We start from the raw sequence: 117118 nt of genomic DNA, 5'->3' as shown, positions 1-117118 counted from the left end.
CAGGAAACAGGCCCTTCGGCCCTCCAAGCCTGTGCCGCTCCTTGGTCCAACTAGACCAATCGTTTGTATCCCTCCATTCCCAGGCTGCTTATGTGACTATCCAGGTAAGTCTTAAACGATGTCAGCGCGCCTGCCTCCACCACCCTACTTGGCAGCGCATTCCAGGCCCCCACCACCCTCTGTGTAAAAAACGTCCCTCTGATGTCTGAGTTATACTTCGCCCCTCTCAGCTTGAGCCCGTGACCCCTCGTGATCGTCACCTCCGACCTGGGAAAAAGCTTCCCACTGTTCACCCTATCTATACCCTTCATAATCTTGTATACCTCTATTAGATCTCCCCTCATTCTCCGTCTTTCCAAGGAGAACAACCCCAGTCTACCCAATCTCTCCTCATAGCTAAGACCCTCCATACCAGGCAACATCCTGGTAAACCTTCTCTGCACTCTCTCCAATGCCTCCACGTCCTTCTGGTAGTGCGGCGACCAGAACTGGACGCAGTACTCCAAATGTGGCCTAACCAGCGTTCTATACAGCTGCACCATCAGACTCCAGCTTTTATACTCTATACCCCGTCCTATAAAGGCAAGCATACCATATGCCTTCTTCACCACCTTCTCCACCTGTGTTGCCACCTTCAAGGATTTGTGGACTTGCACACCTAGGTCCCTCTGTGTTTCTATACTCCTGATGACTCTGCCATTTATTGTATAACTCCTCCCGACATTATTTCTTCCAAAATGCATCACTTCGCATTTATCCGGATTAAATTCCATCTGCCACCTCTCTGCCCAATTTTCCAGCCTATCTATATCCTGCTGTATTGCCCGACAATGCTCTTCGCTATCCGCAATTCCAGCCATCTTCGTGTCATCCGCAAACTTGCTGATTACACCAGTTACACCTTCTTCCAAATCATTTATATATATCACAAATAGCAGAGGTCCTAGTACAGAGCCCTGCGGAACACCACTGGTCACAGACCTCCAGCCGGAAAAAGACCCTTCGACCACTACCCTCTGTCTCCTATGGCCAAGCCAGTTCTCCACCCATCGAGCCGAATTCCCACTGTCTCCAAACTCCCAATTAAACCACACTGTTTAAGTGTCACTCCGTTTCAGAACCATTCTGTTCAGAACAGTTTCAGACTTTCCTGCTGTGTTATGGAATTAATGATTAATCTCCTGGATATATGCTCCTGTGATAATACTGATAGGGGTATATTTTTTTTCTTGTTCTGCCTAGATGTCCAACAAACAGCTAGGCTGTACTGTGCACACAGCCAACATGTGTGTTCTAGTAAAATCACAGAATGGATACTGTGGTTTTGGGGTGTTGAGAATTGCAACCACCAAAACTGGCAAATTTCTGGAAGGATTAACATGTTGGGCAACCCGTGATAGGGCTGTGGGCGGTAAGTGGCTGGAACTGGTGGTCTTGTGATGAAATCTCCTGGAATATCATCCAACCAGTTTTGGCAAACCCCATAATGAGTGAATGTAAATAATAATGTGGACTTACTTATACAGTGTCTTTAACGTAGCATAGTAGATTGTTGGAGCACTGAAGTCTTTCATGAACCTCTAGAATATCTTTTTTCAGAACTAAGAGTGCAATAATTTTCTCAGGGAATGTAGTGAATTTGTTGACCAACCCTAATTAATTCACATGGCAGAATGCTGCAGAAAAGATGAAGCAGGTTCTCTTTCAAGAATTGATAAAAGTTAAATAATTATTGTTAATTTGTTGAATTCTACTACCTTGTTCAGTGATTTCTATTCCTTCACAATTGTATTTATTATGGCTGCCGTGCAGATAACATTCTGTTCTTCACTAAAACCCCTATATGTGTAAGTAGAACATGTTGCAAGATGGCTTCTGTTAAAGGACACAAAGTAATATGGCAATAGCAAGTTTTCTGCACTATTGCAATGTGCAGGCTTCCACTAGTTTCACTCTGTTCACCAAGGAGTCAGTTTATCCTCCATGCTGAAAACATACAAACCATCACTGATACAGCGAGATCAATATGTTCATTTCTTTACTTACACCATGTTATTTTCAAACTGGTAGAAGGGCTTATTGAATATTGACCTCAGATCCTTACCCAACTTTGTTGCACCTTGGTTGTATTTTGTTTGGGGCGAGAACAAGATGCCTGAGCTCCTTGGTGCCTCAAGGTTAATTTCAGCACCTTTGAACAGCCCAAAATGGAAATGTGGAGGTGAATTAATTAGGAGAGATGCAAAATTTCAATTTTCCAATGGCGGGTTGAGATGTAGAGATAGAAGTTTTCATTTTGAACTTTGACAAAGGGTCGCCTGGACTCGAAACATTAGCTCTTTTCTCTCCTTACAGATGCTGCCAGACCTGCTGAGATTTTCCAGCATTTTCTCTTTTGGTAAAAGTTTTCAAGTTTATTTATTAGTGTGACAAGTAGGCTTACCTTAACACTGCAATGAAGTTACTGTGAAAATCCTCTAGTCGCCACACTCCGGCGCCTGTTCGAGTACACTGAGGGAGAATTTAGCATGGCCAATGCATCCAACTGGCACGTCTTTCGAACTATGGGAGGAAACCGGAGCACCCCGAGGAAACCCTCGCAGACACGGGGAGAACATGCAGACTCCGCACAGACAGTGACCCAAGCTGGGAATCGAACCCAAGTCCCTGGCGCTGTGAGGCAACAGTGCTAACCACTGTGCCACCGTGCTGCACTAAAGTCAATCTTGTGGTTGCTGTACGTCAAGTATTACACAGGCCTCTGCTGCATTATTACTTGTAATACATTTGTATATCATGAATACTCATTAATGTGAACCCATTTTCAATAAAGTCCAATCTTCAAGATAAAGTTAATGACACACAAAAAATTCTCATGGCACCTGGTTCATCATTTAAAAATAGAATGCACCTGTCGGCTTTGTGCAGTTCTGTGTAAGGTCAGCAATTTTCCTCATTTAACTCTACAGCAAAATGGAGGAGAGCAGGAGAATGAACTCTTGCATGGAGGTTCGGGACCGGACAGGGCGAGCCAGTGGTAAGGGAGGTTGTGGAGTGGAATCAGGAGCATGGAGGAGCGGAAGAGAAATCTGGGGAGGACATAGATGATCTGGACATGGAGGGATAAAGTGGGAAGGACCTGGTGCCCTGGGTGTAGTTGGGGGGAGGGGTGGGAGGAAGAGTGTGGTGTTGGATAATCACGGTTAAAAAAATCTACTAAGGTCTTAAGGGTGGGGTCAGTACCGTGCAAATGTGTGTCCATCTCAGGGTGTTGGCAGTCAGGGTACTTACAAGGCTTTGAGTTCACCTACAACATTTCAATTATCCCCACTTAGAGTGATCTTGGACAATGTCTTCGACAATGTATAAAGGGCCTCCAAGTTCAATCACGTCTCACAGAGTGGTGAGAACACTGGACACTAACATGAGCATTTCATAAAGAATGAACAAAAACACACAATGTTTCTTCCACAATAAAGGAAATGTCCCTAACACTGATGATCATACATGCCTGTCCACTGCAACAAGCAGATCACACTGCAGACCACAACATCAGCAATGAAATGTAAAATTTACTTACAGAAATTTTAGTTACAAAGAAACAAGTAAAGCATTGTAAAAATTAGGTAAACTATTTTGAAAATATCTAACATCCTAGGCTTCTTAGCAGAATCTTTTAAGTGTTTGAGGAATGTGACATGGATACATTTCCACTCACATTGTCTTCTATTCTACACCATGGCAGTAAGAGATGATTGACACAGGGGAACTGCAAAATAGATATCAACACATAACACCTGCATGTAACCATTTGCCATCCCAGAACAATGCAAGCCTTTAATATTAGGCATATTTTAGAAGAAGCCTTGATCCTTATTCAACAAGCAAATATAACTTTAATTCTTTCTGTCTCAAATGGTTGGAACATGGACAGCAACCTCATCAATATCCTGAGATCCTTCAGGCCAGCTGTGAGTTTTGTTTGCTATGACATCTGATAAGTATCAAATAGCTTGACACCAATATAAAATCGCAAGCTCAGTTGCATTCAATATTTCAGAGCTAAGAGAGAATTTCTCAAGTAATAAACAGGTAATGACTTGTCCTAGGGAGAGATAGAGTTTCACACGGGATGTGGAGTGCAATGGAATTTCAACTGCACGGCATCTTTTGGCCTGACAGGTTCCCTGCCTGGAAATTAGTCTGACAGGTTTCGCTTCCAGTCAGATAGAGTACACTCCAGAGATGGCAGCAGAACTAAATAGGTTCAACGCATGACCCTAGGTTGGGAAGAGTAGTGGGTGGAGTGACAATAAGACATAAGAATAGAATGTGGCTATTCAGATCCATCAAAACTGCTCCACCATTCAGTGAGATTACAGCTGATCTGATGTGAAAATCCTCGACTCCACTTTCACACTTTATCCCCATAATCCTTGATTCCTTTCCTGAATAAAAATCTGTCTACCTCAGCCTTGAACAGCTCTCTGCGGTAAAGAATTCCATAGATGCATTACCCTCTAAGAGGAAATTCTTCCCTGTTCTCTGTCTTAAATGGGCTACCCCTTACTTTGAGATTATGCCCTCTGGTCCTAGACTTTCACACAAGGGGAAACAACCTCTCAGAATCTACTCTGCCAAGCCCCTGAGAAACATATGTGTCTCAATAAGATCACCTCTAATTCTTCTAAACTCCAATGAGTACAAGTCCAACCTACTCAATCTCTCCTCAAGAAAATCCTTTCATACCCAGGATCAATCTAGTGAATATCTGAACGCCGTGCTGGTTAGGTGCATTGCAGGCTAAATCCTCCCTCAGTGTATCCAAACAAGCGCCAGAGTGTGACGACTGGGGGATTTTCACTGTAGTTTTATTGGAGTGTTAATGTAAGCCTACTTGTGACACTAATAAATAAACTTTTCTGCATTACCTCCAATGCCAATATATCTTCCTTTAGTTCAGGGGACCAAAACTGTTTACAACATTTCAGGTTTGGTCTAACTAGTGCCTTGTATAGTTTTAGCAAGACTTCTCTATTTTTATACTCAATTTCTTTTGAAATAAAGGCCAACATTCCATTTGTTTTCCTATTACCTGTTGAACTTGTATACCAACTTTTTGTGATTTACGCGTGACAACACCCAAATCCCTCTGTGCTGCAGCTTTCTGCAGTCTTCCTCCATTTAAATATTCAGCTTCTTTAGTCTTCCTACCAGAGTGCACAACTTCACATTTTCCTACAACCTGTCTATGTACCTCTGTAGACTCTTACCACCCTCACCACTTATCTTGCCATTTATTTTTGGATCATCCACAAGGTTGGCAATAGTACATTCACTTCCCTCGTCCAAGTGATTTATATTGTAAGTAAGTGTGGCCGCAGCACAGATCCCTGTGGGATTCCACTAGTTACACGTTGCCATCCTGAAAATGCCCCTCTTATCCCAACTCTCTATCTTCTATCAGTTAGCCAATCCTTTATCTTTGCCAAAAAACTACCCCCAACAACATAGGCTCTTACCTTATTGAATAGCCATTTGTGTGGTATCTTATCAAATGCTTTTTGGAAATTCAAGTATGTTACATTTACTGGTTCCCCTTTATCTAGTCTGCTCATTACCACCTCAAAGAATGCTAATAAATTTGTCAGGCATGATTTCCTTTTCATGAAGCCATACTGACTCTCCTATTCCTTCAAACAAGAGCTGCAAAGACATTTATTTTCTCCTCAAGGCTATCTTCTCACATCAACTTGTCAGGAATTCTGGCCACCGGCTTTTAAAATCTGCAAAAGAAATTAAATGCAGCCACATTAAAATATTTAAATTGCCAGCCTGCCTCTTGGGTGCAGATTTGCTGGCCACACTTTGCTTCCCCTCCATAAAACCCAGAGGCAAGCAGATTGTTCTCAGATTTTAAAAATTATAACATCCGACCGGATCCAATCTGGCTATTGTGTTAAAATTCAGCCCTGCATAAAAGCTGACTGTGTTTAGAAGAGAAATAGTCAGACATGGCTCAGTGATAGCAATCTCACCTGCAAATCAAAAGATTGTGGGTGTAAGCCTCGATCTAGAGACTTGAGCTCAAAATCTAGGCAGACAATCCAGTGTACTACTGAGAGAGTACTGCCTTGTCCAAGGTGTAATCCTTCAGGTGACAAGTTAAGTCAAGACTTAAACTGTCCACTCAGATCAGTGCGAAAGCCCATAGCACTATTTTAAAGAACAGAGAAGTTCTTGTATTCTGGCCAATATTTATCTCTAACTTAATATCACTACAGGTCACAAGGCCGTTATCACATCGCAGTGTATGGGAAGTTGCTGATTACCAGATAGATCCTTTTATTTAAGCGTATCTTCGCACACATACACACTTTTTACCCATTTTTAAGCTGATTGTCAGCCCATTGAACTGAGTTATGAATGCACCTTCTGTGGCTATCAAGTCCTAGAGTGGGACTTCTGAGAGCTTCTGGTTCAGAGGCAGGGACACTATCGACCGTGCCACAAGACCTTCTGATATTTCACAATATACTGGCCACAAAGTTTGAAATGAAACAAAAAAAATACAAATGTTACGGTTTTAGAGCATACAGGTCCAAAAAGCTTTGTTTGTGGATGTAGAAAACTTTGCAAAAGTGATTCAAAATGGGTTTACCTGCTTCCAGGACATCACCAGTTTCTTGAGCAGAAACAATGAATGAGTCCAGTCCACAACACAGGGGTTTGTAATTGCGGAGATTGGTTTGTAGTAGTCAAAATGATACTACAAAATAGTCAGTGCAGTCTCCAATCAGTGCCAAAGGCAACTTAACGCAAGAAATGGAGCAAAACTATAAGTGAAAAGAGATTGATCCCACAGAATCATCTTAGGTGGAAGTAATACAGGACTAACTGACACTGAAGTAGCCTGCTAAGGGATCGAGCACATTTTTAAAAGTCAGACCTTCTCCAGGACAATCATGAATGGGCAACGAATGCAAACACTGCAAATAAAACTACATAACAGTTCTTGTTTTGTACAGGACAAGATGTCAATGTAAGCTGACTTTAACAGTGCAGTCAACAATGCTGCTCTGGAATAACATTATCAGCATTCACTCTCCTGATATGGATGTGCGAATTGCTGCACGATACAAGACAACGAATTCCCTTTAATACATACAACACAGCTACTCATGGAACAAATTACAAATGTGCATGTAATCTTGAATTAACAGGGTCTCATTATGTCAATATATGGATTGGTTACATTCACCAATCTGCTGTTTTGTGCAAGGCAAAATTTAACTTTTGTTTCTTTTTGTTGAGAGATTAAACTCCCTCCCCAGCAACACTATGGGTGTACCTACACCAGATGGACCACTGGTTGAGCCACCACCTCCTTGAGGGCAATTAAAGATGAACAACAAATGCTGACTTTGCCAGTAAGACTCACATCCCATTCGAAAAAATAAGAGCAATGTACAAGTGATGGATTAAACATGCAACTTAGGTCAGAATGTGTCAGAAAAAGGTCTTCTTTGGCTATTAACTGTAGCATTGAGAAAATTGGACATGCAGGCATCTTTAAGGCATATACTATCACAAATTTTTCTTTAAATTAAAACATGCAATCATTCCTCAGTGATCAAAGGGAGATACTTAATGCATGTATTTTCCAATGATAATGAATTAATACACATGCATTTTATATAGCACCTTTTACATGGTGAAACATCCCACGGTGCTCCACTGAAGTGTAATCAAGCCAAACGTGACACTAAATTACATAAGGTAACATTAGGGTGGATGAGCTGAGCAGTAGCTTTTAAGAAACATATTAAAAAGGGAAAGTTAGCTGGAGGCAGAGAGGTTTAATGAAGGGAAATTCAAATGTTAGAGCTGGGCAGCTGAAGGCACACTGTCAATGGAGCGATTAAAATCAGGGATGCTCAAGAGGCCAAAATGAGTTTACACTTTAACTACATTGGCAAGGCAGGTGATTCAACTAATTTGCATTACGCTGTTATCAAGGACTGCAATGCAGTGTTGGATATAATGCAGTCCATTGTGGCAGGACACATGGCGATCAAGTTCATTTAATCATGGAGGAGTCCTCTCATTAGTAGCAAAACCTCCCCTAAGTGGCAGGGTGGTGGCTGATATGGGATTCCAGGTTGCTAGTGGCAGAATGTCACTTAGGCTCATTAATGAGGCAATTTGCAAATTGTCCCCGATCACCATAATTTAGTGGTGGCTCAGGGATTACCGCAGGTTTCCCACATCTTCCTGGTGGGCTTGCCAGCAGTCTCCTGGAGAGGGGGATTCCTCCTAGTTGGGCACTCTCTGCTCGATTGAGGGACTAGGTAAAGGCAGGAGCATGTGTGAAGGACACCGAATTCTGTTTGCCCTTCACCTCTGAGGGGGTTACCACTGGTTCTCTGACCGTGGGCAAAATCCCAGTTGGCCTGACAAAATTCTAGCTAGTCTGCTTTGTGTAAATCCAGCATTTTTCTGACTTATTTCAGATATATTTTTCTTTGTAGAAAGCATGTCAGACTAGAGTCATTTTACATGCATAATTTCACACTAAACTACATTTTTACTAGCACAAAGATAATTATTTAAAACATTGACTTTTATAAAGACAAATCCAATTAGATATCAAAATGAGTACAGAGAAGTTAAAATAATGATCATCAATATCATCTCTGAAAGTAACAGCAAGTAGAATGGAATTCAGTTATTAATGTGTAAATTGTCCAGCTTCATACACCAAAGAAAAAATGCCCTATGAATTGCAAATTGCCACAAGTTGCTGAATGGTTTGCACAGTCTTGCTAAATTGACAACTCACATTCAAATCAAGTTAAGAAATTGCACAATTTATACATTAAATAGCAAATAGTGCAAGGAGCTTTCGAATGATTAGATTTGAGTGTGCAACGTCACGCACCTTCTCCCACCCTGAAATGGGATATATTCCTATACTTAATTCAAAAACCCAATTAAAAAACATCTTAATTTGTCTATTTCCACCTTATTGCCTTCTGAGTTGCTCCTGTTTCTTTCTCAGATCATAAAAGTATATTGGATTAAGGAGAGAGACCATAGTTCCTGTGTTCATCAAGGTCTCAGTTGCCTCATTGCCCTCACTGTATTCTCTCACACTTGCAGGGCAATTTCTATTGAGCCAATTGGTGAGGTTAAAAAAAGTCAAATGGGCATTCTGCAAGATGCCCATCCAACTAAATCTGGGCCGATATTTTCATCTGCTTTTAAACATTCAACAATAGATGCCACAATTTTCAGCACCTGATAGCCTGACAGTAGTAATGAAAAATTCACTTGTGCCCGAATGCAGTCCTAACTTTTCCTGTTGTGTTAGGGGATTAATGGTTAACAACAGTAACTTCAGACCCTAACATGGATTCCAATGCAGAATCTATTGGCAACGTACTGATATAGCACAGCCTGTTGCCAGGAACAATCGGATTTCTACATTTAACGACACATACATTCTGGAACTTGCTCTCCAATTTACTATATAACTATAACATTGTTAATCTGAAGGGTGTCATTGCATAAAGATTAATGTTGTCCAAAGAAAAAAATAATCTAACATACAAAAAGCACTAGAGCTTTTGAGATTCTTCTGTAACCTGTTATTCAACTTATCTTTCTCAGCATGTCAGAAGTGCCCACGGCTTTAACCTACACTATAGATTTGAACACATAATCTAGGCTGACACATCAGTGTAATTATGAGGGAGTGCAGTTTAAGTGATTGTTGAATGCATCATCTTTTAGAAGAGATGTTAAACCAAGTCTACCTGTTAAGGTAGATGTAAAGGATCACATTAAACTCCAGGAATAGGAAATTCTCCCAACATCCAACCCAGGTGTAGTCCTTAACCAACTCAAAAATGGAAGAGTTTGCATTTATATGGCAAAGAAATATAATAGACTTGCATTTTAGTAGCAACTTTCATGGCCAGACATCCAAAAGCGTTTATGACCAATGAAGTACTTTGGAAGCGTAGTCACTGTTGTAATGTAGGAAACAAGGCAGTTAAGTTGCATGCAGCAAGCTCCCAAAACTAGCAATGTGATCAAGAACAGATTCTGTTTTTTTGTGATTTTCCAAGGCATTTCACATGAGCTATTATCAAAATTTCATTCCAAGCCAGAGATATTAGCACAAGTGAAAGAAAAAGGTGCTGATAGGTGAGTGGAACCTGGTATGAGTTAGGGCATAGGCAAAGTTTTGGATCAGCTCAAGTTTAAGGAGGGTGGCAAGATGGGAAGGTAACCAGCAGAACACTGGAATAGTTGAGTCGAGCAGTCACTAGACTAGGCATGAGGTACATTTTACATAAAAAGCATTACAGAAATACAAGTTGTTGTATCTATTTAGAAATAAAATCTCAATTATTAAACATTTTCAGAGGTGTTTAGCATATTTAGAAAATATTTGTATAATTTGAAAGCTGAAGAATCTCTAAGGTCAGTATCAAGGGACAGAAAGCAGTTTCCATAATACATACTCATTCCAATCAAACATTAGACTGAGACGCACGTACACGCAGCAGTGTGTACCATCTACAAGGTGTGTTGCAGAAACTTGCCATGCCTCCTTTGACAACAGATTGCAAAATTGCAACTTCTACCACCAAGAAAGACAGGACAACAGATGCATAGACCACCACCGCCTGCAAGTTAGTCTCCAAGTCATAAAACATTCTGACTTGGAACTGTAATCACTATTCCTTCATTGTGGTTGGATCAAAACCCTGGAATTTCCTTCCTAACAGCACTGTGGTTGTACCTACACCACAAGGACTGCATTTCAACTGGTGAATCACCATAGTCATAGAGGTTTACAGCATGGAAACTGGCCCTTTGGCCCAACTTCTCCATGCCGCACTTTTTTTTAAAAACCCTAAACTAATCCCAATTGCACGCATTTGGCCCATATCCCTCTATACCCATCGTACCCATGTAACTATCTAAATGCTTTTTAAAAGATAAAAATTGTACCTGCCTCTACTCCTACCTCTGGCAGCTTGTTCCAGACACCCACTACCCTCTGGACACTTTTGTATCTCTCCCCTCTCACCTTAAGCCTATGCCCTCTAGTTTTAGACTCCCCTACCTTTGGGAAAAGATATTGACTATCTACCTTGTCTATGCTCATTATTTTATAGACCTCTATAAGGTCACCCCTCAGCTTCCTATGCTCCAGAGAAAAAAGTCCCAGTCTATTCAGCCTCTCCTTATAACTCAATCCATCAAGTCCCGGTCGCATCCTAGTAAATCTTTTCTGCAATCTTTCTAGTGTAATAATATCCTTTCTATAATAGGGGGACCAGAATTGCACATACTATTCCAAGTGTGGCCTTACCAATGTCTTGTACAACTTCAACAAGGCGTCCCAACTCCTGTATTCAATGTTCTGACCGATGAAACCAAGCATGCCGAATGCCTTCTTCACTACTCTGACTCCACTTTCAAGGAGCTATGAACATGTACCCCTAGATCTCTTTGTTCTGTAACTCTCCCCAACGCCTTACCATTAACTGAGTAAGTCCTGCCCTGGTTCAATCTACCAAAATGCATTACCTCGCATTTGTCTAAATTAAACTCCATCTGCCATTCGTCAGCCCACTGGCCCAATTGATCATGATCCCGTTGCAATTGGAGATAACTTTCTTCACTGTCCACTATGCCACCAATCTTAGTGTCATCTGCAAACTTATTAAACATGCCCCCTATATTCTCATCCAAATCATTAATATAAATGACAAATAACAGTGGGCCTAACACTGATCCCTGAGGCACATCGCTGGTCACAAACCTCCAGTTTGAAAAACAACCCTCTACAACCACCCTCTGGCTTCTGTCAAGAACAGGTTAAAGTCCAACAGGTTTATTTGGTAGCAAAAGCCACACAAGCTTTCGGAGCTGCAAGCCCCTTCTTCAGGTGAGTGGGAATTCTGTTCACAAACAGAGCATATAAAGACACAAACTCAATTGACATGAATAATGGTTGGAATGCGAATACTTACAACTAATCAAGTCTTTAAGAAACAAAACAATGTGAGTGGAGAGAGCATCAAGACAGGCTAAAAAGATGTGTATTGTCTCCAGATAAGACAGCCAGTGAAACTCTGTGGGGGTTACAAATAGTGTGCCCTGAACCCAATATCCCGGTTGAGGCCGTCCTCGTGTGTGCGGAACTTGGTTTTCAGTTTCTGCTCAGCAACTCTGCGCCGTCGTGTGTCGCGAAGGCCGCCTTGGAGAACGCTTACCCGAATATCAGAGGCCGAATGCCCGTGACCACTGAAGTGCTCCCCAACAGGAAGAGAACAGTCTTGCCTGGTGATTGTCGAGCGGTGTTCATTCATCCGTTGTCGCAGCGTCTGCATAGTTTCCCCAATGTACCATGCCTCGGGACATCCTTTCCTGCAGCGTATCAGGTAGACAACGTTGGCCGAGTTGCAAGAGTATGTACCGTGTACCTGGTGGATGGTGTTCTCACGTGAGATGATGGCATCTGTGTCGATGATCCGGCACGTCTTGCAGAGGTTGCTGTGGCAGGGTTGTGTGGTGTCGTGGTCACTGTTCTCCTGAAGGCTGGGTAGTTTGCTGTGGACAATGGTCTGTTTGAGGTTGTGCGGTTGTTTGAAGGCAAGAAGTGGGGGTGTGAGGACAAGCCCTCCGTATACACAGGATCTGCTTGGATGAGGGGGATCGTAACAGACACTTCCAGACGCTGAAAGATGCCCTCATAAGAACAGGATATGGCAGGGAAAAAAAATGCATGAATATGTTAAAAAAGCCTGAAAATGCACAAGAATGTGGGATCAATACTTACCCAATATATAGTTTGTCATTCTCACAGCAAAAGCATGAGAATTTTGCAAAACACAATACTGCTGGCTTTGTTGAAATATATGTATATTCATTATGATACCCAAAAAATGAATTGATATTAGGAACATTGATACCTAAATGGCCATCATCTCGTAATGCATAGCTGAAATGATCCTTACATTTTTAAGCAGGGGCATGGGAACCTTTGCAAGGATTCAGAGCCGGGGGCAGGCGGTTGGGAAATTAAGAACAAAAGGAAAAGACAGTAAGGAAAGTAAGGAAAATGATGGGCAGAGAAATCAAGGGCCAGAGTCAGATAAGAACTGAGTAAAAAATAGCGTGAAAAGGAAATGTTAAAAGTGCCCACCTTAAGGTTTTGTACCTGAATGCTTGGAGCATTCAAAACAAAATGGATGAATAAGTTGCACAGAAAGATGTAAAAGAGTATGATTATAGTTGGCATTGTGAGACGTGGCTCCAAGGTGAGCAAGGATGGGAACTAAACATTGAGGGATATTCAGTGTTTTGGAAGGATAGACGGAAAGGAAAAGGTGATGGAGTTGCACTGTTGATTAAAGATATTGATACGATATTGAGGAAAGATATTAGCATAGATGATGTGGATTCTGTATGGGTTGAGTTAAGAAACAACAGGAGCCAAAAAAAACATTGGTGGGGGTGGTATATAGACCACCAAATTGTAGTGATAATGTTGGGAAAAGCATTAGACAGGAAACCAATCCCTTGGTGCATGTGTTAAAGGAACATCTGTGATTATGGGTGACTTTAATCTGCATAGGGGACCTGATGAAGTCTATCCCAGGACATTGTGGGAGGCTAGGGAGGAAATTGCAGGTCCCCTAGCCGAGGCATTTGAATCATCGACAGTCACGGGTGAGGTGCCTGAAGATTGGAGAGTGACAAATGTTGTGCCTTTGTTTAAAAAGGGCTGCAGGGAAAAGCCTGGAAACTACAGGCCAGTGAGCCTCACATCTGTGGTGGGTAAATTGTTGGAAGGTATTTTGAGAGACAGGGTCTACAGGCATTTAGAGACGCAAGTACTGATTAGGGACAGTCAGCATGGCTTTGTGAGTGGAAAATCATGTCTCACAAATTTGATTGAGTTTTTTGAAGGGGTAACCAAGAAGGTAGATGAGGGCAGTGCAGTTGATGTTGTCTACATGGACTTTAGCAAGGCCTTTGACAAGGTACCGCATGGTAGGTTGTTGCATAAGGTTAAATCTCACAGGATCCAGGGTGAGATATCTAAATGGATACAAAATTGGCTTTTTGACAGAATGGATACAAAATTGGCTTTTTCACATTGTCTGTACCTTTAAGACCTGGCTGGCTGTAGAGATTCGCTTTCTAATTAGTATTCTGTAACTTGATTTCTGTGTCTGTGCACTGTTTGAGAGCACATTTCCACTCCATCTGACGAAGGAGCAGTGCTCCGAAAGCTTACGGTATTTGCTACCAAATAAACCTGTTGGACTTTAACCTGGTGTTGAGACTTCTTACTGTTTTTGACAGAAGCCAGAGGGGGTTGTAGAAAATTGTTTTTCACACTGGAGGCCTGTGACCAGCGGTGTGCCTCAGGGATCAGTGCTGGGTCCACTGTTATTGTCATTTTTATTAATGATTTGGATGAGAATATAGGAGGCATGTTTAGTAAGTTTGCAGATGACACCAAGATTGGTGGCATAATGCAGAGTGAAGAAAGTTATCTTCAATTGCAACGGGATCTTGATCAATTGGGCCAGTGGGCTGACGAATGGCAGATGGAGTTTAATTTAGACAAATGCGAGGTGATGCACTTTGGTAGATTGAACCAGGACAGGACTTACTCAGTTAACGCTAGGGCGTTGGGGAGAGTTACAGAACAAAGAGATCTTGGGGTACATGTTCATAGCTCCTTGAAAGTGGAGTCACAGGTGGACAGAGTGGTGAAGAAGGCATTCGGCATGCTTGGTTTCATCGGTCAGAACATTGAATATAGGAGTAGGAATGTCTTGCTGAAGTTGTACAAGCATTGGTAAGGCCACACTTGGAATAGTATGTGCCATTCTGGTCACCCTATTATAGAAAGGATATTATTAAACTAGAAAGAGTGCAGAAAAGATTTACTAGCATGCTACCAGGAATTGATGGATTGTGTTATAAGGAGGCGCTGGATAGACTGGGACTTTTTTCTCTGGGGTGTAGGAGGCCGAGGGGTGATCTTATAGAGGTCTATAAAATAATGAGGGGCACAGATCAGCTAGATAGTCAATATCTTTTCCCAAAGGTAGGGGAGTCTAAAACTAGAGGCCATAGGTTTAAGGTGAGAGGGGAGAGATACAAAAGTGTCCAGAGGGGCAATTTTTTCACACACAGGGTGGTGAGTATCTGGAACAAGCTACCAGAGGTAGTAGTAGAGGCAGGTACAATTTTGTCTTTTAAAAAGCATTTAGATAGTTACATGGGTACAATGAGTATAGAGGGATATGGGCCAAATGCAGGCAATTGGGATTAGCTTAGGGGTTTTTAAAAAAAAAGGGCAGCATGGACAAGTTGGGCCAAAGGGCCTGTTTCCATGCTGTAAACCTCTATGACTCTATATAGATTGGAAGAGTCAAATAAGTCACAGGACAATAGAGGAGGAATATCTGGAGTGCATACGGGGTGGTTTTCTGGAGCAATACATTGAGGAACCAACAAGGGAACAGGCCATCTTGGACAGGATGTTGTGTAATGAGAAATGATTAGCTGGCAATCAAGTTGTGAGAGAACCCTTGGGAACGAATGACCATAATATGGTCTAATTCTTTGTCAAAGTGGAGAGTGATGTTGTTGATTCCGAGACCACGGTCCTGAATCTCAGTAAAGGGAACTATGATGGTATGAGGCATGAATTCACCATGATGGACTGGGAAACATTACTGAAAGGAAAGACAGTGGAAGGCAATGGCAGGCATTTAAAGAACAAATGGGTGAACTCCAGAAGTTGTTTGGTTTGGCGCAAGAGTGATAAGGGAATTGTGGCCAAACCATGGCTTACAAGGGAAATTAGACATAGCATCAGATTCAAGGAGGAAGCATACAAATTGGCAAGAAAAAGCAATAGGCCTGAGGATTGGGAGCAGTTTAAGATTCAGCAAAGGAGGACCAAGGAATTGATTAAGAAGGGAAAAGTCGAGTATGAAAGTAAGCTAGCCAGGAACTTAAAAACTGACTGTAAAAATTTCTATAGATATGTAAAGAGAAAAATTTTGACAAAAGCAAATGTAGGCCCCTTACAGTCAGAAATGGGAGAAATCATAATGGGAAATAAAGAAATGGCTGAGGAATTAAATTTGTACTTTGCTTCAATCTTTACAAAGGAAGACATGAATAATGTACCAGAAGTGCTGAGAGAAACATGTTTCAATGAGGAGCTGAAGGAAATTGCACGTAATGTCTTGGGATGAATAGAAAGCTGGTTAGCAGATAGGAAGCAAAGAGTTGGCATAAATGGGTCTTTTTCTGATTGGCAGGCAGTGACTATTAGGGTTCTGCAGGGATCTGTGCTAGGACCCCAACTGTTCACATTATATATTAATGATTTGGAAGAGGGAACTGAATGTATTATCTCCAAATTTGTAGATGATACAAAGTTGGGTGGGAGGGTGAGGATGCATAGATGCTTCAGCGTGATTTGGTTAGGCTGAGTGTGTGGGCAGCAGCAGTATATATAATGTGGATAAATGTGAGGTTATCCACTTTGGTAGCAATAATAGGAACAGATTATTACTTGAATGGGTGTAAATTGAGAGGGGTGGATACTCAACGAGAAATTGGAATACTTGTGCGTCAGTTGCTGAAAGCGCGCAGGTACAGCAGGCAGTAAAGAAGGCAAATGGTATGTGGGCCTTCATAGTGAGAGGATTGGAGTATATGGATAGGGATGTTTTGCTGCAATTGTACAGGGCGTTGATGAGGCCACACTTGGAATATCCTGTGCAGTTTTGGTGTCCTTATCTGAGGAAGGATGTCCTTGTAATAGAGGGAGTACTGCGAAGGTTTACCAGGCTGATTCCTGAGTTGGCAGGTCTGTCATATGAGGAGAGACTAAGTCGGTTATATTCATTGGAGTTTAGGGGGGGGGGGGAATCTCATAGAATTTTGTAAGTTTCTAACAGGGTAGATTCAGAAATAATGTTCCCAATGGTGGGGGAGTCCAGAATTAGGGGTCACAGTTTAAGGATAAGGGGTAACTGAGATTAGGTGAAATTTCGTCACCCAGAGAGTAGTGAATGTGTGGAATTCACTACCACAGAAAGTAGTTGAGGCCAAAACGTTGTCTGATTTCAAGAAGAAATAAGATAAAGCTCTTGGGGCTTGAAGATGGTTCCAGTAAAAACCATGTTTGTAGCAAGACTTCCTTCTTCCTCTGTTCCAGTTATTCATTTACTATGAAACTTCAGCCACCATATTCAGAGCTGATAGTTTCCTATAAATATAAATGCAAGCACTCTTGTTCACCTTAATTTATATACACAAAGCCCAGCAAATTAAATCTAATAAATAAATAGATTAAAAAACCAAAGTAGGAATGTTCTTTTTTATTGAAGATTTTTCTTTTGAAGAGGTGAGATCATGTAAACAATATCATAATTGAAGAATGGGCTTTATTCACAGACAGCATCTTGTAAACCCCCATTTATTAAAACAAGTTCACACATTTGAACAACTATCAGTAAATGTGACCATTTACTATGAACACAACAGTTCCATTCATCTAGTTGTTTAGACATCAATGGCCTAAAAACCTCTTCATTCAAGGTGACAACATAAAGCAAAGAAAACTAAACTTCTCATTTCATCCTTTATTCCTCTGATCAATACTACATGTGTTGATTATTGCGATTATAAATGGCACTTGTCATATGGAGCAAAGCGCACACTTAGCTTGTGAAGTGCTAAGTAGATGAAAAATACAACTCGCTTATGCAAAGAACAGTAGCTTTTCAAAATATCCAAGTATACAAAATATAAAATATTTTAAATATTTAAACACTGCATGAAAAATAGAAACCGTATCAAAATAATTTCTTTAAATCCTTTCCCCACTCCCTCTTTTTGTGTTAGACTAGTGAGATTTTAGTCCAATGGTACCCAGAGGATAAGCATATGCTTTGCCCAGCACAATCCGGTCCCTTAGAAGTTTAAATAAGACATAGTAATTACAAAACAGTATCAAAGCCAAGGAAAGTATATGGTTCCATTTTTCTGACCGAAGCAGAGAATATAGTTGATACAGCACTACGCTGCCTTCTATCAGGATGAGGAGATTCAGGATCCGTAATGGCTTGTGGAACAAAAACTGAAAAAAACAAAATAAGGAAAATAATCAATCTGCATTACATCGATCTAATGTAGAGATGTCAGAAAAACAATGTGATCTAATGTAGGCTGGGAGAAAAAAGCTCCAGGCAATACGAGTGTTCAAATCAATTTGTAAGCATGCAATAAAAGCAAGTCACTCAACCAGAATTCAATATTTAAAGAATTGATTCAGGCAATGAGGGTGTTGCTAACAAGATAGGCATTTATTACAAATTGCTTTTAACTAAGCCTTTTGCTAGACTATTTTAGAAGGCAGTTAGGATTCAACCACATTGTTGATGATCGACAGGCCAGACCAGGTACGAGGAACTGATTTCCTTCCCTAAATGACATGAGTGAACTAAAGGAATAACAATCCAGTAGTTCATGGTCACCACTACTGTTGCCACATTTTATTCAAGACTTCTTTAACTACTGAATTTAAATTCCCCTATCAGCATCGCACCTCCATTATGCATTATGCCTTGCGATTAAACCTTCTATGAATCTTGCTAAGCTTCATCGTAGTGTGTTCAGTATATGATACTTGCTGTATAGACCTATGGTGGGATTTGAATTTATGCCTGTGGATCATTAGTTCAGATCTCTGGATTGCTGGAGGCTGGACTTGTGGATAGCAATGAGCATTGTCGGGCAATACAGCAAGATATAGATAGGCTGGAAAATTGAGCGGAGAGGTGGCAGATGGAATTTAATCCAGATAAATGCGAAATGATGCACTTTAAAAGAAATAATGTAGGGAGGAGTTATACAATAAATGACAGAGCCATCAAGAGTATAAAAACACAGAGGGACCTAGGTGTGCAAGTCCACAAATCCTTGAAGGTGGCAACACAGGTGGAGAAGGTGGTGAAGAAGGCATATGGTATGCTTGCCTTTATAGGACGGGGTATAGAGTATAAAAGCTGGAGTCTGATGATGCAGCTGTATAGAACGCTGGTTAGGCCACATTTGGAGTACTGCGTCCAGTTCTGGTCGCCGCACTACCAAAAGGACGAGGAGGCGTTCGAGAGTGCAGAGAAGGTTTACCAGGATGTTGCCTGGTATGGAGGGTCTTAGCTATGAGGAGAGATTGGGTAAACTGGGGTTGTTCTCCCTGGAAAGACGGAGAATGAGGGGAGATCTAATAGAGGTGTACAAGATTATGAAGGGGATAGATAGGGTGAACTGTAGCAAGCTTTTTCCCAGATCAGAAGTGACGATCACAAGGGGTCACGGGCTCAAGGTGAGAGGGGCGAAGTATAACTCAGATATTAGAGGGATGTTTTTTACACAGAGGGTAGTGGGGGCCTGGAATGCGCTGCCAAGTAGGGTGGTGGAGGCAGACACGCTGACATCGTTTAAGACTTACCTGGATAGTCACATAAGCAGCCTGGGAATGGAGGGATACAAACGATTGGTCTAGTTGGACCAAGGAGTGACACAGGCTTGGAGGGCCGAAGGGCCTGTTTCCTGTGCTGTACTGTTCTTTGCTACTTTATTAACATACATAATGGTATTAATTTGATGAAGCACGAGACCCGATTTTGGGTCAAGTGGGCAAGGCAACCATTTATTATCTATTTCTAGTTGCCATCAGATGGTGGTGGTGATGTGCCTTCTTCTTGAATCAGTACTTTCTTTGTGGTTATGGTACTTCCACAATGGCAGTAAGTTGGAAATTCCAGTGAAAATAAAGCAATGGCAATATATACATTTGTCCCATGTCCAGGAGGTCTTGTGGTGCAGTGGATAGTGTCTCTATCTCTGAGCCAGAAGCTCCAGGTTCAAGTGCCACCCCAGGATTTGATGACCAAGGAAGATGTGTTCATAATATGGGCTAACAAGTTGAGTTTCAACCTGCAAAATCCTTCCAACACACCAATGGCAGGTGGTAAGAGTGGGAGAGACACTTGGTCAGCCATATTTGATGTGGCAGTGCCCCCTCAAGCTACAAGCCTCTGGTAGCAAATATCTGAACACAGAAAAAGGGGGGAAATTAAGATCCACGTTAATCAGTTAGACCGTGGGACTGGATGATAATGCATTTCAGCAGCGCGTAATTGCAAACTTAATGCATCTTTTGCCTTCCACTAATGTTGATCTCACTGCAGTGTAAAGTTCATTAAACATTCTAATCCTGAAAATACATATTGGTAAACATTAAAGAATGACTTCAAAGCAGCAAGAACTACTTACATAAAATCTGGCATGTGAAACATCGGAAGGCACTGCTACATTATAAGGTCCTACAGCTTTATAAAGGCATCGATTGTGTCGTACCAGCACACCCTGTGGCCAAATTGTTGTTTCAGACCATCTGAGGGGAAAATTAAATGGTTTATATATGTGACATAATGCCCTGGAGTTGCCACTTGGGTGCATTTGGTGACACAAACTGTTAGTTTTGCCAAGTTTCTTCTCTCTCAAGTTTCTGCACACTCGTTGCATATTGGTGAATGTACAATCTGCTACGAGCCAGCACAATTGGGCAACATTTTAGAACCTAAGTAAACGTTTTCAAAAAAGGTAATTCTTGATGTACTGAAGGGGGGAAATTTAATGTAGTCTGATTAACACCGCTAAAAGCGGTTTCATCACCAAAATCATATTAATCAGTGTGTAGTAGCCCAATTTTAAATAAAAATAACTTTAAACAAAAACTACACTTAATCATTCACCTGGTATATTGGTGTCAATTAGTCAGCTTAAGTAAATTTAAGTCAAAAGCATTGTAAATTAGTGTTCTTTCATCTAAAAATGACAGCTTAACTTTCAGAGCCTCCTCAAAGTCCCATATATGGGCACAATGAGTGGAAACGCACCATGGTGATTAATATATGGGGTAGTCATTTGTGTCTTCAAGGCCACCGTCCAATGCAAAAGCTTGATTTGTACTCAGCATAATTTACACTTGAAATTCCAGTATATTTAGCATTGGTTGACCCATTTCAGGCAAATTGCATTGAAAGAACAGTGTCTCAGATCTCTTCTTTTCCTTCCCTGAAATTGCATCCACTTTTTATCTGGCATGGAACCCAATAAAAAGTCACCCATTTCTATCACCTTTCAGTTCAGAAACGTTAGCCGTTTCTTTCCCCACGAATATTATTTTCAGGTTGTTTGTTAGATTTCCAGCTAATTATTCCTAAAGTCCTTCAGACAAATAGAATGAGATCTTATTTGGCTAATTAACTTCAGACAGACTAAAAAAGAACTTGCCATCTTACTTTCTGCTGCCCTCCCTCCAAATAGAAAATGTAATCAATTTGACCCAGTGAACTGCCTACAATAATGTAAAGAACCAGTGTTTAAAACATGTCTTTATATGTAATGTATTGTACACAATAAGAGTTTAGTTTTCTGTTCAAACTGCAGTACATGGGCTGTTGCCATGCTTTTTACATATCAATATGAAGACCAACATAAACGAACAAGTTACAATATCCACTGTGTCTCAGTGATCCTTAAAAAATTAAATATGTCTATAAACTTACCAAATTTTACTCGTCAAATCCATGCAAATAGAAGTTAATTTTAAAGTAGCATGATACCACTGACATTGGTTTTGCGCCAGTAGTCCATACATCTGCCAACCTTAAATCAAGGCGGCATTTTCTGGCAAGTTTAATATTTTCAATTAGTGCACGATATTTTAGCCAAGTGGAACTGAATGAAGATAACTTACATGTGTTGTGGCGTGTTACTGTAAGAACCATGTTCCATCTTCTGCCATTTCCCCAGGTGAGCAGCTGACTTATGGAGTAAGTCACAATATCTAGGTGGCAGTAGCTGGCTCATCAACATCACAAAGGCATTAACCCAAACCATTATGAGATGCTCACAGGACCACCGCATGTCATAGTACTGTGTACTCTGCAAGAGTCAGAGAGAAAGAAAAGAGCAGTTTGAACAAACAGTGCTTCAAGAACAACTCTGAACAGCTAGATGTTTAGGCAGCAAGTTTCATAACTAGCAGCTACTTAGTAGAACACAGTTGCAAAATTTGAGAAAAACCATGATTTGGAAAGCTGAATAATTAGAATATGTGATCATATATTAATTTTAACAATGCGTATAACAAATCTTTTTGCACTAAAAGTTAAACATAGGGCAAATTTGGAGGTTTAGCCAGTTCAGAAAACTGCTGCTGACTGCAAATGATTTGACAATCAGACCCATTTATGTACAGTTCCTTTTCCACAGTACACTAACACAACAAAATTGCAAAGGAAAATATGAGTGAATTTATCTACTCAATGAGTGTGCTGTTCTACCATGTAGAGCAGGCGGTTCCTGGTTTGATTATTGAGCTCCACTGAGTTAGCAAACTTCCTCTGAGCAGTTTTAAACATTTACAGCAGCTTGCTATTTACGATGTGGAGGAGGACAACGTCGTGGCAAAAACAAAAATCAGCCAAGATTCTTACTCAGGATTACTGCTGGCAAAAAGTCATTACAACAGTGAACTCAGTTGTGTTGGCCTCTCTGGCTACAGATGAGGCAGTGGGGCTGCTACCAGTTTTGCTGCTGCACCTATTGCTTTCGGGAGAGGAAAGAAGAAGAAACCGATTTTAAAAAATTATGGAAGCCCATTTTCAATTTTGATCTAAACTTCTGGTACAGCAGAAGTCTTCCTGTCATTTTAAAACCTCTCCAAATCATTTGACTGCAGAAGCTTGAAAAAGTAAGGTGATTAACATTGTAAGCTACTTGTTTAAACAAAGGTTTTTCAAAAAAAATGTGCAACTTGCAATTTCCAAAAAAAAAAAATCATCATTACAATTTAATGCAGATGTTCATAGCAAGGCAGATATCACAACTTCTCCCTACTTAGACCGTATGGCTAATGCCTCACCAGGACCTGGTTCAAGTTTAGAAATCAAGAACATAAGAAATAGGAGCAAGAATAGGCCATTTGGCCTTTCCAACCTGCTTGGTCGTTCAATAAGATCATGGCTGGTTTTCTACGACTCTAGACTCTACCTTCTTGTACTCTCTCTATACCACTTAATTCCCTTAGTTTCTAACAAGCAATCAACCTCAGTCTTGAATATTCTCAATGTTTATGATCCTCAGCCTTGAGGTAGAGGATGCCAAAGGTTCACAACCCTTTTATGGAGAAATTTATCTCAGTCCCAACGACTGTCCTTTTATTCTGAAACACTGACTCTAACTTTAAACTCCCCTGAGGCGAGACATTCTCCTGGCACAGACTTGTCTAACCTTTTCACTCAGGGCCAAATTTGCATATTTTTCCCTTCTAGGGGCCAATGAGAAAATTTCGGCATTATAAGGCTTCGCACAACAACTCAATTTCAAAAAAAAAGTTGAATTTTAAGGAATGAACAATTGTTCAGCAAGGGTACACAATCAGAGCAAAAGATTAAAACAGAATTTGTGGGAAAAGTCAAAGGGTGAGGTGATGAGAGCGAGTGAGAAAACTCCAATGTGGTGCAAGGTAGACACACTATGTTGTGTACTCACTCCCACACACTCCGTTTTAAAGTTAAACTATTATCTATACTTGGAAGGACATGGCAAGCCAGGCCTGATGGTTCAATTAGGTCACCTCTCATTCTTCAAAACTTAAAAGTCCAATTTCTCAGAGGCCAATTCCCTCATTCCAGGAAGTAGTATAATGAACATCTGTTGCACTCTTCTAGGGACAGTCTATCCTTCCTTGAGGGAAGGAGACGAAAATCGTACACACTAGTCAACTAACTTATCATTTGTTGGCAAACCTTACGTAAGAATGTGCAAGTACCAAAAGGCTATCATAGTTTGTGGAATTATACTGCAAACTAGGTTCCTAGCTTCAGAAGATGGAGAGAAAATAAGAAATTTAAAGAAAAGACTAAAGCTACCTTTAGTATTCTGGTGAATCAATGTGATAATATATTATCCGCACCTTCATAAATTGAGGAAGGCAGCTGGATATCAAAAACAGTGGACATATTTGTTGCTCCAGTATCATATAGACATTCATTTTCACAACCTATTTTACTGGTATCTATATATAAAAAAAGAAGAAACTGCAACTAATTAGGGAGATTCTGTTTGCTTGCTTTCTGGAGCCCAAGTTGGCTTGGCTACCTTTGGGCTTCTCTGTCCTTTAAGCAAGGTGCTGTTTCGTTTTGATATTTCTAAATCTTTTGTCACTGTTAAAGTGGAATCGATAGTACATTCTACAAGGATTATTTCTAAGCTTCCTTGCTGGTTACTTCTGTTTTAAGCATAAAAACAGCTTTGCAGAGTTTCAAATATAGAATTATGTAAAAGGCTTCAGAAATTTAGTCCAAACTAGAAATAACCAGGGAAAATACTTTGAACACAAAACACCCGACTAGCAAAAATCTAACATTTCTGTTTAGCTAGTTACATTCTGAATGACTTGTGTGACATGGTCACAAAGCAAATCTTTTGTTCAAACCACATTTTTAGCGGTTGATTGCTATCTGTGGAGACCAATTTCCATACTCTAACTATAGTAACAATATTGATGCTACCAGACACTTGGCTCAAACAGTGAAAGACATTTTTGTACACCATTGGTTTTGACTTGTTGGTAACATTCTTGCTGAATCAGAAAGATGTAGTTCAAGTCTACCACATCAAAATAAGTACATAATCTAGGCTGACACCAGTGCAGTCCAGAGTGTTATACCAGTGGAGATATACATCCGAATTTCTCTGTCCCGCCCGCCATGGGAATTGTAGCAGGCAGTGGGGCAGATTATGCGACGGTCCGTTGACCTCGGGTGGGATTTTCTGGTTTTGGGGGCAAGTGCGGCCAGAAAATCCCGCCCATAGTCTTTTGGATGAGACAGAAAACTGAGTCCCCAGCTGCACACTCAGGTGGATATAAAAGATCCTATAGTATGATTTTGATAAACAGCAGGGGAGTTCTTCCTGGTGTCTTTGCAAATACTTAGTTTGGTGTCCTTGCTAATATTTATCCCTCAACCAACAAAAGTGTGGTCATTCTCACATTGCTGTATGTGGAACCTTGTTGTGCACAAATTGGCTGCCACATTTCCATACAAATGGCCATACAGCAAAAGTACTCCACTGGTTGTAAAGAACTTTTGGGGCATCCTAAGGTTTGAATGAGATGACAGTAATGCAATTCATAGAATCATAGAATGAAATTATTTTTCATTTTGCTTTACTGGAAATTAACAAAGATAATTGTTAGGGATTACAAGCACATATCTTGAAATTTAGCACTTTGTAATTCCAGCTTTGATTTGGATTGGTTGGCATAAAAATTAAATTTTGAAGTGCAAACTTTTTAGTAGCTCATTTAAAAATATTACATTTGCATAACCATTACAATGACCTATATGCAGGTGGAAAGGTAGAATTTTGTTTGATAAAGGAACCTGGAATCCCATTAGAATGATGAGATCCACATTTATCAATTTTCACGTGCAAGCAGAATCCATTAAAATTTGCAAGATATTAAATAAACAAAGCTAACTTTCTGGGTGGACTGACTGTTTAAAAATGGGCCAGAATTTTCTATCTATCCATTCGTCACGCTGAAACGCTGCACAGACAGGACAAGGCTATGAACACAGTGCCATTCAGCTTCTCTCACAAATTTGATTTACAGTAGATAATATGGAACATCTGTTCTGCCTACTTCAGCAGGTGTAGCAATGTAGGAAGATCACATGTGTTGGAGAAAACCTGGGTAAACTCACCTTAACAAAACAAAGAGGCAAAAAAGCTACATAGTAGGCACTAAATAGGGAATTGAAGAGAACCTCTTTTATCCTTTTATTAAAATCTGCTTTCAGACATTCAACCTCATTTCGAATAAGGTCTGGGGAAAGAGGGCAAGTGTGAGCAGGAATGGACGTTGGGTTATTAAACTGTTCTCTGAATGATTCTCGGAGGAGTGTGAAGAAGTCCTTTGGCCTGACCATGGCTGTTTCCAGCTGGTCATTTAACAGGAAGCCACATTCAGCTGGTAATGGTTGAGTCCGATTTTCCTGGTGGAAACAACACAGTGGCACATAAACACCAAATCTGAAAAAGGGAAGTGAACAAACCAGTATCAGTGACTGAAATTAAAATTGTAACAGCAATCCTGTTAAAATGTAGACATTTGTAAATTGAAAATAAATTAACACATTTAATTTAATCAGCCCATAGTGCATTTGTTGCTATGCATTATTCAAAGCCTGTTCTAAGGACAACTTGCAGGATTGCAACAGCAACATATACATTTTTGGGTGTTAACTACTGGCTTGCCTCATTACATTTTAATTTCAGAGTTTATTGCTGTTCACTCAGCCAATAATATTTAACAGCTGCTGTTTTGGATTGGTATCCAAAAATGGTTTGAAGCAACCAAACATCGTTGAACACAAAATGTTAAGTTATTATACTTAAAGAAATGGCCAAGCAACTGAATACATACTTTGGTTCTGTCTTCACAAAAGAGGACACAAATCAGATGCCAGAAATGTTGGAGAATGCAAGATTTAGAGAGAGAAGAAGAACTGAGGGAGATCAATATTAGTACAGAAATGGTGCTGGAAAAATTGATGGCATTGAAGGCAGATAAATCCACAGGGCCTGATAATCTACATCCCAGAGTACTTAAGTGGCTCTAGAAATAGTGGATGTATTGGTGGTACGAGTAAAGGAGTTGTGGGAGGGGACCCGGGTAGGCCTGGAACAAGGAATGTTCCACATACCCCATAAAAGACAAGCGTAGCTAGGACCCATGTGGGTACCCGTTGCTATTCCTCTGATTTGGAGAAAGTGGGAAGAGTTAAACGAGAAGTTGCTGAGAGACAGAACGAGTTCAGCCAGGTGGAGGAGAGTGGTGGTGGATGCGAATTGTTCAGGCCTCTTTTCAAGAAAGAAGTGAAGAGCTCTTAGGCTGTCCTTGCGTGGGATGGAGGTGGAGAGAGATTGCACATCCATGGTGAATAGGAGGCGGTTAGGGCCTGCGAACTGGAAGCTGTCAATATAATGCAGGGCATCAGTGGAATCCCGGATGGAGGTGGGGAGGAATAAACCAGGGGAGTGAGGATGGAGTCAAGGTAAGAGGAAATAAGTTCAGTGGGGCAGGAGCATGCTGACACAATGGGCCTAACAGCACAGTCCGTTTTGTGGATTTTGGGAAGTAGGTAGAAGCAGGCTGCCCGGGGTTGGGAGACTTTGGGGTTGAAAGCTGTGGGGGGAGGCATCCGGTGGAAATGAGGTCGGTGATGGTGTTGGAGATAATGGCTTGATGTTCAGTTGTGTGGTCATGGTCCAGGGGGAGGTAGGAGGAAGTAGCTGAGAGTTAGCACTCAGCCTCTGCAAGGTAAAGGTCAGTACGCCAGATGACAACAGCACCCCCTTTGTCGGCAGGTTTGATGAGAATGTCAGGGTTGGACCTGAGGGAGCGAAGAGCGGAAAGTTCGGAAGGAGAGAGGTTGGAATGGGTGAAGAGGGCAGAAAAATTGAGATGACCAATGTCCCAGCGACAGTTCCCAATGAAAAGATCGAGGGCAACTAATTGTCCCAGCGGGGGTGTCCAATTGGAGGCAGAATGTTGGAGGCACGTGACAGGATCTGCGGGGTTTGCAGGGGTCAAAGTTTGCAGATGATACCAAGTTGGGTGGGAGGGTGAACTGTGACGAGGATACAGAGATCCTTCAGAATGATCTGGACAGGTTGGACGAGTGGGCAAATCAATGGTAGATGCAGTATAATTTGGGTAAATGTGAGGCTATTCACTTTGGAAGCAAAAACAAGGCAGCAGATTACTGACTGAATGACTGTAAATTGGGAGAGGGGAGTGTGCAGCGGGACCTGGATGTCCTTGTGCACTAGTCATTGAAAGTAAGCATGCAGGTGCAGCAGGCAGTAAAGGCAGCAAATGGTATGTTGGGTTTCATTGCGAGAGGTTGAGTACAGGAACAGGGATGTGTTGTTACAATTATACAGGGCCTTGGTGAGGCCACACCTAGAGAGTATGGTGCGCAGTTTTGGTCTCCTTTTCGGAGGAAGGACGGTCTTGCTCTCGAGGGAGCACAGTGAAGGTTTATCAGGCTGATTCCAGGGATGGCGGGACTGATATATGAGGAGAGAGCGACTAGGTTATGATTGTTTTCGCTGGAGTTCAGACGAATGAGGGGAGGATCTCATAGGAAAATTCTAACAGGACTAGACAGGGTAGATGCAGGAAGGATATTCCCGATGGTGGGGGAATCCAGAACCAGGAATCACAGTCTGAAGATTCAGGGTAGACCATTTAGGACGGAGGTGAGGAGACATTTCTTCACCCAAAGAGTGGTGAGCCTGTGGAATTCATTAGCACAGGAAGTAGTTGACGCCAAAACATTGAATATATTCAAGAGGTGGCTGGATACAACACTTGGGGCTAATGGGATCAATGGTTATGGGGAAAAAGTAGGATTAGGCTATTGAGTTGGATGATCAGCCATGATCGTAATGAATGGCGGAGCAGGCTCGAAGGGCCAAATGGCCTCCTCCTGCTCCTATCTTCTATGTTTACTTGTGAAGTACAGTCCATGTAACAAGAAATTTGTGAAAGCTAGTAATATTTTGCATTAGGAAGGAAGTACTTTGCGATACAAATCCCCATAGATTATTCTTCCCTTTGGTCCTTCTAAGCCACTGTTCCATGTGCTAGATTTAGTACAAAAGCAACAAACTCCATGGCCATTATTTAAAACAGATCTTGTCTAAATCAGGTTTGTTACTGAAGCTCAGCATGTAGTTGAGCAATAGGAGGGGGTCAAGGTGGGAGGAAGGGGGCGGTGCAGGAGGAACACACCAGAGGTAAAGAAATGGAAAGAGAAATCATTGCAAGTGATATTAAATTAGTCTAAATTTCTTCCATCCCTCCACTGAGGAAATAAACCAAGCCACAGCAAGAACAGGTTCAAATTTTTGTTTGCAGAAACAAGGACAAATATCTAGCTAATGGGGATAACTGTAGTTTTGTTCCCCTTACTTGAGGAGGGATGTAGTTGCATTGGAGGCGGTTCACGAGATTGATTCCAAAGATGAGGGGTTTGACTTACAAAGAATGATCAGGCAGTTTAGGCTAATATTCCCTGGAGTTTAAAAAAATAAGAGGAGATTTAATTGAGGTGTACAAAATGATAAGCGGGATTGATAAAGAAGTGGAGAGGATGTTCCCCCTTGCAGGACAATCTAGAACAAGAGGTCATAGTTTTAGGATGAGTAGCAGATTTAAAACAGAGATGAGGAGAAATTACTTCTCTCAAAGGATGGTGAGTCTGTGGAATTCACTACCTTGCGGCATGGTGGTAACAGCGGCATGGTGGTAACAGCGGCATGGTGGTAACAGCGGCATGGTGGTAACAGCGGCATGGTGGTAACAGCGGCATGGTGGTAACAGCGGCATGGTGGTAACAGCGGCATGGTGGTAACAGCGGCATGGTGGCACAGTGGTTAGCACTGCTGCCTCACAGCTCCAGGGATTTGGGTTAGATTCCAACCTTGGGTGACTGTGTGGAGTTTCCACGTTTTTCCCTTGTCTGTGCGGGTTTATTCCGGGTGCCCCGGTTTTCTCCCACAGTCCAAAGATGTGCAAGTTAGGTGGACTGGCCGCACTAAATTGCCCCTTGGTGGAGGTTAGGTGGATTAGCCACGGGAAATGTGGAGGGTTACATGGATAGGGTGGGGAAATAGGGCCTGGGTAAGATACTCTGTTGGAGAGCCAGTACAGACACGATGGGCTGAATGGCCTTTTCTGCACTGTAGGAATTCTATGACAGATTATTAATTAGTAAGAGTTTGAAGGGCTATTGTGAATGGGCAGGTAAATGGAGTTGAGGCCAAGATAAGATCAGCCATGATCGTATTAAATGGAGGAGTAGGCTCAAGGGACTAAATCACCTACTCCTGGTCCTAGGTATGATTATGAAAGGTTTATTTGATTTATCATATCTCACACACACAGTTTCATTAACGTTCATTCTCACAACTTTGACGGTAGGTTGCACCTGGAGTAATTCACCCCAGCATCTCAAGTGTAAAAAATTCATTTTGGAATTTAGCAAGAGTCATCAGTGAATAGCTGAGACATGCAGCTGTATAAGGTTCCATGTTGAACTCAACTCTGTTGAGTTAGCTATCAAAAGTGGGACAGCGCAACAGGCATTACAATAATCTTTAGAACACTAGATAAACGGATGGAACAAAAATTCAGGAACGTCTAATGGAATTGTAGCCAAAGAATTATCTGCAATTACTTCTCTTCCCATTTAGTTACCTCTGGTGACCTCCCCCCCCACCACCATCTATTCTCGACCCCATCCTATTTCTCAACTACATGCTGAGCCCCAATATTATCTGAAAACAGCATTAGTTTCCGCATGTAATCGGATGGCCCCCAGCTCTGCCACAGAGTGGTTTCAGCATTCTCTGCTTTTTATTTCCAGATTTTGAGCATCAGCTGTCTCTTCCAGTCCACGGTGCATCTTTCTTTCTACCTTTTAGCACTAGACCTTGGTATACAACCTGATGAATTAGTTGAAACTCTCTTCCACAGCATTACTTAACCTGCCCCCATTCCTCAAGAATCTGAAGAAGTCCTTCAAGCATCTTTCCTCTAGATTCTTCAGGGATGAAATGGCTGTAAACAAAAGGGACTGAAAATATTCTGGGATGAGACATTATGTAATTATTGCGCTTTTCAATGTTCTGTAGTGAAACGCAAATTATTTTAAGCCATTTCAAACAGATGGAATTATTAAATGGGTTAATTTTCCTTTTTTTACCCTCTATTACCATCAAGGCTGTGCACCAATGCATTTGTATCATATCACCAAGGTGAACTCAGCATTCATTCAGTCAGTGCTTCTAATACAGGATGAAGTCCATACAACAACACAATATGATCTTACTGGATTATGTACATGTGAAGAAAAGCAAAGGATTATGGCAGGGCTTCACAAACTATTTTCAAATGGGATTCCATTTTGACTAACCATTGCCTTCTCAAGGGCAATTCAGGATAGATATCTGGCCTTGCCAGCAGAGCCCATATCCATACATGAACATAAAAAAACCTCTGAAAAATAAGGTGACCCCAGGTGCCAGCAAAAACAGAACAGCAATAAAGTAGCATAGTAACATTCAGTATATAATTATTACAGATTGCATATCACATAATACATCATGTAAATATAAAGCGTTTTTAAAGTACTTTGTAAAAATGTTATTTTACACGCTTGTAAGTTTTATGCAAGCTCTCCATATTCCCTGTGACAGAAAACTGTGGTTATAACCAGCCCCTCTCCCGTACTACAACATACCAGCCCTTCTCCCCTCTTCCCCACTCTCTCCAAATACCTTTCACTCACGCAGCAGATCATCTACCCAACCTACTATTCACTTACTTAGTAGATTTTATTCCCAACTATGACCGACTCCTCGCACCTGTACCAGACCGAGACTCCGGTTCAGCATCTCCCCTCTCCCTCCACCACCGAGGCCTGCCAAATCACACAGACTCTGGCTCCAATGTTCCCCACCACACGCCTGAATCTATTTAATTTGTCCCATTCCCTTGTATTTTACCCATATCCTTGCACAATATTCCTTTTCAAGTCCAAGTAACTATTGAATTGGCTCCAAATACCCTTTCAGGGAAGTGCATCCCTGATCATAATTCACTACATAACAAAATCATCACCGCAACTCCCCACATCGCCACCCACCCACCCATAGTTCATTTGCCAATGCAGCACAGCCTCAGTGGTCAATGTGCTATTTATCCTCTTGTTGTTGATCCTGCCAGTGAAAACAGTTTCTCCCTACTTTACCAAATTTAGTAAATCTCCTTTGAACACTTGGTACGGCCCTTATATCCTTGCTAAAGCATGTGCCCAATTCTGGACACAATATTCCAGCTAAGGCCTTACCAAGAGTTCATAAATATTTAGTATAACATTCCTACTTTTGTACTTTTATGCCTCTATTATTAAAGGTAAGGATCATGTTTTTTTTTAAAAAACAGCTTCATCAACTGTCAATGTCATTATAAACAGTTAGAAAGTGTCTTCAGGATTTGTGCCCAATGTACGATTAAATTTCAAGAGGATCACAATTAAGTGAACCACTCATTGTAACCGTTGATACTTGTTTTTAGAAAAACAGCTCGAAGTTTTATAAATGGAATCTACATAAGCCATTTAGAAATCAAACATAAAATTCACTCTTCTCACTAGCCAACAGTAAAATATTTTAGTACTTACGGATATCCGAGGAAAAGGAGATTTAGCACAGAATGATTCCTAAAAAGATTGACAAGTGTCCAGCAAAGTACCCAGCCACAGAGCGTGAGAAGTACCAAACGAGCCACTATCAACAAAGTGTACCACACTATAGAGGTTGTACTGGTTTGAGATGCCTGCAAGAAAGAACTACAGTAACTGACAAGATTCCAGATTTGAATTGTGTGTAAATTAAGTAATTGAAGAAAATTATATTCAAATTAGCAGAAAAGCAGTCTAATCAGTCTTTACATAAAATTTGCTGCAAAATCTACACAACTGCCACGTTTCTTGGAAGTCAGCCCACAGACAGGAGAAAAATCACAATCAAAATTGCGGCACATTATGTATATTTAACAGTTTCAATGTAGAAATATTTAAGGCTGTGTATATTTAAGGCCGAGATAAATAGATTCTGGAATTCTTGAGCAGAGGGGGATACTGGGTTACAGGGAAAGGGCAGTAAAGTAGACGTGAGGAATGTTGGATCAGCCATGATCTTATTGAAAGGCAGAGCAGACTCGAGGGGCCGAATGGCCTACGCCTGTTCCTATTTCTTCTGGTTTTATGATGTAAATTATGAACAATGAAAATGACAAAGAATCAACATGGAACAAAAAAAATGGTAGAATAGAAATAGGTAGTGGGATTCAAGAATCATTTGCAACGCAAGACCATGCTGACATTGAAATATTGGTTAATAGGATGCTCAATTTTAGAATTATGCTAGGTTCACTGAAGCATAGAAAATTAAATCAGTGATACTCCAGGCCACTGATGACACTTGACGTATCACAAACAATCTAGTTGTAAGCCCATACATGCCCTCCAAAGGTCAGGTCATAAATACTGAAGAACCTCTGAGCCATATGGGGAAAAAAAGCTTCTGATTTATGCCACCAATTAACTACAATTTATACAGATTTTTTTTTAAAACATGCTCTGGGTTGGTACTAGCTTCTACTAAGACAGACATGCATATTCACCGGCACAAGGTGGCTATTTTCAGGTGGCAAAATATTCCAAACAAACTCACCTCTGAAACGAGGGTCCAAACCAGTCTTCGGGCCAACATTATAGTTATAAACGCTGCCAAGTGATAATCAATCAGATGAAAGCTCTAAGAAAGAAAAGTTAAATATTAAGCAAAATGATCACTCGTTAAGATATTACACAAAAACATCGGCACAGATTGATTTGTTAGAGATGTAATTTCACATGCCTGACACCAGACTCCCAAAACAACGACACTACTTCAAACTTTGCTATGACAAGAAACCTCCAGAACACAGAGGAAACACTTCTATTCTTGAAGAGATCCAACCAATCCATGGGAGTCCCAAGCCAGTGACAACTCAAAATAGAGGAATATTCGGAAAGACACTGAACGTCTCAAGGCGGCCTTGACCGGCAGAGTATGTGGATGTTGAAGTTTAGGCAGTGGAGGAAGTGCAAAGCCTCCCAAAGTAACTAATTTACCTGCCATTTCAAGTGTCTCATGCCCCACATGGTAGAGTCTACAAATCACACATAGGATTCTTTGGCCATATTAAAAGGCACAGAACTGTAGTGGAAGCAAGTCATTCTCAATCATGCTTAAAATAAAAGTAATTTCACAAGGATTAATAACCCCCACCTCTCTTTCTGCAGATCATGGACCACATGGAAGTCATAATCATTTTAATGAAACAAAACAATAAGTGGCAAGTGGCTTGACTGAGTGTTAACTCAGGCTAGAGCAGAAATGCATGAATACAAATATTCAATTCACTATGATAAAAGTGCCTCATATTGAAACTCCTGAGAGAGCGGAGTTGGTTTGAAGACAAACCAATTTTACAAATTATTTGCAGGAATTAGAAATTTAGAAACAAAGAATATAGGAGCAAGAGTTTTGATCTAGTTCGTAATGAATTCGTTTTATGCAACATTTTAGCATTAAAATGAATGCCTTGTAAAGGAATTCACAATGTTAAGAGAACTTGGGGTGGGGGGCGGGGTGGTATGCCAGAGAACTTTGCTGTAGCCACGTCTCTGGATTCGTGAATGGTTAATTCCCCCCCCCCCCCAAACAATCAGAGAAAACAGCAAAGTGTGCACATTTGGGTCAAGGCCTTCAGCCTTCAAGATTCCAGGATTTTAGAATAGGGATTATATGTACACATTGCTGAAACTGATGAATTACTCAAAAGGTAAAACTGATCCAAAAAAAATCCATAGATCATACAACGCACTTGGAAAAAAAAGTGAACAAAATTTTTAAAAGGAAAGAAATCTATACCTGGCTCAATTGTGAATTCCATACTCTATGACTTGGATCATCAAAAGACTGTTTGTAACATCTGACAATATTCTGTATCCTCACTTGTGTGTGTACTAGAACTTTCTGTCTTGGTTTAAATAGGCCACCCAAAATTTGTCTTGCAAATTAGAAACTAAAATTCATTTGCCATAGTAATAGGGAATCAATTTCTGGAACACACACTTTTCAGGCATCTGTGATAAAATTTCCAGTCTATGAATTAACATGACAGACATGTTTAAGGTCACTTTAAAAAGTGTATTATGACTCCTGTATTAATTTCACTTCAGATTCATAGGCAGAGAGAGAAAGTATTGGCCCATCAATTAGATGGTCCATGTGCTTATGGAAACAAAATTATATTTACATTGGGGTGATGGTCCTTTTAAGAACGAGGGAGATGATGCCTGGGAAAGCACCTTGCTTCCGGTAACTGATCATGTGACCAAGCTGCCAAGGAACTAAAGCAATAAATATCATAGAATCCCTACTGTACAGAAGGTGGCCATTTGACCCATCAAGTCTGTACTGACCACAATCCTACCCAGGCCCTATTCCCGTAACAGGACCTGGGTGGGATTATGGTCAGTACAAAAGGGTCAACAATAAGTTAATTATAGGGGTGAGAATATTACAGGTGTTAGTTCAGAAGAAACTTGCTACAGGAAATCTCTTTCACACAGTGTTCAGTTGAAATTATGAGTGCAGAAGGGTGCAGAATCCTAGGGAACTGAATTACTCTACTAAGAGTAAGCTGAACCACTAGGATAGCCAAGCTGAGAAGAGGGAGGTAGGAAATGCATTATGTGCAAGAATTCAGAGTTAAATATTGGAACCAAGAGAGTCTGGGAGGCTGTGTCGTAGTGATATTGTCGCTGGACTAGTAATCTAGAGACCCAGGGGTAATGCTCTGGGGAACCAGATTAGAATCCCACCATGACAGCTGGCGAAATTGGAATTCAATTAAAAAAAACCTGGAATTAAAAGTCTAATGATGACCATGAAACCATTGTTGATTATCGGAATAACCTACTTGGTTCAGTAATACCCTTTAGTGAAGAAATTTGTAATCCTAACTTGGTCTGGCCCTTTAAATGCCCTCAGGGATGGGCGATAAATGCTGACCCAGCCAGGAACATGCACAAATAAACAAAAAAGTTCTGACACAAGGTGGCTATGTTTAAGACGTGTGTGAGTGATACCCGGGTTGAGCTGAGCCTAAAACTTTGGGACATTTGAAAGAGATTTAAAGGGAGGCAACCTGGCCCAAGAACTCTGAACTCTCATGTGACCAAGTGGCTAATCTTCCAATTTCTGATAAGTATCTGATTTGAGCTTATTGGGGATGCAAGTCAAATAGGCATTGAAAAAAATCAGTTTCAAGAACAGCATAGTGTCTCATATTTGGCTGTCCAAATGCCAGATATTTTAGAAGTGACACAATTAGTTGAGAGTAAAATAACAAAAGAAAACTTAACTGGACAATTCGGCTGTATTGGCATGGTGTGACACCTGACTAATTATCCCTTTTCACTGCTTGCTTGCCAATCTGTTCCTGTGCTCCGAGCGACCCTTGAACATGACCTCACCTGACCCGACTTTACCCAAACTACCAGTGGCACCCCCAAAGTACCTGACACAAAATTGCCAGTTTTGAGATTCCTACCTACACGAGTATCTGTGATCATCCTACTTTTCTTATCTTTAGATTGACTATAATCTATCCCAAATAGTTATCAGTATTCATGTTCTTTGATTTTTACGTAGTAATTTTTTTTTCATTTAAACCATGAACACTGTGGCCTCATTGTTTTAGTAAATACCTAGATACTACATTTTTAAAAAAGCGTTACTGACTTTTACCAAGGTTATAATAGATAGCTCCAAGCACATGGCAAATACGACAAAAGTGGGAAGAGTTTTGGGACAGCTCCATTTCCCCTCTAGCAGCAGCATTAGAAAAAGTCAATAGATAAAACATTGGGCAAATGTTAATTAACTCTAGGGCTTCTTGTTCACAATATTCTAAGATTAGATGTTTTCCCCCTGAAGACATTATACAACAACACAGACATGAACAGAAACTAAATAAGAACCATGGACCAATTCACAGCCAGAGTACCAAACTACTTTCTTCAGTGACTTAAGGGGCCAAACAGCAAGCATGAGAGACAATGTTGTTACGATCTTTTGTCAGATCCTGGGATGGGTAAGATCTGGTTAGGGACCAATAACATCTTGTTTAAAGCAGATAAAAGGTTGAGATTCAAGACACCTGCTTTTGGAATATAGCCAAAAGATTCCACGGGTTTTGAACAAACAAAATAAAAGTGTTCCTAGTTTGTTACAAGTTCAGAAAGATCAAACAATCTACATTACAGATCTTATATTGTAGCATTCAGGGTAAGTATGAAATACATGTGAATTATCGACAAATTGTGGTTGGACATACCACACCACAGAGGAAATGACAGATGCAACCAAATCAAACTCCATAGGCTTCAGAAATCACCCCAAAGTAATCCACTGAGAGTCAACCAATGTCACTGAAATGGTCTCTCATGGGGGTTTCCAATTGCCACCTTTGTCAAATTGCCAAATCTTTGTCACTTCTTTGGACATGGGTGAGGTCCCTGAGGATTGGAGGACAGCGAATGTGGTCCCGTTGTTTAAGAAGGGTAGCAGGGATAACCCAGGAAATTATAGGCCGGTGAGCTTGACGTCCGTGGTAGGGAAGTTGTTGGAGAGGATTCTTAGAGACAGGATGTATGTGCATTTAGAACGGAACAATCTCATTAGTGACAGACAGCATGGTTTTGTAAGAGGGAGGTCGTGCCTTACAAATTTGGTGGAGTTTTTTGAGGAAGGGACAAAAACGGTTGATGAAGGAAGGGCCGTGGATGTCGTCTATATGGATTTCAGTAAGGCATTTGACAAAGTCCCACATGGCAGATTGGTTAAGAAGGTTAAGGCTCATGGGATACCAAGGAGAAGTGGCTAGATAGGTGGAGAACTGGCTTGGCCATAGGAGACAGAGGGTAGTGGTCGAAGGGTCTTTTCCGGCTGGAGGTCTGTGACCAGTGGTGTTCCACAGGGCTCTGTACTGGGGCCTCTGCTATTTGTGATATATATAAATGATTTGGAAGAAGGTGTAACTGGTGTAATCAGCAAGTTTGCGGATGACACGAAGATGGCTGGACTTGCGGATAGCGAAGAGCAGGATATAAATAGGCTGGAAAATTGGGCGGAGAGGTGGCAGATGGAGTTTAATCCGGATAAATGCGAAGTGATGCATTTTGGAAGAAATAATGTAGGGAGGAGTTATACAATAAATGGCAGAGTTATCAGGAGTATAGAAACACAGAGGGACCTAGGTGTGCAAGTCCACAAATCCTTGAAGGTGGCAACACAGGTGGAGAAGGTGGTGAAGAAGGCATATGGTATGCTTGCCTTTATAGGACGGGGTATAGAGTATAAAAGCGGGAGTCTGATGATGCAGCTGTATAGAACGCTGGTTAGGCCACATTTGGAGTTCTGCGACCAGTTCTGATTGCCGCACTACCAGAAGGACGTGGAGGCGTTAGAGAGAGTGCAGAGAAGGTTTACCAGGATGTTGCCTGGTATGGAGGGTCTTAGCTATGAGGAGAGATTGGGTAAACTGGGCTTGTTCTCCCTGGAAAGACGGAGAATGAGGGGAGATCTAATAGAGGTGTACAAGATTATGAAGGGATAGATAGGATGAACAGTGGGAAGCTTTTTCCCAGGTCGGAGGTGACGATCACGAGGGGTCACGGGCTCAAGCTGAGAGGGGCGAAGTATAACTCAGATATCAGAGGGACGTTTTTCACAGAGGGTGGTGGGGGCCTGGAATGCGCTGCCAAGTAGGGTGGTGGAGGCAGGCACGCTGACATCGTTTAAGACTTAACTGGATAGTCACATGAGCAGCCTGGGAATGGAGGGATACAAACGATTGGTCTAGTTGGACCAAGGAGCGGCACAGGCTTGGAGGGCCGAAGGGCCTGTTTCCTGTGCTGTACTGTTCTTTGTTCTTTGAAGATCCTGCCTTGGAATTATCTCCAAAGGTCACTCCCACATGGATGGCTTTAACAATGGCCCACCTCACAGAGTTTCTATCTTGCCTTCAGAGATCCCTTTTCCCTGGATTCCCAAGTACGTTCAAACACTAGCTCTTTCAGATCAATGGCCAGACCATGTGACCCACAATACACACTCTGCTAACTGCAGTTCTTTCATTAATTCAGAGCCTATTTCTTTACTTCCTTCTTTTTGCACACTTAATAAAACCTATTCCTGTCCCTGTATCTTCTAGCTGGCTAACTGCCTCAAGAAGAGTTGTTCACTGACCCTTGAACTGATCTGGGGACCTATTGAAACAGTCCCAGAAGGTCTCAACCTTGTTACTAAGAAGAACCAATGTAACAAGCATTGGAACATCCTGTACCTAAACTCCACAGACTTCTAATTTAGCACCCCGAGACACAATGAATTGAATGCATAACAATGTGTAGAGAAAGAGTGTGACTGCAAACAGGGAAGACACAAGACCATGGCTACATATAAATAACTCAGAGCAATAACAGTTCATCTTGTTGCTAGCAGAAGCACAAGAGAAGTGAATTTTTTTTGTTTATACATCCAATTCAACCCAATCAAAATCCAATTCCAAGTCTCAGCAAGTGAGACATTCCAGATCCAAGCTGACAAGACAGGCCGCTCACTTCCTGTCCTGGGCTTGATCTACATGATCCAAGCTGATTAGAGTCATAGAGGTTTACAGCATGGAAACAGGCCCTTCAGCCCAACTTTCCATGCCGCCCTTTTTTTAAAAAACCCCTAAACTAATCCCAATTGCCTGCATTTGACCCATATCCCTCTATACCCATCATACCCATGTAACTATCTAAATGCTTTTTAAAAGATAAAATTGTACCCGCCTCTACTACTACCTCTGGTAGCTTGTTCCAGACACTCACCACCCTATGTGTGAAAAAATTGCCCCTCAGAACACTTTTGTATCTCTCCCCTCTCACCTTAAACCTATGCCCTCTAGTTTTAGACTCCCCTACCTTTGGGAAAAGATATTGACTATCTACCTTGTCTATGCCCCTCATTATTTTATAGACCTCTATAAGGTCACCCCTCAGCCTCCTACGCTCCAGAGAAAAAAGTCCCAATCTATTCAGCCTCTCCTTATAACTCAATCCATCAAGTCCTGGTAGCATCCTAGTAAATCTTTTCTGCACTCTTTCTATAATAGGGTGACCAGAATTGCACACAGTATTCCAAGTGTGGCCTTACCAATGTCTTGTACAACTTCAACAAGACGTCCCAACTCCTGTATTCAATGTTCTGACCGATGAAACCAAGCATGCCGAATGCCTTCTTCACCACTCTGTCCACCTGTGACTCCACTTTCAAGGAGCTGTGAACATGTATCCCTAGATCTCTTTGTTCTGTAACTCTCCCCAACGCCATACCATTAACTGAGTAAGTCCTGCCCTGGTTCAATCTACCATAATGCATTACCTCGCATTTGTCTAAATTAAACTCCATCTGCCATTCGTCAGTCCACTGGCCCAATTGATCAAGATCCCGCTGCGATTGGAGATAACCTTCCTTACTGTTCACCATGCCACCAATCTTGGTGTCATCTGCAAACTTACTAACCATGCCCCCTAAATTCTCATCCAAATCATTAACATAAATGACAAATAACAGTGGGCCCAGCACTGATCCCTGAGGCACACCGCTGGTCACAGGCCTCCAGTTTGAAACACAACTCTCTACAACCACCCTCTGTTCTGTCAAGAAGTGGAGATGCCGGCGTTGGACTGGGGTAAACACAGTAAGAGTTTTAACAACACCAGGTTAAAGTCCAACAGGTTTACTTGGTAGCAAATACCATTAGCTTTCGGAGTGCTGTTCCTTCGTCAGATGGAGTGGAAATCTGCTCTCAAACAGGGCACAGAGACACAAAATCAAGTTACAGAATACTGATTAGAATACGAGTCTCCACAGCCAACCAGGTCTTAAAGATACAGACAATGTGAGTGGAGGGAGCATTAAGCACAGGTTAAAGAGATGTGTATTGTCTCCAGACAAGACAGCCAGTGAGATTCTGCAAGTCCAGGAGGCAAGCTGTGGGGGTTACTGATAGTGTGACATAAACCCAACATCCCAGTTTAGGCCGTCCTCATGTGTGCGGAACTTGGCTATCAGTTTCTGCTTAAACTGGTAGCCAAGTTCCGCGCACATGAGGACGGCCTAAACTGGGATGTTGGGTTTATGTCACACTATCAGTAACCCCCACAGCTTGCCTTCTGGACTTGCAGAATCTCACTGGCTGTCCTGTCTGGAGACAATACACATCTCTTTAACCTGTGCTTAATGCTCCCTCCACTCACATTGTCTGTATCTTTAAGACCTGGTTGGCTGTAGAGACTCACATTCTAATCAGTATTCTGTAACTTGATTTTGTGTCTCTGTGCCCTGTTTGAGAGCAGATTTCCACTCCATCTGACGAGGGAACAGCGTTCCGAAAGCTAATGGTATTTGCTACCAAATAAACCTGTTGGACTTTAACCTGGTGTTGTTAAAACTCCTATTCTGTCAAGAAGCCAATTTTGTATCCATTTAGATACCTCATCCTGGATCCCGTGAGGTTTAACTTTATGCAATAACCTGCCATGTGGTACCTTGTCAAAGGCCTTGCTAAAGTCCATGTAGACAACATCAACTCCACTGCCCTCATCTACCTCCTTGGTTACCCCTTCAAAAAACTGATTGGAGTAGGCATTGCACCTCCTCCAAGGCTTGATCTCATTTGCATCTTAGCCAAAAGGCCGAGATGCCGCTTTAAAAAATTGCTTCAAATGAAGCCACAATGTAACCGTATGACTTCAACCAAGTACAGCATGTCGATACTACACCTGATCTTAGCCAAAAGGCCGATTTAAGAGAAGTGAATTACAATATTTGAAATGACATTGATTATACAATTCAAAAATTCGTACGGGGCTTTACCAGAGTGCTTAGTTAATCTCTCATATCACAGTCTGCCTGTATGCAGACTGTACGCTAAATTAAATGGTCAGTCAGTTACAAATTTAAACTTGGAATTTATTAAAGACATGCTCACCAGTGAGGTAGAAGCAGCAGGGTGATTGTATGGAAACCACCAGACTGTTTTATAGATGTTAATATATTGGACAAGGAGGGCCATCAGCAGGTAAATGAAAAAAAGAAGCTCAAAGACAAGGCATCCGTCCGTTGGAAGGTCAGGAATACGGCAGTGACGGACGGGCTCTGGGGTAATCAGGGCAGTGATTGGAGGGGCAGACAGACCAATGGCACTGCCATTCCTAAAAAGGGAGAAATAAAACATTATTAAAGTAACAGAAAAAACAATTTGATTTAATGTAGTTCAAATCCATTTCATCGATTTTTTTAAAAATGCATGCGAAAACATCGAATCTTACTCAGCAACTTGAAAATTTTATTTTCTAAAGGGATGAACCTTTGATCAGAGAAATTCTGTTAAATGGGTGTGTAAAATAAGACACATGAAAATGAAAAATCTACTATTGCCATTTTTCAATTTAGAGTGGACAGATAACCTCAACTAGTTTGTCAGTCTAAGTATATTTTATTATCTTTGTAGGCTAGTCAGACTAGAAACTGGAAAGCTCCAACCCTTCAGGGCTCATGAATGACTGATGAGCAAGGCACGAATGCTAGACATCCAAACAAAATTGTTTGATAGAATGACATCTTCATGCGAGTCTGTTTTTTTTTTAAAAAGGTGGGCAAAGACAGATATCGTAACATCTGGACAAAGGGGAAAAGGTAGAAGTCCCTTTATTCTAAGGCTGACATCTGTAACAGGTTTACAAAGTATTTCTCAAGGAATGAGAGCATTGTACTGAGCACGTATAGTGATACTAATCTACAGGCAAGGAAGGATATTTACAGAAAATTTTAATCATTCTTGTGTATGGATTGTCTGTCTATTGGAATGTTACTAAATTGATGAGTGACCAATTATGTAGAGTGTCATCAAAGCAAAACAATACAGTTTCAACTTCTGCAACTAGAGGGAACTAAGTGCTGTAGAAATAAGAGTTTCCCCGCGTTGCTTTATCTTAAAGGGCCACATCGGTACGCACCACGGAGCCTCGGCTCCACGTGCAATAGCTTAAATCCATGTTCCCACATTTCTGCAACATGGACAGATTTATGTTCATGTTTTAATTATCACTTAATTACCAATCAGGCAACAGAACTTCCCAGCCCTTCAAATCCAATAGGTTAAAATAGAACAAAATAACAAAAGCACAAATTGCTCCAAGTTGCCTGAGTTTCAAAAGGCAGAAAGGTTTCCATACAGTCACCCTGCTGCTTCTACCTCACTGGTGAGCATGTCTTTAATAAATTCCAAGGCACAATTCAATAGGCACAAGATTATCCATGGCCAACTGGAAGGAGTGGAAAGCAGGAATATGGCAGTGATTGACCAAGTATTGATAAATAGTGAAGGTATTGTAAATTCAGAAGCCTACAGAAGATCAATGGGAGAGCTGGATGCCAAAAACAGTTGAAATTGTGATGTCAGAACTCATGAAACCTGCACTAGAAAATCCTTTTAAGTTAGCACGCTATATGCATCACAAAAAATGAGTTGGAGGGATACACAAGACATTTTCAAATATCCCAGGACATACAAACTTAATCACAGTCAATTCCTGCCGTTCACAGGGGTTCCGTTCCGGTTGAATCTCAAAACAGCAAAATAGTGATGGGAAAATATGCTTTTGAATAGCACTCATTAGGTTCCAGCCATGCGAGGGCAGCACTGGTTTGGGCAGTATTGTGGTGCAGTACCTGTATATGACAGATGGGGAAGCCGCTGGGCAATACATTGATGAAGAACCTGGCTATCAGTTGAGTTCAAGGTCCCATCTCCACACGCCATGCTCCTGACAGCTCCTCTGCTCAAGGTGGGAACTGCCGATTTGGGATGAAGAGAAAGAGAGCGCGCCTCAACATGAGGAAACCACGGATAACCGAACATTGCTCACATGATGTGGCATATGGAGTACAAAGCGGGGGTAAGTGAAAATGCGAACCATGAATGGCAGGACATTACTGTATATGAATGGCTGTTCAGAATCAGTCCACACTGTTGAAAATTGGTCGCCGTCTTACAAAAAGTTCATCCTTCAAGCAAATGATGTGCAATAGATTTCAAATACTGAGTGGATGAAAAGAGGACCCAGAGGCATTAAACTCCACCTAGGAGGAGTGAGGGAGAAGCAATGGGACCATTCATAGTGAGGGGCAAATACCACATTCATAAGCCCATCAATGCACTTTATGAATCCGGAGAGCGATCCTGTGGGAAGGAGGAGGAACAGTAAGAGTATGCATGCTTGTATGTTCTCAACCCATACAGCGGAGCCTAGAAACAGTAGTCTTGGACCCTCTTACCACTAGACTAAAACCTTGCTCCATCAAGCCCATGTGGCAGCTGGTGTGCAACAGCTACTCATGTTAAAAGAACTCATACAATGACATCTTCCATCGTTTAAAATCAAGTTCAGGACCTGGAGTGTCAGGATCCTCATGGACAATCCCAACAGTGACAGATCGGCACAGCGTTCTGCTATCGTTGCCCGGGAGCTCAAGTGTCAACATTGACATCCTCATCCTAAGCGAGACCCAGTGAGCAAGGGAAGGCCAGCTCAATCATAGAAGAAAATCATCGAAACCCTACAGTGCAGAAGGAGGCCATTCGGCCCATCGAGTCTGCACCGACCACAATCCCACCCAGGCCCTATCCCCACATATTTACCCGCTAATCCCTCTAACCTACGCATCTCAGGACTCTAAGGGGCAATTTTTTTTTTAACCTGACCAATCAACCTAACCCGCACATCTTTGGACTGTGGGAGGAAACCGGAGCACCCAGAGGAAACCCACGCAGACACGAGGAGAATGTGCAAACTCCACACAGACAGTGACCCGAGCCGGGAATCGAACCCGGGACCCTGGAACTGTGAAGCAGGAACAAGGTGGAGGTTAAACCTTCTTCTGGAAAGGTAAACCAGAAGATGATCGTCCTCTCCATGGTGTTGACTTCGCCATTAAAAACGAGCAAGTTGGCCATCTCAGAGATTTCCCATGCGGCATTAATGAATGCCTCATAACTCCTTGGCTCACCCTAGCCCAGAACCAGTGCACTAAAGACCTCAGTGCACATGCCACAACACTGGAAGCTACAGGCGAGTCCCAAGAGGAATGCTTCTCCAGCCTCGAACAATCCTTGGCCCAAGTCCCAAAAGGTGACAAGCTGACCCACCTTGGCAACTTCAATGCCAGGGTTGGAAAGGATACAGACCTCTGGAGAGGTATAATTTTTAAAGTTAAAACGTTTATTTATTAGTCACAAGGAAGGCTTACATTAACACTGCAATGAAGTAACTCTGAAATTCCCCTAGCCGCCACCCTCCGGCGCCTGTTCGGGTCAATACACCTAACCGGTATGTCTTTCAGACTGTGGGAGGAAACCGGAGCACCCGGAGGAAACCCACGCAGACACAAATGGGCAGAGAGGGGTAGGGAAATCTAACTCCAACAATACCCTGCTCCTGAACAAGGCCTTGTCATAACCCACAGCTTGATCCATCAGAGAGGCAAGTACAAGGCCTCATGGCAATATCCTCGCTCCAAGCACTGGCACCTGCTCGATTATGTCATCGTCTGAGCGAGCGGCCACAATGACATGTAAATCACCCATGCCATGACAGGAGCCAATGACTGCTGATGAACCACCATCTAATCCACTCTGATCAACATCAATGTAGCCCCAAAGCAGCGATAGCAACAGAAAAATTGCTATAGGAAAATCAATGCTGAGGTACTCAAAGGTCCGGATAAGAGAGTCCTATTCAGCCAGTGCCTCATTGCCAACCTGACCCAGAGGGTCCACCACACCGGGTCTGCCCTCAAGACCTCCATAATTAGCACCTGTGAAGAGACGCATGGTCACTGAACCAGGAAACAAGACTGGTTTGATGAGAATGACTGGAAGATCCAGGATCCAGCAAGGCTTGTCTGAGCATGAAACAGCAACCCAACTCAAGAGCAAGAAAACAGCTCTATAGACAGCTGAAGGTTGAGATCTAACAAAAAAATCCACGACCTAAAGAACAGATGGTGGATGAAGGATGCACAGGAGGTCCAGCATTGAGCCAACAACCATGACGCGCGAGGTTTCTTTAGCACAATCAAGACCACTTACAGCCCAGGCACCACAGATCCCACCCCACTGCTCATCCAGAAGAGAGGCAGTCAGCAACTCAGTATCTCAGCACAACCTGGAATAAGATAGAAAAGGACATCTGACAGCTAAAGAAAGCAAGGCATCTGGAGCAGATGGAATCCCCAACAAAGCACTAAAACATGATGGAGAAGCACTACTGGCGTAAATATATGACTTAATTTCTATTATTTGAAAGAGGAAAACATGCCAGGAGATCTCAGATGACCATCTTCAAGAAAGATAACAAGTCTGACTGCAATATCTACAGAGGAATTCCTTGCTGTCGGCCACAGAGAAGATCATTGCAAGAGTCCTCCTTAATCGTCTTTTCCCTGTAGCTGAAAGAGCTCCTCAGAGTTGCAATGCGGATTCTGGATATGATCTTCACTGCGCGGAAACTGAGAGAAATGCAAGGAACACCACCAACCGTTGTGCATGGCCTTCTTTGACCTCAAAGGCCCTCGACACTGTCAACCACGAGGGATTATGGAGAATCCTCAGTTTTGGCCACCCCCAAAAGTTTGTCACCATACTCCACGTGCGCCACAATGATGTGCAAGCCGTGATCCTGACCAATGGACTTACTATTGACCCTATTCATGTTCAGAGTGGAGGCAAGCAAGGCTGTGCCATTGCACCACTCTTCTCGAACTTCCTTGCTACAATGCTCTCTCACCACAAATTCCCCAACAGAGTGGAGCTTAACAACAGAACAAACGGGAATATGTTCAACCTCCGCTGCTTGCAGGTCAGAACCAAGATCATCCCATCCTATGTCATTGAACCACGTTTGTAGAAAATGCTTGCGTTTGCACACACTGAGATTGAGTTCCAAGCCATTGTCAACACCTTCAAGGCATATGAGAGCATGGGCCTTACTCTAAACATTTTCAAAGCAAAGGTCCTCTATCAACCTGCTTCTTCCACACAGCAATACGCCACAGTCATCAAAATCCACAATGAAGCCTTGGAGAATGTGGACCACTGTCCATACCTTGGGTGTGTGTCAACAAGGACAGACATTGATGGCAAGGTTCAATACCCTTTCACGATGCCAACCCAGCGTTTGTTCACTTCAGGAAGTGCTTGAAGACCAGGACAGCAGGCTTGGCACTTGAGTCTACAGACCAGTAATGATACACACACCCCTAAATAGCTCAAATGTGGGCCATGTACAGCAGGCACCTCAAAACCCTGGAGAAGTATTACTCAGCACTGTCTCCGCAAGATCCTCCAAATCCATTGACAGGATAGGCACACCAATGTCAGTGTTCTTGCTCAGGCCAACAACCGTAGCATAGAAGTATTGACTATGTTCAATCAGCTCCACTGGGCAGGCCACAGCACCCGAATGCCTGACTCCCGAAACAAGCTCTCTACTCAAGACTTGAGACGGCAAGCAAGCTCTAGGAGGGCAGGGGAAATGCTTCAAGGCACCCTCCAATCCTCCTCGAAAAAGTGTAAAATCCCCACTGACACCTGGGAATCCCTGGCCCAAGACTGCCTAAAATGGAAGAAAAGCATCCAGGAGGGAGCTGACACCTCAAATTTTACCACCAAGAGCAAGCTGAAGCCAAGTGTCGACAGCAAAAGGAATGTTTGATAAACCAGGCACCACATCCACCTGCTCTTCTAACCACCGTCTGCCACACTTGCGACAGAAATTGTAGATCATGCATTGGATTCCTCAGTCACCGGAGAACTCATTTTTCCTGTGGAAGCAAGTCATCCTCGACCTTGCGGGATTGCCCAAGAAGATGAGGACTTTATGATGACCTGTGTTTATCCAGTAAATAGCTGAACCCTACAACCAGCTCAATCCTGATCTAAAAGCTCTGGATAGGGAGCTAATATCTTTCTTCCACTGTGAACAAAAGAAAAATGAATAAAGGCTTTGGAGAAGGAAAAATCAAATATCAGTCACAGCTTCATTACTCCTCACTATCAAGATCATTGCTGAAAGGCACAAGTATACGCCATGAAAGTACAGTTTGGCTCAGAGAACCTCACAAATGAATAGACTATTTACACTCAATATGGATGTCTTGCGGCATAGTTGGTAGTGCTCCTCCCTCTAAGCCAGAAGCTCCAGGTTCAAATCCCTCCCCAAGTCTTGATGGCCAAGGAAGGTGAGTTCATAACACAGCCAACAAGTTGAGTGTCAACATGCAAAATCCTTCCAACTTGTCAATGGCAGGTGGTAAAAGTGGAAGACACTCCTGGTCAGCCATGCTCGGTGTGGAGTGATGCCCCTCAAGCGATAAGCCTCTTGATACAGGCTACCGACCTGTTCCAGGTAAAAACTTACTATGGAATCAGATGAAAGTCTGCCTTGCGCACCACTAGATGTGGGAAGAGAAACAACAACAAATAAAGTGCCAACATGCACCCACAAAATCCTACCTCAGCAAATTATCAATAAAAACGGGAGCAAAAGAGGAGAAAATTAGTTGAGAACAAATGCTGTACAACTGTGTGGAGTTTGCACATTCTCCTTGTGTCTGCGTGGGTTTCCTCCGGGTGCTCCGGTTTCCTCCCGCAGTCCAAAGATGCGCAGGTTAGGTTGATTGGCCATGCTAAAATTGCCCCTTAGTGTCCTGGGATGCGTAGAGGGATTAGCGGGTAAAATATGTAGGGATATGGGGGTAGGGTCTGGGTGGGATTGTGGTCGGTGCAGACTCGATGGGCTGAATGGCCTCTTTCCGTACTGTAGGGTTTCTATAAAAAAAACTGTCAGATTCAGACAGCAGAAGGAGTTTAATAATCTTTAGCTATACAAAGCCCAAGTCAGAGCACATCTGGGGTACTAAATGCTATTCTGGGCATCACACACAAGGGGGAGGCAGTGGCGTAGTTGTAATGTCACTGAACTAGTAAACCAGAGCCCAGGCTATTGCTCAAATCCGAAGACATCTGCTTGAATTTAAATTAAAACTGGAATTTAAAAAATAGTCTCAGTAATGTTGACCTCAAAACCAGTGTCAGGTGTTGTAAAAACTCACCTGGTTCACTAATGTCCTTTAGGGAAGGAAGTTTGCTGTTCTTAGCTGGTCTGGCCTACATGTGACTCCAGACCCACAGCAATGTGGTTGTCTCTTAAATGCCATCTGAGACGGAGTAATAACCACTTAGTTCTATAAAACTGCTACGAAGTCTAACAGGATTGACACTGGACAGACTACCTGGCATCAACCTAGACACTGGAAACAATAACGGTTAACCCAGCACTGTCAACCCTGCAAAAGTCCTCCTCACTAACATCTGGGGGCTAGTGTCAAAATTGGGGGAATTGTCCCACACAGCAGTCAAGCAAAGATTGTTATAGCCATTAAATTACACCTTATTATGTCCTCAACATCACCATCCCAGGACAGACCCAGGAGGTGATGGCATCACGGTGATATTCAGAGGGGAGGGATTTGTACTGGGAGTTGTCAACATTGACTTTGTAATTCATGGAAGTCTCATGGCACAAGGTCATACATGGAAAAGAAAACCTCCTGCTGTCAGAAAAAGGCCCTTTGGCCCATCGCATCTGTGCCATTCAAAGACAAACCATCTAACTATTCTAATCCCATTTTCCAGCCTTGTATGTCTTGGCATCACAAGCGGACATCTAAATACTTCTTAAATGTTATGAGGTTTTCTGCCTCGACCACCCTGTCAGGTAGTGAGTTTCAGACTCCCACCAGTCATTGGGTGAAAAGAATTTTCCTCACATCCCCTCTAAACCTCCTGTCCCTTCTCTTAAATCTATGTCCCCCTGTCATTGATCCCTTCACCAAAGGGAAAAGTTTCTTGCTGTCTACTTCATCTATGCCCCTCATAATTTTATACATCTCAATCATGTCCCCCATCAGTCTCCTCTGCTCCAAGGAAAACAACCCAGTCTATCCACTCTCTCATTTTAAAGTTCACAAGCGTTTTCAAAGCTTTATAAAATTATTTAAACTTTTATAAAGTCATTTAGAAGAATTTAAGTTTATGAAATGTAAAAAAGTGTATAAAACCTCTGTGCTGTAGACCTCTATGACCCCTTTACCAGCCACTGCACCACCTCAGTTGGTGAATCAATACTCTGCCTCCATATTGAACATCAATTACAGGAAACAGCTGGTGGCAAGGGCATAAATTGTACTTTAAGTAGGGGACTTCAAGATTCATCACCAAGAGTAGCTTGGTGGCAGCACTACTGACTGAGCTAAATGAGCCCTAAAGGATACAGATGTTAGACTGGGTCAGGTGGGTGCGAGAACCAACAAGAGGAAAAAACCTACTTGACCTCTATGCACGAATATGATGGTGGGAGTGACCAGCACACAGTCCTTGTGGAGGCAAAGCCAGCATTCCCACTCTCCATCGTGTCGCACTAAATGGAATTGAATCATAGAATCCCTACAGTGCAGAAGGAGCCATTTGGCCCATTGAGCCTGCACTGACAACAATCCCACCCAGGCCTTATCCTCTAATCCCATGCATTTACCCTGCTAATCCCCCTGACACTAAGGGTCAATTTAGCATGGCCAATCAACTTAACCCACACATCTTCAGCAGAGAGACGAAACGAAGCACCCGGAGGCAAGCCACACTGACACGGGGAGAATGTGCAAATTCCACACAGAGAGTCACCCGAGGCCAAATTGAATTGGGTCCCTTGCACTGTGAGGCAGCAGTGCTAACCAATGTGCCACCATGCTACCTCTAGTTTGAATAGATTTTAAACAGATCTAGCAACTCAAAACTGCACATCCAGGACTCCATGGATGTCATTAGCAGCAGAGTAGTGTACAACCACAATCTGTAACCTCATAGTCCAGCATTTCCTCACATTATGAAGCTGGGGGATCAGCTCTGATTCAATGAAGTGTGCAGAGGAGGAGCACCACCAGGCATATCTAAAAATGAGGTGCCAACCTGATAATGTTATAACACAGGACTACATGCTTGCCAAACAGAAGCAGCATGCAATAGACAGAACTAGGTGATCCCACAACAAATAGATCAGATCTAAGCTCTGCAGTCCTGCTACATTCAGCCGTCCATGGTGTTAGATGACAATTGAACAACTAACAGGAGGAGGATATCCCCACAAATATCCCCATCCTCAATGATTTGGGGAGCTCAGCAGATCAGTGCGAAAGATCAGGCTGAGGCATTTGCAACCATTTCAGTCAGAAGTGCCAGGATTATCCATCCAGCTCTCCTCTGGAGGACCCCTCACAGATACCAGTCTTTAGCCAATTTAGTTCAATGTAATATCAAGAAATGGCTTTGGTTACTGGATACTGCAAAGGCTATGGCAACAATCCTGATGACTTGTTCTCCAGAACTTGCCACGTCTCTTGCCAAGTTGTTCCACTACAGTTACAATACTGGCATCTACCCAGCAAAATGGAAAATTGGTCCAGGTATGTCCTGTACACAAAATGTGGAAATGCTGGCGTTGGACGGGGGTAAACACAGTAAGGAGTCTAACAACACCAGGTTACCAACAGGTTTATTTGGTAGCAAACGCCACTAGCTATCGGAGCGCTGCTCCTTCGTCAGATGGAGTGGAAATCTGCTCAGCGCAGATTGTCATCTGCTGTTCAATTGTCATCAGAGTCCAGCGAAGTCCAAGAAAGGTGGTTGTAGTCGGAGGTAAATCATCTCAGCCCTGGGACATCATGGTTGGGCTGAGGAATTCCTCAGCCCAACCAACAGCTTCACAAATGATCTTTCTTCTATCATAAAGATAGAAGTGAGGATGTTCACTGATGATTGCACAATGTTCAACACTATTTGTAAATCCTCAGATACAGAAGCATTGTGTGTCCATATGCAGCAAGACCTAGAATATTCAGGTTTGGACTGACAAGTGGCAAGTAACATTCACAATACACAAGCACCAGGCAATGACTGTCTCCAACAAGAGAGACCTAACCAGAGCCCCATGACATTCAAGGGCATTACCATTACTGAATCCCCCACTATCAACATCCTGGGGGTTATCGCTGACCAGAAACTGAACTGGATTAGCCATATAAATATAACAGGTCAGAGACCAGGGATTCTGCAAAGAATAACTTCTCCTGACTCTCCAAAGCCTGTTCACTGCCTACAAAGCACAACTCAAGAGCATGATGGAATAGAAACATAGAAAATAGGTAAAGGAGTAGGACATCCGGCCCTTCGAGCCTGCACCACCATTCAATATGATCACGGTTGATCATGCACTTTCATTATCCCAATCCCGCTTTCTCTCCATACCCCTTGATCTCTTTAGCCACAAGAGCCACATCCAGCTCCCTCTTGAATATATCTAACAAACTGGCCCCAATAGGTTTCTGTGCTACAGAATTCCACAGGTTCATAACTCTAAGTGAAGAAGTTCTTCCTCATCTCAGTCCTGAATGCTTACCTCTTATTCTTAGACTGTGACCCCTTGTTCTGCACTTCCTCAACATCGGGATTCTTCCCATATCAAGCCTGCCCAGTCCCATCAGGATTTTATATGTTTCGATGAGATCCCCTCTCATTCTTCTAAATTCCAGTGAGTACAAGCCCAGTTGATCCAGTCTCTCTTCATATGTCAATACTGTCATTCCAGGAATCAGTTTGGTGAACCTTCGCTGGACTCCCTCAATCGTAAAAATGTCCTTCATCAGTCTAGGAGAGCAAAACTGCATGCAATACTCAACGCGTGGCCTCACCAAGACCCTATATAATTGCAGTAAGACATCCTTACTCCTATAATCAAATCCTCTTGCTATGAAGGCCAGCATGCCATTAGTTTTCCTCACCACCTGCTGTACCTACATGCTAACCTTTAGCAACCGTTCCACCATGACACCCAAGTTACATTGCACTTCCCTTTTTCCTAAACTGCCACCATTCAAATAATAATCTTCCTTCCTGTTTTTGCCATCAAAGTGGATAACCTCACATTTATCCACATGATATTGCATTTGCCAAGTATTTGCCCACTCAGCCAGCTTGTCCAAGTCACCCCGCAGCCTCTTCGCATCCTCCTCACAGCAAGCATTGCCACCCAGCTTGGTGTTGTCTGCAAATTTGGAGATATTGCATTCAATTCCTTCATCCAAATCATTAATGTATATTGTGAATGGCTGGGGTCCCAGCACTGAACCCTGCGGTACCCCACTAGTCACTGACTAATAAGGATTTCCTTCAGTTCCTCCTTCATGCCAGACCCTCTGTCCCTTAGTATTTCTGAAAGGTTATTTGTGTCCTCCTTAGTGAAGACTTCCAAAGTATTTGTTCAGCTGGTCTGCCATCTCTTTGTTGCCCATTATGAATTCACCGGATTCTAACTGCAAGACATTTGTCTTCACCAGTCTTTTTCTCTCCACATATCTATAGAAGCTTTTGCAGTCAGTTTTTATGTTTTCTGCAAGCCTACTTTTGTATTCTATTTTCCCTTTCTGAATTAAACCCTTTGTCGTCCTCTACTGGATTTTAAATTTCTCCCAGTCCTCAGGTTTGCTACTTTTTATGGCCAACTTATATGCCTCTTCTTTGGCTTTAACACTATCCCTGATTTCCCTTGTTAGCCATGGATGAGCCACCTTCCCCATGTCACTCTTACGCCAGACAGGGATGTACAGCTGTTGAAATTCATCCATGTGTTTTTTAAATGTCTGCCATTGTCTATCCACTGTAAACCCCATAAGTATCATTTGCCAGCTTATCCCAGCCAATGCAGGTCTTATACCATCAAAGTTAGCTTTGCTCAAGTTCAGGATCCTAGTCTTGGACTTAATTGTGCCATTCCCCATCTTAATGAAGGATTCTATCATATTGTGGTTACTCTTCCCCAAAGGATCTCGCACCACAAGATTGTTAATTAATCCTCTCATTACACAATACCCACTCTAGGATGGATTCCAAGAAATCATCCTCTGTCACATTGCTACCATTTTGGTGAACCCAACCAACATGTAGATTGAAGTCACCCATGATAACTGCTGTACCCCAACTGCACACATCACTAATTTCCTGCTTGATACCATCCCCAACCTCATTACTATTGTTTGGTGGTCTGTATACAACTCCCACTAGTGTTTTTTGTCCTTTGGTGTTCCAAAGCTCTACCCATAGAGTCAACATCACCCAGGCTAATGTCCTTCTTTACTATTACTTTAATCTCCTCTTTAATCAGCAATGCTACCCCACCTCACTTTCCTTTCTGTCTATCTTTCCTAAATATTGAATACTCTCTACTGGCTGCTGAATGTGTGGCTCCAATGCGCAAGAAGCTAGTTATCATCCAGGATAAAACAGCCCGTTTGAATGGCACTCCATTCACAACCTTAAGTATTCACTCCCTCCACCGACGGCGCACAGTGGCAGCATCTACAAGATGCATTGCAGCAACTCTCCAGGGCTCCTTTAACAACACCTTCCAAACAGTGACCACTGCCACATAGAAGGACATGGGCAGATGCATGGGAACACCACCAACTGCAAGTTGTTCTCCAAGCCACACACCATCGTGACTTGAACTGTAATGTTATTCCTTCACTGTCACTGGAAAATGCTGAACTCCCTACTCAACAGCACTGTGGATGTACATACACCACATGGACTGCAGCATTTCAAGGTGACTCATCACCATCTTCTCAAGGGCATTTGCCGATGGGCAAATAATGCTGGCCTAGCCCATAGTGCCCACGTTAGTGAACAAAATCAAAAACCACACTTTAGGAAGAATATAATAGCCTTGGAGGAAATGCAGTATACCTGGGCCCCAAAGTTTAAATTACAAGGAGAGATTACACAAATGAGGGTTGAACTTCCTGGAATTTAGAAGTTTAAGGATGATTTAATCAATATTTAAGATATTAAAGGGGAACAGAAAAGATAGAAAGAGAGAAACTATTTCAAATGGTTGGGGAGTCGAGGATTAGTCTAAAAAAATAGAACCAGCAGTGAAATTAGGGTGGGAGAAGTTTGGAACATTCATCCACCAACAGCAATTGATGCACGATTAATTGTAAACCTTAAATCAGGAACTGTCAGATTTGAATGGCGGAATTGCTCGAGGGGCTAAAAGGTCTGTTCGACAATCTTAATTATGATTAAATATAAATGTTTGCAGAAACATGCATGCAGTAGCTAGTGTCATCTTAGTATTGCTGGAAGTAAATTTCCCCCAAGTACAAAGGTGGCACGGTAGCACAGTGGTTAGCACAGCTGCTTCACAGCTCCAGGGACCTGGGTTCGATTCCCGGCTTGGGTCACTGTGTGTGTGGAGTTTGCACATTCTCCTCGTGTCTGCGTGGGTTTCCTCTGGGTGCTCCGGTTTCTTCCCACAGTCCAAAGATGTGCGGGTTAGGCTGATTGGCCATGCTAAAATTGCCCTTAGTGTCCTGGGATGCGTAGGTTGGAGGGATTAGTGGGTAAATATGTTGGGATATGGGGGGAGGGCCTGGGTGGGATTGTGGTCGGTGCAGACTCGATGGGCCGAATGGCCTCTTTCTGTGCTGTAGGGTTTCTAAGATACAAGTAAAATTAGTCACAGCCTAGAGTTCAGTTTTTCACTACTATTCAGAGAAAAGGTCAAGGTTTTTCATTTTAGTTTTTTTTCTTAAAAAGCACAAAATATTCCCAAGTAAATGCCACCTGAATAAAATCCAAATGTTAGGAAATTGAGCATTTATGGTCCGAGAGGTTTGATACTACATCAAGATCTCTGTCCTGTTCAGTTATCTAATCTCAGCCACAGTAGTGAACTCAGTGTTCCTCAGCCTTCTGGGAAAGGATGAAAAAAAGAATAAGATAATTTGGCTGATATTCTCTGATCCGAATGGTATATTTAAAGGGTAGATCTTAGAGCTACGCCATTTAGGAGTGGTGTGGAGATGCCGGCGTTGGACTGGGGTGGGCACAGTAAGAAGTCTCACAACACCAGGTTAAAGTCCAAAAGGTTTATTTGAAATCACAAGCTTTCAGAGCGCTGCTCCTTCATCAGGTGAGTGGAGAGGGAGGTTCACAAACACGGCATATATAGGCAAAGACACAGTTGCAAGATAATGGTTGGAATGCAAGTCTTTACAGGTACAGACAGTGCGAGGGGGAGAGGGATAATCACAGTTAAAGAGGTGTGAATTGTCTCAAACCAGGACAGTTAGTAGGATTTTGCAAGCCCAGGCCAAATGGTGAGGATTACATGTAGTGTGACATGAATCCAAGATCCCAGTTGAGGCTGAGCAGAAACTGATAGCTAAGTTCCAACAGCACGAGGACGGCCTCAATTGGGATCTTGGGTATACTCCATAACTAAGCATCCACAGTCCTCTGGGGCAGAGAATGCCAAAGATTCTCCACCCTCAGTGAAGAAGCTCTTAAATGGTCTCTCTCTTACCCCGAGGCACTCACTTAGTTCCAGATCCCCCTAGCTCGGGGGAAAATCCTTCCTGCATCTCTCCTGTTGAGCCCTATAATGATTTTGTATGTTTCAAAGAGTTCACCTATGATTCTTCTAAACTCGAGAATATAGGCTTAGTCTCCTCAATCTCTCCTTATATGGCAATCTCACCATCTCAGGAATCAATCTGGTGAACCTTCATTGCACTTCCTCTGTGGCAAGCATATCATATCCTTCGTCAGGTAAGGAGTCTAAAACTGCACACAATGCTCAAGCTGCAATCTCACCAGGTTGTATATAATTGCAGCAAGACTTCTTTACTTAATTCCTCTTGTAATAAAGGCCAAAATACTGTATGCCTTTCTAAAGTTTTGTGTCATCAGCAAACTTGACAATATTACATTTGGTCCCCACATCCAAATCATTGATACTGATTGTAACAGCTGGGGCCCAATTACTGATCCAAGCGATACCCCACTAGTCACAGTCTGCCAACCTGTTTATTTCTACTCCACTAACTCAATCCATGCCAGTATATTGCCCCCGATTTCACATGCTCTAACTTTCATTCTAATCTGTGGGGGATTTTATCGAAAGTCTTCTGAAAATCCAAATACACCATGTCCACTGGTTCCCCATCATCTATTCTGCTCATAACATCCTCAAAAGAAACTCCCAACATGTTTGTCATTCATCAATAAATCACCCATCTGATTATTGTGTAGTTAGTTTTGATATAAAATAGGCTATGCCCAAAAAGAAAGTGCAGGTTTGTTGAACTCTAGAATATTAAATTTAACATGCATGCACCACATACAGATCGCGGGCATTGTTCCCAAAGTCAGATGTTCCAGGACTAAGGAATTACATTTATTTTATTGAATTTAAGATTTTATGTTCATATTTTCATGAAGTTAGACTCTCCCTGTCTGTATGGTTGAATATTATAGCACTACCTCAAAGAAAGCAAGCTAATAATTACAACGTTCTTGCCGAGCTTGACTGAACGCTATTTGTTCCCTTGATCACCCAGATGGGGTTGGATTATTGCTCACCAACTAAAGCAACACTTACTCACTTTTAAATTATAATTCTCAGAGATAAAGGTCAGGATGAAATTAGATGATTATTTTGTGTAACTATGCTCTCGTTTTTACTGATATGTAACCCGGACACACCGATCCCTTGCTTCCATCATTTTCTAGTCTATCATTAGCAAATTATTCCATTTAATCTTCCTCAAAGATCATAATCCCCACACTAAACTTCACCTTTACCAAATTTCTCATTGTATTTTATAACTCCCTGCACCTTACTTAGCGTTGTTTTCAGACCTGAATATTCCTTCATTCAAATCAGTACTATGAAAAACTGAGGCCCCAGTCTGTCCAGAAGGCTGACGCACAAGAGAAATATAAAAGGTTCAACCAAATGTTGCAGAAAATGGTTTCTGGTATGCTCAGTTGCATGAGGTCATGGTGTATATTGAATGTAGTCGACAGCAATGTTGAAGTGGGTGAATGCAAAACTGGAAGATAACATTCTACTGGCTGAATTGACACGATTATCCAAATCAAAAAGTATTAACTTAGTACTGTTAGTTGTGCATTTAGTTTCTGCTATTATTTGCTAATGCGTATGGACATTACTCATTTGAAGATTGGTGGGGGGCTCTGCAATATTTTTTGCGTCACATAATGACAAATGACTGAATGAAGGCTAATGGTGTCCTGTCCAACTAGTCTTTAAACTATTTGATTTGTTCTGTTTCAGTTCAGTACATTTAAAAGAAATATATTCGCTGCAACTTAAATCACTAGCAGCATTTGTACAATTCTTCTCTTCATTACATCACCAAAAGTAGAAAAATAATGAAAAATCTGAGGTCCAGATTAACCATCAGAAATTTGGGAGCCGGGTGGGAATTGAATTGGAGAGTCTTTTTCTTTGTAAATTCAGTCGTCTGGTTGAAAAGGTCAATAAGGAGCTGACCCAGTAGCTGAGTGGCAGTTAACTGTCAATCACCTGAAGCCTGGTTAGGGCCTCAGTAGGTGTGGATACTTTTGAAGTTTAACTGGTGTGGGAGTCATCTCAGCTCCATTTAAGAAAGGGACTTGAAAGCACACTCTGAGTTTGAGCACGAACAGTGGGAGAGAACACCCATCCGGAATGAGACGCAGCCTGAGCGATTGCTGAGTGGGAATTCAGCGCAGAAGGGAAAGAGGTGCTTTTTCTCTTTGCTTTAAATCTTTGGAGATTGATCTTCCCTTGCTGCAGTAGTAGAGAACATGAGCAAGAGAACTGATTGGTAAACAGTGGGCAAGTTCGGTAAGTACTTAATGCTTTTATCACATTGTTTCAGAGGTCTTTTTGTGGTTATATTTGGTAGTAATGAAGACCAGGAAATAAGGGCTCTCGAGAATTGGATATAATCCGATATCAAGCATCTTCCAAAGGTTTAATTTAAAGGGATAAGTCATGGTAGGAGAACTCCAGGCCGTGGTGTGCTCCCTGTGAGAAACCAGGAACATTTCCAGGGTCCAGGCCCAGCATGTGTTAAGTATCTCCAACTGCAGCTCCTGGGAGCCTCAGTTTCAGAGCTGGAGCAGCAGCTGGAGACAATGCGGAGCATCCGCAAGGCAGACAGTATTGTGGCTAACATGTACAGAGAGGTGGTCATACCCACAGGCTAAGATTCCCCAGGCAGTGCAGGAATCCCCTGAGGTCATTCCCCTGAAAAACAAATATACTGTTTTGGATACTGTTTTTAGAAGGGGAATGCCCTCTCATGGGAAAGCAGTAACAGCCAAATTTGTTGCACCATGTTGGTTCTGCCGCAGAGGGGAAAATGAAAATGTCTGGGAATACAATAGTTATAGGGGAATCAATTACAAGGGGAATAGATATGAGTTTCTGTGGCCACAAATGAGACTCCAGGATGGTATGTTGCCTCCCTGCTGCTAGAGTCAAGGATGTCTCAAAGTGGTAACAGGACATTCTGGAGGGGGGAGGGTACCAATGACATAGGTAAACAAAGGGATGAGGTCCTATAAGCAAAATATAGGGAGTTAGGAAGAAAGTTGAGAAGCCGGACCCCAAAGGTGGCGATCCCAGAATACTACCAGTGCATGTGCTAGTCAAAGTAGAAATAGTAGGATATATTGGATGAATACGTGGCTGAAGAGACGGTGTGAAGAGGAAGGTTTCAGATTCCTGGGGCATTTGGACCAGTTTTGGGGGAGGTGGGACCAGTACAAGCTGGACAGGACCAGGACTGATGTCCTAAGGGGATTATTTGCTCGAGTGATTGGGGAGGATTTAAACTAAAATGGCGGGAAGATGGGAATCTTTGCAAGGAGTCAGAGGGGCAAATCAAGGACAAAAACCAACGATAGAAAGGAGAATAAGAAAACCGATAGGCAGAGAAAATCAAGAGCCAGATTCAAGCAGGGCCTCAGTGAAAAAGAGAGCGATCAGGACCATGTAATGTTAAAAAGACAAGCCTAAAGGTTTTGTACCTTAACGTACGGAGGATAGGCAATAAAGTGGATGAAATAGATATAAATGGGTATGATATAGTCGGGATTATGGAGGCATGGCTGCAGGGTGACCATGGATGGGAACTGAACATCCAGGGATATTCAATATTTAGGAAGGACAGATGAAAAGTTTAGAGTTTATTTATTAGTGTCACGTGTGGGCTTACATTAACACTACAATGAAGTTACTGTGAAAATCCCCTAGTCAACACACGCTTGCGCCTGTTTGGGTAAACTGAGGGAGAATTTAGCATGGCCAATGCACCTAACCAGCACATCTTTTGGACTGTGACAGGAAACCGGAGCACCTGGAGGAAACCCATGCAGATACGGGGAGAATGTGCGGAGTCTGCACAGTGACCTGAAGCTGGAAGCGAACCTGGGTCCCTGGCACAGTGAGGCAGCAGTGCTAACCACTGTGCCACAGCAAGGAAAACATTGAGTCTAGATGACCATTCGTCAGAGCTGCTCTGGTGAAGGGTCATCTAGACTCAACGCTGGCTCTACTCTCTTCCCACAGATGCTGTCAGACCTGCTGAGATCTTATAGCCATTTTATGGTTTCTTAAAGGGATAAAGGTGGATAGAAAATGGCAAAACATTTAAGAAGCACATGAGAGAACTGCAACAATTGTTTATTCCTGTCTGGCGCAATAGTAAAACTGGAAAGGTGGGCAAATCATGGTTTCCTAGGGAAATTAGAGATAGTGTCGGAACCTTGGGAGAGACATACAAATTGGCCAAGAAAAACAAGACCTGAGGATTGGGAGCCGTTTAAAATTCGGCAGGAGGACCAAGGGACTGAATAAGAATGGGAAAATAGGGTATGGATAAGCTTGCAAGGAACATAAAAACTGATTGTAAAAGTTTCTATAGGTATGTTAGGAGAGAAAGATTGGTGAAGGTAAATGTAGGTCCCTTACATTCAGAAACAGGGTAATTTATAATGGGGAACAAAGGAATGGCTGACCAACTAAGTACATACTTTGGTTCTGTCTTCACAAAGGAGGACACAAGAAAGATACCAGAAACGTTAGGGATTTAGTGAGGGAGAGGAACTGAAGGAAATCAGTATTAGTAGAGTAATATTGTTGAGGAAATTGATGGGATTGATGGTCAATAAATACCCAGGGCCTGATAATCTACATACCAGAGTACTTTAGTGGTCCGAGAAATAGTGGATGCATTGGTAGTCATCTTCCAAGATTCCACAGACTCTGGAACAGTTCCTACAGATTAAAGGGTATCTTATGTAACCCCACTATTTAAAAACGGAGGTAGCGAGAAAACAGGGAATTACAGACCAGTAAGCCTGACATTAGCAGTGGGGAACATTCTAAAATCCATTATCAAGGATTTTATAGCAAAACACTTGGAAAACAATGGCAGAATCTGACAAAGTCAGCATGGATTTAAGAAAGAGAAAGAATGCTTGACAAATCTACTGGAATTCTTCAAGGATGCAACTAGTAGAGTTGATGAAGGGGAGGCACAGGATGTGCTTTATCTGGACTTTGACAGGCTTTCGACAAAGTCCGACATAAGAGATTAGTGTGTAAAATTAAAGCACATGGGACTGGTGGGTAGTGTATTGAGATGGTTAGCAGACAGGAAACAGAGTAGGAATAAACTACTCTATTCCCACTTGGAAATAAGTGGATGTATTAGTGAGAGGCAACATGGTTTTGTGAAGGAGAGGTCGTGTCTCACGAACTTGGTCGAGTTTTTCGAGGAAGTGACGAAGATGATTGATGAGGGTAGGGCAGTGGATGTTGTCTACATGGACTTCAGTAAGGCCTTTGACAAGGTCCCTCATGGCAGACTGGTGCAGAAGGTGAAGTCGCATGGGATCAGAGGTGAGCTGGCATGGTGGATACAAAACTGGCTCGGTCAAAGAAGACAGAGGGTAGCAGTGGAAGGGTGCGTTTCTGAATGGAGAGCTGTGACAAGTGATGTTCCTCAGGGATCAGTGCTGGGACCTTTGCTGTTTGTAATATATATATATTAATATATATAAATGATTTGGAGGAAAATGTAACTGGATGACACAAAGGTTGGTGGATTTGCAGATAGCGATGAGGGCCATCAGAGGATACAGCAGGATATAGATCAGTTGGAGACTTGGGCAGATGGAGTTTAATCCGGACAAATGTGAGGGAATGCATTTTGGAAGGTCTAATACAGATAGGAAATATACAGTAAATGGCTGAACCCTTAAGAGTATTGATAGGCAAAGGGATCTGGGTGTACAGGTACACAGGTCACTGAAAGTGGCAATGCAGGTGGAGAAGGTAGTCAAGGCGGCATACAGCATGCTTGCCTTCATCGGCCGGAGCATTGAGTTTAAAAATTGGCAAGTCATGTTGCAGCTTTATAGAACCTTAGTTCGGCCGCACTTGGAATATAGTGTTCAATTCTGGTTGCCACACTACCAGAAGGATGTGGAGGCTTTGGAGGAGGTACAGAAAAGATTTACCAGGATGTTGCCTGGTATGGAGGGCATTAGCTATAAGGAGAGTTTGGAGAAACTTGGTTTGTTCTCGCTGGAACGACGTAGGTTGAGGGGCGACCTGATAGAAGTCTACAAAATTATGAGAGGCATGGACAGAGTGGATAGTCAGCTTTTTCCCAGGGTGGAAGAGTCAATTACTAGGGGGCACAGATTTAAGGTGCGAGGGACAAGGTTTAAAGGAGATGTATGAGGCAGATTTTTTTTTTTACACATAGTGGATGCCTGGAACTCATTGCCGGGGGAGGTAATGGAAGCGGATACGGTAGTGACTTTTAAGGGGCGTCTTGACAAATACATGAATAGGATGGGAATAGAGGGATATGGTCCCTGGAAGGGTAGGGGGTTTTCGTTCAGTCGGGCAGCATGGTCGGTGCAGACTTGGAGGGCTGAAGGGCCTGTTCCTGTGCTGTAATTTTCTTTGTTCTTTGTTTTAAATGGGTCTTTTTCCAAATGGCAGGCAATGACTAGTGGGGTACCGCAGGGATCAGTGCTGAGACCGCAGCTATTCTTTATATGCATTAATGATTTAGATGAGGGAACTAAATGTAATATCTCTAAACTTGCAGATGACACAAAGCTGGACAGGAAGGCGAGTTGTGAGGAGGCGGAGATGCTTCAGTGTGATTTAGACAAGTTGGGCAAGTAGGCAAATGAATGGCAGGTGCAGTTTAATATGGATATATTTGAGATTATCCACTTTGGTAGCAAAAACAAGGTGACAGATTATTATTTGAACAGCTATAGATTGAGAAGGAGAATGTGCAATGAGGCCTGGGTGTCCTCGTACACCAGTCATTGAAAATAAGCATACAGGTACAGCAGGCAGTCAATAAGGTAAGTGGTACGTTGGCCTTCATAGCGAGAGGATTCAAATGCAGGAGCAGGGATGTCTTGCTGCAATTATACAGGGCCTTGGGTGAGGCCATACCTGGAATAGTGTGCGCATTTTTGGTCTCCTTATCTGAGGAAGGATGTTCTTATTGTGGAGGAATTGCAGAGAAGGTTTACCAGACTGATTTCTGGGATGGCAGGACTGACGTATGAGGAGAGATTGCGTCGGTTAGGATTGTATTTGCTGGAGTTCAGAAGAATGAAGGGGAATCTCATAGAAACGTATAGAATTCTAACAGGACTAGACAGGGTAGATGCAAGAAGGATGATCCCGATGGTGGGGATGTCCAGAACCCAGGGGTCAGAGTCTAAGGATACAGGGTAGACAGCTTAGAACAGAGATAAGTAGAAACCTCTTCACCCAGAGAGTGGCCTCTGGAATTCGCTACCACAGAAAGTATTTGAGGCCAAACATTGTATACTTTCAAAAAGCAGTACATATAGCACTTAGGGCGAAGGGGATCAAAAGATATTGGGGGGGGTTGCGTCAGGCTTGAAGGGCCGAATGTCCTCCTCCTGTTCTTATTTTCTGTTTCTAGATCTTCTAAACTTTATGTGGAGAAATACCATTGTAAGTTAGTGTTTGACCACAGACTAACATAACTAATGTGTAATAAATCATTCAACCTCCAAATGAGTTAGCCAACTTTAGACAATTGACAGCAATCAAAATGTAGTTCTTAATATGGTCACACAGGAACATAGGAACAAGAGTAAGCCATTCAGCCCATCGAGCCTGTTCTGCCATTTAATGAGATCATGGCTGATCTGTGGCATAGCTCCATATACCTGCCTTTGTCCCATATCCCTTAAATTATTGGATTAAGTTTGACATTCAAGCCACTTGTTAGTTTTGATTTCCATTAGGATACAGTAATCAATAAAATAACCCTTTTGAATAGCAGCATAACATTAGGACAGTTTACCTCACAGTGAACATTCAGGTGAACCTCAAAGTAACACTGTGTAGTCATTACAACATCTCCATGTAATCTTTACGAGAACATGTCTTTACTTTGCGCTTTACTGCGCCATTTCTTATCTTGGGCACAATTAATCAAATGTCGTGGAATTTAATTCTATATTTTAGTTAGTTCACAAGATATCTATATGAAAAACAGATTTTACATCCAAACGCAGCAATCAATAAACCCCAAGTAGCGATCTTAATCAGATCTTACACATAAATATTTGAGAATGCATAAAATTCTTACTCCATCACTCAATCCAACACAACAGAACAGTCACCTTTCTAAGCATCAAAATACATGCGTTGGAAGCTTGTGTTACAGATTATTTATAAAACCAAACTTGAAGAACTAGCTTTAAAAGAGGGGGGAAAAAAAATCAAAAATATGCACAGGTCAGTCCCAATCATTATCCAGTGACACCCCCTCCTCTCCCCACTTCCTTTACTGAGTGTGCGCATGCTAATAAAAACAGGTTTCAACTTGATATCCCAATGATTGAATAGCCTGACTGGAGAGGCTCACAAGAGAAAATGTCTTCAACAATTTTTTAAAAAGATTTCATAGAATCATAGAATTCTACAGTGCAGAAGGAGGACCTTTGGTCCATCGAGTCTGCACCGACCATGATCTCACCCAGGCCCTGTCCCCATAGCCCCATACATTTATCCTAGATGGTCCTCCAGACACTAAGGGGCAATTTAACATGGCCAATCCACCTAACCTGCACATCTTTGGACTGTGGGAGGAAAGTGCAGCACCGAGAGGAAACCCACGGAGACACAGGGAGAAAGTGCAGACTCCACACAGACAGTGACCCAAGCCAGGAATCGAACCCGGATCCCTGGTGCTGTGAGGCAGCAGTGCTAACCACTGTGCCGCCCCATTTATTCAATATTTGAGAGGAATTGAAAAATTATAGCAGTCATAATTTTAGATGAAGGTCATTCTATCTTAGTGGATTTACCCAGAAACAACCAACAGACCCATTGCTGCATCCAATTGTTCTTTTTAATGCACGGTTCATACCTTCAGATTAAAAATGAAATGAAACATTACAATCATTTTTCGGCACAAGAATCAGAATGTAATAGCATTATTTTCCTATTAACTGAAGCTGCTTGTGCTTTAGTGCTGATATGTTAGAAATAACCAGTGTATTAAAGGGACTTTCCAGAGGAATACGTATACTAGATTTAAACAGTACAATATCATCTGTTTAAAAATAGAAAGAGCTAGAACTAGCATTCTGAGGCGATATTGTGTACCTGTTCCTCATTCCAGTCCCATTTCCACAGCTGCCACCCACAATGGTCTGGAGAGAAGGTAATGCTGAACGGCTCAGCTGCTGCCGACTCGGGCCCCGCCGTCCACCAGGCATGGCATGGGCCAACTCTGTTTCAAACACTGGTGCAGTCTGCCCAAACCCAGCACGTTCAGTGCTCTGCAACAAAACAAACAATGCAGTTAGTCACTAGATAGCAAACTCCCCCGTCCTCTTTTGAGAAATCCAACAATTTAACACTTTAGTATTCACAGTATTTTTTTTACTCATCTTGCTCCCCTCCAGCATTAGATTACATGCACTGTAATTCACTTTGTGTTCAATATACTTGTACCATACATGCACTAAAATACGGTGTATGAAGAAAATCTAATGAAACAAGACATATTTTAATTAAAGTACAATTTGCAGCTTTCAACACCACCTAAAACAAGTTAAATAAAAGCAAATTACTGCAGATGCTGGAATCTGAAATCAAAAGAGAAAACGCTGGAAAATCTCAGCAGGTCTGACAGCATCTGTAAGGAGAGAAAAGAGCTGACGTTTCCAGTTCAGATGACCCTTTGTCAAAGCTGAAACAAGTTGTCGCTTTTGGATCACTTACTATCATTAATTTGCATCATGAAGTATTTTCAAGTAAAGCATCATAGTCAGAGGTTTACAGCATGGGAACAGGCCCTTTGGGGCCTGTCCATGCCGCCCAGTTTTTACCATTACGCTAGTCCCAATTGCCCATGTCCCGCTATATCAATCTTACCCATTTAACTGTCTAAATGATTTTTAAAAGACAAAATTATACCTGCCTCTATTACTACCTCTGACACTTCTCTCGGGAGCTGAAATTCCAACAATCCCAGCCCACAGGTTTGACTTAGCATTCTGCTCGAATTTAACACTTATTTGCACCTTATCCTAAAGAGGGTTGATGAATTCTTCCACAAAATGGAAATATCAAAAACTGGGAGACATTTATACAAGACAGCTACTAATAAATCTAAAAGGGAATTAAGGAGAATATCCTGATTATTCAGGGTGGAATTCTCCCAACCTGCTTGTCAATGGTTTGGTGGCAAGTGGGTGTGGGGAATTTGATGGGAGCCAAAAGGTCAGAAACCCGCCAGCTTAAAATTATATTACAATTCGCCCGATAGTGGATTAGTTATCCCATTGGCAGGTGGCATGAACACCATTTGCATTCATTTTCTTCTCAGGAATGCACATTAAAACAGCTGCCCACCAGTGTCCTGTCAGACTTTCCAATCTTGTGTCGTGCCATGCCAACGGGAAATCACTTCAGCATCAAACCAGACTGCTAATGAACAGTGTACACCAGGTCATCTTCAGTTCACAGGAGATGAGATGAGTGCAACTTTCTGCCATAGTGCTGCACTGCTCCTGATGTGTTGTTCATCACTTTGCCAGGGCAGGTTGATTCCTGCCCTCCGGGTCCATGCCAAGCTAGTCTTCATGGTCAGCACCATGCTGCTGGACTCATGGACCCTCTTGTATAACCATCTTGATTCAGTACTGCAACTGGGGTTGACATGGAGAAGAGGCTTGTGTGGTGTATAAATACCAGAGAAACCTTACATGCATCAACTTACTTATCTTTTAACTCTATCTACTCCTGCTAACAAATCAAAATATTTAGCTAGTAAAAAAAGGCCAAGAAAATACACTGTTATCCACAAGTATTGGACCACCAGCTAATCCCAAACTCAAGAATAGAAACTGTTAGCTTTTCTTGCATTTTAAGAGATAGATAACTGAAGTATGATTCTGAAACTATTGATTTTAAAAGCAGTTATCAATCCGTCCCAATCTCTGACTGGAGTTACTGCACATTAAAAACTGGTACTGTCAGTTTCTAGTTTTGTCAATGTAACCCATCTAAGCCTCGAATCATTGTTTGCAATAACAGACAAGAGGTGTTATAATAAAAGTACAATATTGGCAATATAAACACAATTTCCAGCTTTTGAGCCTTTGCTCTGGTTAGCCAACGCAGTGAAATGAGAATCTGCGCAGCATTTTTGATCAAAATCATTCAAAACATCAAATAATTTTCTCAGAGGTGGACAATCACTAATGATCTTTATAGCATTTAGATCTTTAAAATAAATCTTTACAACCAATTGCAACATGAACAAGAGAGAACATTATATTGTATGCCCATGGGCACAGTAAGATTTCAGCATATAATCTCACCATAGATAAAAGCAAATTACTGTTGATACTGGAATCTGAAACAAAATCAGAAAATGCTGAAAATCTCAGGTCTAACAGCATCTGCGGAAAGAGAATAGAGCTAATGCTTCAAGTCTGGGTGACTCTTCATCAAAGCCATGCCAGGTCAAAGGTCTGGAAACAAGCTCAAGAACAGAAATTGGCAGCAATATGCACACAGGAAAAACATCTGCAAAAATGCCCACGCTTAAAGACTTCAGATCAGCTCCTGAAACAAGAGCTTAATTCTTTAATTGTTATCCAACAATTCACTCACCTTAAACCAAGCCAAGGAACAAAGCTCTACGTACGGCAAGAGCTATATGGAGAGACTGGAGAGGCTTGGATTGTTTTCTTTAGAGCAGAGAAGGTTAAGGGGCTAATAAGATTATGAGGGGTAAGGACAAGGCGAGTCGGGAGTAGCTGGCCCACTTTGCTGAGGAGTCAATCACAAGGGGGCATAGTTTTAGGGTAAAGTTCAGGAGATTCAGAGGGGATTTGAGAAAAAACGTTTTCATTCAGAGGGTGGTGCAAATCTGGAATGCACTGCCTGGGAAGATAGTGGAAGCTAGAAACCTTACAACCTTAAAAAAATATTTGGATGAGCACTTGCGATATCATAACATTCAAGGATATGGGACAGGAAATGGGATTAGCGCGTCTTTAGTGGTCATTATTGTACGTGCAAACTTGATGGGCCGAGGGCCTTTTCTGTGCTGTATAACCATATTCATACCAGAGTACATATGCCTTATAAATTCAAAGCCCCATGTCACCAATTCTAAGCATAGAACCAATTTTAGCTCATAATTTTTCAATCATACCTACCATTTTCACATCAAATCCCTGCAGATTTAAACAGGTTGGGAACATCAAGGACACCCCAGGAATATGAAATTAAAACTAAGGATGCTCAAGATATCAGAATTGAGAAGCAGGTAATGTTATGGGAGCAGGAAAGAATCCATTGCAAATAATTCTCTGGATACAATTAGATAAGAATGGAATCAGATAAATACAGCCCATTCAGCTGGGCAGTGTAAAAGTATTGGAGCAGGACAATATGGTCAACTGTGTCAAAGGCTGCAGACAGATCATGAGACAATAGTTAACAATTGTCACAGTCACGTAAAATGTCACTTGGGACTTTTTGGTACAGTGGCAGGGACAGAAATCCATTTGCAGCTATTCAAACATAGATTTCTGGGAAAGATGGGCATGAAATTAGGAGGTAATGGAACATTAAAGGATCTGAGGCGAAGAAGAAAGGGAGGTTGCAGTTGCATATTTAAAAACTGTATATACATTAGAAAAGTTCAAATGATACCCTGAAGTACATGAACAACGCTCCAGTATATTTCTCTGCCATCTGAACTTCAATATGAATTATATTTTCAGAACAATTTATGTTGAAGTTTTCCCCTCCAGTTTCTCACTTTTTCTTTTAAATGCAGCAATCACCCCAAGACATTGTTGCATACACACCAAATGCCATCTTAAACTTTGCACCAAATGTTTCACCCACGCTTTATACGTGGTCAACAGATTGCAGCAAAACCTAATCGAGACCTCAACCTTGTCAAATGCACGCACATCCGTTTCTAAACGTGCACCATTGGATAGAGAACAGGAATGGGAACAGTGATTGATACTTACCAAAAATTCGCCTAGGAACTCCATCCACCAAGTATAATACTCTGAAAGGTTTTATGGTTGAGACGTAAATTAGACTGAAGCTGGCATTTTCCAAGTTTAACCACATTTGTCCATGTGTTAAAAACAGCAATAGGAATCGTGGCTGGAAGTTTAAGTAGTTTAATTTCACAAATGGGTAATTAACCATTAATAGCAGGGTAATGCAAGAAAGTGTAATTAAATTGATCCTGAATATATTTGTTGAGCTAACTTCAAAGACTGCTGTGGCTTGGAGTCCATTGTAAAGATGCACCCTATTCCAATGCTCAGCATAAACTAAATTGTTGTTCTAAGCTTATGATTTCACTCAGCGCTACACTTGTACTTGTTAACCAACTGAGGAATAAAAGAAGTTTAGTGTGCACTTATAATCAGTCGAATCCCTTTTATAATGCAACGTAATAATACCCATGTAATTGCTATTAAAACTGGAATACAGGTCAACAATAGATTCGCCTTTTAAAGGCAGGGCATAGTATCATGCATTCACAAGTTCGAAAAAGTCTCACAACACCAGGTTAAAGTCCAACAGGTTTATTTGGAATCACGAGCTTACGGAGCGCTGCTTCTTCAAATGAGTGGATTCCACTCACCTGATGAAGGAGCAGCGCTCTGAAAGCTCGTGATTCCAAATAAATCTGTTGGACTTTAACCTGGTGTTGTGAGACTTCTTACTGTGCCCACCCCAGTCCAACACTGGCATCTCCACATCAAGTTCAAAAAAGGATGTGAAATTCAGAGCCACTTTGGAAAACAAACTACAACAATAAATTTCTACTTTTATAACCTGCTTCACCTCACAATATTTGTTCAGTCATTCCAGTTGGGCCATTTGAACTATAAACTAAGAGCTTTCAAAACAAAGTGAAATAATTTAAGTGTGCTTTTAAAAAACATTAGCAACCGAAAAATGTACGTAATAACCATCATACAGGCTTTTAAAAAATTGTCCTTGAAGCATTGCACTTCCTTTGAATATTTCACAACACCTTTAGTCATTTAACATTTACAACATAGCAGTAAGTTAACAAATGCAGAACTGAATTCAAATATGTGGAACAACAATTTAGAACCATAGAATCCTACAGTGCAGAAAGAGGCCATTCGGCCCATCGAGTCTACACCAACCACAATCCCACCCAGGCCCTATCCACATATCCCTACATATTTACCCACCAACTCCTCTAATCTATGCATCCCGGGACACTAAGGGGCAATTTAGAATGGCCAATCAACCTAGCCCGCACATCTTTGGACTGTGGGAGGAAACCGGAGCACCCGGAGGAAACCCACGCAGACACAGGGAGAATGTGCAAACTCCACACAGACAGCGACCCGAGCCAGGATTCGAACCCAGGTCCCTGGAGCGGTGAAGCAGCAGTGCTAACCACTGTGCTACTGTGCCGCCCAGTAATTTAAAAACTACTTCTACACTGCTTTCACATTAAGCGACCCATTGGTCTATATTGTCAGTCTGTAAGCATCACTTGAGGGGTACAAAGAACAATGCAGCACAGGAACAGGCCCTTCGGCCCTCCAAACCTGCGCCACTCATGTGCCCAACTAGACCATTCGTTTGTATCCCTCTATCCCCAGTCTGTTCATGTGGCTATCTAGATAAGTCTTAAACGATCCCAGCGTGTCCGCCTCAATCACCTTGCATGGCAGTGCATTCCAGGCCTCCACCACCCTCTGTGTAAAATACGTCCCCCTGACATCTGTGTTGAACCTTGCCCCCCTCACCTTGAGGGTATTGGAGAGTCAACCTGAAATTTCTCCATTCAAGATAGAATGTTTATTTATAGACATATACACACTTCAGAATGACATTCTTTGTTGGGGAGGAGAAGAGCAGCTAATAGTTGGCAATTATCCTTTTCAATTTTGGATAGCAGCTTCACCAAAGACTCTGGATGGAACTTAAAGCTTCCCCTAGTCTGATCCCAATTTTAAGACTACCCAGCGCCACATTAAATTTCAGCGTGTGTCAAATTACAGGGATCTTTGTATGACAGGAAAATGCTTTTTGGACACGGTATCGAAAATGTTCAAACATATCAATGGTTCCAAAGAACTTGTACTGGACTTAAAAGGTTGTCTGTTCCTCTCTCCCCAGATGTTGCCAGGCTTGCTGAGTTTTTCCGGTATTTTTATTTATACCTGCAGGCCTCCAGCATCAGGGATGTCAATCTTCAGCCAATTTGATTCAAGAAAAGGCTGAAGGCACTGGATATAGCAATGGCTATGAGCCCTGACAAAATTCCAGCAGTAGTACCAAAGACTTGTGCTCCAGAACTAGCTGCACCCCTAATCAAGCTGTTCTAGTACAGCTACAATACTGGCATCTATTTAGCAATGTGGAAAATCACCCAGGTATGTCCTGTCCGCAAAAAGCAAGACAAATCCAATCCAGCCAATTATCGCCCCATTGATCTACTCTCAATCATTAGGAAATTGATGGAAGATGTCGCTGGCGGTGCTATCAAACAGCACTTACTCAACAATATCCCACTCACTAAAGCTCACTTTGGCTTCTGCCAGGATCAGTCAACTCTGACCTCCTTACAGTCTTGGTCCAAACATGGACAAAAGAGACCAAAAGAGCTGAGAGTGACTGCCCTTAACATCAAGGCAGCATTTGACAGAGTGGCATCATGAAGCCCTAGGAAAACTGGAATCAATGGATACCAGGAGATTCTTCACATGGCTGTTTTTGTTGGAGGTCAATCATCTCAGTCCCTGCACATTGCTGCAGCAGTTCTTCAGGGTAGTATCCTAAATTCAACCATCTTCAGCACATTGATCAATGACTTCCTTTCCATTAGAAGGTCAGAAGTGGAGCTGTGCACTGATAATTGCACAATGTTCACCACCATTCACGACTCCTCAGATACTCGAGCAGTTCATTTCGACATGCAGCAAGAGTTTGACAATATTCAGGCTTGGGCTGATGGTGCAAAAGTGTCGGGCAATAACCATCTTCCCTTGACCTTCAGTGGCATTACCATCACTGAATACTCAACTAACAACATACTTGGGATATAGTCACCATTAACCACAAAGTGAACTGGACCAACCATATAAATACTATGGCTACACGAACAGGCCAGGAAGCTAGGAATTCTGCGGAGAGTAACTGACTTCCTGATTCCCTAAAGTCTGTCTACCATTTACAGGCAGGAATGTGATTGAATACTATCTGCTTGCCTGGATGAGTGCAGCTTGACCAACAGTTGAGAAGTTCAACACCATCCTGGACAAGGCAACCCAACTGATTGGCAGCCCATTCACCACTTTGAACATTCACTTCTCAACCACCAACACACAGTGGGAGCAGTGTCTATCATCTACAAATTCAATACAGCAATTCACCAAGGCTTCTTCGACAACATATTTGAAACTTGCACCTTTTACCACTTAGAACAAGTGGAGCAGATACACGCGAACACTACCACTTGCAAGTTTCCCTCAATTCTGACTTGGAAATATATTGCTGCTCCTTCACAGCAATATCTTGGAATTCCCTTCCTAACAGCACTATGAGTGTACCTACACCACATGGAATGCAGCGGTTCAATAAGGTCACTCACCACCACCTTTTCAAGGGCAACTGGGGATGGGTGATGCCCATATGCTGTGAAAGATTAAAAACTGTACTGAATATCACTTATAATGAAAGGAGCAATGCTGACCTTATAGATGTAGAAGCAGAATGTAAACTTATACTGCCTCAAGCAAAACTAGAAAGAAGAAATGTTTACATCTGATATAGGTTACCAAATGGTTTCATCGCAACATTGAATATCAATTGGTCATGATCAACAAAGTCCAAAGATGTGCGGGTTAGGTTGATTGGCCAGGTTAAAAAACAAATTGCCCCTTAGAGTCCTGGGATGCGTAGGTTAGAGGAATTAGCGGGTAAAATATGTGGGGGTAGGGCCTGGGTGGGATTGTGGTCGGTGCAGACTCGATGGGCCGAATGGCCTCCTTCTGCACTGTAGGGTTTCTATGATTTCTATGAAAGTATGTACACTCAAAAGCCACTTCATAGAAATCATAGAAACCCTACAGTACAGAAAGAGGCCATTCGGCCCATCGAGTCTGCACCGACCACAATCCCACCCAGGCCCTACCCCCATATCTACCCACTAATCCCTCCAACCTTCGCACCTCAGGACACTAAAGGGCAATTTTTAGCATGGCCAATCAACCTAACCCGCACATCTTTGGACTGTGGGAGGAAACCGGAGCACCCGGAGGAAACCCACGCAGACACGAGGAGAATGTGCAAACTCCACACAGACAGTGACCCAAGCCGGGAATCGAACCCAGGTCCCTGGAGCTGTGAAGCAGCAGTGCTAACCACTGTGCTACCGTGCCGTGCCACTTAATTGTATAAATTGGCAAACAAAATATTCCCTTTACTTGACTTTACAAATTATGCCATAACTTTATAACTTGGGAACAGACAGATGGACTATAGCGCATTTGCATTTAACAGCATAATAGATATCATAACAAGAGCATTCAGATTGGTTACATGTCAAACACAATCAATGAATAGCAAAAGGGACTCATCCAAACTGGTTTATTTCGAACAGCAGGGAGAGGATTCTGGAACACTGTTCCTACAGCACCAGAGACCAAATGCCGCTGCCCTGGGTCCAATATCAATATATCCAATGCTTGCATCAAGTACACGCCTGACAGAACATTTACTGAACTCTGACGAGGGTCATCCTGACTCAAAACGTTGGCTCTATTCTCTCTCCACAGATGCTGTCAGACCTGCTGAGATTTTTCCAGCATTTATGTTTTTGTTTCAGATTCCAGCATCCGCAGTACTTTGCCTTTATTTACTGAACTCAATTGAAAATGCAATTGCCGTTTCCAAGGGATACTTTTGCTCTAAGAAACAAACAGTCAACAGGCAAATCAGAACCAATTCATCTGCTGGGAAAAGATACACAAAAAGGTAGCAGCTCATTTGACCTAGCCTCCTGTTCTGGTATCAGATAAGTTTTGGAACTAAATTGCATCTGGCCAAATACAATGTTGCTGTTTGAAGTCAATTCAAGGTCATTTTTACTTTTAAATTTGTTCATGTGATGTGGATATCATTGGTAAAATTGGCATTTAATAGAATCCCTACAGTGCAGAAGGCCATCATTTGGCCCATTGAACCTGCAATGACAACAATCTCACCCATGCCCTATCACCATAACCCCACATATTTACCCTGCTAGTCCCCTGACACTAAGGGGCAATTTAGCATGGCCAATCAACCTAACCCACACATCTCTGAACTGTGGGAGGAAACCCACACAGACAGGAGCAGAACGTGCAAACTCCACACAGACAGTGAACGGAGGCCAGAATTTAACTCGGGTCCCATTTATTGCTCATCTCTAAAACGTGAAAGTGGTTGCGGCATCTTCTTGAGCCCACAGTGCCTTTGCACATGATGTGCTACTGCCAATTAGGGTTCATGCATTTTAACTAGACTGTATAAAATGCATCCATTGAAATCAAACAGTGTTCAATAGCAATTTTTCAACACTTCATTGAAGGGTGAATAAATCCCACAACTATATGTTCACTTCAATTAATTTCTATTGAAAATGACTAACTTTCTGGGTGCTGGCTGACTTCACTCAATTTTTGACAGAAGCATGTGAAAACTTCCAAAATCTCTGCATAATTAATATAATCTGCTCTTTCAATCTAAACAATTTCCAGATACACCATGTGTATCTGCTGTACTAATCTAATATACAATGCAACCATTGTAAATGGTGAATCTCATATCTAGTACTGTAAGCCATATAAAATTGAGATAATGACTGAAGAAAACAGGATTAAAGATAACTGTAATCTTTTGACTTCAAGCAACTGATAGAATTATCAGTTCCTAGAAACGCATGGGCACAGTTTTCCAGAGTACCACAGCATGGTCCATATCATCCAGATAAAGCATTTCAAATCAAAACCACAGAATTCAAATGGCACAGGGGTGTCAGTCATGTAGCTGATGTGTACAAAAATATACTGGTGCTTCAATCTTCTATTCAAGCTAACTGAAAACACTCCATATGTACGAATTAGAAGCAGGAGTAGACTATTTGGCCCCTCTAGTCTGCTCCACTATTTAATTAGGTCATGTCTGATCTGACTGTCTCACAAATCCAGTTTCTAGCCTGCTCCCTATACCCCTTGACTCCCTCAATCAAGAGTCTCTTCACCTTAAAAATATTCCATGACTTCTACCACTATCTGGGGAAGAGTTATAGACTAACAACCCTCAGAAAAAAAAATTCTCTTCATCTGTCTTAAATGGAAGACCCTTTATTTTCAAACTCCTAGCTCTAGTTTTGTCAATAAAGGGAAACATCCTCTTAGCATCCACCCTGTCAAATTGCTTCAGATTCTTAAATGCTTCAATAAGATCACCTCTCATTCTTCTAAACTTCAATGGTTACAGGCTCAGTCTGTCCAATTTTTCCTCATTAGATAAACCCTTTATTCCAGGAATCAGTTGGATGAACCTTCTCTGAGCTGCTTCTAATGCAATTATATCCTTTCTTAAAACTGTACACAGTACTCCAGATCTGGTTTCACCAGTGCACTAAATTGTAGCAAAATATGCCTACTCTTATATTCTATCCTCTTCGTAATAAACGACAACATTCTATTTATCTCCCTAATCACTTGCTGTACCTACACACTAACTTTTTGTGATTCATGTACCAGGACACAGAGATCTAGGCACAGGAGAGTTCTGCAATTTCTTTCGATTTAGACAATGTTACTTTTCTATTCCTGCCAAAGTGGACAAGTTCACATTTAACCACATTAAATATCATTTGTCAAATTTGTGCTCACTTAAGGAGTTGACAGTGACAAAAGTTATTTCCTCTTGCCTACTTATTTGTGTCATGGGCAAATTTAGCTACTATAGATTCAGTCCCTTCTTCCAAATCATTAATAAAAATTGTAAATAGTTAAGGCCCCGAGACTGATCCCTGTGGCACTCCACTGGTTACGTTCTGCCAACCTGAAAATGGCGAGTTACGTCTACAGTTTCTTGTTAGCTAACCAATCCTCAATTCACACAAATATGTTACCCCTACATCATGAGCTCTTATTCTCCTCTGGGTGCTTCGGTTTCCTCCCACAGTCCAAAAGACGTGGTTAGGTGAATTGACCATGCTAAATTCTCCCTCAGTGTACCCGAACAGGCAACTAGGGGATTTTCACAGTAACATCATTGCAGTGTTAATGTAAGCCTACTTGTGACACTAATAAATAAACTTATTTTATGTAATAGCCTTATACCTGGCATCTTGTCAGATGCCTTCTGGAAATCCAAGTACACCACATTTGCAGATTTCCCTTTCTCCACGCTGCTTGCTACTTCCTCAAAAAACTCCAATAAATTAGTCAAACATTATTTCCCTTTCACAAAACCACATTGACTCTGCCTGTTGGCATCAAAATTTTCTAAGTACCTGGATATAACCTCCTTAATAACAGATTCCAGCATTCTCCCTATGACAGATGATAAGCTTAGTAGTTTCCTGCTTTTTGCCTCCCTCTATCATGGAATACAGGGGTTATATTCACAATTATTTGGACTTTCAAGATTTTGACTAAGTCCCACAAGAGGAATTAGTGTGTAAAATTAAAGTGCATGGGATTGGAGACAGTGTATTGAGATGAATAGAAAATGGGTTGGCAGACAGGAAACAAAGAGTAGGAATAAACAGGTCTTTTTCCAAATAGCAGGACGTGACTAGTGGGGTACCGTAGCGATCAATGCTGAGACCCCAGCTATTCACATATATAGTATAGGGATTTAGATGAGGGAACTAAATTTAATACCTCCAAAAATGCATTTGGCGTAAAACTGAGTGGGAGGGTGAATTGTGAGGAAGATGCAAAGATCCTTCAGTGTGATTTGGACAAGTTGAGTGGGCAAATGAATGGCAGATGCAGTATAATTTGGATAAATGTACGGTTGTCCATCTTGGCTGCAGAAGAGAAAGGCAGATTACTATCTGAAAGGCCATAAATTAGGAGGGGGAAATGTGCAACAAGGCCTGGGTGCCCTCGTACATCAGTCACGCAGGTGCAGAAGGCTGTAAAAAAAGGCAAATTGTATGTTGGCCTTCATGGTGACAGGATCCGAGTGCAGGAGCGAGGATGTCTTGCTGCAATTATACAGGACATTGGTGAGGACATACCTGGAATATTGCGTGCAGTTTTGGTCTCCTTATCTGAGGAAGGATGTTCATAGAATCACTACAGTGCAGAAGGAGGCCATTCGGCCCATCGAGTCTGCACCAACCACAATCCCACCTAGATCCTATTCCCGTAACCCACATATTTAGCCTGCCAATCCCGCTGACACTAGGGTCAATTTAGCATGGCCAACCAACCTAACCCGCACATCTTTGGATTGTTCTTGATCTCCTTATTTGAGGAAGGATGTTCTTGTTCTCAAGGGAGTTCAGAGAAGATTTACCAGACTGATTTCTGGGATGGCAGGACTGAATTAAGAGGAGAGAATGAGTCAGTTAGGATTGAATTTTCTGGAGTTAAGAGGAATGAGGAGGATTTCATAGAAACCTATAAAATTCTATCAGGACTAGACAGGTTAGATGTAAGAAGGATGTTTCCAATGGTGGGAATGTTCAGAGCAAGGGGTCATAGTCTGAGGAATACAGGTAGATTGTTTAGGACAGAAATGAGGAGAAATTCCTTCACCCAGAGTGGTCAGCCTGTGGAATTCACTATTACAGAAAGTAGTAAAGGCCAAAACATTGTATGTTTTCAAGAAAAAATTACAGATATGTCATTTGGGGCAAAGCGGATCAAAGGATATAGAGGAAGGCGGGATCAGGCTATTGAGTTGGATGATCAGCCATGTTCATAATGAATGGCAAAGCAGGCTCAAATGGCCTCCTCCTGCTCCTATTTTCTATGTTTCTATGATCTTCTAATCTGATATAACATTTCCACAGTTTATGGAATGTTGGAAAATCAAAATACATGCAGTCTCAGCAACCACTTCTTTTCAGACCCTAGGACGAAGTCCAAGAGGACCTCAGGACTGGTTAGCTTATATTTTGATAATTTTCTCGGCTCCTTTTTCCTACTGACTAATGGTTTTAAGTTTCCCTGTCCCTTTCACCTCTTGATTTTCAATTATTTCTGTGGTGCTATTTGTCATGCTTTATAGTGAAAACAAACTCAAAATACCTGTTTGTATCATTTGCCATTTCCTTATTTCCATTATTAATTTCTGAAACTCACTCTTTAATAAGACCAACGCTCACGTTAGTTACTCTTTTCGTTTTTAAATATTTATAGAAATTCTTAGTGTCTGTTCTAATATTTCTGGCTAGCTTTCTCTTATGCACCAATTTCTCCCTCATTAGTCTTTTAGTCATCCTTTGTTATTTTTCCCCTTCTGTCCAATCTCCTATTTGCCATAATTATTGCAGAATTGTACTTCTCTTTCATTTTGACACACTACCTTTAACTTTGTTAGTTAGCCACCCACAAATGTTCTGTCCTTCCCCTAGAGTCTTTCTTTTTCACTGGAATGTGCCTGCGCCTTCACTGAGTGTTATAAAATGTCTCCTTAAATGTTTGCCACTGTACCTCTACTGATCTATGCCTTAACCTAATTTCCCAGTTCACTTTAGCCAGCTCTGATTTCAAATTCTCATACTCATCCTAATTTAAATTTAAAACACCTAGTCTTAGGACTACTCTTCCCTCCCTCAAACAATGCAAAATTCAATCAGGTTTTGATCATTGCTACCTATGGGCACCTCTCCTATGAGGTAATTAATCCCTTCTGGTTGCACACTACCAGATCTAGAATATCTGGCTTTAAAATATGCTGCTCTAAGAAACTACCCTGAAAACACTATGAACTGATCTTCCAGGCTACCTCCAATCAGATCTGACCAATCTATATGGAAACTAAAATCACCCATAATTACTACCGTACCTTTATCAAAAGCCCCATTATATCCCCCTATACACACCATCCTACAGTGTGGTTACTGTTAGAGGGTCTATAAACTAATCTTACAAGAGACTTCTTACTTTTACAGTTTCATACCTCTACCCAAACTGATTCTTTATCTTGATCTTTAGAACCAAGGTCATCCTTCTTTAATGTATTAATGCAGTCCTTAAATGCTGCACCTTTTCCCATCCTCTTGCCCTTCCAAAATGTTATGCCACCTAGAATTAGGTCCCAGCCATTGTCATCTTGCAGTCATATCTCTGAAATACCCATCACATCATGCATATTTATTTCTATCTTAGCTCTTAATTTATCTGTTTTGTTACAAATGCTGCAGACATTTAGATACACAGCCTTATCTGCTGGTTCATTAAGTTTCTATGCTTTTGTCACACTCCGATTATCAATCCCCTTATTGCTTGCTACCGTGCTCTCGTCAAAGTGTCAAATCGTCCCAAACTTGATCCTTTCCCCCCTATTTAATTTAAAACCCTCTTTGCTGCCCTAGTTATGCTAATCGCCAGAACACTGGTCCCAGCACAATTCAGAAGACTATCCCTATGATAGCTTCCACTTTTCCCAGGACTGGTGCTCGTGCCCCAGGAATCAAAACCCATTTCTCCTACACCAATCATTGCTCTACACATTTAACTCTAACCTTATTTATCCTATGCCAATTAAAGTTTATTTATTAGTGTCACAAGGAAGTTGACATTAACACTGAAATGAAGTCACTGTGAAAATCCCCTAGTTGCCACACTCCAGCACCTGTTCGGGTACATGGAGGGAGAATTTAGCATGGCCAAAGCACCTAACGAGCATGTCTTTTGGACTGTGGAAGGGAACTGGAGCACCCGGAGGAAACCTATACAGACATGGGGAGAGCATGCAGATTCTGCACAGACAGCGACCCAAGTTGGGAATCGAACCCGGGTCCCTGGCACTGTGGCAGCTGTGCTAACCACTGTTCTAACCACTGTTCTAATTTGCTTGTGGCTCAGGTAATAATCCCAAAAGGATTGCCATTGATCTTTTGATTTAGCCCCTAGCTGCTCATACTAAGCAGAACCCTTTTCCTAGTCATATCTACATCATTGGTACCAACATGGACATGACCACTGGGGCCTCCCCCTTCCACTGCAAGTTCCTCACCAGGCCAGAGCATATGTGTTGAAGTCTGGCATCGGCACTTCTGGATTCTTACTTCCAGCTGCCTTCGCTGTCCCCTGCTACCACTATGTTCCTATTAACATTCCCCTGTTTGCATGGCTTCCCATAACATGGTGCCACAATCAGTTCACTCATTCACCCCGCAGCCCGTATTCGCCCACATAGGTTGCAAGCAGAAGCCTGCTACACAATTGCAGAGGCTGAGATTCCTCTGTTTTTACCTTCTGGAGCTCTTACCTGCCTCACTCAGTCACACCTTCCTGTCCAGGTAACAGCATACAAAGGGTGTGACTGCCTCCTGGAATAAAGTGCCCCGGTAACTTTCCTCCTCCCAGATGTATGGGAGAGACAGTAACTTGGCCTCCAGCTCAATGGCTCTAAGCCGAAGCTCTTCCAGTTGCGGACACTTACTGCGGATGATTTTGTCCTGGATCCCAGTAGCATCCAGGAGCTCCCACATTCTGCAGTCACAACATATCATGTCACGCCATCCTTATTGTGTATTAATTAAGCAATTTTAATATACTAATACTACTTCGCACCACCATTTAATGTACTAATTTAAATCTCAGTAATCCATAAACCTCACCACTTATGAACAAGAGTGGGCTCACTCATGTTTTACTTCCCTTCTGTTGGTGTCTCTTAAATCATAGAGATAGCTACACAAGTATTTTTTTTTAATGTTTTTCTAAATTCCAGCTCTTTACAGACACTCCCTAACAGCATTTACTCACCAACCAACATACAACTTTCCTGCAGTGTCACTCTTTTGTTTATTTTCCCACCACAGAGAAATAATTTCTTCGCGTGAGAGTATCATAGAATAGAATCATAGAATTCCTACAATACAGCTTGGCCAATCAATTTAACCCGCACATCTTTGGACTGTGGGAGGAAACCAGAGCACCCAGAAGAAACCCACGCGTGTCCCTGGCACTGTGCGGTAGCAATGCTAACCACTGTGCCGCCCCTCAAGAACAAGGATGCATGTTGTTAAAATTAAAGTTAGGCCGTTCAGTAGCAAAATCGGGAACCAGTTCTGCACACAAAAGATTAGGAGACTTCTAGAACATCTTCCCCTGAAAAAGCGCAGATTAGTCATGATATAACTGAATGGCAGAGCAGGCTTGAGGGACAGATGTTCCTATGTTCCAAACCGTTATTCCTTCTGCATGCAAGGTCTTCAATTTGTTAATGTGAAATCTAGTAATGCAGCAAGAGGAAGAGCATACAATCATCACACTTCAATAAAAATTGACATACGAGATAAAGTGATTCAGATCCCGTTTTCTGATATAACCATTGCAATTTGGATCTATCAGAATTAAAGGTAAATGCTGTTTTACGTAAATATCACAAACTGAGTCCTTGCCATCATAGATGCTGCAGAATCTATACACAGTCTTGTAGTACACCTGCTTTCTGACCATTCCAGTGAATCTTCACAATTTTATTTTCCTCCAAACTACAAGTGTGAGAACACATTGGACAGAGTGCAGAAGAGGTTTACAAGAATGGTTCCGAGTATAAGAACCTTCAGTTATGAGGATAGATTGGAGGCTTGGGGCTGTTTTCCTTGGAGAGAAGGCCGAGGAGTTTTGATAGCGATGTTCAAAACCATGAGGGGGCTGAACATAACAGTTAGGGAGAAACCGTTCCCATTCGTAAAAGGATCAAGAACAACAGGGCACGGATTTAAAGTGATTTGCAAAAGATGCAAATATGATGTGAGAAAAAAACATTTTGACATAGTAAGTGGTTTGGGTCACTGCCTGGAAGTGTGGTGGAGGCAGGTTCAATCATGACAACCAAGAGGGCATCAGGTGGTTACTTGAATAGAAACAATTTGTAGTGGTACAGGTAAAAGGCAGAAGAATGGCACTAAATCACGATGCTCATTTGGAGAGCAGGTGCAGACACAACAGGCCAAATGGCCTCCTTTTGTGCAGTAACAATTTGTGATTCTTCTCACCACCCCCTCCTACATAAGAGCTAAAAGCTGTTTACATTCCAATTTCTTTGCTTTCAGGAACCATTTGAATTGTTCCAGTTATAAAAGGATCAACGTACTTTGGACATGGTGCATTAATTACAAAAAAAAATCAAAAAAGATCTACTTGCCTTTGAATTCAGCTATTTGATCTCTGTTTTGAGAAGCCCTACAAACGCAAGAAGTTTATGTTAAAATTGCATAGGACACTGATTTGGCCTTATCTGGAGTAATGTGTCCAGTTCTCGGTGGCACACTTTAGGAAAGCTGTGAAGGCATTGGAGTGCAGAAAAGGTTCATGAAAATGGTTCCATGGATGAGGAATTTCAGTTACATAGATACAAGAGACTGTTTTCCTTGGAAATGCGAAGGTTGAGGAGAATCAAGGGAGGCATACAAAATTGAGGAATTTGGACAGAGTTGATGGAAGGATCAAGAACAAGGTGGTGCAATTTAAAGTAATTGACAAAAGAACCAATGGCGACAGGAGTCAAAACTGTTTCATGCTGCGAGTGGTTAGAATCTGGAATGCACTACCTGAGCTTGTGGTGGAGACAGGTTCAGTTGAGACATTTAAGCCAGCGCAGACACTGTAGGCTGAATGAACTCCTTCTGCGCAGTAACCACTGTGGTTCTGTTAAGCCTTATATTTTGCCCTACTACTGCTTAAAGTGCTTAAACAAGACATGTTTATCAAATGAACGGAACTCAAGAACATACAGCACAAACAGGAATCCAATCTTAAAAAAAGCTCAAGAGTCTGTTGGTTCACATTTCACTAATTAAATTCCATGTTTTGCAAGTTGGGGAGTGAAGGGTGCCCAAAAACTGGAAATTAGATGTCAATAATTAAGATATCTCACGAACATGAAAACTAACTCCAGGCCTAGACAATTATGGTTAACATTAGATTATGGTCAGTGGGCTGAAGTAAAACACATACTAGCACCTGTGAAACTAGAGTAAAGATTAATCATATCTGAAACAAAATAAAAGTTTGAATGTACCCAATATTCCAGTTATTATCAAATGCAGAAATAATGAACCATAATGTTGAGAAAGGTAATTTTTCAGAACTCAATTTATGAAGACAGTTTTGTGGTAATTGGCTACAATCCCACCATATAAGAGATATCTTTAGGCCTTTCACTTTTTGCACAAACACTGACACAATTACTAAAGGCAAAAATGAATACCACTATATATTATAAAATAAATTTATATTGTGATCAAGGGTCAGGTAACAGCCTGCATTACTCAGTTATTTCACAGAATTATAGAAATTATAAAGAGACCATTAGTTTCATGTCTGCTCCAGCACCAGCTCTTCAAATGGTGTCATGTACTCTATTCCTATGCCCCTGGTTTTTTTCTATACTTTTTAAAAATATACTTGCTTTTCAAAGATGAAAAAGTCCCTTTATTGCATTAGTCTCCACTCCAAAAGCCACTTGCAATAAAGCATAATTCTAATTACTCAGACAGATGAACATTTCTAACAATTTGTTCTTTTAGTGATAATTCTGTTTAGACTGCCTAGATATTCAATAACTGGTGGAGAAATCTTGCATATATTATTCTCTCATATTATCAAAACTGAAAGTTTGCTTAAGTTCTCTTAATCTTCTCCACTGCAGTGAAAAAGAGACAGCTTTTCAAACATTTCTTCATAACAATACAACCTAGTGACTCTTCATTACATCCTCTCACATGTCCACTCTCTTCCCTATTTGGGAGGTAAAGATGCTGTCTCCAAAATCATTTATTTCAAGTTATATATTCATTTTTGTAATTAAAGTCAATTGCTTGTGTATAATTTATGGATCAACACAAATCTTTTTGGTCTTATGTCGGCTGGTGAAGGGAAGAGGATGGGAAAGAGGGAATTACCATAAGGTATAGGAGTAGAATTAGGCCACTCGGCCCATCGACTCTGCTCAGCTATTCAATCATGGCTGATATGATTCTCATCCTCCTGCCTTCTTCCTGTAACCCTTGATCCCTTTATTGATCAAGAACCTATCTACGTCTTAAAGACACTCAATGACCTGGCCTCCACAGCCCTCTGTGGCAATGAATTCCACAGATTCACCATCCCCTGGCTGAAGAAATTCTCCCTCACCTCAGTTTTAAAGGATCATCCTTTTAGCCTGAGGTTGCGCCCTCGAGTTCTAGTCTCTCCCACTAGTGGAAACATCCTCTCCACGTCCACTCTATCTAGGCATGTTTTTCATTACATCAACCGTTAGATAGCATCCTTTTGTTATATTTTAGACAGACAACGCAGTTTCCAAATCAATATTACCTTCAGCTCACCGTTTATGGAAGAAATGTACCTAACTTCAAGTTTAATTCGTGGGGTTGAAATTGCAGATGTGTCTGCCAATTCCAGTTAAACACCGTGAATTAATGAATAGTTGGAATGTTCTTATAACGAAGTGGGATATTTCTACCATTTAGTAGTCAATAAGCAGGTGAAGATAAAGTAAATTGCAAGATCGATATTGCACAAAAAACATTAAAAGCAACATACATAATTGGACTCCGAATGTAAAGTTTGATATAATATCCAAAATAAAGTAGTTCTAGAAGCATGGAAAGTTTTCAAGAATGTTCTTTGATCTTTTAAACACATTGAGACCATGCAGCACAGAACTGCTCTGCAGACACTTACACATCAATGTTCCGGGAATGAGACCGTTTCACAAAGATCAGCTCGGGGCCGTAAAAGCATTCAATCAAAACGAAAACATTAGCCTCCTAAAGAGGGGGGGGGGGGAGGTTAAAAAATATTACATTAGTTCGAATAAGCCCCCCCTTCCCAAAAAAATTGTTTAAATTCAACCACAGACCGATCAGCTGGACGACGTGGCGGTCCCTAAACCACACTGCCACCAAGCTTGATACCGGATGTCCCGCCCACGATGTCCAGGCGGATTGGCGGAGGTACGGTGATGGACAGCAGCCTCCACGCCTCCATTGGTCGAGTGTCCGATGATCGGAGTGCGCTTCCGGCAGCTAAGTTTGTCTTTCACCCTCAGCGGATTCAGTACAGCGGAAGCAGCGCCCAAAGCGAGGGGAGGCGAGCGAGGGGGGAGGAGGCGGTTGAGGCGGGGCGGGGCCAGCGGCTGATTGGCAGCTCTGCCTCTCGCGGGCCGGCTCGTGGGTCAACCGTTCACGCCCTCGAGCGGGTTTTGAATGAGGAGGCTTGCGCGCGGGCTAAACCTGTTGGGCCGCTTTCTCCTGGACAACAGTGCGCTGCTGCTGCTGGAAATGCTGGCTCAGCAGGTCTGGCAGCATGGGTTCCAGCACTAGGAGGCCCCACTCTGAAAAAAAAATCAGTTCTCCAATGTGTTTTTTTCTTTGTTCAGACAATTATCCGATTCCCTCCTGAAAGCCGCAATTGGATCCGCCTCTCCCCCCACACTCCGAAGGAGAACATTCCAGATCCTAACCACCGGCTGAGTAAAAGTTTTTTTTTTAAAAAAACCTTGTGCCACTGATGCTTCTTTTGTCGTTCACAGGTTCTCATCTCCTCTGCCAGCAGGGAAAAGCCTTTTCCTTCCTCTCTGCCCAGATACCTCGTCTCCATCAAATCTCACCTGAATGTTCACTGTGCTAAAGAGGTCCGTCTCAGCTTCTCCACTGTACCACCACAGCTCTCTGTTAAATTTCATCTGTCCACCAATCTATGTCCTCTTGAAACTTGTTTTTCTCCTCACAATGCTTCCAAGTTTTGTGTAAAAAAAAAAAATTGCATCCCAGATCTTGGTCACTGGTTTTGTTACAAAGATGTTTTCCATCTAAAATGACTTTGGGCCGTAACCTTTAAGCACCCCAGCATCAGTGTTGGGGGGTAGCCCCTGAGATGCACTGGGAAATTCCTCTCTGAACTTTCCAGCTGATGGTTTTTATTGCAATTTCCCAGGAATGGAAACTTCCTCTCGGCAATTGCTCTGTCCTGGAAACCATCCAAAAATGTTATTTAGATCTTGATTCCGGCTGTGTTACACCAACAGTTAGGACAATTAAAACGTTTTCCAAATTCTGGGTAACTGTTGTAAAGATCCAGACAGACTCTCACTCCTTGGGACTCTCACTCATCCCCTCTTTGGGACCGTCCTCACTCACTGACTATCCCCCCCCCCCTCCTCACTCACAGACTATCCCCCCCCCCCTCCTCACTCACAGACTATCCCCCCCCCCTCCTCACTCACTGACTATCCCCCCCCCTCACTCACTGACTATCCCCCCCCCTCCTCACTCACTGACTATCCCCCCCCTCCTCACTCACTGACTATCCCCCCCCTCCTCACTACTGACTATCCCCCCCTCCTCACTCACAGACTATCCCCCCCTCCCCACTCACAGACTATCCCCCCCTCCCCACTCACAGACTATCCCCCCCCTCCCCACTCACAGACTATCCCCCCCCATCCCCACTCACAGACTATCCCCCCCTCCCCACTCACAGACTATCCCCCCTTCCCCACTCACAGACTATCCCCCCCCTCCCCACTCACAGACTATCCCCCACTCACTGACTATCCCCCCCTCCTCACTCACTGACTATCCCCCCCCCCTCCTCCTCACTCACTGACTATCACCCCCTCCTCACTCACTGACTATCCCCCCCCTCCTCTGACTATCCCCCCCTCCTCTGACTATCCCCCCCCTCCTCTGACTATCCCCCCCCTCCTCTGACTATCCCCCCCTCCTCTGACTATCCCCCCCTCCTCTGACTATCCCCCCCCTCCTCTGACTATCCCCCCCCTCCTCTGACTATCCCCCCCCTCCTCTGACTATCCCCCCCCTCCTCTGACTATCCCCCCCCTCCTCTGACTATCCCCTCCCCCCCTCTGACTATCCTCCCCCCCTCTGACTATCCCCCCCCCGACTATCCCCCCCCTCCTCGGACTATCCCCCCCCTCCTCGGACTATCCCCCCCCTCCTCGGACTATCCCCCCCCCCCCCTCGGACTATCCCCCCCCCCCCCCCTCGGACTATTCCCCCCCCCCCCTCTTCGGACTATTCCCCCCCCCCTCTACGGACTATTCCCCCCCCCCCTCTTCGGACTATCCCCCCCCCCCCCCCTCGGACTATCCCCCCCCCCCTCTTCGGACTATCCCCCCCCCCCCCTCGGACTATCCCCCCCCCCCTCTCGGACTATCCCCCCCCCTCTTCGGACTACCCCCCCCTCCTCGGACTATCCCCCCCCTCCTCGGACTATCCCCCCCCTCCTCGGACGATCCCCCCCCTCCTCGGACGATCCCCCCCCCTCCTCGGACTATCCCCCCCCCCCCTCCTCGGACTATCCCCCCCCCCCCCTCCTCGGACTATCCCCCCCCCCCTCCTCGGACTATCCCCCCCCCCCCTCCTCGGACTATCCCCCCCCCCCTCCTCGGACTATCCCCCCCCCCTCCTCGGACTATCCCCCCCTCCTCCTCGGACTATCCCCCCCTCCTCTGACTATCCCCCCCTCCTCTGACTATCCCCCCCTCCTCTGACTATCCCCCCCTCCTCTGACTATCCCCCCCTCCTCTGACTATCCCCCCCTCCTCTGACTATCCCCCCCCTCCTCTGACTATCCCCCCCCTCCTCTGACTATCCCCCCCCTCCTCTGACTATCCCCCCCCTCCTCTGACTATCCCCCCCCTCCTCTGACTATCCCCCCCCTCCTCTGACTATCCCCCCCCTCCTCTGACTATCCCCCCCCTCCTCTGACTATCCCCCCCCTCCTCTGACTATCCCCCCCCTCCTCTGACTATCCCCCCCCTCCTCTGACTATCCCCCCCCTCCTCTGACTATCCCCCCCCTCCTCTGACTATCCCCCCCCTCCTCTGACTATCCCCCCCCTCCTCTGACTATCCCCCCCCTCCTCTGACTATCCCCCCCTCCTCTGACTATCCCCCCCCTCCTCTGACTATCCCCCCCCTCCTCTGACTATCCCCCCCCTCCTCTGACTATCCCCCCCCTCCTCTGACTATCCCCCCCCTCCTCTGACTATCCCCCCCCTCCTCTGACTATCCCCCCCCTCCTCTGACTATCCCCCCCCTCCTCTGACTATCCCCCCCTCCTCTGACTATCCCCCCCCTCCTCTGACTATCCCCCCCCTCCTCTGACTATCCCCCCCTCCTCTGACTATCCCCCCCTCCTCTGACTATCCCCCCTCCTCTGACTATCTCAAACTATCCCCCCCAAACTATCCCCCCCAAACTATCCCCCCCAAACTATCCCCCCACAAACTAACCCCCCACAAACTAACCCCCCACAAACTAACCCCCCACAAACTCACCCCCCACAAACTCACCCCCCACAAACTCACCCCCCACAAACTAACCCCCCACAAACTAACCCCCCACAAACTAACCCCCCACAAACTAACCCCCCACAAACTAACCCCCCACAAACTAACCCCCCACAAACTAACCCCCCACAAACTAACCCCCCACAAACTAACCCCCCACAAACTAACCCCCCACAAACTAACCCCCCACAAACTAACCCCCCACAAACTAACCCCCCACAAACTAACCCCCCACAAACTAACCCCCCACAAACTAACCCCCCACAAACTAACCCCCCACAAACTATCCCCCCACAAACTATCCCCCCACAAACTATCCCCCCACAAACTATCCCCCCACAAACTATCCCCCCACAAACTATCCCCCCACAAACTAACCCCCCACAAACTAACCCCCCACAAACTAACCCCCCACAAACTAACCCCCCACAAACTAACCCCCCACAAACTAACCCCCCACAAACTAACCCCCCACAAACTAACCCCCCACAAACTAACCCCCCACAAACTAACCCCCCACAACTACCTCCCCAAAGCCTCCCCTCCACAACTACCTCTCCACTACTGCCCCACCACTATCTCTCCCCCCCAACTCCCCCCCCCCCCATTATCTCTCCCTCCCAAAATCGCCCCCCCACGATCTCTCCCCCCGAACCCCCCCACCAACTCCCCCCCCACTATCACTCCCCCCACCTCCCCCTCCACTATCTCTCCCCCCAACTCCCCCCCGCTATCTCTCCCCCCCCACTCCCCCTCGACTATCACTCCCCCAACTCCCCCCCCCCCCCCACTATCTCTCCCCCCAACTCCCCCCCGGTATCTCTCCTCCCCAATTCCCCCCCCCCAACTATCTCTCCCCCCCCAACTCTCCCCCCACCCCCTCCCGCACTGTCTCTCCCCCCAACTCCCCCCTCTATCTCTCCCCACCACTATCTCTCCCCCAACACCCCCCACTATCTCTCCCCCCCCCACTATCTCTTGATGCACTATCAATCACGACGCAAAGACTTCTGAGAGTGAGGGAAAACTAATAGGCTTTTATTCACAGAGAACAGGAGCACACCCTGTAGCTGATCTCGTCTGAACTGAGGCAAGGAGAAGGGACCATCACCTTTATACCCCACTCTGGGTGGAAAGGGAGGGGTCTCAGGTGGAAAGGAGGAGTCTCGGGCCAGGTGCAGCATGGGTGTGTCCAGGCACATACATGTAGTAACAGTGGTTCACCACATTCACCCCTCCTTTAAAAAAGAGTCCGGCGGGGTGGGTGGAACCATATGTACAGAAGCATATATACGTAGAAAAGTCACAAGCTGAGGTGAGGCGTCGTCCCTTCACAGGTTCAGCCTGTCGGGCGGCTTGACTAGTCGTTGTGACCGCCACAGTACCAGTTGGGGTGTTGCTTCCGATGGCAGAGTGGAGCCGCTCGAATCCGCCGTCGTCCCTTCTGGTCTGGTCCTGCATGGTGACTCCGGGGGCTCAGGCGAGCTGCATACAATGGGCAAAGATGTAAGCGGACCTGGTGCTACCGGAACAGAGGGGTTTAGGGGTGTGGGGTGGGGGGTCATCGTGGGCTCCAGGGCACCTGCAGGCGCCAGGTCCTGGATAGAGACCGTGTCCTCCCGCCCATCGTGGTACGCCACATAGGCATATTGGGGGTTGGCGTGGGGGAGCTGGACTTTTTCAACTAGGGGATCCGACTTATGGGGTCGTACATGCCTCCGGAGCAGAACTGGGCCTGGGTACGCCAGCCACGACGGTAGTGAGATTCCCGAGGAGGACTTCCTCGGGAAAGCAAACTTCCGCTCGTGGGGGGTGGCGTTGGTGGCCGTACACAGGAGGGACCGGATTGAGTGTTGTGCATCGGGGAGTACTTCTTGCCAGCGGGAGACTGGAAGGCCTTTAGACCGTAGCGCTAGTAGAATGGCCTTCCAGACTGTCGCGTTCTCCCTCTCCACCTGTCCGTTAACCCTGGGGTTGTAGCTGGTAGTCCTACTCGAGGCTATGCCCTTGGAGAGTAGGTACTGATGCAGCTCATCACTCATGAATGAGGATCCCCGGTCGCTGTGGATATAGTTGGGGTACCCGAACAGGGTGAAGAGGCTGTGCAGGGCCTTGACGACCGCGGTCGAGGTCATGTCTGAGCAGGGAATGGCAAAGGGGAATCGGGAGTACTCATCTATCACGTTGAGGAAATAGATGTTGCGGTCAGAAGAAGGAAGGGGCCCTTTGAAATCGACGCTGAGGCGTTCAAAGGGGCGGGTGGCTTTTATGAGGTGTGCCCGGTCCGGCCGATAGTAGTGCGGCTTACATTCTGCGCAGACCGGACAGTGTCTGGTTATAGACCGGACGTCCTTAACAGAATAGGGCAGATTACGGGCTTTAATAAAATGGTAGAGCCTGGTGACCCCCGGGTGACAGAGGTCATTGTGGAGAGTCTGTAGTTGGTTCACCTGCGCGCTAGCATATGTTCCGCGAGACAGAGCGTCTGGAGGCTCATTGAGCTTCTCGGGCCGGTATAAGATATCGTAATTGTAGGTGGAGAGCTCAATCCTCCACCTCAGTATCTTATTCTTAATCTTGCCCCTCTGCGCGTTGTTGAACATGAAAACCACTGAACGTTGGTCCGTGAGCAAGGTGAACCGTTGGCCAGCTAGGTAGTGGTGCCAGTGTCGCAACGCTTCGACGATGGCCTGAGCCTCCTTCTCGACTGAGGAGTGTCGGATTTCCGAGCCCTGAAGGGTTCATGAGAAGAAGGCTACGGGTCTGCCCGCCTGGTTGAGGGTGGCGGCCAGGGCGAAGTCAGACGCATCACTCTCCACCTGAAAGGGGATTGACTCGTCCACAGCGTGCATCGTGGCCTTTGCGATGTCCGCTTTGATGCGGTCGAAGGCTGAGCGAGCCTCTCCCGACAGGGGAAAAAGGGTGGATTTGATAAGCGGACGGGCCTTATCGGCGTAATTAGGGACCCACTGGGCGTAGTATGAGAAGAAGCCCAGGCATCTCCTCAGTGCTTTAAGCGTGGTCGGGAGGGGAAGTTCCATAAGGGGGCGCATGCGGTCGGGATCGGGGCCTATGACCCCGTTTTCCACCACATATCCCAGGATGGCGAGGCGGTGAGTGCGGAAGACACACTTCTCCTTATTATAGGTCAGATTTAGGAGAGTGGCCGTATGGAGGAATTTGTTAAGGTTGGCGTCGTGGTCCTGCTGATCATGGCCACAGATGGTGACGTTATCCAGGCACGGAAATGTAGCCCGTAGCCCGTTCTGGTCCACCATTTGGTCCATTTCACGCTGGAAGACCGTGACCCCGTTGGTGACGCCGAAGGGAACCCTAAGAAAATGGTAGAGGCGGCCATCCGCCTCGAAAGCCGTATATTTGCGGTCCTCCGGGCGGATGGGGAGCTGGTGGTAGGCCGTCTTGAGGTCTATCGTGGAGAACACCCGGTAATGCGCAATCCGATTGACCATGTCGGATATGCGCGGAAGGGGATACGCATCCAGCTGTGTGTGCCGATTGATGGTCTGACTATAATCGATGACCATCCGGTGTTTCTCCCCAGTTTTGACCACTACCACCTGTGCTCTCCAAGGGCTGGTGCTCGCCTCAATGATCCCTTCCTTCAGGAGCCGCTGGACCTTGGACCTAATGAAGGTCCTGTCCCCCGCACTGTACCGTCTGCTCTTGGTGGCAATGGGCTTACACTCGGGGGTGAGGTGTTTGAACTGCGGTGGGGGGGTGACTTGGAGGGTCGAAAGGCCACAGGTGGTGCGCGGTGGGTAGTCCAGGAACTGAGGGTTGCAGACCGAGATCGGGGGAAGGGGCCCGTTGTACTGTAGCATGACGCTCTTAAGATGTGTCATGAAATTGAGGCCTAAGAGTACGGGAGCGCAGAGGTGTGGGAGCACCAGGAGCTTAAAATTTGCGTAATTGGTCCCCCGAACCGTAAGAGTCACCACACAGTACCTGATGACATCCACGGAGCGGGACTTTGAGGCCAAGGAAATGGTTTGTTTGACTGGCCGTACCGAAAGGGCATAGCGACGCATAGTATCGGGGTGGATAAAGCTCTCCGTACTCCCGCTGTCAAACAAACAATTTCCCGCACGGCCGTTTACCTGTATGTCCATCATAGACCTGGCGAGCTGATGTGGACAAGACTGGTCCAGCTGGATCGCTGCCACCGTAGATCCCGAAGAGTCATCAGCCGGCGTCCAAGATGGCGGCTCCCCTGTCTCGCATGCGGTCGGCTGCGTCCAAGATGGCGGCCCCCTTGAGTCCCACGCGGCCGATGGTGTCCAAAATGGCGGCTCCCCGGGCTCACACGTGGTCGCTGGTGTCCAAGATGGCGGCCCCCTTGACTCCCACGCAGCTGATGGCGATTGGGTTTTCTGTTCCCTTGGGTCGCATGCTGCGCTATTCAGTTTCGACTTTGCCTTGCAGACTTTCGCGTAGTGGCCTTTCTTTCCACACCCTGAGCAGAACGCCTCCCTGGCCGGGCAGCGTGGTCGGGGGTATTTCGCTGGGCCGCAAAAGTAACACTTCGGGGCTGCCATGGCCGCGGCCGCTGAGTCATTGGTGGGGTGCTGTGTGGCATAAGTCGGAGGCCCTCCGAGGTACTGGGATGATATTGGCCGTGAGGCCCACGATGTCGCGTGGTCGGGCGTGTACGCCTCGAGGTTACGTGATGCTACTTCGAGGGATTCAGCGAGCGCTACCGTTTTTGGAAGATCTAGCCCACCTTGTTCTAGCAGGCGCTGTCGAATGTAATTGGATGTGATGCCCATAACGTAGGCAGCGCGGATCAAGTCCTCTGTATAGTGCGCAGTGGATACGGCCTTGCAGTTACAGGCCCTGTCGAGCGCACGGAGTTGGCGGAGGAACTGTGCATTTGATTCCCCCGGCTGCTGTTTACAGGTAGCCAGCAGATGCCTGGCGTAGACTTCGTTCGTCTGTTGGCTGTATTGGCTCTTTAGGAGCGCTAGCGCATCAGCGTACGTTTCTCCGTCACAGATGGTGGCGAAAACTGCGTCGCTTACCCGGGTGTTGAGCACGTGCAGCTTGTCTGCATCGGACCGGACGACCGTGGAGGCTCTGAGGAAGGCTTCGAAGCACTTCAGCCAGTGGTTAAAGCTGTTGGCTGCCCCCGGCGCTTGTGGATCCAAATTTAGAGTGTCAGGCTTTAAAAGCTGCTCCATTCTGGTTTTTTTTGCTCTCAGTGAATAAAATTGATGCACTATCAATTACGACGCGAAGACTTCTGAGAGTGAGGGAAAACTAAGAGGCTTTTATTCACCGAGAACAGGAGCACACCCTTGTAGCTGACCTGGTCTGAACTGAGGCAAGGAGGAGGGACCATCACCTTTATACCCCACTCTGGGTGGAAAGGGAGGGGTCTCGGGCCAGGTGCAGCATGGGTGTGTCCAGGCACATACATGTAGTAACAGTGGTTCACCACATCTCTCCCCCCCCCCACTCTCTCTCCCCCCACTATCTCTTCCCCCCCCACTATCTCTCCCCCCCACTATCTCTTCCCCCCCCCCACTATCTCTCCCCCCCCCCAACTATCTCCCCCCCCCCCCCCCCACAAGTCCTGATGAGATTTTCCCCAGACCAGGCGACACAAGCACAGAAGAAAATCCATGTAGGTAAATGGACATGGAGTGGCAACCCAACGTTGACTGCCACTCTGAGGATTTACAGACCTTCATGTATTTACTGGCTGAAAACCTCTGATTGAATTATAAAAAGACTGAGGCAATTTTCCAGTGACTTGAAACCACAGTTTCTAAGACGGCTGAATGGTTGCATTAAATGTACATGTCAAATTCCTAAGCCGTTAAGTGGAGCCATCTGTCCGCAGGAACCAAAGATAATCACCTGAGAAGAATACGAATGAACCACATATCCTGAATCATTCCCAGGACATGCTTCATTAAGAATGATTGTAATGCTGACACCTGGGGAACCCATTATATACATATCTCTAGTCCAAACAACAACCATTTACCACCGCTTTGCTTTCTGCAACTCAGTCGATTTTGTATCTATGTTGGCAGTGTCCCTTTTATATTATTTAACTTTGCTGAGAAATCAGTTATGTGGCACTTCATCAAATGTGTCAGAAGTCAACGTGTATCCCTTCAACTGCATTGCCTTAATCAAATCTCTCTGTGATCTTATCATAAATGGAATCAAATTAGTTAAGCACAATTTGCCTTACAAATCTGCACTAGCTCAGAGGCATAGAATTGTTATGGTGCAGAACATTCAGCCTGTTGTGTCTGCACCAGGTCTCCAAATGAGCATTATGACTTTGTGCTATTCTCCTGAGTTTTCCCCATAACCCTTGCACATTTATTCTATTCAAATAATCATCTAATGACCTCTTGAAATGCCTTGATTGAGTCTGCCTCCACCACACCACCAGGCAGTGCATTCCAGACCCAAACCACTGAAAAAGGTTTTCCTCACTTTGTTTCTTTTGCAAATCACTTTAATCTGCCCTCTCATTCTTAATCATTTTACAAGTGAAAACAGTTTCTCCCTATATACTCTGCCCAGCTCCCTCGTGATTTTGAACACCTCTATCTTGGTCTTTCCAAGAAGAACAATCTCAACTCCTTCAATCTATCTTCATAACTTCAGGTTTGAGCCCTGATTGATAAGACATTTCTATCATACAATGAATTAGAAGCAGGAGTAGGCTTATTGGCCCCTCAAGCCTGCTCCGCCATTTAATAAGATAATGGCTGATCTGATTGTAACCTGAACGCCACATTCCCACCCAACCCCAATAACTTTTCACCCCATTGATCATCAAGATCTATTTACCTCTGTTTTTAAAATATTCAAATATTCTGCGTTCATTCTTTTTGAGGAAGAGATTGTTGGTAGTTGAAAATAAGAGCAGGAGTAGGCCACTTTGCCCCCACTCTGCTCCACCATTCAACTAGATCTTGGCTGATCTACATCAATACCATTTTCTCGCGCTATCCCCAAATGCTTGAATAACTTTAATCTCTGTCCTGAAAATACTCAATGGCTGAGCTGGGGTAGAGAATTCCCAAGATTCAGCACTCGTTGAGTGAAGAAATTCCTCTTCATCTCAGTCCTAACTGGCCTGCCTCTTATTCTGAGACGGTGTCCTCCTTGGTTCGAGAACTGTGCTTTCTCCAATTGTCATTGATAACAGAACAAAGCACATCCATTCGTTGCTGAAGCACAAGTTCAGCTTGATCAGCATACAAGACCATTGAGTGCCAAAGTGCCTTTGGTGAGGTTACACATTTCACGAGTGCGTCCAAGCCTCTCCCAAGTTCTTTGGGATTGAAATGTCAAGTATCAGGGTTGGCAGCATGGTCACCTAGATATGTGAGTGCACCTCAACTGCAAGGCTGTATTAGTGAAAATCTGTTGTGCATTCATGCTTGTTCCCAGTTGGAACAAGGTTACTTTAAGAGTCCAATCACATGATGTATTGATGATGTCATTTGGCCCTTCGCATCAACAACTGGGCAGTCTTTCCTAACAGCTAGTTTAACAGCCTAACTACGAAGAGTTGTGAACGTAGCATAGTCCATCATGCAAACCAGCCTGCCATCCATTGATTCTGTCCACACTTCCCACAGCCTCGGAAAAGCAACCAGCCTAACCAAGGACCCCCTGCACCCCGGACATTCGCTCTTCCAACTTCTTCCGTTGGGAAAAGGATACAAAAGTCTGAGATCACGTACCAACCGAATCAAAAACAGCTTCTTCCCTGCTGCCATCAGACTTTTGAATGGACCTATGATATATTAAGCTGATGTTTCTCTGTACCCTAGTTATGACTGTAACACCTTTCCAATAAAGCTCTTGTTCATTTGTACCTTTGAAGTCTGCAAATCTATCCTTTAAAAATACCATAAAGAAAGCTGGCAACGTGGAGGTCAGAACCACACTGGCAAAAAAATGGAAAAATCGTCAATTCATGCTGCATACATCCAAAATGGATTAAGAAGATAAAAACATTGCTACACCAAAGCTGGCGATGAAGGGATGATAAATATTGGTAACAGCCATCAATGGAACTGAAATTTAAATGAAGATTTCAGAGAAAACAACATTGAAAAGAAGCTTCCCACGTGCCCTGCCAGGAAAGATCTGGAAAAGTACGGGAAGCACTGTGAGTAAAAGAAATACCCTGCAACAATAATTTAGCGCTGCGTGTGTTCCAAAATTTGGAAGGAAGCAGGCTGAGTTCAGGGTTAACTTGTTTGAAAGAAAAAGAAACGAGGTAGTTCCAAAAACCGCTTGGCACATTGTGCTTACGCAAGCCCTTCCCATAGTAAAAAATGGGGAGAGTTCTTGACATCGTGGGACCAAATTATGAGAACATTGAGCAGTGGAGCCCATATATTGAAAGATTCAATAGTTTGTTGAAGTGAACAAAGTTGCAGCAGACATAGTAGTTCCAACTTTCCTGAGCATCATGAGAAGTCTGATGCAGTCAGAAAACAGTAAGAAGTTTAACAACACCAGGTTAAAGTCCAACAGGTTTATTTGTGTTTACCCCAGTCCAACGCCGGCATCTCCACATCATGACTGCAGTCAGAAAAACCAGGCTCAAAAACCTATGGTGGCATTGTGGAGATATTGCAGGGCCACTTCTCACCTAAAGCTTTGGTCATGGCCGAGAGGTTCAGGATCCAAACGTAACCGGCAAAAAAGTAAATTAATCACACAATTCTTTAAAGAAATTAGTTGAAATGTGAATTTGGAAATGCCTTGGACAACACCACTGGAGACAGACTAGTATGTGCATTAAGAAGCAAAGCTTAAAACAGCAAAAGGCTGTTAACAGAATTCAACCTAAACCTAAAGATGGCTTTAGAAGTCTCAATCTCTTAGTTAGCAGCTAAGGAAGTCCAACAATCAAACTTGAGCACTAAAGTCCATATGGTATAGGAACACAGATGCAGGTTCAAAATTGCCACCAATGCACAAAAACTGGGCCACACAGCAGCATATTGCTCATGCAAAGATGCAAAATGCAGGAACTATGGTAAAAAGGGGAACATTGAATGTGTGTATTGGAGAAAGAAACAACATGTCCCAAACAGGAATTATAAAAATTCCAAGTGTATCAAATGGAAAACTGAAAGAGGGAAAAGGATCTACAGGATACAAAATGTGCGTGAAAGAGGACCAGAGTCACAGTCAGGTGGCGAACTGTCATTGAGGTACTGGTCATTGTGGGTGCAACAAACAATTACTGGATCACTCCTTTACTGGATGGACAATCAGTGAAAATGGACGTGGACACTGGAGCAGCAGATTTGTTGGTACCAGAAACTGTTTAAAAAGAGAAACTATAACATATAGCCTTAAAAAACCCTCAAAAGATAATATAAAAAATCTATACTGGGAAGGTAATTCAGTATTGTTCAGTATTGATGTAAATGTGCAGCTCCTGCACGTCGTTAAGGGTAACTATCCAGCTCCAATTGGGGGGACTGGCTGGAGAGAATCAAGCTAAACTGGGCTGAGGTGAATCTCATGTCAGAGTCCGAAGCAGGTCTACCAAAGATTTTAAAGAAACATGCCATTGTCTTTAATAGAGAGCTGGGAAGTATGAAAGAGATCTCAGTCAAGTTAAAGATTAAGGATGGAAGCCAAGCAAGGTGCTGAAAGGCTAAGTCAGTGTCATCTGCCTAATGTCAAGGCTAAATTAGAGAGGCTGGTCAAGACAGGGGTTCTCACATCCATTAATGTGAGTGATTGGGCCATGCTGAAAACACCCATGATGAAGAAAGATTGTTCGTTACACATATGTGGTGATTTTAAAGTCACTATCAATCTGGTACTGTGTGCAGAGCAGTACCTTGATCTTCTGCCTTTAATTATGAATAATTTGCAGGGTTGGCTGGAAGCCAGCATTTCAGTAAAGTTGACCTTGGTGAAGCTTATCTCCAGATAAATGTGAATCCAGATTTACAGCAATATTTGACAATCACAATACGTAAGGGGCTATTCAGATATAAAAGGCTTCCATTTGGCATTATGTCCGCTCCTGCATTGTTCCAATGTGTTATGGATCAAATTCTAAGCGTACTAGAAGGAGTCTGGTGCTGCTTAGATGATATGTTAGTTACTGGAAAATATGAAACAGACGGCACGGTAGCACAGTGGTTAGCTTCACAGCTCCAGGGTCCCGAGTTCGATTCCCAGCTTGGGTCACTGTCACTGTCTGTGTGGAGTTTGCACATTCTCCTCGTGTTTGCGTGGGTTTCCTCCGGGTGCTCCGGTTTCCTCCCACAGTCCAAAGATGTGCGGGTTAGGTTGATTGGCCAGGTTAAAATTGCCCCTGAGATGCGTAGGTTAGAGGGATTAGCGGGTAAATATGTGGGGGTAGGGCCTGGGTGGGATTGCGGTCGGTGCAGACTCGATGGGCCGAATGGCCTCCTTCTGCACTGTAGGGTTTCTATGATTTCTATGATATCTTCATAATTTAGATGTTACACTCCAAACTCAAGAAGATTATGGACTTCAAGGAAGGGAGGATAAATATGAATTCTTCAAATCTTCTATGGAATACTGGTCATGTCATAGGTGCAAAGAGACAGCACAAACTACAAAAGGTCGTGAACGAAGCCCGGTCCATCACGCAAATCAGCCTCCCATCCATTGACTCTGTCTACAACTCCCGCTGCCTCGGAAAAGCAGCTAGCATAATCAAGGATCCCATTCTCTGTCTGTGTAGAGTTTGCACATTCTCCCTGTGTCTGCGTGGATTTCCTCCGGGTGCTCCGGTTTCCTCCCACAGTCCAAAGATTGCCCCTTAGTGTCCCGGGATGCATAGGTTAGAGGGATTAGTGGGTAAATATGTAGGGATATGGGGACAGGGCTTGGGTGGGATTGTGGTTATGGTCATTGGATAAACATGGATGATATTGGAATAGTGTAGGTTAGATGGGCTTTAGATTGGTTTCACAGGTCGGCGCAATATCGAGGGCCGAAGAGCCTGTACTGCGCTGTAATGTTCTATGTTCTATGCACCCTGGACTCCACCTTCTTCCATCAGGAAAAAGATACAAAAGTCTTAAGTCATGTACCAACAGACTCAAGAACAGCTTCTTCCCTGCTATCATCAGACTTTTGAAAGGACCTACCCTATATTAAGTTGATCTTTCTCTAAACCTTAGCTATGACTGTAACACTACATTCTGCACTCTCTCCTTTCCTTCTCTATGAATGGTATGCTTTATCTGTATAGCGTGCAAGAAACGACACTTTTCACTGTATGCCAATACATGTGGCAATAATAAATCAAATCATTATCAAAAGTAAAAGCCATAACTGAGGGACCTGCACCTCAAAACATAAATCAACTTTGTTTTTCGTTTTTGGGTTTATTAAAATAATATAGAAGGTCAGATCTTAAACAATAACGAGACAGAATACAGGAAAGACATGGAGGATTAGGTCAAATGGTGCAACGACAATAATCTCTCCCTTAATATCAGTAAAATGAAGGAGTTAGATATTGACTTCAGGAAGCATAGTGGAGGACATGCCCCTGTCTACATCAAAGGTGATGAAGTGGAAATGGTCGATAGTTTCAAGTTTCTAGGTGTCCAGATCACCAGCAACCTGTCCTGCTCCCTTCACGCTGATGCTATAGTTAAGAAAGCCCACCAACACCTCTACTTTCTCATGAAGCTAAGGAAATTTGGCCTGTCCGCTATGACTCTCACCAATTTTTACAGGTGAAACACAGAAAGCACTCTTTCCGATGTATCACAGCTTAGTATGGCTCCTGCTCTGACCAAAACTGCAAGAAACTACAAAGAGTTGTGAACGTAGCCCAGTCCATCACGCAAACCAGCCTCCCATCCATTGACTCTATCCACACTTCCCACAGCCTCGGAAAAGCAGCCAGCATAATCAAGGATCCCATGCACCATGGACATACTCTCTTCCACCTTATTCCGTCGGGAAAAAGATAGAAAAGTCTGAGATCATGTCCCAACCGACTCAAAAACAGCTTCTTCCCTGCTGCCATCAGACTTTTGAATGGACCAATGATACATTAAGTTGATCTTTTTCTATACCCTAGTTATGACTGCAATACTATATTCTGCATCCTCTCCTTTCCTTCTTCCCAGGTTGGTGGATTTGCGGATAGTGGTGAGGACCATCAGAGGATACAACGGGATATAGATCGGTTGGAGACTTGGGCGGAGAGATGGCAGATGGAGTTTAATCCGGACAAATGTGAGGTAATGCATTTTGGAAGGTCTAATACAGATAGGAAATATACAGTAAATGGCTGAACCCTTAAGAGTATTGATAGGCAGAGGGATCTGGGTGTACACGTCACTGAAAGTGGCAACGCAGGTGGAGAAGGTGGTCAAGAAGGCTTAAGGCATGCTTGCCTTCATCGGCCGGGGCATTGAGTTTAAAAATTGGCAAGTCATGTTGCAGATTTATAGAACCTTAGTTAGGTAGCACTTAGAATATAGTGTTCAATTCTGGTTGCCACACTACCAGAAGGATGCGGAGGCTTTGGAGAGGGTACAGAAAAGATTTACCAGGATGTTGCCTGGTATGGACGGCATTAGCTATGAGGAGAGGTTGGAGAAACTTGGTTTGTTCTCACTGGAACGACGGAGGTTGAGGGGCGACCTGATAGAAGTCTCCAAGATTATGAGGGGCATGAACAGAGTGGATAGTCAGAAGCTTTTTCCCAGGGTAGAAGAGTCAATTACTAGGGGGCATAGGTTTAAGGCGCGAGGGGCAAGGTTTAAAAGACATATACAGGGCAAGGTTTTTACACAGAGGGTGGTGGGTGTCTGGAACTCGCTTCCAGGGGAGATAGCGGAAGCAGATATGATAGTGACTTTTAAGGGGCGTCTGGACAAATACATGAATAGGATGGGAATGGAGAGATATGGTTCCCAGAAGGGTTGGGGGTTTTAGTTCAGTTCGGCAGCATGGCCGGTGCGGGCTTGGAGGGCCTGTTCCTGTGCTGTAATTTTCTTTGTTCTTTGTACTCTATGAATGGTATGTTTTGTCTGTATAGTGCGCAAGAAACAACATTCTTGGGGTTACCATTGACCAGAAACTCAACTGGATTCACCAGATAAACACAGTGGCTACAAGAGCAGGTCAGAAGCTAGGAATACTGCAGCGAGTAACTCACCCGCTGACTCTTCAGAGCCTACCCACCATCTACAAGGCACAAGTCAGGAGTGTGATGGAATATTCCCCACTTGCCTGGATGGGTGCAGCTCCAACAACACTCAAGAAGCTTGACATCATCCAGGACAAGGCAGCCCGCTTGATTGGCACCACATTTACAAACATTCAATGCCTCCACCACCGACACTCAGTGTCAGCAGCAGTGTGTACTATCTCGAAGATGCACTGCGGCAATTCACCAAAGATCCTTCGACAGCACCTTCCAAACCCACGACCACTTCCATCTAGAAGGACAAGGGCAGTAGATAAATGGGAACACCACCACCTGCAAGTTCCCCTCCAAGCCACTCACCATCCTGACTTGGAAATATATCGCCGTTCCTTCGCAGTCACTGGGTCAAAATCCTGGAATTCCCTCCCTAACGGCATTGTGGGTCAACCCACAGAACATGGACTGCAGCGATTCAAGAAGGCAGCTCACCACCACCTTCTCAAGGGCAACTAGGGATGGGCAATAAATGCTGGCCAGCCAGCGACACCCATGTCCCATGATTGAATAAAAAAAACACATCAATGACCCTCAGAGAAAAAGTATGTTTATGAGAATTTTAAAACTGCAGCATTCCTTATCTTAGGGCCAGTGAGTACTGGGGTGTTTGAGGTCATAAATCAGAGACAACAGAAAGTTACACAAAAAATTTCTGGAATTATTAAAAATATGCCAATGGCCCACATCTTCCAGTCAGTGTCAGAAAGGGTGCATTCGACATTGGCTGATATTTAATCTGCGAAGGGTCATCTAGGGCGGAATTTTACCAGCACGTCCGCCGAGGTTCGTACGATCCCACCTGAGGCCAACGGAGAATGTCGCTCTCTGAGCCTCGGGGTGGGCGTGCCGGTACAATTTCAGCTCTCGACTCAAAACGTTAGCCCTATTCTCTCTTCACAGATGCTGTCAGACCTGCTGAGGTTTTCCAGCATTTTCGGGGGGCCCTCCAGCTCTCGATCTTCTAGAGGACACCCATGGAAGTCATCAAAAACAACAGCACATAGCAGTCAGCTGGCTGCTTCCACCTCAGTTGCAGTTTGCTCAGCTCCAGTATGTTGACCTTCCCTCCTCCAGTTTGAGATCTCTCCCTCTCTTTGTGGGCAAGCTTTCCCTGCATGAAGACAAATGATGAGAAGAGGAGAGGTTGGGGGAAGCATGCATTCCGACTATATTCTGAGGCCTCGCCAGTAAGGGCTGAGGATGGAGTTTGTGAGGCAAGATGAATGAGATGCTGGTGATTGGAAAATGATGTGGAGATGCCGGCGTTGGACTGGGGTAAGCACAGTAAGAAGTCTCACAACACCAGTTAAAGTCCAACAGGTTTATTTGGCAGCACTAGCTTTCGGAGTGTCGCTCCTTCTTCAGGTGATTGGGAGCTCTGTTCACAAACAGGGCATATATAGACACAAACTCAATTTATAAGATAATAGTTGGAACGCGAGTCTTAACAGGTAATCAAGTCTTAAAGGTACAGACAATGTGAGTGGAGAGAGGGTTAAGCACAGGTTAAAGAGATGTGTACTGTCTCCAGATAGGACAGTTAGTGAGATTTTGCAAGCCCAGGCAATACGTGGGGGTTACAGATAGTGTGACATGAACCCAAGATCCTGGTTCAGGCCATCCCCATGTGTGCGGAATTTGGCTATCAGTTTCTGTTCAGCGATTCTGCGCTGTTGTGTGTCGTAAAGGCCGCCTTGGAGAACGTTTACCCGAAGGTCAGAGGCTGAATGCCCGTGACTGCTGAAGTGTTCACCAACAGGAAGAGAACACTCCTGTCGAGCGGTGTTCATTCATCCATTGTCATAGCGTCTGCATGGTCTCCCCAATGTATCATGCCATGGGACATCCTTTCCTGCAGCGTATCAGGTAGACAAAGTTGGCCGCGTTGCAAGAGTATGTACCATGTACCTGGTGAATGGTGTTCTCACGTGAGATGATGGCATCCATGTCGATGATCCGGCACGTCTTGCAGAGGTTGCTGTGGCAGGGTTGTGTGGTGTCGTGGTCACTGTTCTTCTGAAGGCTGGGTAGTTTGCTGTGGACAGTGGTCTTTTTGAGGTTGTGCGGTTGTTTGAAAGGAAGAAGTGGGGGTGTGGGGATGGCCTTGGTGAGATGTTCATCTTCATCAATGACATGTTGAAGGCTCCGGAGAAGATGTCGTAGCTTCTCAGCTCTGGGGAAGTACTGGACGACGAAGGGTACTCTGTCCGCCGTGTCCCGTGTTTGTCTTCTGAGGAGGTCGATGCGGTTTTTCGCTGTGGCACAGGCATTCAGACTCTGATCATCGGGTAAACGTTCTCCAAGGTGGCCCAGCCTACTGCCTTAAAAATATTCCAAGACTCTGCTTCCATGTTTTCAGGAAGAGAGTTCCAAAGGCTCACGACTCTCAGAAAAGAGAATTTATCCTCATATCATTTTAAATGGGCAACCCCTTATATTTAAACAGTGACCTATCATTCTAGATTCTTCCACAAGAGGAACATTCTCCTCCACCTTGTCAAGACCTCTCAGGATCTTGTATGTTTTAATCAAGTCACCTCTTTTCTGAACTCTGGCTGATGTAAGCCTAGCCTAACCACTCTTTTGCCATAAGCCAACCCTTTCATTCCAGGTGAACCTTTTCTGAACTGCTTCCACACATTTATATCAGTCTTTAAATAAAGTTGAAGTCGGTAAAAATACCTCTTGAAGCTGGTATGAGTCAAAATAGAGTAGGCTTTATTCTCACAAGCTTGTGGGAGAACCTGACCCCTTGAAAACGGAAGCCAAAGTTCTCCCTTAAACACAAGAAGCGTGGACATTTATACATCAGGGTTCCCAATACAAGCCATAAAGCAAAGTCCAGTTAACAGTCCTTGATCATAAATTATAGTTCCTTTAACAGCTTCGGATACTCTCTAATCATAAACCAGAATGTAACTGGTATCCTTGGGTCATAAAGCACAATTCTCCTGGTAGTTGTAGTCAAGATGTAACCTCTGGTCCCCCTGCTCTTCCCGCGGCCTTTCCTTTGAAGTGACTGTGTGCGATTGCAGCTGTCCCAGTGGGAGTCCTCCTTCAAATGGCCATTCTCGCACTCTACCATTTGGTAGCTGCTTCCTTTGTTTAAATCATACACAAGCCTACAGGAAATGTAAGACTTACCACCCAACATTTACATTTAACTGTCTGTTTTATCAAAATGATATAAACAAGCGAGGGAACCATGAACAAATGGCTTATACTACTCCAGGAGCAATATAAACAAAGGGGAGACTAGCCATAAGGAAGGGTTATGTTTGTGATACATTCCAGGTACAAAGTTCAACCTTTTAGGTACAAAATACATTGAGTACAAAAAAAAATTAACCCTTTCCCTTCTTCAAAGTGACCAATGCTGTACACACTACAACAAATGTGGTCTCACCATTTCCTGTACAACTGAAGCATAACCTCCCTACTTTTGTATTAAATTCCCTTTGCAATAAATAACATTCTATTAGCTTTCTTAATTACTTGCTGTACCTGCATACTAGCCTCTTGTGATTCATGCAAAAGAACACCCAGATCCCTCTCCACCTCAGAACTCTGCAATCTCTCACCATTTAGATAATATGCTTTTTTATTCTTCCTGCCAAAATGGATCAGTTCACATTTTCCCACGATGTTTCTGTGAGACACAGTGGTGATGTGTCCCCTGCTAATATTGTGTGAGAACCCTAAACAGTGTAACCCTTTGAGTGCAGAATGCCATGAGAGGGTGAGATTGGAGTGAGTTGAAGATTGATGTACACTTGCAGTGAGATAATTTATCCTCTTCCTACACTGGATTTCATTACTCGAGTGATTGCCTGATGCGTTGACCAATCTTGCTATTGCTTCCCAGGCCAGCAAAATGAAGTTGATGGGTTTCTTAGAGCCATGCCTGGGTAGAGCACATCCTGGTTTTATGGCACACCTTTAATGAGGGCTTCCACAGAAACTTCGGAGCATCTTTCTTCCTCAGTGATGCCATCTGGAAATATCTTCACAAAACTGGGCTGGACAGAGTGAGGGTGCCATTTGAATATGGCACCCAGACTTTTGACCCCATTAGTTGACAGGGGGAGGATGATTCATTTCCCAAGCTGCCAAGTAACTTGGAGAGAAACTCACTTATAATATTAATTAATGAGCTTCCAATTGTGAGATTTGGTGTCGTTTCCCACCATGTTGCTCAGTGAATAATGAGCAACAGAACCCACCTGCCACAGCACTAAGTTTCAAAAAATGGAAAATCCCAATTGTCTGGGGGACCTCCTAGCACCCTATGAATGAAGCACCTTTCTCTTCCTTGACCCAGGCCTCCAAGGCAACACAAATTCTCCCATGTTTTCCTATTCTTCTGTTTTTCCTCGGTCAGAATCGGTTCCACCACCTTCTCCAGCCACAATGCACCTTCCCTTTAAGAGGTGAAGCTAGCTTTAAGTAGTGCAGACTAGCTTTAACTGGTGCAGAGTCACTTGCTGAGGTGTGTGACTACTCATTAGCATAACAACATGGGTAGCACTGACACCATGCTGCCACCATCCAAAGCAACGGTGTGAGTTAAACCTCATGCTCCTTTCCAGGGATCATCAAATTATGTCCCCAATGTTCCTGAGTATGATAAGGTATATTTACACTTAAAAATATTTAATATATATCACTTATTCTCATAGTCAACGCAAAATAAAATACTTCCCTTATCTTTAGTAATCACTTGGTTCACGCCCACTGAGCAGAATTCCAGTCTTCTGTTGAATCTTGTAAAAGGTGATATTCAAATACCAAGAACCAGAGCTTTGAGTGTAAAGAGTTGGCAAGGAGGTGGTGATTGAAGATGGGATTTTTTGTGTAACTGAATAAAGTGGACTAATAATGAAGTTAAAAAAAAATAGAAAAACAGAACATCAAGTTTCACATTCTCCTTATGAATGTAGGGTTTTTAACATTTTGGGTTTCAAGAGTACATCTAAGATCACCATCATGTAAAATTTATATTGTTAGGCAATGTTTGGAAGAAGTTTAAGTGATTAGCACTGTCTCTAAATCCTGAATATAACAATGCTGCCTTATAATTTATTGCTATTTCATTTTCACTTCGGGTTAATTTACATCAATGCAGATGCCTATTACAAAAGAAACATTCAATCACTTGTCCTTGCTGATAGCTTTGTAGGACATGGTTGAGAACGCCAGTCATAGTTTAATTCAGAGTTGACAGACTTGGAGAATTGTTCAATGTCAGTTCAAGGCATGCAGATACAAAGAGGTTTATCATTACATGTACAGAGGGGACAGGGAGGTAATGGTAAAATTATTGGACTATTAATCCAGAGACTTTGACTGGGGACAAATCCTACCGTGGCAGTTGGTAGAATCCAAATTCAATTATTTAATAATTCTGAAATTAAAAGCTAGTTTCAGTAATGGTGACTAGGTACCTACCAGATTGTCATTAAAAAAACTATCTGGTTCACTAATGCCATCCTTATTGGGTCTGGCCTACATGTAACTCCACAGTAATGTGGTTGACTTTGAAATGGCCTCGCAAGTTACTCCAGTTGTACCAAACCACTACAGGACAGTTGAAAAAAAATGAAACCGGATGGATCACTCATCATCAACCTAGGTATCAGAAATGATAACGGCATACCTTGTAATCTAACCATATAAAGTCTTCTTTGCTAAAATCTGGGACTTGTGTCAAAATTTGGAGAGTTGTCCAACAGACTGATCAAACAACAAGATAACACAGTCACACTCATTGAATCATATCTTACAATCAATGTCAAAGACTCCTTCATTACCATCTCTGAGTGTGTCCTGTCCCAGCATCAGACCCACCAGAGACAACAACACAGTGATATGGTCTGTAGGGAGTTGCCCTGTAAATCCTCAGCATGGCTCTAGACCCCATGAGTGTCATGGCATCAGGTCAAACATGATAACCTTCTGCTGATTACCGACTCACCATCCTCCCTCTGCTGATGACTCAGTCCTTCTCCATGTTGAACATTGGAGGAAGCACTGAGGGTTGAAAGGGCACAGAATGTGGGGGACTTGAATGCCCATTGCCAAGAGTGGCTTGGTAGCATCTTTACTGACTAACCTGGTTGAAGTCTGCCTGAGGATATATCTGCAGTAGGTGGTAAGGGAATTAAGAGGGAAATCCTACTTGACTTCACCCTCACTAATTTACCTGTTACAGATGCAGTTATCTGTCACATTATTGATCAAAGCACAGTTTTTGTGGGATGAAGCCCTGTCTTCAGACTGAGATTACCATCCATCATGTTGTGTGGCGCTACTACTGTGCTAATTAGATTCAGAATAGATCTAGCAGCTCATGACTAGGCATACATGAGGCACTGGAGGCCTTCAGCAGCAACAGAGTTGTACTCCAGCATATGCTATTTATATCTAATCCACTTATAGCTGGTGACTGATCACATCCAACCCCCAGCTCCAAACTATGTTCTAATGTTCACACAGGGCCAGTATCTGAGCAGATGGCTGCAAGTGTTAGGTCAAGTGATGGTGTTCATTTCTCAGAAATCTCTTCTTCCTGCCTGAGGTTGCAGGGACTGACCAGCTGGCTTTGTGAAAACAGAAAAGCATAAGGGTTGGGAAAGGATGAAGGAATGGCTGTTATGGTGAAGAAAGCAAAGGATACATGGTTACTCCATTGGCAGTTTCTATTTTATTCTACTTCAGGATGAAGATGAAGAGTAAGCGCAGAAGGCAGCAGTTCTCCATCAACCAGGATGGCCAGAGCAGCACTAGGTATCACTGGTTCCATGGCATTGGTGCCCATGATCCTGCGGACCATCTGTTTGAAGGAACTGAGGGGATGGATTCTTGATGGTCCTTTGGACGGTCATCCATCTCTCTTGCTAGTTGTGTGACACCTTCTCCTGCAAAGAGAGGCAGAACGTCAGTGACTGTGAGTCACAGTATCTGAATGGTGTGCCGGTGATAGCTGAATAACTGGAGATATGTGCAGGTACTGAGAGATGGGTGTGAGACTGGCAGCATTGGTACGTCTGTGACAGAGTGGTATTGTATGTCAGAGATGAGTCCTGATTAACAGGGGGTGCTGCTGGGTGGGTGATGGGTATGTTGCGCATTGAGCAGTGTGAAAGATGTGTGGTGTGGTGGGCAATCATTTGCAGATGCATTTAATCCGCTTGCAAATGGGGCCAATTTTTTTGTGGCTCCACTGTCAGGTTGCTCTGAAAATTGACAACTCTTGGCAGCTTCTCCCATTCATTCTTCATGGTTTGTCTTGAGGGATTACTATTGCCCAGAAAAATGTGGCCTCCTTCCTTCTCAACAAGTACATCTGGGGCAGTGTCACAGAATCAGGGAAGCCTTCAATTGTCATAGCTTCTTTCTGAATGTGTTACGATCCAGTTGATGTTATAACTGGATGGGGAGATCCCAAAATGGAACCCTAGCTCAAAAGACTGTAACATTTTCTTTTTTTAATGAAACATGCAGAAACAGAGTCACAGCGTTGCTATTTAATTTCAACAAGAAAAAAATTATTAAACATGAAAAAATTAGATTATTATACAAAACCCCTTGATTTACCCTTGATTTACACACAGATTTTGAGATTAACATGGATTACAAAGTACATCCTAAAGTACAATGGTCTCATTAACACAAAGTTCCTTGAAGCACACAGATTGGCTTTGGTCCAATAGACACACTCTGCTCTGAATGCTGCCCACCCCCCCCCCCACCCCCTGGCACCCCCCACCCTCCCAGATGACTGTCATGTGAGAGTTTCCAAACTCCATTCCCAAAAACATGCTTTAAAATCTTCTTTCACAATGATGTTTTCCATTCGCAATTTGCATTCTGAAACCCAGTCTAGGTTTTCCAAATGACTCTTTTAAACAGAGCTTCATCTCTATTTTTAGCAGTGGATCCAGTATCCAGATTTAACCCACCCCCATAAGTAATGCTTTGTCTTGACTGCTGTACAACCTGTTGACAATTGCTTTGTTTTGACTCCCAGACTCTATTAAAATGACATCAAACTTTTTAATGTACCTCTGAAGTCTGCTTTCTCACTTTAAATCTGATTACTGCAATCAATCTCTTTAATGGGGCGGCACAGTGGTTAGCACTGCTGGCTCATAGCGCCAGGGACACGGGTTCAATTCACGGTTTGGGTCACTGTGCTGAGTCTGCATGTTCTCCCCATGTCTGCGTGGGTTTCCTCTCGGTGTTCTGGTTTCCTCCCACAGTCCAAAAGACGTGCTGGTTAGGTGCATTGGCCATGCTAAATTCTCCCTCAGTGTACTCGAACAAGCTAGAGGATTTTCACAGTAACTTCATTGCAGTGTTAATGTAAGCCTACTTGTGACACTAATAAATAAACTTTTAAAAACTCAGAACACTTTGTTTAGTCCTCCTTGAATTCTTCTGAATAATACCTTGGGTCTCTGCTCTCTTAACTTCAGTCTTCTTAAGACATTTGTCCTGTCCCAATTCCCTGGTTATCTGGACAGTAACTGGTTCTTTGAGACATCTGCCTCTTTGCAACTCCTTGCAGCTTCTCCTGGCAGAGTTAAGAGATGTTCACTTCTTGGTATCCTGTCTCCAATTGCCAACAAATTCAACTAAATCTAAGAACAAAGGAAATCCTTTCCCTCTGGAAAGTGCCTCCCAATGCTAAGCAACCACTGGTAGTTTATTTACTCTTCATGTACTCTCTAAGCACAATAAAAACACAGTTGGAATTTTGCCAACCTCACATATACAAACACCTTTATCCAACACGAATCTAACTATAGGTTTTACCCTCCCAGGCAGAGAAACATAAACCCACTTAAAATTGTACCTCATTTTCTAATGTTTACCCATACAAATATAAATCCCTTAAAACTACCTTTGTTTTCCTAACAAATAGCAAAAAAGCAATTAAAACAGCCTGCTGTTGCTTCAACTTTCCCACTGCAATTTTTAAAAAGGGAAAAATGCCTGGAGCATATGGTTTCATCACAATGCAACATGTCTTATCCACCTTATTTCCAATGAGAATGGGCAATGCCCCGCAGTCGAAGCTTTTCCCAGCTGCACAAATAATAATAGTTTCCAGATTTCCAATTTCATAAAGTTTTCACTTGCACAATAATTAGATGCTCTTGACGGCAATTACATCTCAAATATCCGAGTCTAACTTGTCTCAAGTTAAACTAAGTGCTGCTACACTACTTCCATTTCACTTTGACATATAGGCAAATAAGACCAGGAGGGAATTGATGGACGGATCATAGGAAGCCACTTAAAAAGCTAAAAAATGTGTAAATGAACTTGGGACAAGTGGCTTCCAACTGAATTTCTTTGATAAAAAATATCTGTATCATTCCTGCAAGTCAAATATACTAAGAGCAGTGAGCAAAGTCATCCCATAGAATTTGTTTGGAATATTAAGACCACTTTAAAATGCAGGATTTGTGGTGGATTTGCTGAATCTATTCAACTTACATCCTATTTGTCATTTACAGTGTCTATGAAGAAATTAAATTTGACTTCATACATTAGCACCAATAAAACATTTTTTGCCCCTCAAACATTCATTCCCCAAGGCTATTGGTTAGATATGCTTATCTGACAAACGTAGTTGTTTTGTCTTTTGAGTGATGCATGGGAATAGTGAACACAGCTGTAAAACATTCTGTCTACTTGGCCTTGCTCAAGATCAAGCTTTAATACCTAACTGGCATGTTTGTGCTTGACAGCACAAGGATATCTGAAAAAAAAACTTGCTTGGGATGATTCAGTTCAGTATTATTATAGATAAAATAGAGATGTGCTTTTGCACAGAAAAATGGGAGGCAAAAAATGAGAGCTTTTATTCCATTAGCACAAAATAGTCTGATGGCACAGAACTCTGGAATAACTTTACTATGGGCAGAATTTTATATGACCTGGGAAGGCGCGTGCCCAACCTGGAAGCGCATGAAATAACGCGTGATGTTGACGGGTGTATATCCCGATGTCATCGCGCATTCACGCAATATTTGTCAGCGGTTGCAGACGTGGATCGGTAGCGCCCGCCAGCAATGATAGAGCCACTTGAAAGACGCGACACGGTGCCACAGTGGTTAGCACTGCTGCCTCACAGCGCCAGGGACCTGGGTTCAATTCTGGCCTCAGGTGACTGTGTGGAATTTGCTTATTCTCCCTGTGTCTGTGTGGGTTTACTCCAGGTGCTCCGGTTTCTTCCCACAGTTCAAAGATGTGCAGGTTAGGTTAATTGGCCATGCTAAATTACCACTTAGTGTCAAGCGGATTAGCACTTAAATACGTAGAGTTACTGCTGGCAGGGTAAATACATTGGGCCCAGGACACTACCCTCAGGGACTCCTGCAGAGATACCCTGGAGCTGAGATGACTGACCCTCCACAACCACAACCATCTTCCTATGTACCAGCTACGACTCCAACCAGCAGAGAGTTTGCCCCCTGATACCCATTGATTCCAGTTTTGTTAGGACTCCTTGATACCACACCCGGTCGAATGCGGCCTTGATCTCAAGGGCTGTCACTCTCACTTCACCTCTGGGATTCAGCTCTTTCATCCAGGTTTGAACCAAGGCTATAATGAAGTCAGGAGCTGAGTGACCCTGGCAAAACCCAAACTGGGCATCACTGAGCAGGTTATTGCTGAGCAGGTGCTGCTTGATGGCATTGTTGATGACCCCTTCCATCACTTTACTGATGATCGAGAATAGACTGATTGTTTGTTGCTCACTCTTCCCGATGCTGTCATGGACAGATGCATCTGCAACTGGCAGATTGGTAAGGATAAGGTCAAGTATGTTTTTTCCTCTTGTTGGTTCCTTCACCACCTGCTGCAGATGCAGTCTGGCAGTTATATCCTTTAGGACCCAACCAGCTGGATCAGTAGTGCTGCAGCTGAGCCACTCTTGGTGGTGGACTTTGAAATCCTCCACCCAGAGTACATTTTGCGTCCTTACCACCCTCAGTGCTTCCTCCAAGTGCTGTTCAACATGGAGGAATACTGATTCATCAACTGAAGGAGGACGGTACGTGGTAACCAGTAAGAGGTTTCCTTGCCCATATTTAAACTGAAGCCATGAGACTTCATAGGGTCCAGAGTCGATGTTGAGGACTCCCAGGGCAACTCCCTCCCGACTGTATACCACTGGGCCACCACCTGTTCACAAATAAAAGATGGGCACTCATCTGAGAAACTGATTGCTGCATCCTTCTCCACATGGGCAGTGACCTCCAGAAGTCAATGCCTATGTGAGGGTTTGCAGATCTGAGTGCAACTCCATGGACCCGTCATTGCATGGAGCTGCCTCTTCATGAGAGTCGCCACTCTCTCAATGGATGAGGCTGTGTGCCCGGAGCTCAGGCTCAATGCAGCACTCTTGCTCTACAATGACTCCTCTATGACAGAAACTATGGCACAGACTCTCAGCGATCTCCGCCAGATATCCTGTGCATCGCGCTGGACATCCAGCGTCTGCCACCTGATCGACAACTCCAAAATCATCAATCCCATCCCTGGGCCCGAGGATGTCCCTCCTGGTGGTCACCATCTCCACCAGGGCTTGCAGACAATCATTGGACAAACAGAGGGCTTGATGCCCGCCTGAACTTTCCTTCTCCCTGGTGTGTCTACCTGCTGCCACCATTAGCTCCTTCTGGCTCTTTCATTGTCAGAAGTCTCACAACACCAGGTTAAAGTCCAACAGGTTTATTTGGTAGCAAATACCATAAGCTTTTGGAGCACTGCTCCTTCATCAGATGGAGTGGATATCTGCACTCAAACAGTGCACAGACACAGAAATCAAGTTACAGAATACTAATTAGAATGCGAATCTCTACAGCCAGCCAGGTCTTAGAGGTACAGACAATGTGGGTGGAAATACACAAGGCAAACACACCCGGCCGTCCCATCGTTTCAGGAAATGGAACCCTGTGCGAGAACCTCTCCGGCTATGTCGAAGGCATCTTGAAACCCATTGTACAAAGAACCCCCAGCTTTTGTCGCGACACTACGGACTTCCTACAGAAACTCAACACACATGGAGCAGTTGAACCAGGAGCACTCCTCGTCACAATGGATGTCTCGGCACTCTACACCAGCATCCCCCACGATGAAGGCATTGCTGCAGCGGCCTCAGTACTCAATGCCGTCAACTGCCAGTTTCCAGATACAATTTTACAACTCATCCGCTTCATCCTGGACCACAATATCTTCACCTTCAACAACCAGTTCTTCATCCAGATACACGGAACAGCCATGAGGACAAAATTCGCACCTCAATATGCCAACATCTTCATGCACAGGTTCGAACAAGACTTCTTCACCGCACAGGACCTTCAACCAATGCTATACACTAGATACATCGATTACATTTTCTTCCTTTGGAGTCATGGTGAGCAATCACTGAAACAACTCTATGATGACATCAACAAGTTCCATCCCACCATCAGACTCACCATGGACTACTCTCCGGAATCGGTTGCATTCTTGGACACACGCATCTCCATTAAAGACGGTCACCTCAGCACCTCACTGTACCGCAAGCCCACGGATAACCTCATGATGCTCCACTTCTCCAGCTTCCACCCTAAACACGTAATAGAAGCCATCCCCTGCGGACAAGCCCTCCAAATACACAGGATCTGCTCGGATGAGGAGGATCGCAACAGACACCTCCAGACGCTGAAAGATGCCCTCATAAGAACAGAATATGGCGCTCGACTCATTGATCAACAGTTCCGACGTGCCACAGCGAAAAACCGCATCGACCTCCTCAGAAGACAAACACGGGACACGATGGACAGAGTACCCTTCGTCGTCCAGTACTTCCCCGGAGCGGAGAAGCTACGGCATCTCCTCCGGAGCCTTCAACATGTCATTGATGAAGACGAACATCTCGCCAAGGCCATCCCCACACCCCCACTTCTTGCCTTCAAACAACCACGCAACCTCAAACAGACCATTGTCCGCAGCAAACTACCCAGCCTTCAGGAGAACAGTGACCACGACACCACACAACCCTGCCACAGCAACCTCTGCAAGACGTGCCGGATCATCGACACGGATGCCATCATCTCACGTGAGAACACCATCTACCAGGTACACGGTACCTACTCTTGCAACTCGGCCAACTCAGGGAAGAGACGCCACATCCTCCCCTCCCCTCCTTGTAGAAACTTTTGCTATCTGTTTTTATATTCTGAGCTAGTTTACTCTCATAATCCATCTTATCTTTCTTTATAGCTTTTTTCATGGCTTTCTGCTGACCTTTAAAGATTTCCCAATCCTCTAGGTTCCCACTAATCTTTACCACTTTATATGCATTTTCTTTCAATTTGATACCCTCCTTTATTTTTTTAGATATCCATGGCGGATTATCTCTTTTTCTACAGTCCTTCCTTATCACTGGTATATACTTTTGCTGAGCACTGTGAAAGATCACTTTAAAGGTCCTCCACTGTTCTTCAATTGTCCCACCATAAAGCTTTTGTTCCCAGTCTACCTTAGCCAACTCCTCCCTCATCCCTTTATAGTCTCCGATGCTCCCCAACCTACTCAGTAATATCACCAGTCCATCACCACAGAGAGCTGCAATTAGCTGAGGTGCTGGAACTGTTCAGAGAGGTAATTTTAAAAACTGTTTTCATGGGGTGTGATTGTCACTGGAAAGACCAGCATTTATTGCCCATCCCTAATTACCCTCATGAGCATGATGCTAAGCCACCTTCCTGAGCTGCTGCAGTCCATGTGGTAGGTATATTCACAGTGCTGTTAGGAAGGGAGTTCCAGGATTTTGACCCAGCGTCAGTGAAGCAAAAGCAATATTGTTCCAAGTTGGGATGGTGCGTGGCTTGGAAGGGAATTTGCAGATGGATCCATGCATCCGCTGCCCTCATCTCTCTAGCTGGTCAAGGTTGTGAATTTGGAAAGTGTTGTTGAAAGAGGCTTGGCGAGTTGCTGTAATACATCTTGTAGCTGGTACATACTGCTGGAACACTGCATTAATTGTGGAGGAGTGAATTTTTAAGGTGTTGGATGTGGTGCTGGTCAAATGAGCTGTCTTGTCCTGGATGGTGCCAAGTTATTGAGTGTTAATTGGAGTTGTAGTCATCCAGGTATTCCATCACACTCCTGACTTGTGCCTTATAGTTGGTGGAAAGACTTTGAGGGAGTCATTGAGTTACTCGTCTCAGAATTCTAAGCTTCTGGCCTGTTCTTGTCGCCATAGTATTCATATATATCAACCAGTTAAGTTTTTGGTCAATAGTAAAAGTTGGAAAATTTGGAACTGATGTGGGGGGCACATGAAAATCAGTAGAACTTGTGGGGAGAGTCAGCAATCAGTGGTTTGAGAGTGGAAGAGGGTGGGGAGAAAAAAGGTGAGGAGGAAGGTAAAACTGGGGGAAAGGGGTTTGGGAAATGGCAAACTAGGTGAAATCCTGTTGAGGCGTCAAGGGTTTCATGCTGGAGTCAGCAATGGACTTGTACTGCCTTTTTTTGGGGAGGCCCACTGAACCACAAGCCCATCAGGCAGTGGCAAAGCTGCTGGTGGACTTTCCCTTGGAATCAAGACCCTGGGAACGGAAGTCTCACTTACTGACAGCTCCCAGCCAATCAGAGGCTGACAGCTCTTATGGTCAGCGATGCTATAAGGTAGATAACAGAAAAAACAACTACTGTGTCCCAGGACTGTGGAGCGATTCAGGCCTCAGGTAAGT

The 117118-nt window shown here is 43.6% G+C and overlaps 1 protein-coding gene across 4 annotated transcripts; it reads right to left on the bottom strand.

Annotated features, from left to right (window-relative positions):
- Positions 1 to 17693: 17693 nt before the first annotated feature.
- On the bottom strand, positions 17694 to 85726 carry tmem39a (transmembrane protein 39A). 4 transcript variants are annotated; one of them, XM_078232703.1, is made up of 10 exons: positions 85493 to 85714; positions 82950 to 82987; positions 65676 to 65851; positions 41948 to 42170; positions 33523 to 33606; positions 32469 to 32623; positions 25917 to 26244; positions 21896 to 22083; positions 20407 to 20527; positions 17694 to 18205 (listed from the first exon to the last, which is right to left on the bottom strand). In XM_078232703.1, exons 3-10 carry the CDS (start codon positions 65786 to 65788, stop codon positions 17972 to 17974), a joined length of 1446 nt encoding a protein of 481 aa, XP_078088829.1. In that variant the 5' UTR covers positions 65789 to 65851; positions 82950 to 82987; positions 85493 to 85714; the 3' UTR covers positions 17694 to 17971. The 4 variants fall into 4 exon arrangements, with proteins under 4 accessions (XP_078088829.1, XP_078088831.1, XP_078088830.1 ...); XM_078232705.1 differs by lacking the exon at positions 82950 to 82987 and having other exon boundaries at positions 85493 to 85578; positions 85671 to 85714; XM_078232704.1 differs by lacking the exon at positions 82950 to 82987 and having other exon boundaries at positions 85671 to 85726.
- Between the last annotated feature and the right edge of the window lie 31392 nt (positions 85727 to 117118).

This window comes from Mustelus asterias, chromosome 17 (genome assembly GCF_964213995.1).
Source record: "Mustelus asterias chromosome 17, sMusAst1.hap1.1, whole genome shotgun sequence".
In the NCBI taxonomy this organism is placed as follows: domain Eukaryota; kingdom Metazoa; phylum Chordata; class Chondrichthyes; order Carcharhiniformes; family Triakidae; genus Mustelus; species Mustelus asterias.
Note: the sequence above shows the minus strand (reverse complement) of the source record. Positions and strands in the feature narration are given on the sequence as shown.

Excerpts from the sequence above, each read along its gene's own strand:
- tmem39a (XM_078232704.1), bottom strand. The coding sequence starts at position 65,788 with ATGCCTGGTGGACGGCGGGGCCCGAGTCGGCAGCAGCTGAGCCGTTCA. Across the intron at positions 32,624-33,522 it reads TTTGGACCCTCGTTTCAGAG|GCATCTCAAACCAGTACAAC; the intron begins GTGAGTTTGTTT and ends TCTTTCTTGCAG. Across the intron at positions 22,084-25,916 it reads TGCCTCTTTGTTTTGTTAAG|AGTACACAGTACTATGACAT; the intron begins GTGAGTTTACCC and ends TGACTCTTGCAG.